At 44.3% G+C, this 127194-nt stretch overlaps 19 protein-coding genes and 2 long non-coding RNA genes across 28 annotated transcripts in view; 12 read left to right on the top strand and 9 right to left on the bottom strand.

The window, feature by feature from the left end:
* Positions 1–9177: 9177 nt before the first annotated feature.
* Positions 9178–9579, bottom strand: LOC117584637. Its single transcript, XR_004573857.1, has 2 exons — positions 9445–9579; positions 9178–9388 (listed from the first exon to the last, which is right to left on the bottom strand). It is a non-coding gene; the product is annotated as an uncharacterized LOC117584637 (long non-coding RNA).
* A 463-nt stretch (positions 9580–10042) lies between these two features.
* LOC117584638 lies at positions 10043–22664 on the top strand. The gene is made up of 3 exons (XR_004573858.1): positions 10043–10941; positions 12617–12619; positions 22654–22664. It is a non-coding gene; the product is annotated as an uncharacterized LOC117584638 (long non-coding RNA).
* LOC117584634 (probable dolichol-phosphate mannosyltransferase) lies at positions 20228–42282 on the bottom strand. Of its 2 annotated transcripts, XM_034273658.1 has the most exons (4): positions 42133–42282; positions 41856–42066; positions 41378–41784; positions 20228–20263 (listed from the first exon to the last, which is right to left on the bottom strand). In XM_034273658.1, the coding sequence occupies exons 1-4, from the start codon at positions 42234–42236 to the stop codon at positions 20260–20262; spliced, it is 726 nt and encodes a 241-aa protein (XP_034129549.1). In that variant the 5' UTR covers positions 42237–42282; the 3' UTR covers positions 20228–20259. The 2 variants fall into 2 exon arrangements, with proteins under 2 accessions (XP_034129549.1, XP_034129548.1); XM_034273657.1 differs by lacking the exon at positions 20228–20263 and having other exon boundaries at positions 41237–41784.
* LOC117584627 (protein lev-9) lies at positions 26759–33893 on the bottom strand. 3 transcript variants are annotated; one of them, XR_004573856.1, is made up of 17 exons: positions 33578–33893; positions 32907–33206; positions 32662–32841; positions 32412–32603; positions 32171–32347; positions 31458–31640; positions 30600–31396; positions 30330–30537; positions 29340–30271; positions 29174–29281; positions 28796–29112; positions 28586–28734; positions 28414–28528; positions 28239–28357; positions 28023–28182; positions 26971–27964; positions 26759–26896 (listed from the first exon to the last, which is right to left on the bottom strand). XR_004573856.1 is itself a non-coding variant. In XM_034273649.1 (16 exons), the coding sequence occupies exons 1-16, from the start codon at positions 33627–33629 to the stop codon at positions 27040–27042; spliced, it is 4914 nt and encodes a 1637-aa protein (XP_034129540.1). In that variant the 5' UTR covers positions 33630–33893; the 3' UTR covers positions 26759–27039. The 3 variants fall into 3 exon arrangements, 2 of the variants coding, with proteins under 2 accessions (XP_034129540.1, XP_034129541.1); XM_034273649.1 differs by having other exon boundaries at positions 26759–27964; XM_034273650.1 differs by lacking the exons at positions 26759–26896; positions 26971–27964; positions 28023–28182; ... (7 more) ...; positions 30600–31396; positions 31458–31640 and adding an exon at positions 31892–32095 and having other exon boundaries at positions 33578–33802.
* LOC117584628 lies at positions 34906–41132 on the top strand. Its single transcript, XM_034273651.1, has 10 exons — positions 34906–35291; positions 36504–36637; positions 36701–36882; positions 36942–38208; positions 38263–38368; positions 38433–39247; positions 39304–40033; positions 40095–40285; positions 40342–40817; positions 40878–41132. Exons 2-10 carry the CDS (start codon positions 36567–36569, stop codon positions 41096–41098), a joined length of 4059 nt encoding a protein of 1352 aa, XP_034129542.1. The 5' UTR covers positions 34906–35291; positions 36504–36566; the 3' UTR covers positions 41099–41132.
* Positions 42283–42524: 242 nt separating the features above from the next.
* On the top strand, positions 42525–48638 carry LOC117584629 (centrosomal protein of 104 kDa). Of its 2 annotated transcripts, none has more exons than XM_034273652.1 (8): positions 42525–42706; positions 44682–44849; positions 44908–45994; positions 46304–46442; positions 46505–47505; positions 47794–47939; positions 47996–48097; positions 48157–48638. In XM_034273652.1, the coding sequence occupies exons 1-8, from the start codon at positions 42667–42669 to the stop codon at positions 48297–48299; spliced, it is 2826 nt and encodes a 941-aa protein (XP_034129543.1). In that variant the 5' UTR covers positions 42525–42666; the 3' UTR covers positions 48300–48638. The 2 variants fall into 2 exon arrangements, with proteins under 2 accessions (XP_034129543.1, XP_034129544.1); XM_034273653.1 differs by having other exon boundaries at positions 46328–46442.
* Positions 43243–44261, bottom strand: LOC117584633 (cytochrome b561 domain-containing protein 2). Its single transcript, XM_034273656.1, has 3 exons — positions 44054–44261; positions 43759–43951; positions 43243–43691 (listed from the first exon to the last, which is right to left on the bottom strand). Exons 1-3 carry the CDS (start codon positions 44216–44218, stop codon positions 43363–43365), a joined length of 687 nt encoding a protein of 228 aa, XP_034129547.1. The 5' UTR covers positions 44219–44261; the 3' UTR covers positions 43243–43362.
* Positions 48639–49108: 470 nt separating the features above from the next.
* Positions 49109–52468, top strand: LOC117584630 (ethanolaminephosphotransferase 1). The gene is made up of 5 exons (XM_034273654.1): positions 49109–49520; positions 49661–49729; positions 49793–50415; positions 50480–50660; positions 51432–52468. The coding sequence occupies exons 1-5, from the start codon at positions 49443–49445 to the stop codon at positions 51762–51764; spliced, it is 1284 nt and encodes a 427-aa protein (XP_034129545.1). The 5' UTR covers positions 49109–49442; the 3' UTR covers positions 51765–52468.
* LOC117584636 lies at positions 50837–51390 on the top strand. The gene is given in 2 exon segments (XM_034273661.1): positions 50837–50934; positions 50936–51390. Coding segments are annotated over 2 exon segments (456 nt in total). The 5' UTR covers positions 50837–50851; the 3' UTR covers positions 51309–51390.
* Positions 52469–53888: 1420 nt separating the features above from the next.
* On the top strand, positions 53889–55320 carry LOC117584632. Its single transcript, XM_034273655.1, has one exon. The coding sequence runs from the start codon at positions 53990–53992 to the stop codon at positions 55157–55159; it is 1170 nt and encodes a 389-aa protein (XP_034129546.1). The 5' UTR covers positions 53889–53989; the 3' UTR covers positions 55160–55320.
* A 673-nt stretch (positions 55321–55993) lies between these two features.
* LOC117583973 lies at positions 55994–56722 on the top strand. The gene is made up of 3 exons (XM_034272680.1): positions 55994–56372; positions 56430–56601; positions 56668–56722. Exons 1-3 carry the CDS (start codon positions 56063–56065, stop codon positions 56720–56722), a joined length of 537 nt encoding a protein of 178 aa, XP_034128571.1. The 5' UTR covers positions 55994–56062.
* A 3009-nt stretch (positions 56723–59731) lies between these two features.
* On the top strand, positions 59732–62090 carry LOC117584621 (protein ref(2)P). The gene is made up of 3 exons (XM_034273642.1): positions 59732–59912; positions 60234–61694; positions 61758–62090. Exons 1-3 carry the CDS (start codon positions 59732–59734, stop codon positions 61901–61903), a joined length of 1788 nt encoding a protein of 595 aa, XP_034129533.1. The 3' UTR covers positions 61904–62090.
* LOC117584624 lies at positions 62024–63412 on the bottom strand. Its single transcript, XM_034273645.1, has 3 exons — positions 62925–63412; positions 62638–62860; positions 62024–62574 (listed from the first exon to the last, which is right to left on the bottom strand). The coding sequence occupies exons 1-3, from the start codon at positions 63135–63137 to the stop codon at positions 62240–62242; spliced, it is 771 nt and encodes a 256-aa protein (XP_034129536.1). The 5' UTR covers positions 63138–63412; the 3' UTR covers positions 62024–62239.
* Positions 63413–65464: 2052 nt separating this feature from the next.
* On the top strand, positions 65465–71643 carry LOC117584620 (pregnancy zone protein). Of its 3 annotated transcripts, none has more exons than XM_034273637.1 (7): positions 65465–65708; positions 66817–67533; positions 67592–68018; positions 68094–68440; positions 68497–69059; positions 69117–71245; positions 71319–71643. In XM_034273637.1, the coding sequence occupies exons 1-7, from the start codon at positions 65626–65628 to the stop codon at positions 71556–71558; spliced, it is 4506 nt and encodes a 1501-aa protein (XP_034129528.1). In that variant the 5' UTR covers positions 65465–65625; the 3' UTR covers positions 71559–71643. The 3 variants fall into 3 exon arrangements, with proteins under 3 accessions (XP_034129528.1, XP_034129531.1, XP_034129532.1); XM_034273640.1 differs by having other exon boundaries at positions 68497–69050; XM_034273641.1 differs by having other exon boundaries at positions 68497–69050; positions 69144–71245.
* Positions 71644–74634: 2991 nt separating this feature from the next.
* LOC117584622 (equilibrative nucleoside transporter 1) lies at positions 74635–76520 on the bottom strand. Its single transcript, XM_034273643.1, has one exon. It carries the CDS (start codon positions 76116–76118, stop codon positions 74751–74753), a length of 1368 nt encoding a protein of 455 aa, XP_034129534.1. The 5' UTR covers positions 76119–76520; the 3' UTR covers positions 74635–74750.
* Positions 76521–76896: 376 nt separating this feature from the next.
* LOC117584623 (tRNA (adenine(58)-N(1))-methyltransferase non-catalytic subunit TRM6) lies at positions 76897–78426 on the top strand. The gene is made up of 2 exons (XM_034273644.1): positions 76897–77972; positions 78028–78426. Exons 1-2 carry the CDS (start codon positions 76997–76999, stop codon positions 78372–78374), a joined length of 1323 nt encoding a protein of 440 aa, XP_034129535.1. The 5' UTR covers positions 76897–76996; the 3' UTR covers positions 78375–78426.
* Positions 78427–78529: 103 nt separating this feature from the next.
* On the bottom strand, positions 78530–79155 carry LOC117584625 (cytochrome c oxidase subunit 5B, mitochondrial). Its single transcript, XM_034273646.1, has 2 exons — positions 78870–79155; positions 78530–78812 (listed from the first exon to the last, which is right to left on the bottom strand). Exons 1-2 carry the CDS (start codon positions 79048–79050, stop codon positions 78532–78534), a joined length of 462 nt encoding a protein of 153 aa, XP_034129537.1. The 5' UTR covers positions 79051–79155; the 3' UTR covers positions 78530–78531.
* Positions 79156–79387: 232 nt separating this feature from the next.
* On the bottom strand, positions 79388–80542 carry LOC117584626 (cytochrome c oxidase subunit 5B, mitochondrial). Its single transcript, XM_034273648.1, has 3 exons — positions 80370–80542; positions 79680–79853; positions 79388–79623 (listed from the first exon to the last, which is right to left on the bottom strand). Exons 1-3 carry the CDS (start codon positions 80449–80451, stop codon positions 79517–79519), a joined length of 363 nt encoding a protein of 120 aa, XP_034129539.1. The 5' UTR covers positions 80452–80542; the 3' UTR covers positions 79388–79516.
* Positions 80543–81330: 788 nt separating this feature from the next.
* Positions 81331–82925, top strand: LOC117584099 (intraflagellar transport protein 52 homolog). Its single transcript, XM_034272848.1, has 3 exons — positions 81331–81507; positions 81575–82220; positions 82283–82925. The coding sequence occupies exons 1-3, from the start codon at positions 81395–81397 to the stop codon at positions 82826–82828; spliced, it is 1305 nt and encodes a 434-aa protein (XP_034128739.1). The 5' UTR covers positions 81331–81394; the 3' UTR covers positions 82829–82925.
* An 8953-nt stretch (positions 82926–91878) lies between these two features.
* Positions 91879–111436, top strand: LOC117584369 (developmental protein eyes absent). Of its 2 annotated transcripts, none has more exons than XM_034273206.1 (5): positions 91879–92381; positions 106271–106317; positions 108565–110331; positions 110394–110638; positions 110701–111436. In XM_034273206.1, exons 1-5 carry the CDS (start codon positions 92283–92285, stop codon positions 110880–110882), a joined length of 2340 nt encoding a protein of 779 aa, XP_034129097.1. In that variant the 5' UTR covers positions 91879–92282; the 3' UTR covers positions 110883–111436. The 2 variants fall into 2 exon arrangements, with proteins under 2 accessions (XP_034129097.1, XP_034129098.1); XM_034273207.1 differs by lacking the exon at positions 91879–92381 and adding an exon at positions 102696–103009.
* A 1113-nt stretch (positions 111437–112549) lies between these two features.
* LOC117584191 (carbohydrate sulfotransferase 4) overlaps positions 112550–127194 on the bottom strand; it is a 32100-nt gene continuing 17455 nt past the window's right edge. The window contains exons 2-4 of the mRNA XM_034272958.1: positions 113755–113937; positions 113491–113692; positions 112550–113434 (exon numbers count right to left, since the gene is read on the bottom strand). Of these exons, the coding sequence (XP_034128849.1) occupies positions 113303–113434; positions 113491–113692; positions 113755–113937 (517 nt within the window). The 3' untranslated portion in view covers positions 112550–113302. The remainder of the gene's footprint in view (positions 113435–113490; positions 113693–113754; positions 113938–127194) is intronic.

Genomic DNA, 127194 nt, shown 5'->3' on the forward strand with positions numbered 1-127194 from the left:
AAGTTGCCCCAGATAACATAATTATATTTCAGTTTTAATTGTAATTTATGCCCTGGCCCAAGTACATGATTTATTACAGCTACAGTCCAGACTTTACAGTGATTTTCTATGAATTTATTTCAAAAACTTTAACCAAGAGCAAACCGAAAGGTGGAATGTTTAGGAGATTGCTAACAACTGAAAGTAAGCGTAAGAGTATGTGGTGTAATTTTAATATATTTATTAATAGTTATTAAACACACTTAAGCAGTTTCTCCTTTTCGTTCTACACTTAATTGATGCCCAACTTAGTTGTGTTCTCAGACAGTTGTCAGTGATACTGTACAAGTATTAAGCGAACCAATTAATAGACTTGAGCGTTAAAATATTCGCCAGCTGTCACAGCCAGCGAATTGTGATCCTTATTAAGCCACAGGGTAGCATAATCGGCAAAGTGGTCTGCTTAGACAGTGTCAGTAAATCAATGGGGAAATACAAACATGGCACAAAAGCATTGAACTCATTAAATGGCGATCTGTGTCAACGATAAGCATAATAATTGCCAGGCAAACAAATCAACGCAAAACCCAATGACATTTCCCTTCGATTTTCCTTTTCTTTTCTCCTCGCACAGCCAGATGTGTGGGCGTCGTGACCTAATGATGATAGGACGGTGGAGGGACGTCGATAGGAACACGAATTGGGCAGGCAGGCAGGCAGGCAGGCAGTCAGCCAGAAGGTAGGGGAATTTTCTTGTGGTAAATGACACGTAAATGACGTTGAAAATATTGAACTACTCGCCGCTCAATGAACCAAAAAATAACAACAACAAAAAATAAAAGAAAATAGCAGAGAAATTCGAAATTTAAGAAGAGGAAGGGCCATGGAGGGCCATGCCTAAGGCTATGCCACTGCCACTGCCACTGCCTATTCCCATGTCTGTGTTTGGACAAGTTGTCTTCAAGATGTTTCGAGGCATTGAAACAAAGGGCATGCCAAGTCAATCAAACAAAGGGACAGGCCAACATCTCATTTCTCATCTCTCCACAGGCCTTTTGGCCGCTGTCTGACTGTCTGAAGCATCTACCTTCCCCTACCTTCCCTACAGATAAGAACAATAGATACAACAAACACATTGATATTTTGATGCTCATTGAACTGTGTTGGAAATGTCAACATTATGAGATGTTGATAGGCAGCGGCCAGAGGCCAGAGAGCAGAGGAATTTGGTCAAGACGTGGATGGACACTTCAAGCAGAAAGAGGATGTCGCTCATTCGCTTTTTGTATTTCTTTTATCATCAATCTTTGCGCTTCAACACTTTCAGCCTTGAGGGGGGGCAGGGAGCGAGCTACGAACTGTTGAGTTCTGATGAAGTTGTAATATTTATTTAGTTTATTATCCCAGCTGCTTGTGGCTCGGACTCTCCCCTCTCGTTGTAGATGACCCTGTTTAGAGAGCTCTTGACAGCTCATTTATTGTGTCACACAGAGGATATGGTGGCATGATTCGTGATGCGAGCTGTTGCCTCCTTTAATGAGCTCAAGAGAGATGTTTATGAGCTCATAATTTGTTTGGACACTTCGAAGCACTTGCCTGTTTGTCTTTCTTTTTGTTTTACGGAGAGTTTCCATTCGGATGCTGCATTCAGAATTCTGAATCTGCTTGCCCCTGTGGAAGAATAAGCTTCTCGATCTGCACTCAACCAAAGCCCAGCTAAGCTAGTTTATTTTCCATGCAAACCAATGAAGTAACAATCGCTTTTTATATGGAAACACTTTATTGTCTGCTATGAATCACTTTCCAGAGGCTAAGAGGGAAATTTCAAGCTGAAAATCTTTTTCATGGCATTGATAAGTCATGGCCCATGACAATGGACACACATCCTGCAGTAAGCTCATTTATTCCACCCAGTCAAGACTCTGTTTGGCAGAAGGGTAAACATTTTTATCTGCTTTGGCAGAGCACAACAAATGCCCTGTCAGAATTTATAAAAATGTATTTCGGCAAAAGTGAAAAATCATTCGCATAAGCGGGACACAGTCACACGAGTACATGGGCAATGCTGTAGTACCTGAGGAATCACCGTGTCACACACTCACACTCACACCATCGGCATACGCACACACACTTCATTGTCAAAGCTTTGACACACGTGCAAAAAAATGGCGAAAAATGCCAGCCATGGGGCATGAGACGTGGGGCAAGGCAGCTTTAACGCCATTCTGCTGTTGTCGCCTGTAGCTCTTTGCTTGATATTGTTGTGGCCCATTGTTATTGCTGCTGTTTGTGGGGTTGTCATGATGTTTTGGCCACATTGTTACCTACACACAAGCACACGACGGTACGCGCGCCTGCCAGCCTGCCTGTCTGTCTGTCTGTTTTCTTCATTCAAACTCACATCAGAAACGAGGTGTTAAGTAAGCAAACCATGTGTGGGTGCTGCAATTGTATTAACCTTATCGCTACTTTGATTTATGTATGTAAATACAGGCAGTCAGTGGTGCTGTCTGCCAAGCCAGCATAAGGGCATAAGGCAACGTCTTGACTAATGAGTTTACTGAATAAAAACACACAAAATATATTCGAGGTAAATCTAAAGTAAAATGTAATCAAAACATGATGGATATCAGTTGATATTTAAATATATTTAAATATTTTTAAGCATCTGTAAAGCTCCATTTACTCCTCTTAGCTGAGTCAATGTCGACTGAAACAATCGGGCATTTAAGCAGGTCACACAATGCGAAAATTCCATAATATTATCGCTCTTGTATCAACTACTTAGGTATCCGATTATTTTGACCACACATTCGTATATTATAATAATTATTAATAGCTATAATCTGCTGAATTTTGACTGAACTTTTTAAAGTAGTAAATTAAAAGATCGATTCGCACAATATGACGACCTTTTAATGGTTACTACTTAAGGAAGCTGCAGCAATTATATCTTAGAACTAAATAAATCACTATTAAAACTGTTTCACTTTACTGACTGCACGACACTGACAGAAAACAGTGGAAAAGGCGTGCATTTTATAGTCAGTTTGAGCCTGAAATTGTTCTTATCAGAGCGGCCTCAGATAAGGCTTAGAACTGAGTGCCTTTGTCTCGCACCCCCTGCTGATGCTGCTGATTTATCTGCAAGGCAAGTCGCCAATTGTCTCAACAAATTATGCCTAAATAAATGCGTTTACATAATGATACGAAGACTAAGACTTAAATTACATTTCTTATTATCAAGTGTTTGCGGATGGACAATTCGAGTGAAGGCAAATGTTTGTAGTAATTTCTGATTAGTTTCAACTCCAAAATAAGAACATTTATGATGTGTATTTTGCTTAAAAATTGGAAAACCTTTGGCTACTTTAAATATGCCCATGCCGGCCACATAATCCCAGCAGCAATCAACGGGAAGCCATGCCAGAAGCCCGCGCCAATCTCAGGAAACTCACAAAAAGAAGCAGCACACATCCGAGCACAGAAGACCCACTCTCGGTTTAATAAAACAAAATCCTGCGGCGATAATTTACAACACGATTGTGCTTGGCAAATTGCTTTGATTTAAGCGTGCCAACGTGCCAGGACTCCTCACACAGTCCTCGCACACGGCGGGCACATTCCGCTCTCCAAAAAAAGGGAATAAAAACAAGCAGTCAACATTGGAAGAGAAAGAACCAGCAAGAATGGTATAGAGGAGCATACGACTGAAGTATACCCAGGGATTCAATTTAATTGGGTACAAAAAAAGCCAACAGCAATTTAAAATTTAAGAGCTATTAATCCTTATTTTATTCTACGTGATTCTACTTGATTTTGTGTATCTTTCTTTACTTCAATCGGTATAAAAAAAACAATACGCCCTTATGCTCTGTGAGTACCTGGCATCAGCAGCAGCAGCCACAAGATGCTCCTCCTTCACACAGACAGACATCTTTACACTTGACTGGCGGTAGAAGGACGAAGGCAAACCAATTCAACATCCGTTTGCCGCTAATTCACACGCACACACATGCTGGAGCAGCAGCAGCAGCAGCAGGCAGTATCCTGGCAGTAAGGATATATGAAATACGCGCAAATAACGTGTTAGGAAAATTGTGTGAAAATTGTTATATATATTATATCCGCACGCTGAAGCGCTTGATATGATTTCTTATGCTCCATTCACCGCTGCAAAAGGTGTTGAGCAGTACCCGCTTACGCTTGCTTGGCGCTCAAGTTCGGGTGGGAGGTAGTGGGACTCTGGGGATGTGAATAGATGGGAAGGTGGCACACAGGGGATGGATGCCTGAGTGCGCAGGGGCTGGTAGTTTTCCTTAGAGCTTCAACCCATTCAAATGAACATGTTTGGACAACGATTTGTAAGTTGGTTTGAGATTTGAAGCAATGAAGAGAGGTAAATGAAAATAAATATCGGTGTAGAACGGCAAGAAATATAATTAAACGATAAAAACTACTCTGTTTATCAGTATATCTTTTTAAGATCTCAAGACCTCTAAACATAATGTACTTACCAGATAAATGTGCCAGATAAAAGTAATTAAAAATATATTTATATTTATTCAAAAATCTCTCTATCAGATTTAATCACATCGACAGCAATTGTATATCTAAAGAGACCATTAATACCAGATGTTCATGCAACTTTTGGCTTACTGACAAGTAGAAACATAAATTAAAAATAACTGCGAGAGAAACTACTACTTGAAAAGTGCATATCCCCCAACTCAAACATTCTCGAAGGAATTTATTTTCCTTGTAAAATTATTTTTAATATGCCAAATGGCGCGGTGAAAGAGAAATCTTCATCACGAACCAATGTTTTGTGTTTATGGAAATTGTTTGTTGGGCAAAATAGGAAAGGCAAATGGAAAATGTGCAAACAATTAAGGAAAAACATAACATGAAAAATAAACTTGAAGTTGATGAGAAATGTTTGCTAGTAGAATTTTACTCTGTATCAAAAATATGTTGAGATTTTTGTAATCTCCTTTTGGGCAGTGTGACTTAAAGGGGATTTTGGACTACAACTTACAAGTGTATACAAAAAAGAGGCAAGAAAACAACTGAGACTGAGTCTTAGTGGAGAACTTGAATGGACAATTCTTTAATAAAGGTTTCTTGAGCTAACTAATGGAGGAGCAGCACTTTGGACAGCCCAAGGCTAGTTTAAAGTGTTGGGAAAACGAACAAAAACCTAGAGCCTGGAATCCTTTTTAAGGGTGCCAAGTGCCCGTGCCAGGATAGGGCAGAACAGGACCAAACCGAATGTCTGTAAACTTGCACGTGACTTTGGCACAACTTGCAATATTTGCAGCCAAAGCCAAAGCCGTAGCCAAAACCAAAACTAAGCTCCCAACAACAATGGGTAAGAAAACCTGGGCAAACTCTTGAAATCAAAACTAAAAATTCTGAAAGTCACATAGCAGAAAGTTTTCCATGCAGGTATCGTAGATCCAACGAGAGACTGCCAAAGTCTGTGACTGTTTGCTTAAATGATTTCGCAGTTTTTTTCTGCACAGACATGACTTGTTTTTCGTTTCCTTTCTTTTATGTTTTTGTCAGTTTTGTTCCTTTTGTCGTTTTATACGAGTATTACTAGTATTTTCTTCGCTTGTGTGTGTTCCGCATAAAACTAATATTGTGCAGTGAGTTTATTGGAATTTCAGCGGAGAGAAACTTCTAACAGGTAGTATCTTGTAATTTTATGGAGTTGGCTGTTGGCTGTTGTCTGTTGTCTGGCAAGGACCCACTGGTACTCGGGCTGAAACTTATGGAAATCGCTGAGGAAAATGTCGTAAAATCAACGCAGACCACGCATACCAAAAACGGTGTTAAACTCCCACGAGAAAAACTTTGCCGACGGATTTTGTCTTTGCGGTTAGTTTCTGGCCATTCTGCGGATGACACAAAAAGTCTCCAAAAGCTGAGCTAAAATTGTTATCCACATTAAACAGGTCGCTGCATGGAGGATTCGCCTACGTGATTCCCATTTGGCATGCAGGACACGTGGCCCATGGCCCTATCAATGGGCATTTTCGTTGGCTGCGCATCGATGGCTCTAATTAATGTTTAAACTGTGACTTTTATTATTCAGTAGCTCTGCCACAGTACAGTACGTTCTGTCCGGCCGTAAAAGCTAAGCATCGCACAGTGAAATGATTTTGTTGAGCACCAAAACTTAATGTTTGCAGTGCCCAACAATTTTCTGTGATATCGATGGCATCATAGCCAGGGGCAAGCTTTAACAAATGTTTATAGTTAAAGAAAATACGTATTTCAATAATATGAAATTGTTTAAATGCTTCTCATTCTGATTTATTACACGAATTAAGCGATTTATGGTCAAATAGATACTTGGAAAATAATTGTCCATTAAATGAAAATAAATATAAATAAATCCAGCTTAAGCTTAACATTTTTATTAAATAAAATCAAATGTCTAGCAATATTATTTTCCATGCATAAATTAATTCAAACTCATATTAAAGTTTTCTTAGTTAATTTTCGATGACCAAAAAACGCATCGTGTCTACTTGCGGACTGGAACCGTTTCCCATTGATGAGTGGTTGTTCGAAGCTCGTTAGTTGAGCCCCACTATGTGGTTGGTCCACTGGTAATCCATCCGCTCAGTGCCCAGGGCGGGCCAGGGACCCGTCAAGAGGCGTCGTCGCCGGCTCTGTCAAAAAGGAAACGATATCAAGTGCCTCAATCAAGTCAAACTTGCAATATAAATTCAAACATTTTCAATTCAATGCATTCTCTGTGGTTGTTGCCAGTCAAGCATTTGCAATTCTATGAATATTCCTCTTACATTTCGTTCCCTCGTTCCCTGGGTCTGGGCTTGGGTCTGGTATTTGATATCCTTTCACTGCCTCCACCTCTCGGCACTGCCAAATTGCAGCGTTTCCATCAAAATGCTGCTCCATCTTGCGCAGTTGTTGGTATTTTTGTTTTTATAGCAACATTCACCTGAGCAGGTGATTTCCATTGCCAGACACGCCCCCATTCCGACCAACTCAATGCGGTTTTTTGCAATAAATTGGATTGCATTTGGTTTTGGCTTTCGGTCGCTCCTTCGCATTTTCGCAGCAACATTTTCGTATTTTGTATTATTACTACTATTCAAAGTAACAACGTATTTAATTCCATTGTATTTCGAGTATATCTGATGCGATCTGAGGCTAAAGGTTGAAGCTAAAACAGTAACGATTTAATAATCATATTGAATAGTCAAATTTAATTTTCATTTCATTTCAATGAAGCGGCATTGAACGAACTACACTCTTCAATTAATGTCCATTAATATCAATTCATTTCACTCCAATTCATACGATTAGTATCCCACTTTCTATCAGCTCTGCCTTAAATTTCCTCGAAATCGAGCGTCCGCCTGCCGCTGCACCCCCACTCGGCTCGGCTGCCACAACTTGAGTTAATTTAATAAATCTTGAACAACTGAATAAGCTTTAAATTAATGACCCTGTAAAGTTCATATAAATTATTACGTTATCTCAAGCATTTGCAGGGAAACACTGGCAGCCACCTCGAGACCCCAAACGCCCTGAACCCCCAGAACCCCGGCCCTTGGCTCCAATCTTCACACACCCAAGCTGCCCAACTGGCAGCTGACACGTGGTGGCACAATATGCCAGCCATGCGAGTTTGCCACACACTCACCCACACACACACACACACAAAGGCTGCTCAGCTGCCTCCTTCAAATGATTTCTCATTTCCAATGCCGTCAGCAGCATCAGGCTGCTACATATTTTTTGTATTCCTTGCGAAATCAAATTTGTATCAATTACAATTGCATTAACATATAATTTGTGATCGTCTCGGGTATCGGAGCAGCAGCAGCAGCAGCAGCAGCTGGCTGAGGCCCAGAAATGAATATTTAAGTGCCAACGAGTGGCTCGAACTTTAATCCGAGCAGAGAGTACAGCTTTAAAGCCATTCCTTAACCAGTTCATATATAAGCAAAAGACTCTCTAAAAATAGTCAATTAAAAACTAGATTAAATCTGAGCCAAATTATATTAAGAACCAAGTTCCCTGGTGGCGAAGCCAATGCCCGTGGCGATGGCTAACCAATAACAAATTAACAAATCAAAGCTTTGGGGGCTTTGACACAAACTTCGCACCAGCTGCGGCAGAAAATCAACAAAGGGGCGGACTGGGAATACATATGTGAAGAGCTCAAGTAGATTATTGGGCAAACAAAGACTAGCTCCGTATACGAGTATGCACAAGGCAGCAAAGCGTGTGACAGCTAAGGAGTGGATCCGATCCTTCGGCGACCCAATTTCCATATACACGAGTATGCGGCAGATGGCGGTTTTTGGCTTAACTAGCCAAAACTTGGCTTCAACTTTGTGGCCAACTCAAACAAACCAAACCATTGGAGAAAAAGAAGAAGGAGCAGGTGTATGTGTGTGTGTGTGTGTGTGTGTGTGTGTGTGTGTGTGTTTACCATCCAATGGGTATTCAGACTTCAGGTTCAGATTCCAGTGCAGGCGCCCACTGCGGTGCGGTTGCAGCCGAAGCAGGGACCAAAGTTGGCGGCCACAAAACTGGCAGAGCCAGCAGCTAGTATTATTGAATAAAATTGAATTTCGCCAGCGTTATTGTTGCTGCAGAAATTATTAAAACATGACTCTGGGCTCGTAGCCTGAATTCTTGTTCTCTGTTCTCCTCGCCTCGCCTCTTCTCTTGGCAACTGCGTCCTTGTCCTGTGGCTTGGCAAGGATTTCGTTGCGACTGCAGCTTGGATAATTCAATTAAATTCTGAAGTAGACTCTATTCCAAAAGCGGAAGATGCCAAATTGCAATACTTTTGCAATTATGCAAAACAATTTCGCGCTATCCCATGATTGCAAAGTTGCGATATAAATTCTGCTAAGTAGCACAAAGATTGCCACTCCCTTGTGGGTTGCAGCGAATGAATTTCCGAATCATATTTAGCCACACATTCTAATGGGTTGACGAATGAATTAAAGGATAATGTGGACAAAATTGATTATACTGTGCCCACACCTTTCTTTCGTACCGATCGCTCGTTTGTTATTTTTCAGTTTAATTAATAATGTTTGATACATGAAAACATTTTCAAATGAATTACAAAAAAATAGATGTATTTTATTTAATCGCTACAGCGAAATTGGAAAACTATTGAAATAATAAAAAAAAATGTTACCAGAAATATAATGAATTACAAAAATATGTGTAATCGTTTTATACATTTGTAGTTGTGCTTTGAAAAAATAAACAGTAGGTCAATAATGTGTGACACAACACAGGAGCATCTTCCCAGTGGATTTATCCATGCAGTCCCCTCTGTTTCGTACAAACAACATTTTCTTTGGACATTTCTCTTTACAAAATCCTGTGTTGTCCCTGCAACCTAAAAGTGAACATGCTTACGTGTTATAATATTTGATTATGTAGGTGTGTACATACTTTTAATCTCATACGTGAATGTACTGTAGGAGAAGATAAACCAGGCTCTCAAAATCAAAGTTAAGAGCAGATACTTATACAGAAACATCATATTTGCATTTGAAGTGAAAACTCTCGATACAGTGCCACTTTTATAGTTTTAATATAACACTTGGAAACTAATTCGTTCGTTACAGTAAAAGCATAAACTGCTTATTTTTTTAACCACGTCTAAAATGTATGAAACATCAGCTACTTTTTTGTTATTCATTTGAAAATCTTTCCATGAAACAAACATTATATTCCAAATATTTTATATTCCAATTAATTATCTGGTATAACAAAGTTATTCATATTAAAAATTAATACTAGCTAAAGGTGAAGGTACTCGGTAGTGGAATACTCGAATATTACATAACATAATTAAAAGGTTTCTTTCCTTTGATTAGGGTAAATGTGTAAAACAGATTGTTATAATCAAGCACAGAAAAATCAATATGTTCCACATTTAACACCAAGCCTTTCTACAATTCTTTCTACTAACTCACTGCAATGAATGAATTAGTTTCCCATAAAAGGGATAATCTTCAGGGGGGGTTAGTAGAATCCTAAACAACATATATGAACTAAATTCACACATGTAATTTTTTTATTTTCAGTTTGTCAAGCTCGTGGAGGATGTTGTAATGCGCTCCCAGAAGTGGCCAACAACTGTGCAGATCCGACGAAGCATCCGAAGCTAACATATTCGTCGCCCGATTGTTCGGATACTGAAATGTGTTGCATATTCTTAACTTAATTCCAGTTACAGCCCAGCAGACGTCCAACAATTGTATACAGTAAATACGAGTAAAGTTAGCTCACAGTTCCATCCATTTCTGCAAGGGGTCATTCCAGTAGTAGAAAATGAATTAAAATTTAAAAAAATGGTGAAAATGTTTGCTTTATTGCAAACATCGTCGTAATGCATTGGCAGTGTCCTGCCTGACTGCCTGCTCAATTGATTTTGGAAAGGCTTCCTGAATTGTTACCAGTTCCATTGACATCTCCCTTTCGGCTGCAATCCTCTCGGCATCAATGGAACGCCTCAAATTAAATATCCAGCTGCAAATCCACAAATCAAATGCAATCAATTCAAATTTCACACTTCAATATTCATTAGAAATGTATTTTGCATTTTACAATTGCAATGTAGATGAAACCGCCAGCCAGAGGCAATCGCCTGACTGGCTCTCAGGCTCCCTGGCTCCCTGGCTGCCTGGCTGCCTGGATGTCTGTGGCTACAGGAGTGAGTGCCAGCAAGGACCCAGCGTCTGAGCATCTCAGTCCGGTATCGTTACTCAGTTGCACAAAGCGAGCATAAAAAATGAAATGGAATGGAATTTTCAGCAAAATTAGCTGCCAATTGTTTTCAATGCACAGCGTCGACATTCAGCTGATAAATTGAGAGCGAACGGAGAACGGAAATTGTGCCAAACCAAGCAAGAAATTTCAAATTGCCAACAGCTGTGCGCTGCAGTGCGCTTCCTTGGGTTACCCCTGGCTCTTGCTCAGTTACTGCCACTTACAGTGCGATACTTTAATAGAGCCAACTAATTTATACATAATTTATAACAATTAAAGCGGCAAACAACCATGCGTCGGTATATATGCGGCGGATGCGCAATGAAAAACTATGGCCAGCCGCAAAATGTCAGACCAAAGGTAAACCCCAGTATGTTTATATATTTGCATGTGTATGTTGTAGTGCCCTGCACATAACTTAATTATGCAGAAGTGTAAATGTTGCTAACAAACAGTCACACACACACAGCCAGACATACTCGCACTCATAGAGGGCCAGGAGTGGTTCCAGCTCTGCCAAGTTTGTCCATGTGGCAGAGGATGTCTTTCCATAAGCTCAAAGTTCATAATAGGATTTAGTTAGTATAGCTGGTTGGTGTAGTTTCTGTTGGCACTGCCACTGCTCCCGCTGCTCTTTGCTCCTGCTGTATATGATGATGATGATGATGCATGGCACTGCTAGTCGGCTGCTACTCCTCTGCATTTTTATATTATTTTTGTTGTTGTTCTCGTCATCTGATGAACTGTGGAAAGCCACAGCAAAATTGTTCACCAAATTTCATTTAAAGTTATTGCTGCCTAACAATAATTGGGATTGCAATTCTTTTGTAAAAACAAATTAAAAGAGATTTTTGCCTGACAAAATCTGCAAGGAGTCTGCAAGCTAAAATAATATTTAGAAATATTTTCCATGCAATTTTTCCACTGTTCTCCTCTGGTTTACTTTCGTCAGCTGAACCTGCTGTTGCTAAGTCTCTCGCTGACCCCTTGCTGAAATATAAATTATGCACACAAAGCAAAAAGAATTGCAGGACGTGGAGGCACACTTAGCAGGGAGCTGCTGCTCTGAGTAAAATGGGGCCATGACTGTGTGTGAGGTGCATCTTATAATTCTTGCATGAAATTAATAGCGGCCTAAATGTTTTGCATGTGATAATGGAAATTTATGTGAGACAGACACGGCAAAAGGTCGCTCCAGCTCTGTTATCACAGGTCATGCATATTTAAAGGGCACTCTCTGTTGGCCACAGAAACCACAGGCATCAACTTTGCCTTGGCTATGCCTCATCAGCCTATTAGTTCACATGGCAGTCGACCTCCTCCACTTGCTGGCTGGCTCTTCAGCAGAATCAGCATCATCGTCGTCGCTTCTGCTGCTGACTGCGTAATGTATTGACAAACATTAAAAGCCAATCAGCGTAATGGGTTGTGAAGTGAAGTTGCTCTCACGCTCTCTCTCTCGCTCTCTCTCTCTCTCTCTCTCCCTCTTCATTTTCAACAGCTCATAAAATTGAAATTGACTTTGAGCTGCTTCCTCTTCTTACACTCTCTTCCCTCGCCGGCACTTTGCTTTCCTTTGCTCTCCCTTCGGTAAATGTCGCAGTCACATATGTGCTTAATTAAGTGAATAAATTGATATTTGGTGCGAGTTTATGACTGCATTGCAGTTGTGCCCCCGATTATACACTTATCCACACTTACTTACACATTAAATGCCGCTTGGCAAAGTGCCTGCACTCTCCTCTGTGTGTGTGTGTGTGTGTGAGGCGTATACTTAATATACTTACCAGGATTATGCTCTTCATTCGAACGTTGAACTAGCAAGATATCTGCACAAATTTAAGCTTAGGTTGTGGAACTATTCCGCATGTTTCCATATTTTATTTTATGCATTTTCATACATTTAAAACTCACTTTTTGGTATACATATTTTAGCATTAATACCAGTCATGTGTGCACCATTCCAGGCCACATTAAAATTGTTATTTAATCACTGTAACAGCCGTATGTGAGTTTATCGAGTTTCATAAGTTACAACCCGCCTTAAATGATCCATCTGCTGGTGAAGAACGTTGCCCAACAGTGTCAACAACAGGCAGAAAGCAACAAAAACAACAACAGAAACAAGCAGCTGTTTAGCATACCACGTAGCCTGAGAGGAAAATTAATTAATTTAGTCAGCCTGCTCGTCTTGCTGCACACATTTGTCTCAGGGCCTGGACAAGCCATAAACTGGAAAAGTTACGAGTATTTTCAGCAGCTGCAACTACTTCATTATGTGACTGATGATGTACAGCGGACTACTCAGGAAGTTATCAGACTTTTTTGCTCCGCCTCTCGTGACGGGCTTTGTCTCTGCCTGGAGGAGGCATCCATCCGCTTGTCTTTATGGCAGCCAAGTAGCTGCTAAACTTTGCAACGTTAAAGGCAAAACTGCAGAAAGGCAGGGGGGCATGGTTAGAACAAAAATGTAACAAAAAAAATTGGCACATAAAAAGTTTTTTAATGAATGGAATTAGTGTTTGAGCTGCAGCGACTTTGTTAAATCGTCCGAACAGCATCTCGAAAGTCCTTCTCTCAAAATCTCCACTCACTTTTTGGCATGCCATCAGCATCAGCCATCGGCGGAAGCTGACTACCCACTCCGGGCCCGACTCCAGTTCCTGTTACAGGACTAACGAAATTAGCGCTTATTAGTGCCAGTTGGTCAAACTTTTATACTCGTCATAATTTCCCCAGAGCACGTCAACCGAGACCCATTCTGTAATTGTTTTAAATTGACTTTTATAAGACTTGATGTGCCGCAAAATTGCAGTGCAGCACGGAAACGGAAACCCAAAGACTGTGAGTTGGTATTTTAAATGTTTTTATGATTTTTGGAGCTCAAAAGTAGAGAGAAAGAATCAAAGGCAACCCAGAACTACAATTTTTGGAATTGAAGCAAGTATATGGCAGTAGTACACAAGGCCTTTGTCAGTTAATCTAAGTTATTAGAATGAGAGAATTTTGTATACAAACAGAGAATAGAATATAAATTGTAAATTCTTTCTTTCTATATACTTTCCTATATCTTTCTTATACTTTCCTATGTTTTTCTTGCATGCTCTTATGGTTTATGTTCCGTGTACTCACCGGTACATATGAAAGCCACCTGTCAACTATAATTCAGTTTGCCATGCAGCTCAAAATAGTCAAAATTTCAATGCGGCTTTATGCACACACACACACACACAAACACACAAACACACACTCGGAAACATGGACACGACCTGCATTATAATCCAAGATCTCGGTGGAGCTCCCCAGAGGCAACGGCGGCGGCAACCACAAACAAATAAAAGGAAAAAGACTAAAAACAAATTCAACCAAAATGCCACAAAAGATATCAATGAACAATCGATGCTGCAGACTAACCACAGGAACCCAGTTCTGCCCGGCCAGCACCCGGCACCCGGCACCCGGCACCCGGCACACCTCTCCACCATCCCCGATTGCGGCAAAAAGGCAACTATCGATGGAGATAACTGATACATGCACGTCTTACAGTCCCACAGTCTCACAGATACAGTTAGTGTAGAGTTTCATTCTGCAGAGGAAAGAGTGTGGTTGTCGCAGTGAATTTGTAAAATACGTGACGAACATTTTCAATTTGGTGACTATCTTTCGATGCTACTCTTTGGCATCATCATCGTCATCTTAGTCTTCCACCCACAGCCTCAGCCTCCACCACAAACCCACCACATGCCCAAACTGCTTTCATCTGCTCAACTATTTACAATTCAATTGTTCTAATTTCGTTTCGTTTTTGTTCGTTGCAACAAAAAAAAAGTGAAGTTCAATTGAATTGACAGCCCTGAAAGTTAAATGCTGTGGCCACTATTTTGCAACTAGTTTGGCAGCTCCTCTTTTTTGGTGTGCTTATTGTTTGTATATTTTATTTTTGCTTGTCCAAATTGATTTATTTATGTTCGCTTGCCTGTCCTGTCGGTTCGCTGTTTTTCCGCACGTTGGTCGCTCGTATCTGGGCGAAAACTTTTATTGTCTGGCTGACCACATTTTGTGGTCATGGTGGCTATAAATTTATTGTAAACGTAAATTATAACGCGTGCATGTACGTTGCGGCTTCTTTGGTGATGTCTCTCCCACTCAAAAATTAACTGCTGAGATTTTGTGCACTCGCTCAATAAATAAAAGAAAATGCACTTAATATATTACGCCTGAAATACCATCACATTTATTCATAAATTAAATTATCAAAACTCGAGCAAGAATTCTGAAATAAATCAGAGATCCGAGTGTGTCCACTTGTGTCCAGCTGTCAATGACACATTGGCCATTGAGTACGAGTGTGTGCCCCAAGAGCTATCAATTGAACAGATCTATGGTGCATGGAAACTTTAAAACAAAAGGAGGCTCAATAAAAAGTTGCAGCGAAGTGGGAGGACACACATTTCAGCAGCAGGAGCAGCAGCAACAATTCTGCAGTTAAATGGCCACGACATCTGCCATGTGTATGTTGCCCGCTGTATGGGCTTAAAAGCGTTTGTCGGCGTACAAAAAATGCCAACTACAAAAGCATTAAGTGTGCGTGTGTGTGAGTGTGTGTGAGTGTGCAGGGATCCAGGCAATTGTGTGTTGTGTTCGCCAAGTGCATTATTGAGTTTACTCGCTTATTTCATTGTGGCACTGCAACACAGCAAAAATAAATAAAAAACAGGAAAAAAACCTTTGCTTTTTGTACGCGCTTAAACGTAGTATGGGTCTTAAATGACTCTGCCACACCCAAGCGTACGCCCGTACGTACGCTTTACAGGCCCACTGTGGAGCACCTGGCAAAGCGCTTAATGTGCTTACAGCGCCAACTGCAGCTGGTCCCTCTCGTGTCCTGTCCGGTCTTCTACTCTACTGTCCCTGCACCGACTTGGCTCTCAACTGCTGAGGTGACTTAAGTAAAGCATAAGCTGTTGAGGTATTTATGGTCATCAAAAGGTTCCTCAAGAAATCAACCAAAAAAAGGACTGCGGGTCTGTCAGATTTTAGCGTAAAACTTTCGCCTCTTTGTGTCTAGCAAAAGAATTGCAGAATATTTAAGCAACAATATAAAGCTGGAACACAAGGTCCACAGAAATATTTTCTGCTAGCTTCAATTATTCTGGCTGAAGACCACACAGCTATTAAACTCAATGGAGCGTTAGATCTATCGAACCACAAGCTCTCAGGCAATCAGGAGAACCATCCTTGCCTTTGACTTCCCCTTTTGATAGTGCCATAATTTGATTAGTTGCTCGACTTTTCAACTCTGAAGAAATATGTGTACATTTTTTTTTTGTAGCTGCTGACCACAGAGAGCTTTGCTTTGCTGACTTGTCTTGCGTAAATTTATATAAATGCCCACAAAATTGACCTGTGGCATCCCCCGGCAATTATAACAAATTATCAACTCGCTCACACGAACGATTCCCGGGCACTCCCTCTCTCCACACACACACACAAACTGTGAGCTAAGACAGCTTCCGTTTTGAGAGCGCCCACACGGTCACACGCACACACCTAGACAGACATTAATTATTCATAACTTGAACCCGGCCTCTGACCGAGGAACCCCAGGAACTGAGAACACACAGTCTCCACAACCCGAAACTGCAGACATCCAGTCGTAGGGTCGAGAACTCCTGTTCAAGCGTTGTCTTTGTCCTTGGGGAAATCTGCTGCTCCCAACCATGCCAAGCCCAAGCCAGACCCCATTCTATGGCCATGCTGCCACTCTACGTCTCATTGCCTTTGCCTAGCCTGCGGCTGGCCAGCAGTTTCAGTTTAATGTCTTCAAAATGTCAAGGCAAAACGGCCTGCGGCGGGTGGACTAGAGTCGCCTTTTTAGCTTTAACTTTGCCAACACACACCTCTGTGGATCAGAGAGAGAGAGAAGCCTTTAAGCAGAGTTGTTCTTTTTTTATTTATTTAAATAAACTTAACTGAAGCAGCCTCGAGTCCGGCACTTGTGGTTCAATTAACAAGAGCTGCCTCGCAAGTGTGTAATCCACTTAAAAGCTCGACCCTGATTAACTTATGCCCTCGAAAGTTGCAGTTATTTCAACACTGCCTGCAGTCCTCGCGGCGCAGACTCAATTTCGCTTGTGGAAGGCAGAGTCAAATGTGCCGGGCAAGCCAGAAATATGTAAAAAATGGGTATACAGGCACAACTATGAGAAAATATAAAAATACAACATTAAATATTGAGCTTAGGGTCAGCTCTTGCTCAATTTGATACATGTCCCGTCTGCATCCTGTACCCTGAATGAATCTGCTATTGCTGCCGAATTTATGTGCCAAACTTCAAACTGCCTTCACTTATTTTACACTCTCCAGCGCCCAGCGTTCCTCTCGAACAGCAATTGTCGCTCTCATCTGTTTAGCGCTTAATAAACTCGTCGCTGATTTAATATTATTAAGATCAACGCCATAAAATGCTTGCGTTAATGCTGTTCAGTTAAAATGTTTATGCTTGCACCATAAGACCCAAGTGGCAAACGGGCACAACGGCTGCTGTCGTCTCCCTCCCTGCCAACGTTAACGAGTGGCGGCAGAATAGAGGCCATGGCAGAGTTTTTTTTTTCCCAGCTTCAACCCCACTTTTGGCGTGTCGCAGAGAAAGGGCGCGGCGGCTGACATCTGTTGTTTGCAACATAATAATCATTATAATTTATTTTAAAATGCAATTTACGCGGAAACGAGTTGGTTCGCATTCAGTTGTTCATTTTCTCAGTTCAGGGCCTTGCGCCGTGCTCTGCATGCTAAGCGGGCAAAAACTGACTGAATGATCCACGCAAATGAATGGAGTTCTGGGTGCTCACGAGTTGATGCTCCAAAACGAGTTAATTAGCGTTGATTTTGTCTTCGTTTGTGCACAAACTGTTGAGCAAATAGCATTCAGTGTTTTGCGTGCTGCCTGCTGGATCCTGCGTGCTGTGCTGGATGTGCGTCGCTCTGTCTCATTATTGGCCACACAGGTCACGTAATGTGGCTCAAATAAAAATCGACACCGAAACGGTTTAGTGATACATCGTATCGACTATACACTAGTGGAACAAATGTCAAAGTCCCAGCGGCCCCAGTTGCTCATTTGCATCGCTCCTAGGCTTGGTCCTGCCTGTGCCTTTCGGTGTATTCTTTTCATGCAAGTGTTTGTAACAGGCCAGCAATAAACTCGTATTTTATGCTTAGTTCTAGAAGCAACCCACGCAGATCCAGTTCCTACAAATAAAAGACATGAAAAATACTTAAAATCAATGTCCAGAAATCATCCACAAAATTTTTTACTAAATTTCCCAAGTTATAAAATTGAAAGAGTCCTCGAAGCACTCTCATATTTCTCGTTGTTTTCCCTTCTAGCGGGTATCCCTTAGTCGGAATGTCAACAATCTTCTACGAGTGAAATGTTCTTGCTTGTTCCAGCTTGTTTTGTTGCTTACAAAACCGAAAAAGGTAAATAACAGGAAACATTTTACACTAATTAGCGACGCACACAAATGGGTGGCTTTTCGAGTGATGTGGCACTGGTTGGCGGGTCGGGACGAGGGAGACTAAGAGCTGAGGGCTGTGTAAGTGGCGACGATTTCGTTTGGTAACTTGGTTTGGCCATAAAATTCACTGCCACAAGCCTAATCATGTCGTACTGCGCGCAGTTGTCGTTCAAAATCGTCTCTAAACCCACAGCAGCGGGGTTAAAAGCGGCAGGAGAGTGGTTTATTTTGCATTAATTAGGCAAGCACTTGTACTAGAATTTATTCATTGATGGTAGCAGTGGGTCAAAAGCTTGTCTAATATTTTATTTATTTTTGTCAGCCATCAAATCTTTTGCTAATAAAATATAATATTTAAAACCATTTTTAACTTCTATACCAGATGCCTAAGAGTGGCAAAAGGAAGTCAGGGAAAGGCAAATTCGAAATTAATGCCAACTACAAAGCAGTACCCAAATCTCGGGTAAAAAATGATGTGCCAAGCCTCAAAGGCAAGCGAAGGAAAGCGGAATTTATATTTCATTCGGGTCAGAAATGAGATCAAAGCCACAGACCATGGATTTTGTTGTTCATTTTGTTGTTTTGTTGTAAACTGTAAACCAAGCTAAATCGCCCACAATTCGCTGGTCGCTTTGCCATTGATTTTTGCCATCAGTCGAGTGCGTTTACGGGACCATTTCCATGTTGCTCGATTTGCCATAATTAACGTATAAATCTGCTCAGAGAAGTGAGACTGGAGATGGAGATTGGTATGCAGATTTTGGCCCAGTCGTTTGTCAATTTAATTACAATTTATTCGGCATTTTACTCCAACTGGACGAACAACAGTGCCGCCATTTCGCATGTTGTGGTCCGCTTTGGCACATTGCTTTTATTTATTTTAAACATATTTTGTTTGTGGCAATCATTTATGGTGTTTCCAGCACGACCAGCACGACCAGCACCACCTCTGCTGGTTTGATTTGTGTCGCGGTTTCACGATTGGTTTATCCGATTTTTGCATTCCTGAGCGCAAGAGATTTAAATTGAAGAATTATTCTAACAGAGCGATTTGCTGGCTGTTTTGCTACCACTTACTAATAGATAAATATTTGTATAAATATAAGTGAAGGCATGAGTGGGTGTTGGATATTTCAATATATTTATAAAGGAAGATCTGATGTCTTTGGTTTTCAGGCATCATTTACATTTAATTTCCACTCTGATGGCTCACCTTCCCCACACACACACTCTGCCCCACTAAAGCCCAAATCGCAGTCGTGCAATCCAGCTAAAATAATCCCCATGGCATAGTTACATAGAACATACAATCCAGACTAATTCCGAGTGCTACTTCTGCCTGCAGCAGGCCTATGAAAGCAGCCACGGGACTGACTCGACACAGACATTAACATTTTTTACGAGTGAGTTTCTATCTCTGTCTCTTTCTCTCCCTCTCTCTCTCTCTCTCTCTCTCTCTCTCCGTCATTGTGCGTCGCTTTGAGGAACTGTCGCAGTGGAGACGGAAAAGAGAGAACGACTAAAAGTTTATTACCACACGACCTCGAAAAACTGTAAAACTGCTGCTGTCATTCCAAAATTTATGTGAGTTTTGTGACCAACTGTACACACAACACACAACACACATGAGGCCCAGGTCCAACGTGCAGCAGAATTTTCTTTCGCCAGTCATGTTTATGATATGGCGATGGTGCAAATAGTTTGCTAATTTTTCCTTTTCGGAAATTAGAGCATAAACTTTAGCTGTTGGCGCTCTTAAAACTTGGCGCAGTCCCTCCCTCCCACTGCCGCACACCCAAAGCAGCACGCACATTCATATGCCAGACCAAAAACCAACACGCTTAACACTTTGGCATAAGAATCGCAGCTGCAGCTGCAACAACAACAACACCAAAAGCAAAAGCAATTTATTTGCTTTTCGTTAAAAGTTTTTCTTCTTTTTCTCCTTTTTTTTGGTTTGGTTTGGTTTGGTTTATTATTAACACCACACGCATATAACGCCAGAGAGAGAGAGATATGTGTGGGTTTGAGGGAATTTCAATGGAGCAAAGTTTTACTCTTTGGGGGGTTATTGTTGTTGCACTTTGGCTCCATCTCAAAGTAAAAGTTATGAGTTTCCACCCCCCCTGGCAAAAGTTTGCAGCACTTGCAGTTTTGGGGTTCCCGTTCCTGCCTTTGCAGCGCACTTGCCAGGAAGCTTTAATTACAATTCAGCTTAAAATCATATGCAAAACTTGTTTAATTGTTATCAATGTCAGGTGGTGGCCCCAAAAACTTGCTAAGCTTGCTAAGAGTGTGCTCACACGATCGCTCTAACTTGGAGTGGCCGCAAAAGTTATTTTTCAAATGGAATGCCATCCCATGTCATCACGTCAATTGACAGTTCAATTTTTATATTAACTTTGTCATCAGATTGCTGCTTCAACAAACATTTCAGTTTTTTACATGTCAATCAGCAAATTTAAATAACAAATTACAAATGTTGCGGAGTGGCATGGCCCGTAATTGTAGTCTTCAATTGATCATAAATCAGAGCATGGCGAATTCCTCGAACACCTTAACTAGACTTGTTCTAATTAAAATTTCCCATTGAGCCATTGAAAATGTTACCAAAATGGGAATAGTTTCAAATGGTTCATTTGGGGAATTTCATAAAATTTTTACCACTTCAAAATCGACTTCCACGAATGGCGCACTCGACCACTTGAATATTCTCGTGGCCTGAATGAATTTTCATGCTGATAGAGAGGCTTTTGCTGTGGCAAACAACACAATAAATTTGGCATTGCCCATTTTTATATTTGCACAACGCGCAGTGCAGTGCAGTGCAGCGAGGCAGTGGGAGTGGGAGTGGGAGTGGGAGTGGATATTGCGTATACGACGTGTGCATGCGAAATTCACGATATGCATTGACGGGAAATTGGCATTTTCGTTACTTTATTATTTTTCCGTCACCATTGCAGAGCTACTCTTTTATTGTTGTTGCTGTTGTCGCTTTCATTTCCCGCAACGGTTGCGCAAAGAGCAAAATAAATTACAAATTTTGACCAACTCAATCAAAATGATGGCCAGGCAGACAGCAGCTGTGAGCACTGCCAGTGGAAAGATAATCACTATAAGGAGTAAGTGGATTCGCCTGTTACTGTGCAATGTGCAACAGTTTGTGGCCAGATTTGGAGTAGGTTCGCTGCCGATCAAAGCCAGTTCGGCAAGCACAACAAACTTTGGCACACTTTAAACTTTAAACACACTCAATTAGATAAAATAAAATGTTTAGCTAACTTTTATTTCCGCCCTGCTACTGCCCTGGATGGGGATCACGACACAGCTTGACCCAACGGTCCAACTTTTTGACTAGCTGAAAAATGTCTGGCCAGCAACAGCAAAAAAAAATTCCCCAAAAAAAAAGAAAAAAAAAAGAGAACAGCAAAGTTTTTTACAACTTTTGGCAATTATCTCGTGAGCCAAAAGCCTGCCCATAAGCATACACCATATATAAGACGAGCCATGGCCCATAGCTCTTTAGTTTTATGCCTTCTTTATAAGAAGAAACGAACAACAACCATGCCAACAGTGAATTGACCCGTCAGCTGCTGTTGATGCCAACTATTATTAGACTCATACAAAAAAAACGCTCCAAAATGTATAAAAAGATAAAACAATTGCACACTTTCGAGTACCGAAACCCGCACTTAATTGTGCCAATAATGTGTTGGCTTTAATCCTTTAAGTGCTCTTCAGATGATTGCCGAATGTTCTCTCTTTTTTTTTTTTTTTGATTTTTTATTTGAAGTTTAAAAAATGCGAATAAAAGCTTTTAGAGTTCAGTTCAAGTGGGGCAGGAGTACACCAGAGTATATCAGAAAGTTAATCAAATATGTTGGAGTTCTTTGCAATCGCTGTGACAACTTTTTGTCAGCTTCCACACGTGTCAAAGGTGAGCAAAACTTTGTGTCCATTGTTAAGAGCAAAGAGCCGTGGCGTGTATTTCTCTTTTTATTGGAAACTTCCAGTGAGTGGCGAAGAGAGGAATGCTGTATTCATTTTCGAACATGCCCGTTAACATCAGGCAGACAACGACAAAGGAAAATCATGACCAAAAGGCACAATAAAAGTGCCCAAAGGGGACCGAGCAGGCAGGCGGCCGAGTAGTCAGCGATAGTAGCAAAAATGTCACCAAACAAAGCAAAGGCAAAGGCAATGCGAAAAACACGTTCTTAAATAGGTCACCATGGCGGCGTATGCTTAATGTCTCTGCCAGCGACTTTAATGAGCCCGACGACCCAGGCAGGGCCACGTGAGCGACAGGCAAAAACTGAATAAAAAAGGGAAAAGAGCAGCACAGATTCTAATCAAAGAAAGTAAGTGTCTGGGTGTCATCAAAAGAGAAAATAGAGAAAAGATGCTGCACACTTCTTGGTGCATTTCCTCAAGGTTCCTTTTTTGTCTTAACCAGTCTACTCCGCTGGCTTGCACGGCTTATGTAGTCAGCTTTTGTTATGCAAAAAAAAAAGCAAAGAAGAGAATGGACAAAATATGGGTAAAGAAAAGTGCAAAGAGAAGAAACGCATAAAAACTTGTTGAGATTTATCTTGCCACACGCGAAGAACGCTGCAAGCTGCACACTCAAGGAGCGCAGCACACTCCAGCATGCCACCCGAGTGTCGTCATCATCTAACTGCATTAGAGCTTCCGTTGCATACTTCACGGCGCATATGCCAGTTTATTTATGGCCCCTGCCTGCCAGCCAGCGCGCGCTCTGCAGCTCGCTCTCAGCGTGAGCATTTAAGCGCCTTAAAGTATGCACGGCACACACAGCTTTTGCGCCGCAACCTCTTGCCACTTGTTGTGGCATATGTGTGTATGCATGTTGCTGTTTTTGCCTCTCGCTGCTCTTGTGCGTGGGCTTACATTATGAAAATCTGTGGCAACGACAACACTTGACTGACTGAGTAGATACAATAATGTGCTCAAGTGCGGGCCAAGTGCGCACATGAGGGCGGCTATGCCATGTGGGTCAAAGGTTTTCAAAGCAAAGAAATTCATGAGCCACGCAGGAACTACGCGTCTTTGGGTTGCATAGAAGTAAAAGAAATAAAACTAAAAATAAAAATGAAATAAAAAGAATGAATGAAGTATTTGAACAATTATTTAGTCACAAAACTAAATGATTTCTGCCAATGAACATTTGAAAATGTACTTGGACAATCCTTTTGTTGAACCTGCCATAAGAGGAGAGGAAAGTGCCATCATATTGCGACCAATGTTTGTGCGATTCCTGTGGCAGCTGTCCACACACAACATTCCACGCTCAGTTGAGAAAAACAATGGTGTACAGCACACAATGTGGACAAAACAAAGCCCCAACAAAGTGCAAATACAAAACCAAAATCACACAAATAAATACACAATGCCTGTGAGGAGTACGGTAAGCCGAGCGATAAAATATTCGCCAGCATTCGAACAGCATTCACGGCACTATGCACTCATCGAAGAGAGAGAGAGAGATCATTGGTATGCACCAATAGAATGTAGTGTAGCATCCATGACTCTAAACAATGGCTGGACTTGGTAGGAAATAAAGTCCGAGAGGGTGAGAAAAATACCCTTTGGAAGGATATTCTTTAACGCAACTAATAGGCATGTTTTATTACATTATATTAACTATAATTATATTCAGTGATCACCTTTGAAGGGTCATCCTATTTTTGCAGCATTCGAAATATGATCCAGATAGCAATACAATTTCCCAGACCCAATAGCAGTGTGAGCTGCCATGGCCAACAATGGGAATGGTGTCAAACAACTGTTGAGTGTGTATCGCAGCATGGCGACTGTGTCCTAACTGAGCGGCAAACGCCGAAACAATTTGTATTTGTTAGAATTTAAATAACCGGAAGCGCCTACTCCCAGCAACAACGGATCTGCAACAGATTCAAGACAACAAAAATACAACAAAATAAAGGAAACCCTGAAAAAAAAAACAAATGCAAAACGGAAAGCGAAACAAGCAACGAATGACACAAAATGCTGCTCCAGTTGGTACTGTCCCGTTTCCCTTTTCATGGGGAGGGGAAAGAGCGAAGAGCTGAACTATCAATAACACTTAAAAGCTTTTTCAAATATTTCCCACCCGTTGTTTTGTCTGTTTTGCTTCATTCTGTGCATTTGTTAGTTTTGGTGCTGCATCTTTTTTTTTTCTTTTTCATTTATTACTCCAAATGGTTTTGGTTCCTTTTGCCTCTGCTCGCCTCGATATATATTTAAAAATGCAATTTTGCTCATGTTGAAATGAAAAATATGCTACATTTGGATCTACACTAGGGAAAGGCGAAGCAACAGCAATGTGTATTTGTTCGTTGCAGCATCATAAAATATTTGCCGAGCTGCATAAGCATTTCAATATTTATTGATAAATGCATCCGATGTTGTGTAGATTTTTGGTATATTTGTTGAAAATGTTTGCCATACAAAGGGGGCGCTGTGAAGCGTTGAAAGTCTTTGGGGAATTTCCCTGGCAGCCATCGCTGATGATTGCGAAAATGTTTTCTTATTTTTTTACAAATTCAAAAAGGCTTTCTGGATATTTTTGTAAACCTTAAAAGGTAATAGGTTTGTGGCTTTTGCCTTTCTCATACTTTTTAGCACCTTTTTAAAGCCGATTAAAGAACTGAACAAGTTATTTTAATGCAACCCAAAGCTTACAATTAATTTTTAAAACGAAATCCTAAAAAAGTGTAATCTTTTTAACAACTCGCACACACGCGGCGCGCCTCACACAAAAACCCTAACATACGAGTGATTTTAATTAATTTCAAGAAAATAAAACAAAATGTTAAACAAACGAACGACAACAATGAAGCAAATGCAATTGAAAAATGCAAAATGTTTCTACAATTTCCATTACGTGAAAGTTTTTGGACCACTAAGTGGCCGCAAAACAAAATTTGTGTGCATTGGAGGCAGACATTAAATCCAAATTAAATCCCAGTTTGAAAAGCAATTTGAGCTCTCTTTTTGTTCGCCAACAGATGTTTATCATGCAGAATTGGGTCAACCAATTCAAAATCTTTTGTGGGCATGCATACATTAAATTTAGTTAAATTAGGTTACACTTAGTTAATGCAATGAACTTGGCTGGTAACCAGACAAACAGGCACTGACAGCTGTAGGTCTCAATTAGGGCAGAGGTCTTAGAGCAGTCAATAATCTAATTGTACAAAGCAATACAAACCATATTCAAACTCAATTAGCTCCGAGATGTAACACAGTGCGGGTCAGTGTACAATTTAGCAGCCAATATTTTAAATATATTTCAACCCTACAGCACAAGTTCTTTCGTGCCATAAGCTTGTTTATAAATTTAATTTCTTTGTTTGGGGGTCTAAAAACATTCAGATCGTGGCTCAGAATGGATAAGATGGGATTCAAATCATCCATCGGAATTAATACTCCTGGTAACACCTTCCTGAAAGTCTCTGTACTTCCCTGCTGTCCAGCGAACAGTACTCTAAAGTGTTGCAGTCCTTACGTTGTAGGGTGTTTTGTGGCTACATATAAAGTATATCCGTGTCTATTTGTTAGTACTGGTGTGTCCACGGGCCATGTGCCGTGCCTGGCCAGACGTTTTATCTGACCGAGCGGGTCAAGCATCAGTTCATTTTATTGACATAAATGTTTATGTTTATTTGTCTGTGTTTAAGCCTTAATGTTTATTGTATTGTTGATCCCGTCTGCCGCCGTGCCCTCCGTGTTGCTCTTATTCCTGTATATTATTGTCCAAATAAAGCCAAAAACAACAATCAAACAAATATACAAAAGTCGAGTGTGTGTTTTACAAGTGTTTGTATGGACACCACCCAACCCACCCAACCCGCCAGTCATGGAATATTGTTTCAGTGAGTGTGTGTGTGTGTGTGTGTGCTTGGCGTGGCATTTTTAAATTAATTTAATTAAATTTGGCTTGTTGTTGCAGTTAATCGTTGTTTAATTATATTAATTCCTGAGTGTGCAAATAAAACATACATTTACATTTACACAATTTATTAAAGTAATGGGATTGTAATTATAAATATTTATCCAACAGCTTGTAGTCATTTCGGACTTTGATATTGTTAAAGATATTATTTGATTTTCTATTTTTAAGCTTTATATACTTTTTATTCTTTGTACATCTTTTTTAAATAATTCCCTTGATATTAATCCCTTTTATTAAGCTGAACACAAAGGACGTGAAGGAGGCAATGCCGATAAAAGCTCGACTGGCGGGTAGACAACTTTGATATATTCGTACGCCAAAAGCTCTATTTTCGGTTCTAAAAAGCGTTTTAGAGCTTTGAATCGTTTATTTGTTTAGCTTCGAGAGCCTTAGAGTGAGAACTTTTGTACCAAAAACACATAAAAAGAAACCATTAAGAACCATTTGCTGTGCTCTTTGTTTTGTTCAATTAAATGTAGATTAAAATCACGCGTTTAGTGTAGAACCGTTTTTATTCGACGAACATTTGTATTAATAGTAAAATGATGACCGTTAGACAATTACAATTGAAATTTGAAAATTCGCAAGAATGTCAGAGTGTAAGTATTGGTAAGTTAGTATACGTGTGAGCCTTGAATGTGCATTAGTTAGTTAGTTAGTACATATGTATTAGTATCACTTTGATTTTTAACTCATTTAACTTACTAAACGTTACGGCTTCGTTGTGCTGCAGAAAGGAGAAGGAGGAGGACATTGTTATCCTCAAGGGTAAACTCAACCCATGGTATTGGACACATGCTTGTTGCTGCTCGGCTGTGGTGCTTCGTTGGTGACGCACGTGGGTATGGCGCTGGACCATTTGCCGTTCTTCATGCACTTGAGAACCTTGGAGCCGCGCAGGTCGAGGCCGGCGTCGCAGGTGAAGGTGATGCTCTCGCCGATGGCGTAGTAGAACTTGACGGAGGACATGCGACCGCTGATGACGGTGCCCGGATACGAACAGGCCTGCACACACTTGGGCAGACCGCCTGACCAGCGGCCGTTATCCTGACAGGCAATTATTGGCTGACCTTGCATCATGTACTCCGGGTTGCAATTGAACTGGACCACATCGCCGGCACGGTAAGGTGCCGAGCCCTGGGCGTAACCGTTTTGCGGCGCACCGGGATTATCGCACTGCACCTCAACACATGTGGGGAATGGCGACGACCATTCGCCCGTCGGGTTACAGATGGCCTCCGAGGGGCCGCGCAAGCCATAACCCGACGCGCACGAGAACGCCGCACGCCCGCCCACCTCCCGGGACAGCACGGAGACGCGCGGCGAGCTCACATTGTTCGGCAGCGGTATATCTCCGCACTCGACGCTCTCGCAAACCGGCAACGGTGCGCTCCAATTGCCACTCGGCAAGCAAAACAGCTCCGATGCGCCAATCAACGAGTTGCCATTGGAACAGGACAACAGCACGCGAGTGCTCAGCTTCGTGTCGTTTGTGTTCACGATCAGGCCCCTTCGTATCGGTATCTCTGGGCAGTTGATCGCCTTAACCACCACCTCCACGGCATGCTCATGCCTCGCCGGTGTCATGCACGAATAAAAGCCAGTGTCATCGTGGCCAGCATCGATAATGCTCAGTCGATACTCCAGCGATGAGTCGCGACCCTCATCTGCCTCGGTTACCCATCCTTCAGTGTAGTTTCTGCCAAAGAATATCTTCAATTATACATTCTGAGTGGTCAATTCTCTGTGTTACCCACTTGTGCACGTGACTGACATTCCATTTGGGATTGCCAAAGCGTCGCATCCACAGACACTCCATGTGCAGCGTGGTGCCCGGATAAACAATCAATTTGCCATCATTGCTCTGGGCAATGGGTCCGTTCTGATGGCGAAAGAGGATAGTGGGTGCCTTTTCCACTGCAATACATAGATTTCAGGCTACAAACAAATAAAACTACTGCCGTGCCACCTACTCGCATAATCATTTTCCTGATTCAAGCCAGAGCACACGGGCTTTGTGTTTGTCCACTCCGAATGTATGCAAGTGCGCTCGTGGCTGCCGGTCATAGAAAACTTGCCAATATCAACACATCTGCAAGAGGCAAGGATAGCAGACATCGAAGGGTATATAAAGTAAGTATTTATCACCTGGAGATAATGGTTGCTCCTGGTGGAAAGTCCACAACATCTTCACGTATCTCCAAATCATTGTAAAAACTCACAACATTCGCCTCATTGTTCTTGAACACGCAGGTGCCGTTCTCTGCACAAAAATAAACCAGAAATAGAGACTCAAATCAGACAGGGAGAGTTTGCTTACCGCAATTATAGGAACGACCTATCCAAAGTCCATTGTCGCAGATAATGCGCCAAGTCTGACGATCCCCAGCCGCATTTGGTATGCAATTAAAGAAGATTTCTGTGCCGCTCTCGTAGACCAAATCAATGTCCGCATGAATTTCAGTATTTCTGTAAAAGAAAGAGGAGAACTTGAAGGCCCTTGAACCTGTGGTTAATTCTATCAACTCACTTATAAACCAGCGCACCATCGGTAAGCATCGGGGGGCCACACATCTTGAGGTCATCGTGATCATGCTCATCCGTGTTGTTGTCATGATGATCGTGTTCGTTGTCCAGCTCATTGTGCTCCACTTTGGGATGCGGTGTGGGTGTGGCATGCTCCAGCTCCTCGCGGGATCTGCGCATGCCGGACTCGCAGGGTATGCTGGGTGGCGTGAGTACGCCCTTGTGGCAGGACATCTCAATGGGATTGGCATTGGTGGAGAGCTCACACCTGACGCTCACAGTGCTGCCATGGCCAATGGTGAGGCCAGCACGATAGCCGCCCTGGAATACAATTTGTGGATAAAGTTATTCAGAATGCAAAAAGGTTTTTGGGTACTCTCACGTCATAGATGACACCCGGAATATTGGGCAGCGTGCAGGGCACGGAGGTGCACTCGGAGAATGCGGCCACCGACCAGGAGCCGTGTGCACAACGCAGCTGCGCCAAACCCTGCAAAAGGCAATGGAAACAAGTCAGTTAATAACTCCACTCAGTGCCTGACACTCACCTGTATGTTGAAGCCATCTTCGCACTCGAGGGTGACAAACTCATTGGACTGAATCTCCTCGTAGGTGGACAGCGGCGTCAGAGATGGCTTGTCGCTCAGCTGCTTCGTGTGCGGCTCCACCTTGTAGTATTGGCCATGCTCCACGGCGGGCACCAGGCATGGGGCGGACATGCATCTGGGCGTCTCGGGCTTCCAGATGCCGCGTATGCAGCGTGCCGTGGCATTCTCTCCCTTGATGTTCAGCTTGAAGCCCGCATTGCACTCCAGCTGCAGCATGATGCCCACTGAATTGCGTCCCGGCACCTTGCCCGGCCTCACTGTCGTAATGTTGGCAAACGAATCCCAGTCGAGATCCTCGCAGGGTCCGCGTATGCGCTTACCACCCGCACCTCCCTTGCCAGCTTCTCCCCCGTCACTGATGTCCACATCGGCGTCGGGCAGGGTGGTGGCTGCCCCAGTGTTTGTACTCGTGCTCCGCTTACGACGACGTCTCACAATCTGTGACTTTAGCTGCTCGATGAAGGAGAGCGACGTCGTGTTGGGGTGGAGCTGCCTTGGCGGTGATCCATTGGCCAGTGGCGCCTCATTGGAGCTATGATCCAAGGACTGGCTGTGGCTTCGCGTGCCCTGATTGATATTCGGCAGTGGCACCAGTCCGCCAGTTCGATAATCGTTTCTATCCTCAAAGTCCCCGTCGGAATTGTGCCACTTGTGGGTGCTCTTGCCACGCATCATGACCATCTCCGGATTGTTGGGACTGTTGTGTGTGTACCAGAGGCCATCGTGCAGCCGCTGATAGATGCGATTGTGGCCCAGCATTTTGCGCACATAACGCTGATAGCGCTCCTTGATCGTTTGATAATATTTGGAGTAGGCGAGGTCCAGGTCCGTGGGATTGGGGTTTGCACTGCGCTTTGTACGCTGAACTGAAGCTGAGATAATTACTGATAAAAAGAATACCCAAAATGAGTTCCAATCTGCGCTACTTACTGCCCTCCGCGTGGCTCTCGTGCTCCGCCAGTTCGCGTTGCATTTGTCGCTGCCTTTGCAGCAGATACACAGATCTTAGTTGTCGCAGCTGCAGCGAGCGACGGCGACGACGATTCCAGCGCAGACGTGGATGCTGGCCCAGCAGACACTGCGGTAAGTCCAGGGGACGCCATTTACCACCCACGCAGGTGGCACCCGGCGGACCAACCTGTAGAAAGAAAAAAAAACACTTTAAAGCACTTTCCGAGTACACTTTTTGGATAGTCTTACCTCTAAGACATATCCCTTATCGCAGTCATACATAATCTGTTTGTTGTTGACTATTTTCTTGACATAAGGCCGATAGTCGTAGAGCCCCATGTTGCCCACGAGCAGGACCTTGCCGTTGGGTATGTAGCCCGGAAAGGAGCAGAAAACTTCATCACATTTGGGCGTTTCGCCCGTCCAATTGCCAAAGGAACATGTGAGCACATAATCATGCGGATCGGTGACATCCTTGCCCTCGGGGCTGACCAACTTGAAGCCATCCTTGCACTTGAAACGCGCCTTCATGCCGTGCTCTGTTTTGGGTGCCATCACCATCCCATGCTTCGGAGGCTTCGGCATGCTCTTGCATCTGGCTGGTATGCAGCGTGGAATGATGCTCCAGGTGCCATTGTTGCAGGTTGGTGGACTCAGCAGTGAGACGGGAAACTCGTAGTTCTCATCGCACATCACCTCCAGCGCCGTGCCATGCTTGACCTTCTCCACTCCACCCAAACTCTGTGCGGGCGACTGTGTGGTCGTTGTGGTAGCATTTGGCGTGACAATTGTAGTTCCATTCTCGTCTGTGGTTATTTCGATGGGTATGACATAGCCCTGGGATATGGTGGGCACCACACAGGGAGCCAGACACTCAGGCAGGGCGTTGCGCCAGCGTCCATCGATCTGGCAGACACTCGAGCCCAGGCCATGGATCATCATCTCGGGCTGGCAGCGAAAGATGATGCTCGCTCCAAGGCCCGTGCCTGCCTCAATGTTCTCAATCCCACCGTTGTACAAGACACCAGGATGTCCGCAATTGATCTCTGATAGGTGGAAAATAAAGCATCAAAGGGTTAGGGCATCAAAAAGCGATTCAATCCTTACCCTTGCAGGTGGGCAGTGTGCCGCTCCACTTGCGATCGGCACCGCAGCGGCTGGAGCTCTCACCGACGAGGGTGTAGCCATAGCGGCACTCATAGCTGACCACCGAATTGTAGGCCAGAGTGGTGTAGGTCGCTTTGCCATTCTTGGGATTCTCCGGTGTGGGACACACCACAGACGTCACCACTGAGAGAGTGAGAGAGTGGGAAGTTAGCAGGGAGGGTCAAAGGTCAAGGTAAAAGTTACCACAAATCTTGTACAAAATCGTTTGCCACTTTTGGCACAGCCACCAAATAAAACACATTTTTGGTTCTTTTTTGTTTAAATTGTGAAATCTTTTTTAAATTATTTTCTTTTCTTTTTTTTTTTTTGCTTAAGATTTGCGGTAACTTTTATTTATTCATTCAACATTAAAAGGCCAACAACAACAACAACAAACAACAAGGTTTTCTTTTGCATTAAACAATTGGAACAATCTAGGAACAGAAAGATTTTTTCATGAACTGCAGCCCTGAACAAATTACGATTAGGGTTTGGCTTTTGGTTTTGGTTGGTTGGTTGGTTGGTTGGAAATTCAAATAAGTTTTTGGCTCGTGCTTAGGACAACGACGCTTGGGTTGTGGTTACATTTGCGCTATCCGCTTCACACGGGGAATGGAGTTCAAAAGGGGAATCGGAGTTCAATTACAGTCAAAACTTCAGTCAAATATACTCACAGACACACGTTGGCAGCTCCTTGGGCGTCCACGAGCCATCCGACTGGCAGTAGCGCTCATGCTTGCCCACCAGCTCATAGCCCGTGCCACAATTGTAGGTGATCTTGCAGCCGTAGGTATAACACTCGCCGGCATGCCAGCCGTACGCTGGATCCGGTGGCTGGCCACAGGAGCGGGCTGCAAAAAAACACAGAAAGATCAGAGAGATTTTTCTTAAAATTAAATTAAATGTTTAACTTACGTTCGCACTGTATATCGGGTCCATACCAGCTGGCCTGGTTGTCAATAGCCAAGCACTTGGCACGCGGAAAGCCATTGGTCACATAGCCCGTGTGGCAATGATACTGCACGGTCGAGTCCAAGTCAAATGTCTCCTGCTCGGGCAGCGCTGAGTTGCGTGCATGTTCGATCTGTGGTGGCTTCAGGCAGTAAACTGCAAAAGGAAAAGTGTTAAAAAAATGCAAATGAAATGACAATTTCGTGCGCATTACTGTTCTGCTTGCAGGCTGGCTCGGCGCCTGCCCAGTTGCCATCGGCTTGGCACAGACGACTCTGCAGGCCCACCACATGATAGCCATGGGGACAGGCATACGAGGCACGAGCACCAAAGTGACGTCCAGCTACGGTAACCTGCCCGAGTGTGGGTTGAGCCAGCTCGGGACACTCACGATCTGAGCAGGAAAAGAATAAAATATTAGGAAAAGGAAAGTCTGTGTTTCATATAGGAAAAACCTACCCGGCTTAATGCAGGAATTGCCGCAGACGCCATCGCACAGGCACTTCTTTTTCTTGCTCTTGCAGTCCTCGTCGGAGGAGCATTTTCTCAAGCATTTCTGGCCCAAGAGTGTGGCCTGCTCCTCATCCCTGGGACACTCGGTGGATGGTGAGTTGCGTGGATTTTTGTACACCCTTCCATCATCGTCGGACTCCAGCGAGTCATCGTCCTCATCCCAATCATCGTCGTCGTCATCCTGTTGGGGTATCTCTGTGGTGGTCTGGACACTGGTGCCAGGTGTGCTCGTTGGCACGGAAGACACTGCAAAGAAACAAAAGAATAAACCAAAAAGGATCAACAAATGCCCTGGACAGCTGTTTGCAACAACCCCAAAAAAAAAAACACCCACCACCCTCTCTAGTGTTCTGTTTTGATTCCTTTGATTCGCTGTTTTGCCTTGCCTGTTGGCAAAAACATTGACCTATTTCCCCCTTTGGCTGCTCCAGATGCGACTCGTTTCCAGCATCATTCGGGACCTGCGCATTGCCCGCCAGCTTATATAATCTCCAGCAGCATATACATTTTTCAGCCAAATTCACATGAAAAATTCGACAATTTCAAGGCAGTTTTCACTGTTTTTCCATTGTCTCCCTTCAATTCGCTTAGCTTATTCAATTGACTATTTAATTAACCTTTGTACACCAGAATGGTGGCCACCAGACACTGCAGCAGCAGACGATTCATTTTGATTATTTCCAATTTCGGTTGTTTCTCTTTTTATTTTTTTCTGTTTGCCTTTGGATCTATAGCATTTTTGCAGCGAATTAGTTAATTTCTGCTACTTTCTCTTCTTTTTTTTTTGGATGAGAAGAACTTTTCTGCTCTGAGCCACGGGACTTGACACTTTGGCGGAAAAACACGAAATGCAACCAGCCCAGCTGCTGCTGCTTGGCGAAAGTCTTTTCCAGGCTCTCGAATTTTGACACATCAAGAGAGCAGCAGCCAATTTTTGACAGCTCACGATGCTCCCTGGTAGTGGTTGGGTGCCACTAATGTGCACTATTTTTTGGCATTTCATAAAAGAGCAATTTGGTAGTTTAGTTTCTTCATATAGATAGTATACATTAGTGGGGGTATATCTTTTAAAAGACAAATTGTGTTACAAATATAAACAAAATAGTTACTTGTCAGAGGCATTTCCAATATTTTGAAGTCCATTGCTAGTCTGAAAAAGCTTAAAATAAAACGAACTTTCATTATTATTTTTGTACTCAAAATTAACTGCTGATTAGCTGATTGATTATGGGCAATAAAAATTTAACCCAGTCGGGAGGGACAAAATTAGAAAACAATCTTATATTTCAGCGAAAGTTGAGACAATTGATGTCTCCATCCACTTTTTATGATTTTATGCAAATTTAATTTGTAGTTTTTGCTAATTTAATTTGGAAATCTGTTCGTGGAATAAAAAAAAACGTCACGTCTTCTTTTAGATAGTTGGAAAGACTTGTGAAACACCTTAACTCACGAGCCAACAAATAATAATTTGTTAATTTAGATATTTGTTCATGTCAAAGTTCAAAATAATATATTAAATGTTTATTGGTTAAATTGTTAGACTTTTAAAGATATTTATATAAAAAAAACAGTGCAACATAAGTACATAAATGGAAATGTTTATATTGGCATTTCATTTTGTTTAATTAACAAAAACAAAAACTAATACTTTTAAAAATCTGTAAATAACTAAGTTTAATCAATAATTAATCAAGTATCCCATCGTTAAATTGTTTTTTTCATACGATATAATATGAACTTTTCAAGCCCCACCTGTAACGGTAAATTGCCGAAAGCACTTGTTCAGTTGCTTTTTACTGAACTTTTTTCCCACAGCGAGGGTTGTGGTTGTGCAGCCCTAGCAGCAGAGTTTTTTGTGAGAAAGCTTTCACTATACGTGCTCTCTCAGTCGTTTGCTCGCTCGCGCGAGGCATACAATTTTCCGTTGCTCACGGGCAGAAGCAGTGAAAACGCACAGCACCGAGCACCCGACTACGCACAGTCACGGGAAAAACTATCCAAAGCGCGCACAAGCAAATACAAAAAAAAATACACAAAAAACGCCAGAAAAACACACGCACACACACGCTGAGAAAAATAGACACTTTTTGTAGAGGCGAAAATGTCTTCGGGTCAGCAAGAGTGTAACAAACATTTTGATTAAGCAATTAATTGAGCAAAGTGCAAGTGCAGTGGGTGGAAAATGTTTTAGATTTAGGTTCGGTTCGGTACGGTTACGGGTGTACGGGAACGTGCTTTGGGGAGAGTGAAGTGCGGCTGTACGGGTGTGCGGTTGTGCGGGTACGGTACGGTTCGGCGGGGGCGCATGTGAAAAGCGCGTAAAGAAAAGTAAGTGCCAGAAATTTGAGTATTAAAATAAATCAACTAACCAACTAAACAATGCATACACACACATAGGCACACACACTCGGTGATTAGTGTGTGTACGCCTCGAGTGAAGAGGGGGCAGAATACATAGATGTACATATGTGCATACATATTTACATACATATTATGTACAGTGCTCAGTGTGAGTGGGGCAGTGGGAAAAACGAAAGGTTCGGTTAAATTAATTGATATTGAAGCATTTCGATATACATCTGCGACAAAATGTCGAACTAGCCAGATGCAAAAAAAAAACCTCCCTCCCCTACCATCACAGCATATACAAGTATCTCTCGGTGTATATAGGATAAATGTGTGTATTTTTAGCATTTGGTGAAAGAATTTAAATTGAATGCGAAAGACACAAAAATTATGTGTGTGCGTCTGTCTGTCCGAGCGATTGAACATATTTTGATATCCAATAAATACTTAACAGCAAAAAAAAACATATTTAGCATCTATAGAGATTCTGAGGAGCAGGGGCGACAGAGAGAGAATGATAAAGGGTGAGTGTAAGGGGTAGAGAGGGAGCTCGCGCGCGTCAACAATTTTCAAGCGTGTACACAAAAATCCAGCCAAGCGCAATGCCCGCAATAAATCCGAGACGAGACCCAGACCCAGACCAGCCGACAGAGACCCACCACCCAGCCACCCAATCCATCCAACCAGGCCAGTCCCGACCCACTTGATTAACGTCAATGCCAATTCAAACGCAGAAAATCTCTATAAAGGTTCCAAGCAGAGTAGAGCAAAGCAGAGAGCATGCGTTCGTTTGTTCGTTCTACCTGAGCTTTCATCCGCTCTCTGGCACTCTCGCTCTCTAACGGGATGTGCAGGACTTTGTTTTTGCTCCGCTCTCTTATTCACGCTTTTGCTCGCGCTCTCTGCCTTTGCTCGCTCTCTAACGGGATGTGCTGGACTTTGTTTTTGTCATTGACCTGTTGTGGGTGAAAAAGAAAGAAATGAGAAACCATCAAATATGCATGAAATAAGAGGATTTTCAATGAAAACTTAAGATGTTCCAAGGTAGATAACTCTGAAGAGTGTCAGATTTATCAGCAAAGGACTTAATCGAAGGTACAAAATCTTTAACAGCTGCAAGAGGAGAGGCACTGCTGCTACAGCTATCTTAAACTTGAAAAATATATTAATTTCCTTTATTTCTACCCATTGCAGGACATTCATAGTCAATTTTAAGTTAAACTAGAAGGACAAACAGAGGCTCAACTTCGTCACAACATGGGCAACGTGTGTAGTTCCGGCCAGAAGAAAAAGAAGGACAAGGACAGTGGCTCCGAGAATTCCGACGAGTGAGTGGGAGAGAGAGAGAGTAGGAAGAACCCAAACCTAATTGATTTTTGTATGTTTTGCAGTTCCCCACCTTACCAGGAGGCAGACAAAAAGGATGCACTGATAACCAATGATACGGGCAATGAGAAGCGTGCACCACTGGCAGCTGTGGAGGCGCTACCAGAGACAACCCCAGCGCCAGAGGCCAATGGCAATCAGACACAGCCAGCAGCACAAACAGCTGCAAGTAAGACCACGGAAAAAGGTGAGTAGCTAGTTCATGAGCAGACGCTTGAAGCAGTTACTAATATTATTGATTGACAGACTCCAACATCACCACACTGCAGGGGGCGCTGGCGCCCAGCGATGTGACCAATGCCAATCCGGGCATGGGAAATCTGAGCATGCTGCAGGGCAAGCCACCGCCCGGCCGTAAAGTTGAGCGTGACAAGAAGATCGTCATCTACATACTGGCTGACAATAGCACCGAGTACAAGAAGCACAAGCGCGTCATCTACAGTCTGTATAAACATTTCAAGAGCAAGTGCCAAAGCCGTGGATTCGATTTCATCATTGCCGATGTCCATGACAGCGAGGAGCATGTGGAGCAGACCAATGGCAATGCCAAGAAGGATTTCTCACGCCTGCAGGAGGTCAAGCGCTGGACCCAGACACCGCTGGAGGCCCAGGGTGGCCATGAGGAGGCTGCCAATTGCCTGTGCGAAATATCGCGACATTCTGCAGGGGCCTACATCATCCCGGTGCTCTTTCTGGGCTCCACCCTGGGCACACCGATGCTGCCGCTGACCATTGAGAGTCAGGACTTCACCTCGGTGCTGGGCACCGCCAGCGATGCGGAGAAGTTGCTCCTCGAAAAGTGGTACACCATAGACAATTCCTATCAGCCGATGTGCCATCGCCTCTACACGCAGCAAATCGATCCGTACTCCACGCAGGTGAACGGTGAGCTGAACGAGCTGCTGGCGGTGCTGCTGCGCCTCTTCTCGGACGATGTGAAGGACTCGTATCTGACCACGGTGGTGGAGCAGGAGATCAACAATACGGTGCTGATGAGCCAGGAGCTTGCCAAGCGCTGCATATGGATACAAACGGGGGCCCATTATTCGAGGGCGCCAGAGAATGCCAGCCAGCTGGAGCTGGAGGTGCTGCGTCGCATCACTCGCATCTATTCGGAGCTCAAGAGTCAGTTGTGTGAGAAAAATCTCATTCGCCTGCTGCCCACCATGAACATCCTCGACGAAGAACTCTCTGCTGTTATTGAGAGTCTGCTGGACAAGTCGCTGGCTGCCATATTCGAGGAGCACCAGCAGAAGAGCAGCATACCCTACAACACGCTGGGCGTGGACAGGGTGCTGCTCGAAGAGCTTCAACTCATTGGCCACTACTCGAAGCTGCTGGCACAAAACTCTGCGAATTTTGACATTATGAACGATGTGAAGCGTTACATACGCGATGCCACAGCTCAGCCGCTGGTCGTATCTGGGGATCGGGGGAGCGGCAAGAGTGTGCTCGTGTCCAAGATAATGGAGAATGTTCACCGCTGGAAGCCAGAGGCTCAGCTGATATTAAGGTAAATGTATGCAAATACACATAAATGCTGAGCTCTGCCTAATGCTTCCTACAGGTATGCCAACCTAAGTGCTCGCTCCTCGGATCTCACCTCGCTGCTGGGCTCCATGGCCAATCAGATGTCGGTGCTGGAGTCGGGCCAACAGTGTCAGGTGCCACATGTAAGTGAACAGCTCCTGGGAGCAGCAGCAAGTCTTATTTGGATATTTTCTATACCCTTTTCAGACCCTCGAGGGCTATGCTGGAGTCATTCGGGACATACTGGCACGCCAGCAGCGTCTCTTTGTGCTCATCATTGATGGCGTGGACGAGCTGCAACGCGATGCTGCACTGGACTGGCTGCCACAGCAGCTGGGCCACTCGAAGCTCATCCTCACAGTCAGCGAGCTGCAGGAGGAGCAGACTGCGGAGGAGGAGCAGGAGCAGGTTGATTCCTTTGATATGCTCGGCGCGCTGGCGCAGCTGGGCATACCGCAGCGTTGCTTTCTGCGCTTGAGACAGTTTACTGAGCGTCAGTGGCACGATATACTCAGCTCCGGCGGCGGCGACTTCTACGCGGCCAATGGGGCGCTCAAATTGCCCGACGAATGGAAGTCGCTGCATGGCAAGACGCCCTACCATGCCAAGTCGCTGTGGTGGCTGGCCTGGCTGGGGCATGTGGCGCAGCCGATCAGCGAGATTGGCGACATCTCCAGTCGGATACTGCAGGTGCTGGAGACAAAGTTTGCGACGGATCAGGTGGAATTGCTGCTGCTGATAGTGCGGCTGTCGCCGTGGGGCATCAGGGAGAGCGATTGTCTGGGTGTTTTCCAGAAGATGACGCAGCTGGAGGCGCAGGTCGCCTTCAAGATATGGTCCAAGTTCTGCTGGCTGATGGGACCAATGCTATTAGGTCTTAAGAATATTAGGATAGCGGACAGAAGCTTTGGACGCGCCGTCCTGGCGAGGTATGCGCAGAAGCAGTGGCTGGTACATGAAGCGCTGCGGGACTACTTCGATCGACAGGACAGCGAGTTCAAGGGTAGCCAGGGTGCCAGCACGTAAGTTCCCATACAGTATCTCCATATAGTTCTCTCTTTATCCTTCATTTTTGCAGCTACAATTACCAGAAGTACTTAAAACTGCCTTATCATCACTTCTGTGCCGTGATTGAGGATAAGCCGGCGACGCACAAGATCGACATACTCTTCAATTGCTTTTACTTTACGGACCTCCAATGGATTGCCAACAAGGTGCATGCCACGGGGCCGGATCATCTGATGCACGACATCCTCCACGCCGAGTGGCTGGCCGCTGGATCCACCGGCTATGTGCATATCAATTTCCTCAAACAGTTTCTCGTCCAGTATCTGCACGAGCTGAGCTACGATGGGCAACAGTTCTATACGCTTATGAAGTACTATCTGAAGACGCGCTTCAGGGAGTCGCCCGCACTCAAGGATGACCAGAAGATACGCTCCTGGTGGGAGTACACCAATGAGCTGGAGTTTGCCTTTCTCGAGATTCTCAATGCGGATCTAGACGCAGAGAATGGCAATGAGCAGGAAGAGCAGGCTGAAGAAGCCAATGGTGATGATGCTGCTGCTGTTGCTCCCGTCAAGGGCTACGATCTGCTGATGAATCTGCCCCAACCGGGCTGCTATGTGGCCTCAATGTGCACGGAACGTGCCGAGATCTGCATCTGGGATGTGAAGAACTGCTGCCGCATCAGAGAGCTTCAGGGCATCCAACAGCCAACGGCCATGTGTCCCGTTGGCAGCTACGAGGCAGCGGTGCTCTGTCGCCGTGAGATTCGTGTCATCAATCTGGATGAGGGAAAGTTTAAGGTAAGTTTCTGCACATAAACGATGATTGATGAATGTTAATGCCTTTCTCTTCCACCTTCAGGTCACACTCAAGGGCGTGATGAACCAAAAGATGCCCTACTTCGGTCTGCATGATCAAAATCATTTGGTTTGCCTCTCTCGTAATCGGATGTATGTGAATCTCATGAATCTGGAATCGGGGGATTGTGTGACCACCTTTAAGGCTGGCGAAGATCGTTTCCTCAACTCCCTGCTGGTCTCTGGTGATGGACGGTAAGTGGCAAAAGTTTGATTCTTTGGCGAAAACCAGTAACAATTATTATATGCAGCATTCTTGTGTGTGGCGATGAAACGCAGAAGCCCTTCCCCTTGCTCGTCTGGCATTTGTCGCAGCGGAAATTGCTCTATGATTTGCGTATACCACATCATGACTTTATGACCGCACTGTCGGCCATTACCCATGAGGGCTCCTATGTCTGTGTGGTGGCCAAGGAGCTGAATGAGCCAACCACACCGAACTTCATTGTGGTCTATGATCTGCAGAGTGGAACTCTGTTCAAGAAGTGGAAGCCCAGCTGCAACACCGTCTCCCTGGCCATTTCCCAGCTGAATGCCTGTGTGATAGCTGGTCTAGAGGATGCCAAAATAGTCATCTGGGATCTGGTCACAGGCAACTGCAAGTGCACCCTAATTGGCCACAATGCACCGGTGACATTCTTGAAGCTCGATCCGCTCGGCAAGGTGCTGGTCTCCTATGACAAGGAGGGACGCGACACGGCCATCCGCATGTGGGAACTCAACTCAGGTGAGTCTTTCTGCATGCACTTGGAGTGGGAGTTGCTTAATGTTTCGTTCTTTGTGGCAGCCAAATCTCTGGCAGTTTTCAAGCCACCTGCTCAAGTGAGCACCTGCGAGATACTGCCCAACGGCGCCTTTGTCGTGCTGGCGCTCAAGGATCGCAATGCGCTGCTTACGTTGGCGCTGAAGAACTACGGCGGGGGCTCCGGCGACGCACTGGAGGATGACTGTGGCACATTGTATGGCAATCCAGATAACCAGCACAAAGTTTTCGACTTGAGTAATTAAATTAAATCAATTAAAGTTAGTTATCATTATTCAATTTACAAAAATGAAGCTCGCTCCGCTCCTCCTACAAGAAAATGAAACCAAAGGAAAAACAGAATTTTGAACTATTATAAATACGGCAAAAAGAAAACAAACAAATTTCTCATGCATAATTCATTAGTTGTATGTAAAATTCTTTAAACAAATCTTACCAAATGTACAAACAATGCAAAGAAAATCCAAAGAAATAATTAATTTAAAAATCCACTCAGTCCGGTCGCATTTTCTCATCTGGTTTATGTGGTAGCGAATAGATACAACAAATTCTTAGCAAATTGCACGATCTCGGTGCCACCCAGCTTGGATGTACCATAGATGCGATCTACAAATGTGATGGGCACCTCGGCAATGGTGTAGCCGTGCTGGCGCGCTCGTACCAACATTTCCATTTGAAAGACGTAACCCTTGGACACACAGCTGGCGATGCACTTCTCTAGCACATCCTTTTTGTAGAGACGGAATGAGCCCGTCAGATCACTGGCATTGGGGCGGAGCAGCACCTGTGAGAGATAGTTGGCGCCGCGTGAGATGAGCTTGCGCTTGAAGTCCCAGCCATAGACACCGCCGTCACCGGCATACCGAGTGCCCGAAACAATGTCATAGTCGCCCTTCTGTTGCAGTTCGATGAACTCCGGTATAAACTTGGGCTGTAGGGGGCGAGATTCGTTTACACCTATCATGTACACGTCACACGGAGGGTGGTGTTATCTATGCTCACATGATGACTCAAGTCCGCATCAATTATAATTATAAAATCTCCGGTGGCATGCTTGATCCCATGAATATAAGCTGTGCCCAAGCCCAGCTTGGAGCCGCGAGGACGAAGGATGATCTTATCCTCCCCGTAGATGCCCTGCAGATCCTTGGCCACATCCAATGTTCCGTCTGGACTGCCATCGTCTATCACAATCACCTCGTAATCGTAGCCGCTGCATAGGGGAGAGGAAGACACTTTGTAAATACTGTTTCTGCTCCGATTTAGAATAGCTACTCACCTGGCCTTCATGTATTTCACAATCAGCCATATTATAATTGGTAAATTATCCTTTTCATTGTAGGTGGGCAGCAAAATGCTGTATTTGTGAGCATTTGTTGGCATTGCTGTATGTTTTTGGCTGTTTAAGCCAATTACGGCAGTGTTGCAGTGTGTCAAACAGCTGGCCGTAGTCTTTCGATGTATCGATATAGTCGATATTTTAACATGATTTGTAATGTAATTAAAGGATATTACTGAAGTGAAACAAGCATTTAATATAAACACAAAGTCATCAAAATTGGCAAAAGCTATTATTATTTAAAATTAATATAATGAAACTTTTCAATTGTTTCCAACATTTTATAAAACATCGAATGCCAATTATCGATTGTTTGTGCAGCTCTATAACACTGGCAGTCTGCCCTGGAGTCGAAATTGTTTTAATTTTGTTTAAAGTTTTTAGCGTTTTTTAGCAACTGTCGCGTCGTGTGTGTCTGGTCGTGTCCGTGTTTATGTCCCGCGGCATACTTGCGTGTGTTTTTACATCATCAGTATGGCCAAAAAGATACCATTTAATGTGGTGTTTGCCTCAGGTAAACAAGCGGCATGGAATGCAATACTCCCAAGCACAACAATATATTTTGGAATAGTTTTCTTGGTTTAATTTTGTTTATTTTATGATTTATCATATGTTTTTTCTTTCATTCTGTTTTAGCAACTGCTGCAGTTCTGCATGTAAGCATATGTTCACCGTCCCACCTTACCCATGTCGCACTATCAGTTGGCTTCACTTGAGAAATCAATACAGCACGCTGAATTATGTACCGTAAGGTGCAGCAAAAATTAGGCTTAAATTTCGGACAGACTTAAAGGTAGTTTTTTAACGGGTGTTTCCCTCAGGCGGGTGTTTCCATTGCCAAACCGTTCCAGGTGATTTGTTATGGAATATTGCACAGACAAACAAGAATTTCTACCCAGCAACGGCACTTTAAATACCCTCAAATTAAAACAAACTTTTGAAAAAACTACCGCCTTGGTCGCAAATAAATCATTGTAATCCTGACAGATTGTCATAAAATGCCTGCCCTTTTTCGATGTCTGCATATCCAATTAGAGATGCGGACAAAGATATTTGTACATATTTATTGGCAGTTAGCCAAGCCCTTTATTTTGTACTATGTACCCCAAAATATTGCCCGAATAGCCTCAGTAGCCTTACCATTTGCCTCGGCAGACGTGACAGGTTTATTTACTTGGCCTTCTCCTGCTTTTTCTTTTGCCTATACTTGAGCTTGCTCAAGAGCGATGAAACGGGGGAGATGATGGTCAGGACATAGACCAACGATGTGCCGAGCATCATCCCAGGAATAAAATCATTGTCCACATGTTTCGTGAAGAACTTCGAGTAGTAGCCCAGGTAGATGGCGCCCATGCCTAGCGTATAGGTGACCAGGCCGAAGAGATTATGGCGGAAGCGCAGCTCTGAGGGGGGGAACAGCTTGAGGGCCAACTTTGGCTGGAAATAGTTGGCCAGACCGCCCACAATGCTGGCTGCGCAGAAGAAGGTTGCCGCGGCGCCTGCAACAACAGATATTTACATAGATTAGCATCTAGCAGTCAATGAGCCATAAAGGCAGCCACTCACCCACGCGTCCGTGCCAAGTGTTGAAGTGAACATCCTTGCTGGAGAACTTTCCCAGTCCCCCCAGTAGTACCATGGAGCCACCAAGGATTTGCAGAATGCCATGCAAGCGCGACTTGTTGCGGTGCGACAGCCAGCGGGTTATGCGGTTAACCTTGTAGTGTGACATCATAGCTTGGGCGATTAGGACGTGGAACTATCCAAGGGAAGGGAATTACTATTCAGCGGATCGATAAGATAAACAGTGATGTGTCGCTGATAGTGGCTAATTCTTGTCAACGAGATACCCGGTACTCACACCCACGCCTGTCAGGAACATGTGCATTGCCGTCTCCTTGAAGTCCAGGCTGCGTGCCAGGACAAAGAAAAAGGTGGCCACCAAGAAAATTAGCATATGATTAATGCTGTTCAACAGACTTTGTATCTGCAGCCAGGCGGCGGCTCTACCATAGCCTTCAGCCATGATTCTGTGCTTAAGTTTGTGGCGCAGAGCAACTAAAGAGTGACTAAATGAACACAGAGCTGGCACGTCGCTTAAATACATAACAGAAAAACAGCTGGAGAGAGAACTGGAAAAATATAGGCTACGTTACAACTAGAGGATACCCTCTAATCAGCATAATAAGTAGGTCGATGCAAACGCTAACTAACTAAAACACGTTATTAGTATTCATTTTCGATAGATACTGAATATAATAGCAAAAATATATATTATAAAACCAAACTCCAGGGTGCGATAAACAGACAAACGACAGAATACACCCTAACTCTTTTACTGCTAATGGGCATGAAAAGAGCAGAGAGAGAGATAACCGTATTTAGGTATGCGTGGCTCACAGTAAAGAGATGGAGGAAGAGAGCCGCGTGTTACGCTCTTTCACAGCTCAGTAATGCTGACTTGTTTAATTTGTTGTTACTATTTTTAGATGAGGATGTTAACTTCCCGGCCAGCGAACTGAATACACATGGACCCACTGTGCACGGCTGGAGGAGCACGGTGGACGGCAGCCTCGCCACACATGACATAATTCTCCGTTTCCAGCAGCCGGCCAAGATCTATCGCATACAACTCTTAGCCCACCAGTATCTCATACGTAAGAGTACATTCAAGTTCAAAGTTCATTGCTGATTCGATTCTCTTTCCATTGACAGCTGAGAAAGTTGAACTCTGGCTGCACTATTCACCCAAGTCGTTGCCCAGCACACCGTCGTCGCAGTACTTCGATTTCCTAGGCTTTGTGGCTCTGGCCGATAATGCCAACACAAACTACAAGTCGCGGGAGCTGCAGAGCGTTACCGTTACTCCAAGGCGGGGCACGCACCTGAAGCTGCGCCTCATTGGATCCCAAAAAAATGAGTACAACAATACGGGGCAGATCTCCCTGCTGGCGGTAAATGTGCTGGGCGAAGATCTTGACGTGGGAACTAGCAGCAATGGGAATGGCGAGGAGCATATTGGCAGCGAGGCCCCACCCCTGGACACGGCCACCGGAGAACTGGCGCTGGCCTCCATTTGTGATGACTTGCTCTTCTCCATGTACGTGGAGGAGTCTATTGTTAAGTACATCAGGGAACTGGAGCAGCGTAAAACGCTAGCGGTCAGCTCGGAAAGATTTGAATACGCCCGAAAGCTGAAGCTCTGCATGACAGCGCTGCGGACAGCGGGTGAGCGCTTGGGCCGATATTCTCTGGCCAAGCGGCAAGCGGTGCAGCAGGAGGACTTCACCACAGCCAAGCTAAGGAAGGAGCAAATGGAAATGTATCGAGCAGCTGTGCTGAGGCAGTTGCAGGTACAGCAGCTGCTGGAGACCCAGGGCGTCCAAAGCTCGAATGATCAGAGTTGTGAGATCTATGCGGGAGGAAAGCCCAGTCTGCCACCAGCTCCTAGTCTCCAGGAAGTGGCCCACGCCCTGGCCGAGGCGGCTCTGAGTCCAAAGAGCATTGCCAGTCAGGATGATAAATCTTCGACAGATGGTTCCTTGGGACAGGCCAGCAACGAGAGCGTGGTGGTTGTGTCAGCTGCACCAGTCGCAACAACAGCAGCTGCCCTCCATGCCACGCCCTCACATGCTACTGGCTGGCGAAAGTCCCATGACGAGATACCTCAATCGCCGCGCCTGCCATCGCGCCACAGTTCGCCCATGTGCAGCCGCCAGGGATCGCTGAGGCGACGCAACAAGAGTGTCCCTCGTAACTCATACGAGGACTACGAGGAGCGTGCCATACCCACATTGAGACAGTGAGTCTACCAATCTTTGAGGCAATATGTGTGTATAGAAAGAGATTTAAACAATTAACTGTCATAACTTTGCATTTATTTAGATAGCTATCGATGTTACAGTGTTGCATGATAGATTCAGTCGAGAATTGTAGCCATAGTTTGGTTTTTTGCCAACACTAACAAGCATCTTTCCGTAGCCCAACACTAACCGACCGTCGAATGTTTTTAAATCTTTTGTTGATCGAGTTTACTTTCTTTTTTTCCAACCCGTTAACTATAACCGTAAACGTTGCCATTCCGTAAACACACAACACAAAAATCGTTAAGTTCAAATACCAATGAATTTTTAAGGGAGTGCCAAGGCAATGCGCTGCTGGAAGCGGACCCAAACCGGGGACGTTCGCGCCTCAACGATCGCGAACGTCGCCAGGCAGCCCTTCCCATTCTGGTCTTTGGCAGTGAACTAGTAAGAATTCCCATCAATCACTTTCAATCAAACAACAAATTATAACTAAATATGTCGTGCAGGTGGAGCAATTCTATTCGAGGCAGTTTCAGGATCGAGAGGATGGCCTGATGCGACTGCGTGACTTTCTAAAGGAGCTAGAGGTGGTGGAGGTGGCCAGCAATGAGCATGCAGCCAGTCCCAATAAGGTGGCACGCAGTGCTGCCCTGCTGCTCCATCGAGCCGTGCGTGACGCCGTTTATTCCGTCTTCAGCCAGGCCACGGAAACGGTGCGCGTCCTGTTCCTGGAATATGTTCCTGGACGTGTCTCGCCTAGTGAGGTGGCCCGCTGTGTGGACCGACTGCTGCCCGAGCTGCTGGCCAAATCCGGCGACCCTTCGGCCCGCCTGCACACCCTAGCGCAGCACACCATCCTCAGCATTGCCGCCTGTCCGGAAGTGGCCGAGCAGAGTCTGGTGGCTCCCGCCCTCTCCCGCAGCGTGGGCTCCGGCACCCATCAGCGCTTAGCCATGAGCCGGCTGCAAATGCTCGAGCAGCTGGTGCACACGCAGGGCATCAGCACGGACAAGCACAGTGGACTGACCTGCCGGGCACTCTCGGAGTGTGGATGCTCTGGCATCCACCATCCGGCCGAGCCCGTGCGCAAGGTGGCAGAACGCATACTTCTGCTGGTCTACAAGCTCAACCCTCGCATGGTGCGCAAGCAGCTGCCCCCCGACGATGACATCACACGTCGCAATCTGCTGTACAGACAACTCTTCACCGAATTCGACAAGCTGGACCTGGAGCGCAAGCAGGAGCTGCTCGAGGGCAGCAAATATGTTGGGGATGCACCCACGCCACTGGCAGACAAGCCCACAACCAGTTCGGATGCCTCGCGTCTGCTTAAAAGTAAAAGCGGACAGGCCTTGGGCCTTGCTGCGAGTTCCAGCAACGGCTATGCCAGCTGCAATGGAAAGCAGCAATACAATGAGCAGCTGAAACGTTCCATGCTATCCGCATCGAATTCTCGAAAGGGATCTGCCTCCAATTCGGAATCCACCGAGGACAACACACCCAAAATGTACGTAGAGAGAGAGAGCAAAGTTTTAAGCCTTGGAATTTATGCCTTGAAGCCTCTCGAGTTTCCTCGACTGTTGCCAACATTAAGTAAAGTAAAGTTCATTCAAGCACATTTTCCACCCTTTTCTTTTTCGTTTTTGTTTGCTGTTTTGAAAAATTGTACATCCATTTTCGTGCACAAATACAATATACTCTATTTACTCTTCGAGAACCGGGTATAAAAGTTGTAACACGTACGAATCGTCGCACAATCGTTCCCACTCGTTATACATACATTTGGTTCTTTCAGACGATGTCCATTTTGTGACTGGTCGTGTGCTGGCAGTGATGCCACCCAGCTGGATCGACACTACTGGAAGGCCTGTCCGTTTCTCACCAAGTGCCCACAATGCAGTCAAGTGCTGGAGGTAGCCGCCCTCAATTATCACCTGACCAGTAAGTAGAAGAAACCTTCCATTAGACTCAAATTCATTTTATTTCGCATTTCACAGCGGAATGCGATGCCAAGGAGAGCTACGTGGTCTGCGTCCGTTGTACGGAATCGGTACACAAGCAACTTTACGAGCTGCATCAGATGGAGGACTATTGTCGTGGTAGGCATCATGAGCAGTCACATCTGATCATTTGATACTTATTATGTTTCCCTTTGCAGAACTGAAAACGGGCGCGGCACGCTGTCCACTCTGCCATGACGATGTGCATCTACCTCTGGATGGTGGCTGGAAGTTGCATCTCCTAAGTGCCGCCGGCTGTCCCGGGAACATACGCAAAAAGAATGCAAAGAAATCAAACTGAATCTCAAGTCAATCTAATCGATTAATCGGCATATGTAGCGAATTTACTAGAAGCAACTTATAATCTAATCCACGATACGGGAATGATCGATCTACCTAACTAGCAAACAACATTCCAGCTGCAGTGACGTTAAGCGTTAATTAAATCAATTTGTTTTACACTCTACATTCCTTTTAGACACATTTTGTTATCCGAATTAGTTAATTAGTTTATGCGTGTGTGTGTGTGTTGTTTCTTTTGTATGTTTTTACGCAATGTGATTCGTTAAGTATAACACGAATTTTTCGAAACGTCCTTACAATAAATACAGCCAGCCCCTCCAAACAGTTTTAAATCAAACATTTGCATTTTTTATTTCTCAAGGCGGTGGTATGCGATTGCTGTGTATGCCTAAAGCTGTCCAAAATATATCTCCGACTACAATCTGTCCGACACTCTAGCTGGCCCTGCAGAAAACCATCAACTTGATGCAGTCAAACTAGTGCGTTGGAGCAGCGGCCGGCTTTCTTTCAAATAAAAATAAAATAAGCAATAAATAACGTTAGCCCATTGACGACCAGAGAGTTTTTCAAAATTCACACGAAAATTATAAAACTTGCAAATTGTTTACGCATTCAAATTAAAAGATATCATGGTAATATTGTTGTTTGTAAATATGAAATTTGAATGAGCCAGAAGCAGAAACAATTATCATTAATCACAGCGCCTAAACTCAAGTTTTTCAACTCTTAAAGTAGAGCGGGGTTACGTGGGTTAAGTTTAAGGTTTTCGTCTGTCTATTTATGGGCGGTATATTTGATCGATAAATCCGCGGTCACACTGAGCGGCGGCAACGTTTTTTGTTTGCAATTTTTGTGTTGCAATAAAAATAAATGCGAGCTGAATTAGAGCCCGCGCTATAATTATTTCAATCCATTTTCGGTCGGCGTGTGGTGCAAATCTATTCGAAAATGTGCTGAAAATCATTTTAATTAACATCAGGCTATTATCTGCTATTATCAAACCCCACTCCACCCCGCCGCTTCTCTGGGCGTCTTGGTTCTCTGCTCGCGTGTTTTCCGTGTAGATTAAAATACTTTAGATTTCCCGATTTGGTAGTACCCCTGGCTGCACGTGCGTCACGCCACCCCAAGACCCTGCAAAATGCACGAATTATTCAAGAGAATTATGGATTACAAATACCTGAGCCGGTCGCAAATAAATGGCTTCGACAACTACAAGGTAGGTAGAAGAAGGATGGAAACCAGTTCTTCATTCGCCAATCTATTTATAGTTGAATTTTAGGCTACCTGATGAGCATACATTATACATTATTATCATTAACCATTTCTGGGGACGCTTCTTGTACATATTTCTTACAGTACAGCGCCATAGACACCTCCCCGCTGAGCCAATATGTTATGCATCCATTCTGGAATTGGTTGGTCAAGGTTTGTGGACAAACGAACATTGCTTGAAATAAAAAATCAATATTTTTAATCGACCAATTGCAGTTCTTCCCGCGCTGGTTTGCGCCCAATCTGATGACGTTCCTGGGCTTCCTCTTTAGTGCCATGAATCTGGTGCTGCTCTCCTACTATGATTGGAATTTTGAGGCTAGCTCCGGGGAGGAGCACACCACACCTATACCCTCGTGGGTCTGGCTGTGCACGGCCGTCAACATCTTTCTCGCCTACACCCTGGACGGCATCGATGGCAAGCAAGCGCGAAGGATCGGTCTGTCTGGGCCACTGGGCGAACTATTTGATCACGGCCTGGACTCGTACACAGCCATGCTGATACCCACATGCCTCTACAGTATATTCGGCAGGAGCAGGGTCTATTCCGTGCGACCGATGCGCATGTACTACGTCTGCCTCACGGTCTACTTTAACTTCTTTGTGTCCCACTGGGAGAAGTACAATACGGGCATATTGTATCTGCCCTGGGGCTACGACCTGAGCATGTGGGGCAGCACTGCCATGTACTTGATCACCTGGTGGTTGGGCTTCGAGCGTTGGAAGTTCGAGCTGCCGCTGGGCTCCTTTGGCACCCTGCCAATGGGCAATGTTATGGAGGCCGTACTCCATGTGAGTGCCATGGCCAATCTTCCGCTAGTCATTATCAATGTCTACAAGTGAGTAAAAGTGAGAAAAATTGCAGTGTGGTTTTCTTATAATTTCCTTCTCCCTCCTGTGCAGCTCCTATAAACAACGCACAGGCCGAATGTTGTCGCCATGGGAAGCAATTCGTCCCATGTGGCCATTTTTCTCGTACTTCATCATCCTGCTAATATGGCCCTACATCTCGCCGAACAACATCATGGAGACGGATCCTCGGGCCGTATTCATGCTCAGCGGCACCATCTTCTCGAATGTCAGCGTAAGTCATCTGCCAACAGCCTTGCCTCTTATCGAACTGTGTCGCGTGTGCGCTGAATCATTTAGATAAGGAACACGTCGACGGGTGTGTCAAGTTGTTAGTCACTGGGAGTCCCAAGTGTTTACTGCCAACACAGGGACAGAGCTTCAACTCGACCAAAACAAGCAAAACAAACATAAATCCCATTTGTAATGCCGCCTTTTTGTTGCGGTGGTCGGCGCTGTGCCAAGGATGCTGCACAAAAAAGAGGACCCAAATGCTGTGGCAGACAAAACCAAGGATATCATTCACTTGACGGCCACCGACTATGAACGTCCGTTGACCCTCAAGTTCTATGCTCGTCACGATTGGCCATACTTTAATTGCACTCCGGAGGAGATTCGCAAAATGCGTGAGAAGCTCGATCCGGACTCATTAAAGATAAGTGAGAGACTGTCGAATGTCAAGAGCGAAAGCAGCATCGAGAAAGGTATCCAGAAAGTGGAGCATGCCACGGCACAGCCAATGACTGTGAATCAAATCTATGGCTGGTATCAAGATCGTGCCTATCGTTACCTCAAACAGGATCGCGGCATCTTTACCTTTCCACACGAGAACGATCCTTTGATACAACAGATTCTACGCAACAAAAACAACAAAACTCGTTAATAATGCAACAAATTTAAGTCTGTTTAAGGAATAATTATTATAAGAAATTAACTGGTGGGTGTTCCACCCAGGCCAAACCATATTTGTTCGTTGATTTTTTCACACTCTTACTTTTAATTACAGTGTCGGCTGATTGTCTCACAAATGTCGGTGACGCGCTGCGAGGCCTGGCACTGGCAGACACCCATGTTTGCCTTCTCGCTGCTTCTGAGCGTCTGGATACCGCTGCTGGAGCGGCCGTTGCTCTACCTACTGCTAATTGCCACCACACTGACCCACTGGCACTACGGGGCCAGTGTCGTGAACCAAATGTGCGAACACTTCAATCGTGTCTGCTTCACGGTGAACAAACGGCTGCCAGAAGAGGAATTCGAGAAACGGAAAAAGATGTTGCTACTGGAACCGGAACAGAATGAGAATCAGAAACCTGAAGAACCACTCAAGAAGGAGGATTAGGAGGGTTATGCGCGTCAAAACTGTTTTGCTCATTTTGTGTTTTCGGTCAAGAGTTATTTTCTTTTGCATGTTCTGTTCATCATGGAGGCTGTTTAGTTAAAAGATTTTAATGAGATTTTTTCCTAGTTAGAAATTAATTTTAAAATGGGTCTTGATCCCAGTATTAAGGCCAAGTGTTGGAGCTTGTTTTGGCTTTTTGTGTAATGCTCTCTTCCAAAAAAAAACCCACAATTCGAGTAGGGTAGCTTTAGCAACTAAACATTATCTGGACCTATAACTAATTCCTCTTCATAGCTTAATTATATCCACTAGTAATCATGACAAGTGGTCTAATCCGCTGATAAGATTAGACCCATAAATATACATAAATATTTGATAAGCCTTACAAGTTCCAGTGCATTAAATCCCACTAAAAAAAAAACCTAACGCAACACCGAACAGACCGACCAGTATACAACATCATCTAGGTTAGACAATTTACAATTATTTCACATTTTCCTACTACTTAAGAACAAAAAACTATGTAAATCTAAAGCTCTCGCTTCCTTTGGTCCAGAGTATTTGTTTTAATTCGCATACCTTCTATGTGCGCTATGCTTAATTTATTTCCATTGTATTATTTTGTGATTATTCCACTTAGAGACAGACACAGACACACGCAACACAACACAGCAATACTATGTTCAATTTCTAACAACAAATAACCGCAAAGACCTCTAATTATTTAGACAAAACAAAGGTATTTATTATTCTTAAAAACAAACCTCAATGTCATTCAACTGTAATGTGACGTCGTCCATAGCGCCACAGCACGCTTATTGTATGAAACCTAAGACACCCCCCTCCAACACCCACCACACCAGACCACACCCCTCTGTCGTCACATTGTGTGTGTGTAAAAGACACAGAAAGTAAACAAAATAAAACACAATATTTTGACACAAACATTCAAAGCCAAGCACTTTTTTGCGATGACTGTTTCGGCCAAGCAATGATAAATGTTTGAGTTGTATCTATATTCCAGATCGCAGAGCTAACTTGAGAGGTTTTAGTACACAGCCAGCGGAATGCTGCTTTGAAATGCATAAAAGGTGAGCCATCTAAAAAGGAGCCAACAGATAACTGAGTAAGGAATTGCATTACAATTTTTTTAGCTGGGCATTTAAAGTTGTATGTATGCACTTGATTGCATGCAATGCATATTTCTTATAAGATTTACAATGTTTTGAGCTTTTGGATCTTTGGCAGGGCTCGGCACTTCCCTATCTATTGTGAATAGGAAAAGGCTTTGCTGCGGCTCTCATGTGCACGTGTATAACAGTGATTCGCACCACTACCAATGCATTGCGATGTTCCGTTTTGCGTGCTGTCTACGCCTAAAAACGCAAAAGTGAGTCACATGGCCTTTTACCGTTATCCTTGCTGAAAATAAATACTTTTTGCGTGTACAGTGGGATTCAGAAAAATTGCAGTTCTAGAAATCAACTTTAGGGTATTTTTGATCCATCACGAGCTGTTTGGGTTACAACGGGACTTTTAAGTGGGGAATACTCATATGTAAAGTGAATTACATACATATACGTACATAAATATGTACTCATATTTATTTGATGTACTATTTGCTGCACCTATATTTGTAGTTTCCATAAAGCTCTCCTTTTCGAATAGAACCCCCATGGTCGGTTTGCTCAGCTGACATTACTCTTGAGTACGTGCTTTGGCTATTAGCTGAAGCTTCGAACGGAATGCTTCCTCATTAGCTAATTGGCGTGAACATTGAATTCACGTACCACTGTGCGAGTCGAGACGGTGAGAACCTCGCCCGCACCAGCGGCTTACGGCTGACCGCTGGCCAATATCAATAAACAGAGAGCTCCCCCAGTCACGCAGCCGAAATGGGCACGGCAGAGCACAAAAGAAAAACAGGGAATAAGTAAGTAAGTAAGTGGAATGGAGGTGGAGGTGTAGTGGACAAAGGCAAACACCAGATCGAGATCGAGAATGGAGAATTGAGAATAGCGCGAGAGAAGAAAGCCAGCCAGAAAGCAGCAGAAGCAGCAGCAGCCGCAGTGGCAGCGAAGTCGGCAGAGACAGATATGAAAGTTGCGCCTGCGCTGTCGAGGCGCTGTCCAACGATCGTGGAATCAGTTGCGAGGCAGAAGCGCGAGAGTTAAGAACGTGAGACGGAACCTGGAACAGAATCGTATCAATCGAATCATCCCAATATGATCTGGAAGACTTTCACGCTGCTGCCGCTAATGCTGCTGCTGGCAGCGACAACAGCTGCGTCCTACTTAGCCTCCAGCACCACCACAGAGAAGCTCGACCCCACCACCGTGGGTGCGGTGGAGCAAAGCACTTTGTTCAAGGAGGAAGAATTTCCAGCCATGGCCCCTGCACAGGCAGCGGAATCATCCCAACCGATTCTGCTGCAGCCACCACCGATTTCTGGGGGAAGTGGGGAAGACGATGCACTGCGTCGTCGCACCGTCACCTACGACCAGCGACAGGAGGGGCAGTACAACATTCGCGCCGATCTGGAGAACTTTATGATCCTGCTGATACCACCCGGACCGCAGGACGGACTCAGTCTGCTGGATATCCTAAGCCGTGGAGCATCGACCAAGATCGGCAAACGCAAGAGCCCACAACGCAGTCCCTCGCTGAAGTCCTTCTACCAAATAAATCAACTCCAGAGGCTGCAGCAGCATCACCAACAGCAGCTTCGGCTTCAGCAGCCCTCACAGCCTGTGGTGGGTCTGCCCGAATTCATTGAGGGACGCACGCCCTATCATGTGGACATCTCGGCCAGTGACACGGAGCAGGCACAGCGACTGCAGCGCCAGCAGGTGGATGTGCTGCCGCCGCAGCTGATACACATGCCGCAACTGATCAAACCCTTCCACCTGGAGGCAGAGCCAGAGCTCATCCAGGCCCTGCCACCGGTGCCGGCTACGAGCACTGCTGCAGGATCGAATCTGCTCGAGAGCTACAATCAGCCCGGATCCCATTACTTTCGCAACTCGCGCGCTTTAAGGGGCGACAGCTACTTGGAGACCAACCGCCTGGCTGGCGGCGAGTACGCCCCGGCACCGCATCCACGCTCCATCAGCGTGCCCATCTACCGCAGCGAACTCAGTGGCCAGGCCAATGCCTTGTATCCGCCCATCGATGCCCCAGCCTATGTCCTAAACGAAGCCCGAGGCTGGCAGCTGGATGAAGAGCCCACCCAGGTGGAGCCCAAGCATCTGCTGGAAACGGATATCATTAGCTTCGATCTGCTGTCGGACGATTTGGGCGATTCCAAGACCCTGCTCCGGGATGGTCTGGCCCGCTGTGCTCGCGGCGAAAGGCGCGACAGCTATGGCGCGTGTCGCCAAATCGAGGGCTACTGACGCGGACGAGAGCTTCCAGACTGCTGCTAAATGAAAGCCTAAACATTAGTTATAGATTAAATACAAATAAACTTTTGCACAACCTAGAATTAAGCTGAGCCTGAGCCTACTATTATTATCTAACAAATAAATACAAACACACGTAATGCCCGAGCTGTTAATGACATTTGTGTAAATCTCCTTGCCTTGGGCCCAATGCGGAAGAGCACGGCAAGCGTCTAACGGTTCATTGATGATGCTCTGAAGGATGAGTCTAGATAGAATCTTGACAGGGGACAGGGACAGGAGGCCATCCAATAGCAATTACCCAGAGACAAAGGCCAGCAACTCCATAATTTTTGCAGGTTTTTTTTCTCTCTCTATTTGAAACCAGTTTGCAGTTAGAAAGACTGCCTCAAGCGCAGCCTCTTCCTGTGGGTAGTGCAATGCATTCTCCCGAGATTGATCATTGGTCATTGAACCTGAATGACCAAGAGATCTTAGATAGAGAACGGGGAGCTGCCGCTAAGTGGAAGAGTAAATAAAACATAAATTACATTCCAGCAATTAGTATATTTTTGATGACCGAAACGAGGTTATTGGGTTAGCTGCTACTTTCAGAATGAACCCATTTTAGCTGAGGTCTGTAATGGGATACATGCAAGAATTATAGAGCCAAAGGAAGCATTAGATGTGCTGCATCCAAGCCTCAGTGCATATTCCCACAGTTCCCTTGCAATGCGGAAGTCTTTGCTCGACGGACATTGAACTGTGTGTCCAGAAATCGGGTTTCTGTTTTTTTGTTTTTCTTCTCAGCATCCATGGTCCAGGCTCATGCTATTCTATGTGGTGGAACCACGACTCATTCGTCGCACGCTGTCAGAGCACAACGGTCCTGTCTGCGCTGAAAGTACGACTAAGATTATGTGCAAATTTACCAATCGCTTGTTCGTGTTTGCCCTGCTGCTGCTGGCGCTGGGAAAAATACTGGCACTGCCCGTATTGGTCAAGGCTAGTCGTCCAGGTAGCAGTAGCTCACGAAATGTGGTCAACGATCTGCTGGAGTTCTTGTATGACGACTACAATGACAACGGATTTCAACAGGAGGACATCTACTATGATCAGCGGCAAAAGGGTGCTGAAAATTTACAGTTGAAGATGGACGGGCTGGTCGTAGCTGCAGCACCCGCGATGACTTTCCAATCGCTGTATCTGATGGCCGAGCAATATTTCAGTAAGAACTTCTCAACTGTGGTAGGCAAAATATTTGTAAATTCTATTTAACCTACAGATATGGACGAAATGCTGCGACAGTCTACTACAGAGCCAGACGAAACTCAATTGTACGAAAAGGATCTAGTTAGAGAGCCAGAATCAACCGCTCCCGAGAACCATTCAAAAATTTCAGATCCAAAAACTGACTTGGAAAGCAGACAGCAGACAGGACCACAACGCCCCAGCCGGTGTGTATCCTTAAACAAATTAGTTTCCAGCATTAAATAATAAATTCCTTTTCATTCTGGTTCCAGTAGCCCATCGCAATTGCTGGAAATGCTGAAGAAGCTTAAAAGCAGAAAGAACTAAAGTAATTATTATTAAAAAATACAATTAAAAACTAATTTGAAATTTTTATATTTTAATAAATATATTAATCAAAGGGAATTATCAATTGTGTTCCAAACATGCAGAAAATTTCCACAATAGTCAGACAAAAATTGTTATAAAATTCGAATTATGAATGCCGCCATCGACTGATACTAATTACATGAAATTCTACTTGACTTTTACCTGCAATTTTGCAAAGTTGTGACTGAAGAATACAAATATTTGCACTATCGATAGTTAAAATGTTTGTACTTGTCAAAGACGACTTTATAAATACTCTACGGGAAGTGAAGACATTTGAAGGCTGAAGGCGAAGAAGTCCTTTTGTGCAATCTGTAGATAATCTGATAGATAGATGGATAGATCTGCCAGATTGATGAAATATTTTCTGTGTAGAAATGTGTAAGCAATATTCAACAGTATGAATATATACAAAAATTAATATGGTTCAGTGGTTATCACTCCAAAGGTAATCAATGATTAAAGACTTTCTCTTGATATCAATGAAATATTTTATAAATTATTTATTATTTGTATACGATGAAACATCATTAATCATTGAGTTGAAATTAAATCGCGAAGCTGTCGAGAACAAGTCAGAAAAGTTTTTGAAAACAAATTAAAATGTCTTGGATTCAGAAATTATTTTTTTTTCTGTGGTTCCTTTTGACAATTCTACAAGGGGCAAAGGATATTGCCACTGGAAATGGATGCTCAAACCGTGATTACAATGGCGACTGCGTCAGAAGGGGATAAAAATTCGCTGAACTGTGGAAAACAAACATCGGAAAAGTCTCTGAAAGCAAATTAAAATGTCTTGGATTCAGAAATTATTCTTCTTTCTGTGGAATTTTGTGACGGTTCTGCAAGTGGCAAGAATAAATGTACCTATTGTCGCTGGAAATGAATGCGCAAAACGTGATTTCCAGAGAAACTGTATCAGAAAGGATTAAGAATAAGTGAAAATTCGGGAAACAAGCATTGAAAAAATCAGTGAAATTACATTAAATTGTCTGGGATTGAGAAATGATTCTTCTTTCCGGGGGTCGTTTGGGTGATGCTGTTAGACCTTGACATTGTATTGATATCTATGGAATGGGTAGGAATTAGTGACAAGTTAACTTTTGTGGATTCGAAATAAATGTACAAAAAAAAAATTTACATAAATATAAATTGAAATAAAGTAAGAATTCAACTCATTAAAGCAGACTTTCTTATCAGAACATGCTTTATAAATAGCAATATACATACGTATGTAAATTAATTTTTCAATGGAGTGCAGGAAAATAATCTCTTAAAGGTCATTATTCTTCCTATACATACATATATGTACGGTAACATCAATTGCTCATGCATCTACGAATCATTCGAGGTGGAACAAACATCCCAAGCAGTTCCTACAATATTTAAATGAGAAATTACCCACAACACCACATTAAAAAGTCTTGGATTCAGAAGGTATCCTCATTTATGTTGATCTTGTGATCGATTCTGCAATATCAAGCTCAATGTACCTATTATCTCCATGGACAGTGTATACAAATTGGATACAACTAAGTAAAAAGTTTACCTTAGTGGTTTCGAAATAAATGTAGAATGAAATAATGTAAATTTAAATGCATATTGTTCAATAAAATAAAATAAATTCATAATTAAACTCAAGCAATCTCAAGCAGATGCTACGATTCTAGGAGGAGTTCCTCCTGTAACAGTTATTCCAACATCTAAAAAAGGTCCTCAGCAAAAAGTATTACGTCTGTATAAAGGAGTATAAAGGATTTAGTGGAGGTATGGATCTCAAATGCCATCAGTATTCTTTAACATCTGCAGCCTTCTTTGATTTGTGAAGCAGCGTTGTGCCAATTTTTGCTGGACCACCAGGAGTATGTGTCCTTGTATACCCTATTTCCATTAATACATTTTATAATTCAGTTTTTCAAGCTGCTCTTATACATTAAGAATGACTTTAACTTATTTTTATCTTAAAATGTTCGTAAGTCTATTTATTTATTTACATATTGCAATTAACAATTATCTTATATTATAAATAAAATAATGGCCTCAAACTCTTTGAGAAGCACGGTGGTCAATTATCAGCGTAATTTTTGCCTCTGTTTTGTTGAGACTTTACTGTCTGTTTGCTAGGTAACCTCGCGGAACATCAAACAGATGTATCTTTTTTGAGCTGCTCGTCGGCTTTTTGAGGGGAACGTAACAATGCTGTCAAGAAGTGTGAGTGAAAGGGCTCTCGCTGTAAGTGTGAGTGAAACGACAATGGAGTGTGCGCCTGAAGCACTGAGCTCAGAGGGAAATGACACGAGAAACGCGGCCGACGACGGGTTCTCCTTTATAGTTTCTTCATGCTCGAATACCACAAAATACCATCGGTTGATTTTCACGTACTAATCGGATGGTTTTTTTTCGATCTGAGTTTTGCCCGTCACATAGCCGCTAGAAAGTAATTTGTGAGCGACAACAGTTCTTATCGGTTCCATACGAATACCATCCCTGATTTCTCTAGCGGCCCCTATTTTCGATTTGAGTACTAAGCTTAACCAGCTAGTAATAGTAAATAGAATAGAAACATCGAGGAACATCTTTATTTTGCAGTATATTTCAGAATAGGTATATTTCGGTATATTGTCTGGCGGGTATATTTTATCGATAAATCCGCAGAAGACCAGCTTTGGCATTACTTTACAAATTTAAAAAAAAAACAACAAACAACTCCACATCAGCATCAAAGGCGAACGTGAGTTGCAGAATTTTTGAGCCCCGAACCGTCAAGAACATTCCATTAACAAGTATAAAAGTCGCTCGCCGGACCACTTGCAAACTAAAACTAATCGAACCACTGAACAACTACGACGCAGTAGACGTGCAGCACAAAGAAAAACTGGACGCGACGCTACCTGCCCGAAAGAAAACAATAATAAACTAAAACTACATTAACAGATTGTCAAACATAAACAGAAAAAAACGTTGAAAATGGCGGAGAAATTGTTGAAAATCACCTACCAGGCCCCAGACGTGGCTGGACCCCAAAAGAAGCTGAATGCCTACCTGAGAATGCCTTCTCAGAATTTCAACATATTGCGTCGTGAAATTGAGATGTATCTGTTCCAGGAGCGCCAGCTGGCCAAGTGTGAGATCAGGACCTTTTGGATTGGTGAGTTCAGAGCTGTTATACAATACCGTTGCATCGAGTACGATGAAAGTGCAGCTAATTTGCATTGAGGGCACAGACGGCCACAGATGGAAATTGCAAATGTATATTGCTCAATGTAATTGCAACCCATACGATGACAGTGTTGACAGTTCAGCCATTAATGGCTAGCTTTTTTTATCCACATACAAATTCGGCAATGTCCCATTATCTCCAGTGTGAATCACATAGAAAAATACCTTTGATAAGGAAAAAAACAAAAATATAAATTTTTATGACTCATTAAAACTATTTTGCCATTTGTTATTTTTCCTTTGTCTGCAGATCACGAGCATGATGAAATCGAAATTTTCAATCAAAATGATTATATAATCTTCCTGGACAAACGCGTGCAGAATATGCACCTTCAGATTGCACCGCTTGTCCCTGTGGTGGAGGAAGCGCAAAAGGCAGCCACCACAGCTGCTGCCCCCTCTGCTGATGACCCAAGCAATTTCATCATCCATGACACCGTTGAGTGTGACGGCTGTGGGCTGTCGCCAGTGGTTGGATTCCGCTACAAGTGTGTCCAATGCCCGAACTTTGACCTTTGCCAACGCTGTGAGGCAGCTCACAAGCATCCAGAGCACTTGATGGTCCGCATGCCCACCAATAATGGACCAAGTGTGGTGGAGGCTTGGATAAGTGGCGCAAATTCAAGATGTGGCCGGCGCTCGGGCCACCGCTTCCGCGGACACTGCCCATTCGGAGAGGTTGCCCAGGCAGCCACAGCTGCTCCAGCAGCAACAGCTGAATCGCCAAGGGAGAGTCGCCGCGAGCGCCGACATGCCCGCCGCCATGGCAGCGTATTGTCACAGTTTGTGGACATGATGGTCAACATGCCGGAGAACACCACTCGAGCGGCCGAACCACAACAGCAAAAGGAGGAGTCAACTACTGCGGAGCCAACAGCAACGGCACAAAAGGCAACCGAGACCGATTCAAAGCCAACTGAAAACAAGGAGACCAGCACTGCTCCAGCTGCTCCAACCAAGACCGAAGAGCCAGTGGCTGCTCCACGCACTAAGGAGTCAGAGTCATCGCAGGTCGGGTCACAGGCCAGCACTCCCACTACACCAGTTATTAATCTGGACAGTCTGTCGCAGATGGTGCCACCCGAATACATGCGTGCGGGCATTGAAATCTTGAATAATTTCAGCGAAATGTTTGCCAAGATGATCGATCCCACTGAGTCGCCAAATTCCGGAAGCTATGCAGCCTCGACAGCTTCTTCCACTGAGGCAAGAAAACCAGCCTCGACAGCTTCATCCACTGAGGCCAAGAAACCAGATGAGCCGGCAGCCAAGCAGGCTGAATCCGCTAACCAATCAACAGCAGCATCTTCTGTCTCGTCGTCAGGTGTGGCTTCGCTTGAAACGGAACCCTTGCTGCCCAAGACAACTGACACTAAAGTGACCGGCGAGCCGGTGGAGGAGCGCCGCTCAGAGAGTTTGGATCCCGACTGGCAAGTGATTGATTCGCTCATCACTCTGGACCCTATCGAGCCGGCTGTTGCACCACAACAGCAACAGCCTGTGCGTGATTTCGGTCAGTTGGGGGAGCTTCTGCGTCAGCATATGCAAGAGGAAGAGCACCGCGAGCAGGCCACAGCGAACACCCAGACTTCTCAAGTTGATACGGTGAGCACCTCGACTTCCACATCGGTTACCACCAATAGCATCGGCACCTCTCCAGCCGCGCCCGCTGCACCCGAAGAAAAGCGCACTCCGATAGTCTATCACACCGGTAAGTCCACAAGCGAATATAAATTATGAGAGATATTAATGCGTTTTCCTTTTTGTTGATTAGATGAACGCATCAACGACTCCATACACGCCATGATGGCAATGGGCTTCAGCAATGAGGGCGCCTGGTTGACACAGCTACTGGAGTCGGTCCAGGGCAATATACCAGCTGCTCTTGACATTATGCACAATTCACAGAGTCGCAACTAAATATACATATATTTTAAATAAATAATTATAATCGTATATTCAATAGCTTTAGCATCCATTCAAAAAAGTAGTTCTAGGATTTGGTCCTTTTGGTGTTTGATTAACAACAACAACAATATATAGAGAATGTTATGTATTTTATCTTTAAAATAATCAAAAGTATATTATCACATGCAGCACTGTATAACTATGTAAAATACCAATAAAGGCACAACAAATAAACAACAACAAATATAAGATGTTGAAAGGTTTCTAAAGAATTAATTTTATGCATTTCCTGATTGATTGTCAATTCTGGTTTTTAATTTCCTACTCGTTTCTTTCGAGAAACTTCACTCAAAGTTCTTCTCTCGCCTGTACTGGCTCTGCTTCGAAGAGACTATTTGATATCAGTACATAAATATCACGTAGAAATCTTCGCAATTCGTAGTTTGAGGTAGTTAGGGTGGCAATAAATGTGAAAAACTTGAACAGATTCTGGTGGTGGGCTTTCCATTGGCGCCGCCCGAAGCCCGTATTGTAGCCAAACATTTGCGAGACCATCAGTGCGAGGAATCCAATGAGGCCGAAGAAACGATGAAGGAATTTCAAGCTAACGATACTGCTGCTGATGAAATACAAAGATAGGCCGCTCAGTACGCTGCCCAGCAGAAAAGCACAGCCGATTATGCCTGAGGGGAGAGAATAAATTAAACATTTCCACACGAGTTTCGGGCGAGTGCAGATGAACTTACCAAAGAAGCCGTGATTGCTGCGGAAGTGCCTCACCGTAGCGTTGGGATCTTCACGTTTCCGTTCCAGCTTCTGCCAGGTCTTGATGGCAATACCGCCAACGCCGACCAGGAATGCCAGACCGCCCAGCACCGCGTGCAAGCGATTCAAGTTGGTTTGTCCGATCCATGCCTCCAGACTGCTGCTGTTTCTCACCAACAAAGCCTCGCCCATGAAGAACACAAACTGTAGGTGGAAATGCAATGTTTTAAGGGAATCATTTTATTGATTCAAGCCTTAATATACTCACGCCAATTGTGCAGTAGAACGCATGTCCAGCCGTGTGCGCCAGCTTCAGTAACAAACATTTGTACACGACGGCCACGGTGATCCCGAAGAGAAGAATGTGCGAGATGAGGTTGCAGAAGCTAAAGTAATAGTCAGCATGGCTATAGGAACCATTCTGCTGATCTGCAGTCTCGCAGACATCGCTCAGACAGCCTTGCAAATCGTTGATGGTCATGTTCTTGATTTTAGTCCTTATCTGGTACGTGAGATGCGCACGTTCGAGTGATAAGTTAAGTGTGGTACTGGGCACTATAAAACTAATGGCAAGTGGCAACTGGCGGCGTCTGTTCGCGTTGGATGTTTGGCCGCGTTTGACTCGTTCACGCTGCGAAACAGCTGGAAAAAGCGATCAGCGATCGCTCGCTGTTCTCTCAGAGAATTCACAGAATGCGAGAAAATACAAAAAGTGAATTACACTTTCAAAACAAGTGGAGCGCGGTGATTCAGCTGTTCGTTCACGTGCTTTACCTTGGCGCGTAAAAGGCGGCAGCAGCAGCACCAGCCAGGTGTTGTGGCGATGATTGCCATTGTGGCTCCAGCTGGGCTGTGATTTTTTGCGATTATTATTATTTTCGGAACATTCTAAAACCAGTTTGTATAATTAGCCCCGCCAAATGTCCGGTATTATTCATTCAAAACTTTCCAACTGTGGCCATCAATATTATAACTGCGTGGTAGGGCTGCTTTTTGAGAAACGTGTAGAAATAATAGTTTGGGTCCAACCCAAGAAACTGTCCCAGATGAGTGTTTTTGGTTGAGTGTTGCGAAATAGCGGCACAAAGCAATGGCCTGATAAATGAGTAGTTGCTGGAAAGGAAGAAAAGTGTTTCTGTTGGGGAAACCACTTGGTCCCCCACTCGTGTTTGCAATTTGTATTGTTTCTGTGGAGATAATAGCTCTAAATATGTACATTCACAATTACTATGCATTGTTTGGGTGCGCGATAACCCGTGTTTATTGAATAGGAAGTCGCTAGCTCTTACAACTTTACATACAAACCACTCTAGATCTGAGAATCTTGCAACAGGCCAAGCCGCTTGTATTTATATATTTACATATCTGTACATACATATTTACATATACATATCTTCGCACACGTCCAACAAAGTAAGCAGATTATCTGCACCAACGGGTGGTGGGGTTCACCACAGAATAATCCGGTTTATCGAATAACTTTTTCATGTGTTGGTGTGCATATATCTTTCTGTTATTACTCATACTGTCTATATACTTTTCTCTTTTGCAAAGCCATGTGAAATAACCACAGGTGACGTCATTATTTGGCCCAAAGAGAAGAGCGATACAAACAACAACAGCTGACGCAGCTCGGAGAGAGGTAAATATCGCAAGATAGAGAGCGTGGGAGAGCGAGAAAGCTTGATTTGTATATATAAATACCATAGCAAAGGCGTAGAACACTGTATTTCCCATCGGTACGCCGGCTTCGTTGGTGTTTGTTGCTAATAAATAATTTAAACAAAGCAAGACACACTCACCCACTAATAACTACAAGTTTGATGTTGGGATTTTCCAAATATTAAGAGCAAAAACAAACAATAGTACGGCGAAAACTATTCTCAGGAATTCCCCCCGAAACTCTACCAATCCATTGTACGTAAATGTGATGACTTTTAGCCATATACACAGTGTAGAACCGTGTCCATTTGCCTAATCAAAGCAAACTGCGATAGCAAATAACGTCTAAAGCACGAAGCGACAGCTATTAGGGACAATTAAAGTGTTAATAACTGAAAAAAGAAAATAAAGTTGAAATATATAAATTCAGATTTATGTACATATACTCGTACATTAATTAATTTGAGTTTCGCATGACTAAAGTTCTGTGACCAACACCTGCCAAATCGCACTTCATATTCATTCATGGAAACAATCAGATAAAACAGGGACAAACCCCTTTAATTCTATAAACTTGTAAAATGAAATGATTTGTGGATACCATGATATCAATAAAGGTTCAGTCATTACTTGCTATGACGAAATAAATCACAAGTGCGAGCTAAATATAAATTTATATGCATGTACATACATATGTATTTAATTATATACATTCGTTTCTTTCTATAAACATATATTTCAATATCTGATCAACATATAAAAATACTTTCATACCAACCACTGTACATGATAAAATCCTAGAAGGCCAGCCCAACCTTATACTCAAGCTGAGATTGCCGGCGTTTTTATGTTATTATTATTTCTGGTTTTGTTTGTTTGTCTGTTCTGAACTTATCATCGATTTGCTAATAGATTTGTACATATGTATGTATGTATGTGCAGTACATTATGTACACTTGAATCACACTCACACAGGTTTATATGTATTTGCTTATAACTTTTATCAGTGTTTATTTTTGTATGACTCGCCCACTGTCCACGTACACGGCGGCGTCAGCGGCGTCGTCAGGCTCGGCTTTGAATCTGTTGGGTTGTCGATGCTATAACAAATCTGTGAGGCTTCCCACTGAACCAGTCTCAGCTCAGCTCTGAGGCCCGTCGGTTGTATCCGCGCTTGAAATATATTTCTCCACAATAATCGAAGATCAGACCCCCACCCCATTCAAAGTGTTTTCCTCTTTGTAATTTTATTTTTATTTGCTCTTCCCTATCCCACCTTTCGGCCGACACACACACACACACACAAAATGCGTCGCGCAGACGCTTTTGCTGTGACCGTTTGTGCGAGTCTCGCGCTGCTGCAGATGATGGAACCGGTAAAATGCGAGGGGTAAGTTCAGTCAATTTTCGGATCGGATCGATCAAAATACGTGATAATAATGAATATTTATATGGGCAGGCATGTAGGGCATCATTAAGTTAGGTTTCAAGGTAATTAAGATATACGTATGGGGTGTTTTCTATATTCAGACATAAGTACATAAAAACATATGTATGTACATACATATACATATGCATGTATACGTATGTAAATGTTTAGTACCTGGTTCGTTGTTAGTTAAATCGAGCGCAAAGTAGTATATTCGTTACTTTATTGCCAGTTTGCCCTTGAGTGATTAAAAGGACAGTATTCAAATTTTAATTGTGAAGCAAGTACACAAACTCCATTCCATTTAACATGAAGAAATAAATAATGAAGTATTGGATTTTGTATTTGTATGTTCATTTCTATCATCCGAATGTTAACCATTTTTTGTTTTGCCTTGCAAACTTGTGATGCTAATTGAGTTTTTAAGTAAATCAACTTTTTTTATTATTTTTTTCGCATATTTTGTTTGATCTTATGGGGATTTTTTGTGTGTTAATTTTCAACTCATTAATCAGTGACACGATCATACGATACTCTCTCTATCAAGACCAGCTAGATAATTACTAATAATTAGAAGCGAATATAAAGGTTAATTATGGAATACGAGGGAATAACCTCCCGCCAATCAAGCTTAAATGTAATTTAATTAAAACCAAGCAAAACCAACACTGGAGGTTTATAATTTTCTAAAACCTTGAAGCTATTAGAGTTTGTTTTTCGGGTTTTTTGTAAGTGTTAAAAAAAATATAAACAGCTCGTAAACAAATTGTGGATTATATAATCATAAAGCCATCCGGTTTTGGTGGATCAGGTTCTTGAAACATTTACTCTACCGTTATCTCCAGTATTCTAATGAAAAACATTTTTAAATACATACACTTAATTGGTTGTTGGTTGCGACAAACACAAAACCCATCTCAGAATTGGATGATTACCTTCGGAGAATTGATAATCCCAGAGGTTAACGCAGGGCTCCAACATAAGCATCTAGTACTGAGAAGAGATGAGTTCTTTTGTGGGCTGTACCTAGAAAAATAACATAATTAACGATTCGTTTCTTTAATGGCAGCAAATACACCATTGTCGGGCCCGGAACCATACACTCGCATCGCGATTACAATGTGGCCGTGGCCGTTCATCAGACCTCAGAGCCGGTGACCCTCAAAATTGGCATCACAGGACCCTCGTTCAATGAAACCCAAACGGTGGAGCTTGCCAAGTCAGATGGGTTCAAGCAGATCACCTTCAAGCTGCCTCCCCTCGAGACGGGGGAGTACAATCTGACAGCCGAGGGCATATCGGGTCTGAAGTTTGAGAACACAACAAAACTCAACTATGACGACTTTAAACCGTACATTAAGATACAGACGGATAAGGGAAAGTACAAGCCCGGCGATACGATCAATTATCGAGTCATCTTCCTGGATGAAAACCTGAGACCGGACACGGCCGAGGACAATGTGGTTGTGTGGTTTGAGGACTCCAAGCGCAATCGCATTAAGCAGGAGAAGCACATTAAGACCATAAGTGGCGTTTACACCGGAAAGTTTGAGCTCTCCGACTTTGCCACGCTGGGCACATGGACACTTTTGGTGCAGAATGGCGAAGGCCAGCAGGGCCGCTCATTTTATCCGGGTGGACGGCACTTTGGCCACTGGCATCGCACAGATGAGCGTGTCTCCTTTGAGGTGGAGAAGTATGTGCTGCCCAAATACACAGTAAAAATGGATGCCACACAGCAGGTGTCTGTACGCGATGGTGACATGAATGTTGTGCTGAAGGCCAAGTAAGTACATTTTGACACTCTGAGAATAAATCTCATACAATCTCTCACTTGTCTGCAGCTACACCTATGGCAAGCCTGTCAATGGCAAGGTTTTGGTCAATGTGCATCTGGATGAGACCAGTGTGTGGGAGAATGTGGATGGAAAGACTGTGCGCACTGATTTCCCCGCCCACTCGGTAATTGGCACCGCGGACATGGTCAATGGGAAGGCCAAGTTGGACTTTAATCTGAAGGAGTTTGCCAGCTATTTGCCACACAAAACATCCTCGGCATATGCCCAGATTACGGCAACTGTCGAGGAGGACTTTACGGGCGTAAAACTGAACGAAACTGGTGGAGTTCAAATTTATCCGTATCGCTATGAGATGTCCTGCCCGGACTTCTCTTCCTGCTACTCATTCAAGCCTGACAAGGAGCACGAACTTGTCTTTAAGATCACTCTCGTTGATGGCACTTTACTGACAGATACCAAGTCGCCAGTCAAGGTGAGTGAAGCATAGTTTCAAATTCATCAAATTCATCTTTCTAGCTTCATTTAATTCGGTTTATTCTGCTTGCAGGCAAGGTTCACAGAAGGCATACGTCGCACCTATGGCTTCTATCACTATGGCAGTGAGGAAAAACAGCCTGAACTGCCGGAGATAGAGAAGAAAACGTTCGAGTTTGAGAGTCATTTGAACGAGTCGAGTCTGGTGACCTTCAAGGTCACACTGCCCGATCTGCCGGACATGGAAAATTATACGCGCTACTACGGCATTGATCTGGAGTTTGCCGATGAAAAGCGGGAGCTCTATACCACCTATCCCTACAGGGAGCCGAAGAAAATCGATCCGACCGACTCCAGCGAGGAGGAAAAGGAGAAGGAGTGGTTCAAGGCCGAAGTGAAAAGACCAAAGGACACCTGGAAGTATGTGGCATAATTTTTGAGTTGTACTTTTATCCTAATCTATTACTATTTTGCAGCTTGAAGATTGGCGAGGAGTACCAAGTAACCCTGAACTCCAGTCGGCCACTCACATACTTTTTCTACAACATAATTGGACGTGGCAATGTGCTGCAGACAGAGCGAGTGGATCTGGCCGAACCCCAGAATGTCTACAACATTACACTAAAGCCCACCTTCCTGACTGCGCCCCATGGCCGCATCTATGTGTACTATGTGGATGAGACGGGAGAGTTCCGGTATGCCGAGGACACCTTTAGCGTTGAGGTTGAACTGCAGAACAAAATTGAGATCACAGCGCCGGAGGAGGTTAAGCCGGGTGCCGATGTTGAGCTGGAGATCAAGACACCGCCCAAGTCATTTGTTGGCCTGCTGGCTGTGGATCAGAGCGTACTGCTGCTGGGCGGTAATAACGATTTGGACAAGGATTCCTTCAACTGGAGGCTAGGTGGTTATGATACATCCACACCCTGGCAGGGTGGCTATTCCTACTATCCTGGCGATCGCAGCGGCGTGGTTACCATGACCAATGCATATTTCTTCTACAATCGCACCGCACCTGTTAGCTATCCACGTAAGTTGGTTAATGGACACAAATGCCACAAAAGATGTTCATTAATACATTTATTATAATTCACAGACGGTGTGGCTTTTAGCGGTGGCACCGTCTCGGCCATGCGGAAGACAGCGATCGCGCAGGATGCTCCTATGTACCACACAACAACCTCAGCCTTGGGTGCTGTTCCAGCTGCAGGATTCTCTGCAGAATCAGCCTCTGCTGCCGCTCCAGTGGTGCGCAAGAACTTTGCCGAGACTTGGATATTCGCAGATATTGAAAATACAGAGACGGAGATCTTCAAGTGGGTGAAGACCATTCCCGACACGATCACCAATTGGGTGCTCACTGGATTCTCGCTGAACGCAGAGAAGGGACTCGGCGTGACCGATCATAAGGTGAACGTTAAGACGTTCCAGCCCTTCTTCGTGTCCATCCGTTTGCCCTACTCCGTGAAGCGTGGAGAGCTCATCAATGTGCCAGCTTTGGTCTTCAACTATTTGCCCAAGAATTTGGATGTGGAGCTGACGCTGGACAATCAGGATGATGAGTTTGAGTTTGTGGATGCCTCCAACGAGGTTATTGGCGATCAAAAGCGCACTCAGGTCATTCGAGTGGGTGCCAACGAGGCGGCGGTTGCCTCATTCCTCATTCGCCCGAAGGTTATTGGAAATATTTTGCTGAAGTTTACAGCCATCTCGCCCTTGGCCGGCGATGCTGTGCACAAGTCACTAAAGGTTATCCCCGAAGGCATCACAAAGTATCAGAATCGCGCCTACTTCGTCAATCTGAAGGATGTGGGAGAGTACAAGAACACCTTTGAGCTGGAGGTGCCAGAGGACATTGTTCCGGACTCGCAGCGCGTGGAATTCGGACTCGTTGGCGATCTGCTTGGACCTGTGATCAAAAATCTGGAGAATCTGCTGAGATTGCCCAGCGGTTGTGGCGAGCAGACCATGTCCAAGCTGGTGCCCAACTACTTGGTAAGGGACTACCTGAAGAGCATCAAGAAGTTGACACCCGCCATAGACACACGCATCAAGGGAAACCTGCAGGAGGGCTACCAGAATATGCTGCACTATCGTCACGATGATGGCAGCTTCAGCTCCTTTGGCCCTGGCAAATGGCGGGAGGAGGACCTTGAACGCAATGGCTCCACTTGGCTGACCTCCTATGTGCTGCGCTCGTTTAGTAAGATCAAAGAGATCATTGATTTGGATGAGAAAAACTTGGAGAGTGGCTACGAATTCCTGTTGAGTCGTCAGGTCGAGAATGGCAGCTTCACCGATGCAGGAGAATACTTCTATGGATCACAGCGCTCCTCTCTGACCCTCACAGCCAACGCTCTGCTGGCGCTGCTCGAGCAGGACAAGAAGAACCAGACAGCCATCGACAAGGCTGTGGCATATCTGAGCGCCGAAACGGAGAAGTCCGAGGAATTGCTGCCCAAATCCATTGCGATTTATGCACTGCAGAGGGCAAAGGCTCCAGACGCAGCTAAACATGTGGCAAGCCTCAAAGCCCTGGCACAGCAGGAAGAAGATCGCACTTGGTGGACGGAGGACACGGAGAAGCTGCGTGCTTCCAGCGGCTGTCGCCGTTGGTGGTGCTGGGTGTGGAGCCACGACGTGGAGATCACATCGTATGCTCTGCTCACACTGCTGGAATCGGAGCAGGAGACACCGGATTCGGTTTTGAACTCGATTCGCTGGCTGGTGGCACAGCGCAATAGTTTCGGAGGATTTGCCTCCAGCCAGGACACGGTTGTGGGTCTGCAGGCTCTGATCAAGTTCGCCCAGCAGTCGGGCTATGAAGCAGCCAAGTGGGAGGTGAATGTCTCGAACAAGGGCAAGCGAGAGAAATCCGAGAAGCTGAGCACATCGGAGGAGAACGATTTGGTGCTGCAGACTGTCGAGTTTCCACAGGGCACCAAGTCGCTCGAGTTCGAGGCCAAGGGCACAGGAGCAGCTCTCGTCCAGATCAGCTATCAATACAATGTGGTGGAGAAGGAAGCAAAGCCCAGCTTTAAAATCCAAACCATCGTTAAGCCAGAATCCACGCCAGCCAAGCTGGAGCTGACCGTGTGTGTGGAGTACGTGGAGGAGGGCAAGTCAAAGGCCTCCAACATGGCCATACTAGAGGTATCCCTGCCGTCTGGCTACACCGCCGATGAAGATAGCTTTAAGGACATCCAAGCCATTGAGCGTGTCAGGGTAAGTACCTACTCGTAGTTCATCTTTCCATTCCATTCTGATCTCTATCCACCTGTTCTCGTTTCCTTTGCAGTTGGTGGAAACCAAGAATGGCGACTCTGTGATTGTTGTCTACTTTGAGAATCTGCTGCGGGATGAGCTCAAGTGCATACCCTTCGAGGCATTCAGAACCCACGCGGTGGCCAATCAGAAACCCGCACCCGTTGTCCTCTACGACTATTATGATACGAACAAGAAGGCCACCGAGTTCTATCAAAACGAATCGAAGCTCTGTGACATTTGCGAAGACTCTGAGTGCAAGAGCAAGTGTTAAGTTAAGCTATCTGAACCAAATTTACTGATTATCTGATTTTCAATCACTTATAAATAAAGAATGCAATAATGTGATTATAATGGAAGACGTCAAGAAGCATGATTTCTGAAAGCAAGGTATTCAAATTTATTTTCAGACAGATTTGTTCTCGACAGCTTCGCGAATTTTCACTTCTTGTTAGCCTATTCTGACACAGTTGCCATAGTAATCACGGTATGGGCATCCATTTCCAGTGGCAATAATTACATCAGCATTTGCTCCTTGTAGAATCGTCAAAAGGAGCCACAGAAATACTCATTTCCGAATCCAAGACATTTTAATTTGTTTTGAAGGACTTTTCCGATGCTTGTTCTCGACAGCTACGTGATTTAGTTGCAACTCAAGCTCATTCAGCATATGTAAATTATAAATATTTTATAAAATATTTCATTGATATGAAGAAAAAGTCTGTAAACATTGATAACCTTTGAAGCGATAGGCACTGAACCACATTCATTGTTGAAACAAAAATATATTTATTTTAAATATTTATGAATTTTAATTTAATTGTTAATCGAAAACCAATTTATTCTGAGTCCCTTCTGATACACCTTCCACTGTAAGTACGCAGTGTGCATTTATTTCCAAGCATATATTGTGGTACTTCAGGTTCGTCCATAGGCGAATCCAAAGGCAATTTAAATTTTAAGCCCCTTGTGATACGCCTTCCACTGGAAGTACGGATTTCGTAGTCATTGCCAAACCAATATCGTGGTTGTTCAGGTGCATGTACGCCATGTGAGACAGCTGCATTGGTGTGGTAAATCTTTAAGAGGATCCACAGAAATATTATTAGTTTGTGCACTGAAAACATTTTATATTTTTTTAAGTTTTCTTATGTTTTGCTTGCAGCAGGTTCACGATTTTCTTTTAACTGAAAGCATTACCATAGATTGCCATGGTTATATTGCAATTTATATGGAATATTTATTAAAGCGATTACACGAGTAACAACAGCTGATAAGGAAATATTTCCAGAGAAATGTGAACATAATATTTAAAAAAAAATTTCATTGAATCAAAGGAAAAGTTTCTAGACTGGGTGAAATTTGTTTGCTCACAAAAATAAAATATTTTACACTTTCTATAAAACACACATGAGAGTATTTACAGATTTAACATGAGTAGGAACACTGCTTTAATACCCTGTACAGCGTACAAAGCGTCTCAAAACGTTCCTTACATTCAATTTTAAATAGGGAAAATGAAAGATCATTGTTGATGGAAGATTAATATCTTCTAGAACAGTGTTCGTATAATTCTGATTACTACACTACTCGACACGATTATGCCGCTTCGATCCAGACCAACTATTTATGAAAGATATGGGGCATAAAAATGGTTTGGTAATAATTTGTTTATTTTTCTATGGCAGAACTTCTTTTAAAGAATTTTTAAAATCTGGTATTTTTTTAGGTTTTTTTAGAGGTAGTGCTCTTTCTTTCACACAACTCCAGTATCCTACATCTGGTTGTTATAAAGTTAGCTATTCTATAAAACTGATGAATGCATCTATAAAGTGTACCCATCCACTTTGTGGTTTTAGTCTACCGTTTGAAAAATAGTAAGCTTTGAAATGCCAAAATTTTAGATTTTTGTAAGGTATTTTTACGAAATTTTGACTTTAAAATCTCGGGTAAAGTCGAAAAAAAATAAATCTTGTGTCCACGATTTTTTATGCATTAATTGGGCGTCGTTTGAGGTATTGCTCATCAAAAACTATGAACAATTTTTCAACCAGCCCTAAAAAGATGAAAAAATCCAAATTTTCACTTTATCGATATATTGAGTCGATACTATCGATTCACAATTCTAATACCATTGGTTTAATCGATAGTGTGTAATCGGTGATTTTTGCCGCAAACTTATTTGTGCCAAATAAACAAAATTCAACATAAAACAAGTATGTAAGGATTAATAAAAGTACGGCGATTCGCCAAATCACCGCTCGGCCAGCAAGCGACAAGCAGCAAGCGACAAGCAGCAAGCGACAGGCGAGTGTAGATAACTTTTGTCAACTTCTGTCTGCTACGAGAACTAAATAATCTGAAAGAGCAGATGAGGACAGGAACAACAGGACAATACCATAGCCTAGAACTGTCGCCAGCTGCCATGTCTAAGCGTGTGCATAGCCTACGTGACGGGCAAGCACATTATCGGTCTGACCATAATCTTAATATTAGTCCGAATTTTGGTGTGACACCTTCTCTAGATGGATGCTGGATAGGCTCGCTCTTCAAATCCTGTGCTTGCGAAGTCTCCAAAGTAGATTCAGATTTTAGGCTTCCCAGGTCGAGAGGTTTTGCATAGGCATTATGCAACCTGTAACCATTCTGCAGTCCGAACTCAAGATCAGATCGGTATGTAGGTCCCCCATTAAATTTCCCAACCGACTGAAAACGGTTCTGTACATTGAAGTGAATGTGGCAGGCGCCCCCTGAAGCAGATAGCGCCATAGACTATGAGATGGACTAAACTTAATTGAGATGTTTAAAATTATGTTCAAGCCATTGGAGAGCGATAAGACGACGTCCCCTTAAGATTGTTGCTGGGGTAGATGTGTGCCCATGCCAACAACAACAGATATATCGTATCTGTTGACTACTGTGCGGAGCCGGCAATTCTCTCGTCTAATTGTTTGTCTTCTCTGTTGATAAGGTTTATTTATTTATGTTCTGTTTTTATTTTTTTATGCTGGCGGCAGCCTTTGTTGGTTGGGATTGAGCTGTGTCGGAAGAGGCTGTGTGAGACTTTCATTGACATGTTAGACCTTTGCACTAATTGATGCATATACGAGCATATATGTAAATGGCTATATAAGTAGTATATGCCGTGACTTCCAATTAGGGCAAACTTCTCGAAACGCTAAAAATAACCATTCGGTTGCTGGTTCTGTGTGCGATAATTTGCATGTAAATAATTGTTCGCTTCTCCTTCTTTTCTTGGGATACAAACACAGTAATCTGCAGAAGTACAAATCTTTATTTATATTTTCCAATGAAGTTAGTATAAAATGAGTAGTCACAACGAAAATAAATTCAATGAATGTCCAAATGATGGTATGATAAAAAGCTAACAAGATCATTTTAGTTTTATTAGTATTAGTATTAGGATTAGTAGTGGGCAAGCTATGCAATGAAGCTATGACCGAGGTTATAAGAACAACGGACCCAGATACGAGAACATGACGCCCGAGAATATGCCCGTAATCAGCATGGCAGCGGCATACATGCCCGCGGTTATTTGATATTTGGCATGCACCGTCTGCGGTGCATACATCATGCCCAGCGAACTCAAGTAACCCGAACTGTAGGACATTACGACTGCAATGCCCCAATATACCCACTCGTTGGGGAAGTACACCTCGAGGGTTCTGGTCATGCCCGGCGGTATATAGTTGCACATGATGAACAGGGGAATGAAGACCAGGCGCAGAGCCACGGGCACAACCAGATACTTTGGACCGGGCCACTGCACCCAGGAGGTGGTCAGGCTGCCCAGCATGGCGAACACGTTAAATGTGAGGAAGCACGTGAGCAAGGTGAAGTAGTCCTCGGAGATGAAAAAGTCTCGGTCCGTGAGTCTAATGTTCGAGTGGATGGCCGGGAAGACCGAGAGGGTCACAAAGAATGTCAGAAAGATGTTGAAGAGCTGGGGCGAGGCCTTCTTGAAGATCTGCCAGTAGGGAACATTCAGCTCTGCCCTCGAGTCGGACTTTTTCTCATTGATCTGGCTGAGCTGGTCGTAGTGCCTATAGAATCTGTTCACCGGCAGCGCGAAGTACGTGTCGAAGCACAGAAGAAGGATCACAATTGCTGTGACGAAATAATAGATGGCCGAGGTCCGCTTCGAATCGAAGAAGGCGGTGCAAGCGATGGACATCAGGGTGGTGAACACGCCACTAATGTTGGAGCCCAGGACCACGGCGCCCGTGTACTTGATGGGCAGGGAGGCCACAATGCCGTAGATGGTGTTCTGGTAGATTCCATTGCAGACGTTCAGCAGCACAATGCTTACCATGGTTGCCCAGAAGAATATGCCCGGCCACTGGGAGGAGTCCAACATAGCCAGGACAATGGTCACCAGCAGAATGACAATCTCGAAAATGATGCTGTAGACTATCCGGCTGGTCAGGCTGCCGCCAAAGTTCACGAAGATGTTCAGCCAGTTGAAGAGAAGATTGGGAATCTGCGAGGCAAATCCCATGTTCTGCATGAAGGTGCTTCTGTAGTTCACCTCCGTCGCCACCGTGTTGTTCTCACCCAGCTTGAAGTCCTCAAAGTACGACTTGGCCGTGATGAACATGTTCCAGGGCATCAGTGTACCCAGTCCGTGCAGCATGAATATAAAGAACACAATCTTGTACCTATCCTTGGGCGGCAGGCCCAGCTTGGCCAGCACCGAACCCTTGCCATTCGAATCGGCTGGCGGCAGTTCCGACTCCCACGAAGGATTTAGTGTCACCGGCTTTGGTTGCTGCTTGCCAATAAAAGGCAGTTTCTCTGATTTTCCTTCGGCCATTGCTGCGTGGCTTCTGTTCTGCCCTGCTCGGCGCGGCTCTGATTATGCGGGCGACAGCAAATTACTGGGGCGTATACCGAACAAAGCACAAAAAGTTGCACGGTCAGTTATTTGGTTGACTGGCGAGGGACGCCAAGCCAGTAGAAGGGCGGGAAGGTTTGATTTTTCCTTTTCTCCGTTTGGAACTGTCACCTGCTGTTGGTCTTCAGATGCTCTGCCCGGGGGGGTTATGGGATTAGTCGTCACGTGGTCCACTAATACGGCGGCAATCGTTATGGCCGGACAACTATCTGTACCTGATTTCCGTGATTACAGAACAGATTGTAGTCCCAAAGGTTACGTGCTCCGCAGAAGGCACGCGTTTCTTGTACTCGCTATCGCCATATGAGATTATTATCGCTGATTTATTGGATTATGGAACTACTCGATCGGAACGGAACTGTGTTCAAAAGGAGCTGCCACATCAGTGAATTTAAGTGAAACACACCCTAGTTTATGTAAATAAACCAAGTTTTGCTATAACGCAGCACTGCTGCAACAGGTGCCAGTAGAGGTGAGAAAGCAACTATCGATACTTTTAATCAAATGTATTATATGTTTAAACAAGAGTTTATTAATTTTAAGTTAAGGACGCAGATTGGCCAGATTTACTATAAACTCTCTGTTGCCTGAACACGATCATGACATCAAACTTGATACGCATTTAAAATTGAATCCATCGAAGCATCGATGAAAGACGGATGAAAGTTTTCCCACCACTAGGGAGCCACTTACCTTGGCGGCTTCACAACACAGACAAGTCTTCCTCTTCGCGCGGCGCGTTTTATTTGTGTGATAAAACACGTTGTTTATAAGAATTATTAAAGAAAACGGTGACAATGAGCACCAATGTGACCACCCCCAACATTCAGCTGGGCGACTACATAGTCATACAGCGCCAGAAGTACACAAAGCTGCAGAAATTCGGCAGCCTAGACGCAACGTCCACATTGGGCAAGGAGACACTCGAGCTGAAGTCGCTGCTGGATCAACCCTACGGCTCCACGTTCAAGATGTGCGTAAAGGAAACAAAGAGTGGAAAGCGTGGCGCCCAGCGCCAGCACACACTCGAGCTGTGCAGCGACACGGAGCTGAGGAGCACGCGCGAAGTTCTGGGCATCTCTAGCAGTGGCGCCGACAATCGTGACATATGCGACAATGGGGAGGCGCAGGCCCTGAACTCCTCCGACATTGAACAGCTGCGTGAGGCCTGCAACGAGTCGAGCAAAATCATTGAGAAGCTCGTGGAGAACTCCAAGACGTTTCACACCCGCACCGAGTACTCCCAGGAGAAGTATCTGCTGAAAAAGGAGAAAAAATACTTTGAGTTTGTGCAGATACGACAGCCGACGATACGCCTGATGGTGGACATATTCTATCGACAGGATGCAGAGAAAATCATGGGCATACGCGTGGACACGCTCTCGCAAATAATTTCCTACTCTGGAGTCTGCGGCTTTGGCAACTATTTGCTGTACGAGAGCGGCACCAATGGCCTGCTGCCGGCTGCCATGATGAACTCCATTGGCGCCGACACCGAGGGCACCCTGGTGCACATGCATCCCGGCAATGTGCCACAGAAACAGGCATTGCTGGCCCTGAAGCTGCCGCTGGAACAGCAGCAGCGCTGCGTCTCTGTCAATCTGTATTCGGTGCTGAGGGAGTTCTATCAGGGAGAGACGACAAGTGTCTCCCCCGCTGAGCCCAGTGCAGTGCAGGCGGAGGAAACGCTGCCCGAGACACCCACGGAAGAGCAGCCCGAGGCCGTTGAGCCGAGCACCAAGAAGCCCAAGCTAGATGAGGCTCCCCCAAGTGGTAAGGATTTACTCCATTTTCCACTCAGCGACTGATTTTCGTCTACCATTTGCAGGCAATAACAAAGGTCCGCTGCGCTGGCAGCTGGAAAACAAGCGCGCCACCACGCTGATGCACGAAAAGTTCGACAGCCTGGTGGTGGCAGCCAAGGAGCATCCATCGAGCATACTGCAGGCACTCCTCCCACTTGTGAGACCCTCGCGACCCATTGTGGTCTTCAGCACGTGCAGGGAGCTGCTGCAGGAGACCTTCATGGAGCTAAAGACCTCCGGCAAGGTAACCGCTCTCCACTTAACCTCCAACTGGTTGCGCACCTATCAAATACTTCCGAATCGCACGCATCCAGAGGTGAATATGAGCGGCAACAGCGGCTACCTACTGACGGGCTTTACCTTAAAGTAAAGTAAAGATTAAAGCGACTGGCGAAATATACATGTAAGCAATTTGTTAGTAACAATTTTGTGTTTAATCACTGGTTGAGATTTGCTCCAAGTGCTCTGCCCACGCTGTGCTGTGTGTAGTGTAGAGAGGAGGAATCTGTCTGTCTGTGTGTTTGCCCCTAAACGGGTGGCACTTTCTTCAGCACAAAGTAGTGGCCGCACTCGCAACGCTTCGGTGCTCCCTTCTCCAGCCACATCCACTTGGCAAAACGATCGTCCAGGCACAAACAGCCCACAAGGCGACCATCAAATGCTGAGGGTATTTCTGTGGGATCATTCAGCCTGCCAGAGCCACGCTTTAGTATCTTGCCCAGACCCCAGGGATCACCGCAGCCCTGTTCCTTCAGCAGCATCTCTCGCTTGGCAATGCCGGTGGCCAGTTCCAAGTCATCAGCCATTTCTAATGGATTGGATTTGATTGCTAATTCCTTCTCAAGCTGCAGCCTTTTCCACTTACCTGCCATGCGTACTGGTGTTGTGGAAATTTGACGTTTCATGGATGCAGTTTCCGCCCACTTCTGCAGTCCCATGCGACGCAGCAGGGAACTAAATTTTCCCTTGTGCTGCGACAACTGCGAGATGAGACGATGCTTGGAGGCAGCCTGCGCCTTGAACAGGCGTGCGAAATACGCTGACATTCTGTCGAGAATTTAAAATTATTTCCGCACAGAAATTGTCTCTCGGAAATATATAAATTTTTTGTTTGTTTTTGCTTGGGATCGGACACCTATCCCTTACACAGTTTCGAAAGGAATGAAGGGAACTCGTGAACAGTCGATGGTGACATTTGGAAAGGCTTACTGGGATTGAGAGAGACTTCGATTTCTGATTTACTTTCGCTCAAAATCACTTTGTTGCCTTTATTGTTCATCGTTTATCTGATATTTGTTATACTAAAGCATCATCGCGCCTATAGCTGCTGCCTACCGCCTGCTGCATGACCCTTTGATAGCCGCCGAGGTTTTGGTTATTTGGTTTTGTTTTTCTGGGTTTGATGTCTGTTTTATTTGGACAGCTAAGTGTTGGTTGACTTTTAGCTTAGTAGTTGTTTGTGTGGGTGTGTTCTTGTTATTAATTGGTTTATTTAATTAATTAATAATAACTTTAAACAGCTGCCTTCTCCACCAGCTTGAACCAATGGCCGCACTCACAACGCTTCTGGTTGCCCTTCTGCAGCCACATCCATTGCACGTAGGTCTGATCCTCTTCGCCTGCAAAATAAAGAGTTTGGATTAGGTTTCCTTCATTTGCAATGGCTTTTACTCACAGATGCAACCAACAATTCTGGCATCGAAGGCCGATGGAATCAAGTTGGGGTTCTCCTTGGTGCCAGCACCGCGCTTGAACACCTTCATGTCGAAGGGATTCTCATTGCCGGCGGCTTTGGCGAGCAGCTCACGCTTCTCGATACCCGTGGCATGCTCCAAGGGGTCGTTCATCACTGCAAATTGGAAATCGAAAAGAAAATGAATTCGATTGTGTTTGTGTCCTCGATTGATAAGCGTCTGCGACTCGGATCAGCTGTGCAGCAGCAACAGCAAAAGCAGCGATCCGCGGGGTTACATAAACGCCAAACGCCCGCACTGAACGTTTGTGTCATCGGCTAACTATTCGAAGTCATTAGCTTCAGATAGTGTCCACTGGCAGAGTAGAGGTGCGAACTGCGTTGGCTCCTCGGCTTTCCCCCTCCGCCGTATGCACATAAAACACATTTCCCTGCGCATAGTTATTACATAACCTCCCCATCGAGGCAGGCGCATTTTCAATTGCCAAAAAAGGCTGATCCAGTTGCAGTAGGCTGCCGCAGAGTGTTTACTGGCCATGCATTGGTTGTCATATTATGCAATCCTAGCCATGAAACTCGGATGCAGAGTCGCCTTCACACCAAAATCCACACACCACGGGGCGGCGGACGTGACGACTGCGCTGGAGATTTCGCTTTTATTTCTGCACTTACTTTTGCAAAAACGCACGGGCGTGTATGTAACATTTTGACGTGCAGCGGCACGGAGCGCCATGCGTCCACAGATCGATGCCATAGTTCGTTTCGCGAAAATTTGTGGCTCCTAAAAATTGAACACCAAAAATTCTTTCGTAATTTTTCACACAGCGAGACTTAAGGACAGTGTGCAGCAGTACCGCGATGGCAGGTGTTGCAAAGCGCCAAAGAATAGGCGAATGCTGCCAGATGGGCGAACCACGGTGCCGCCACTTGCATCGTTAGATGGCGCCTGTAGTTGCCCGGGCAACGCTGAAATCGAAATTTAGTTAGAGCTGTCAATTAAAATGTCTAATAAGCCCATAATCTGCTTAATACATTAAAAAATTAGAAAAAAATTGATTGAATTATTATTGGATTTATTGGAGCCAGAGATTTCCAAAACTCTCAAATTCGACGATATCCATCCGTCCAAGGGTACTAAATATTGCTTATTCCGTGCCAAATGTTGGGGAACAGTGCTGTTTCTCGGTTTTCACAGCATGATGCTGGGCCATAAAAACTATGTTGCCAACGGAAAAAATACGTAAGCTGGATGCAATTTAACGTAAGGTGGGTATTGAGACTCACTGTTGCGATGAAAATTCCCCATGTTGCGATAGAGATCAGCCACCATAGTGTCCATTCAATAGAGATCGAAAATTCCCTACAGAAAAGAGAGAAACTCCTTGAGGGACATTTTAAAAACATGCGTGTAAACACATGTACCTTTAAAATGGAATTTAATAGACGGATGAAATTTGTCAAATATACCATTATATATCGATATACCGTAAATATATCACAAAATATACTGAAATATCCTTAAATGGTCACCCTGAGCCGTCACGCGATGGCAGGTGTTGGGAAGCGCCGAAGAATGCTGCCAGATGGTCGAACCACGGTGCTGCCACTTGAATCGTTAGATGGCGCTTGTAGTTGCCCGGGCAACGATAAAATGCAAAACAAACCAAAACGAAATTAAGTTTAGTCAGAAAGTTAAAATGTCTAATAAGCCCATAATTTGCTTTGATACATCCAAAAATGAGCGATTTCAAATATCGGACAACTATAAAATGATTCACCGCAAGCTGAAGGCCAACTGGATTGTGGAACAGTCAGTAAACGGGCGCAAAAGATTCCAATTTAATTTTGAATTGTAAGCAAACATTGAACACTTGTAGAAGCGATGCCGAGCTACAAAAGGAGCGGCTTTCGCGCGTCAAGATATTCGTACTGGCAGGGCCCCAGGATCGCTTCACCGAGGATGAGTTCGAAGTGCTCAAACATTACGTGGAGGTGGACGGAGGCAGTCTGCTAGTACTCCTGGGTGAGGGCGGAGAGCAGGAGTTCAACACGAATGTGAATTTCTTTCTGGAGCAGTACGGGATCTATATCAACGGGGACAATGTGGTGCGACCGCACTACTACAAGAATTTCCATCCCAAAGAGTGCATTGTGGGTGGCGGAGTGGTCTGCGAGTCCATGTGGCGGCACCTCATCAAGCTGGACATCGAGAAGGTGGACTATGACTTCAGCGACGAGAAGTACAAGATACACTTTCAGTATCCCTACGGCGCCACCCTGAATGTCTCGGAGCCCGCCAATGTCCTGCTGACCACGGGTCCCGTCGTTTATCCCTTCAATCGTCCACTGGCGGGCTACTACATCAACGGCAAAGGCGGCAAGATTCTGGCCCTGGGTTCCGGCTACATCTGGCACGATAAGTATCTGCAGGACAAGACGAATGACGCCATGCTGGAGTATGTACTGAAGCTCTTGGGTGGCGATGCGATAAGCTACACCCACTTGGACTTTAACGATGTGGAGGTGAGTGGAGTGGCAGTAATGAGTGCGCTCTTAGTGCTAACATCTCTTGATTCCTGCTGCAGCTCAGCGACAATAAACACTTTACGGATCTGGCCTTCCTGGCGGACAAGCCCAAGGCCTGCCTGATAGACTCGATCGGCACGGAAATGCCCACAGACTTCAAGCAAATGTTCGAAATGGAGATGTGCGCGCTGAGCAATCGTTTGCTAAAGGATGTCATCGATACGTACGAGCAACTGCACGTGAAATACGAACCGCTGAGGATCATCAAGCCGCAGTTTGAGATTCCATTGCCCAACCTACAGTTGGCCACATTTCCGCCCATATTCAGCGAGCCGCCCGCCCCACCGCTGGAGCTGTACGATCTGGATGAGACCTTCAGTGGGGCACGCTCCCAGTTGGCGCACATGACGGGCCAGTGCCTGCAGGCGCTGCAGTCCAAGGAGCCAGCGCGGCGCAGCCTCAACCCACGGGAACTGGAGAACTACGTGAAGGAGTGCGCCAGGATAACGGCCATTGTGGGGGAACAGCAAGACATGCCAGCCCGCGAGATACTCAACATTGTTGCACGACAAATAGTCAGCTACAGGCCATATGCAGAGGATTAGCCCAGCCAGACCAGAGCAGACAGCGGTGATCCGATTACCCATCTGCCGTCCAGCCAGAGCGGCACATTCCGCGCAGCGACTGCTGGCAAAATCAGCAGAAATTGTCGTGAATTTGAATTATAAAAATAAATATAAAAATAAAAATAATAATGAAAACCAAGTACGTTTTATGTAAACATGTTGGCGACTCGTATTCAAACATGGCGACCGAAAGCCAACAACGCTCCTCCACCGGGTCCATGCTTCCTACTTGAATTACGCCCCAAAATATTGTAGAGTGGGGAAACACTAAACCTGTGGGAAGTAAAGCTATATTATCGCAGCGCTCTCCCAAAAACTGTTTACTTAACACAATTAATTATTTTTATTAATATTTCCCCCCACACTCCCATGCACTGAACTCCCCTTAGGAGACCTCTGTCTCGCTCCTATTCTGTTTTCTGTTTTTAGGTGTCGACAATTTGTTTCCGTCTGCCGTACTGGGGGGAGCGCGCACTGCCGCTGCTAATTGAGCGAGGGGTTGATGGCAAGGGCAGGGAAGTGTGTGAAACCACTAGTTAATGCATGTCACAACAAATGTTGTCATCAATCTGGGCTCCCCAGAGACCAAAAGAATCCTGTAAAAAAAAAACTATGGAGCAAACAACTGGCGGTTGTAAATTCTTTTTGCCTCTCAAATGAATGTTCAACAATTCTCTGGAGCCTACGAGGATGTGAATGTACCCAGAGCAGCTACAGGAAAACTGGAAATTGGTAAAAAATAAAGTTTTAATGTTTAAACTTTATAGAAACTCATGAACTCAACGTTTGTTTTTATTTTATGGCAGAAGAGATCATAGAATTCCCCATCCATTACCTCTGTGCTGTGGCTCCACAAACGACGGCTGTTCAATCAATCAATATTGGAAATTCCCACACCTCCAGCGGGGGGCGGATGGCTGATGGGAGGAACTCCATCTGTGGTTCGCCATTTTGTTTGCTATTTCTGTTCAGTTTTTTTTTTGCTGCTTCTTTACTCTCGTTGACCGCTAAATATAACGTATAACGTTGGACAGTTAAGCCGTGGAACCGCTGTTCAGAGGAGCAGTATGGTGCTCGTTATTGGCTTCGGGGGTGCAGTAATCTGTCGGTGTAAAAGAGGTTGAGGCTGAAATCCGATATGGTGCAAGTAGGAAGTTACCTTGAGTGCATTTCTATATGTACTCTCGCATGTATTGACAGTGACAATGCCCGTCGCAAGTCCAAGTTGCAGTTCATTCATGGTTTCAGGCCACCAAAGCAAACAGGTTCACAGGCTCACAGCCCGGAGCTCTCTCTGCACAGAAGCCGCACAAGTATTTCCAACAGGCAAAAGGTTCCTACAACTCCGCAGCCATCTGCCTGCGTCATGCATTTCCATTTACTGTCTGGGAAAAGCGATTTTCGATTTTGTTTATCGAGCAAATCCATTGGCCAACCCCAACCACCAGCTGTATTTGCGGACATCACTTCCGTTCCAGACAGAACACTCTGCAAATGTATGTATGAGGAAAAGTCTTGACTTTTCAAGAGTTTTGTTTGACTTTTCATTAGAAGAGGCTGGGGCTGGGTCAGTTCATCCCTTTGTTTGGTGTCTGCCGCCTGTCCAGCTGGGATTTATTTTTTTTCTTATTTATAAATTAGTTATGTTTTCAAACTGTCCAACATTTGTCACCTGTAAATGCCCCCTCCACGGCTGGGGGTACAGAAATTCCGGGAAAACCCTCATGGAGCTCTTGGTGGCTCTTGATGCGGGTCGTCGCGACATCATTTTAATTAAATTACAGCAACCAAAACGTGCGACACTATAATAATTTTTATTCATTGTCAAAAATGGGCAATCATAAAAAACAACACGTCTGCATCGCAGCTGCTTAGAGCAGAGGGGAGTAAAGGTGGGCCACTGGGAGCAGACTCTGTCTGGTCAGCAGACGACACCCAAAAGACAAAAGTGACACACACACACACACACGCACACATGCTGCCTACCCATTGAAAGAGAATGTAACAATCAATTAACGGGGCAGATAGGTTAAGGCTGCAGACTGCACTTAACCCTTCCGTGTGTGCCGCTTGTTACAGCGATTTAGTTTTGTGTTGCTCCAAATTAATTTCTGTTCTGTATTATAATAAAGAGGGAGATATTCAGAGAGTGGCTTCATAGTTTTACATAGCTCAAATTCTTGTTGTGTCCCAAAATTTTGTTATCTGTCATTTTTGTTTACCCCACGACCCAGTCGAGGGTTAAAGAGCTTCAGATCAGCCGTTGACCCAAGTCGTCGTCTCTTGGCACGCTTCGTCGTTGTCGCCGTCTTCGTCTTCGTAGTCTGCCCTCGCTCTTTGTTTTTGTTTTTGTTTTTGTGGCTGTTGCTGGTGTTTTTATTGTTGTTGTTGTCGTTTGGTGTTTTTTGTTTTTGGTGTCGTTGTGGGGCCCTGTCAATGTCTCTATGGCGGGTACATGGCTGACCATCATTGAGAAAGAAAGCTTGTCTTGTCTTGTGTCTTTTATGTTCTGGCCTTGTTATTAATTCATCATTAATTTTGGATGTTGTACAACAAGCTCTAATGATGCGTGTAAATGCTAAACAAATGACCGACTAACTCTCCATAATCCTCAACTTCAAGATCAAACCGCCTCGTTGAATATTGTAAACTAAATCCAAAAGGTAATGCTTGAAGCGCGTGTACAAGTTAAAATGATATAAAATCGGACAAACGGTGGTGCAGCTTTCGAAATTTTATGAGCTTGTTGTGCTTATTAGTCGCACCACGAGAAATGGCGACAGGCGACAGGCCACAGCAACCAACAACAAACAAACAACCAAAACAGCAACACGAAGAACAGGAACAACATGCATTTCCACGGCTAATTTTTCACGCGCTCTCCATTCCCGTTGCCAAAGTCGGCAACCGACAGCGACAGCTCCTGACCAGGCTATCACTTTGCCAAAGTCCGCTCCAGGGTATCATTACTATTGGGTGGTCTTTGTGGCGGTTTCAATAGCCTAGAAAGAACGCTAATGATTTTTATTGATTTGGAGTGTGAAAGATCCATTCTCCTATGGGAAAAACTTCCAAATATTTCCACCATCCTTGCCTTCATTCTATTGATCGAGTACTCTTCCCTGCTTAACCTTTCCCCATCCCAGAGTGCATCCAGAATTCGAACATCTTCCCATTGACAAGCGAGTCGCTTGTGTTTTATTTTTATATTTTTTGGCACGCCAGACACGCACGAGAAATTCCAAGCGATAAGGATCGTGTACGACAAGGTGTATTATGGACCCCCAATCCTGGAGCAGCAAACGACCCAGCCCCAGCCCCAGCCCCAGCAACTCCCCCTGCCACTGCCAGGTTCCAGTCCCCACGTTCCACGTCTTCCATGTCCCACTGCCCAGTGTGTCTGCCCGAGTCAACGTTGGGCCGTCGAGTGCCATACTGTTGACTCTGTTAAATTGCCAATATTTATGGTTTTGCCTGGTCGGGTTGACTTGTTAAATGGGTGTTCCAGCCACATGGCAGAGGAGTCCCCAGTTAACAGTCCTCAGTCCTCAGTCCTTGTGCCAAAGTCTGGGCCCCTTTCGAATTGGTAGCTGCAAAAACGTTTAAAGACAAAACGTGTTGGCCCGATAAGGCAGCAGCAGCAGCAGCGGCAGCAGCTGGCCCGACAGACAATCCCCATGCCCCATCAATTGTGACGTATGTTTGTCAAAGTTTTAACAGCAAGACGCCATTTTGAAGTAAAGTTCCCCCACATCTCTCTCTCTCTCTATCCCTTTGTCTCAGTTTCTATGTGCAGCTAAGCAAAAATGTGCAATGTCGTTGTCGTCGACCAACGCTGGAAGCTATAAAAATGTCAAAACCTGCAACAAATAAAGAAGAATTATAAAGAAATCTAGTGACAGAACAAAATCACATAAACTCGTACTCGCACTCGTACTCATACTATAAGCAACGTCCCTCCGTCTGTCTGTTGGATCTGCTAAGAACACGGCAACAAAAGTCTACTCTGCTCTACAAACAGCCTCATGCAAAAGTTGTTACCTTTTTGATCATCTTTTGTAATGGGATGTAAATCTTACTCGTTAAAGAGATCATAGCATAATTAGATATGTACATATGTATTTACATATTTACATACATAAATAAATGCATTTAAACAGCCGCAGAAATTATCTCTAAGATATTAATTACCTTTAAGAACTGTTACTACTTTACTAGGTTCCTAAATATTGAATGCCAATATTTACCCACATTACAGTCGTTGAAATTATGATATCCCTTGATCGTTATCTTTGCCTTCTTCAGGGCATCCAAAAGTCAGCGTTCTCCCTCATTAACAGCTCCCCCCACTGGAATCACTGGCATCTCACTTGATATTTAGTTTTCTATATAAAATCTCGCAACAAAACGAAAAAAAAATGGTGTCTCTTTTGTGTTTCCATCCACGGGCTGGTTACCAGGTTGATGCGCTGCTGATTTTGCGGTTTTTATGGTTTTATAACTCATTTACTTTTTTAAGCATTACCTTCTTGGTTTTTTGTTGAGTAAAGGAAGAGGAGGCGCATGCGAATCTTTCGTGATGCTGACATTTCAGAAAAAATCCCTTGAAACTGTAGATGTGTGAGAGAGGGAAAACTTTTTGGGGCTCCGTCTTATCTCGATTCCCGATCCGAATGATCGTCACCTAAAATGTTATAAGTCACACCTAGCAATTTGTCAGATTTCTAGCTGCCGCCCACAGGGGTCTGGGGTCCGGGGTCTCTGCGACATGTTCGATAAATCAAATCCGTTGCACGTTACATTTGAGGCTCATAAAAATGCAAATTGTATGCATAAAGTATAATTTTTATAACTTAATTAACTGAGCTTTAGCTGGGCAGCGGGCAGCAAGAGGAAAATGGGGGGACGGTGCATGCTGCGTTTGTTGCTTTTTCCTCATTAGGCTGGCGCCACGTTTCAAATTGATTTTTGGCCCCAAACAGACGAACCATTTACATGACAAAGCTGTGGCCCATGATTAAGCTGAGGGAGGAGGATGAGAAGTAGGAGACTGGGGTACGATTTGTCTCTTATCATATGACCACTGACTGACCAGAGGGTGCGCTCCTCCGCAATCTCGGGTTAACTTAATTCTTGGAAGGGCCAAACGAGAGAGCTGCACACGGCACAGGGCCCATGCAGACCATAAAATAATCTCCTTCTAATTTGGGTGTCGTTTACACGTGCCAAGATCTCCACTCACAGACGGAGGCAACACTCGACTCCAATCCAGAGACACTCTCTCGACACTCTCTGACACTGATGAGGCTCATCAAGATGATGATGAGTCGAGTCGAGTGCTGGCTGTGTCTTGGCTTTATCGCTTCATCTCGGAATGTCGCATGATACGCAGAGAGAGAGAGAGAGAGGGTGGTGCTGCTGCGACTGTCACAGTGGCGGAATCCGAAAGTTTACATATTTAATTGGTTTTAATACTCACACAGAAAAAGGGTTCACGCTTAGGAATGTTCAAACGGAATTTTAACAACTCGACACTAATCTTTTCATTAGAGACTCATTCCAGAAGAAAGTGCTGAAGTAATCAAATATAATCTAGTTGAAGGTGTGCTAAAACAAAGTTCTCTTCTATTTTTATATGTGATTAATAATCTCCCATTACGAAGCTGTCTTTAATGATTCCTAAAATACGATAATCCTAAATCCGGCACAAGTCCCCAATTATCCTTCAAACAAGTCACTAATTTGGCATTAATTAGATGCCTCTCCAGCTCCCTGCCTTAACTCATCTCTCCGATTTGTCATTGTTCTGTCTCCAGACATTTATTTATTTATTTATACATATTCATGTGTGTGTGTAATTTGCTACATTCCTCCACCCTCCCGCTCGTCTCTGATTTTCCACTGTCTGACACTTGACCCTATCAGAAAATAACCAGTTGTATGTTTTTGCTGGCAGTGCGCATACTTGTGTGAGAGACTGTTGTCTGTTGGAGGGGGTGCATATTGGTGACTGTCTCGAAATCGAATCGAATCGAAATCTGGCGCCGTTTACATTGCTCGCGGCTGAACAACAAAAAAAGAAACATCAGCCAAATGTACAATCGAATGGGAATGTGTCTATACAAAAGTCAATAAACTTGGACATGATAGGTAAACCTACATGTACGGCCACGGGGGGCGTTTCAAAGGGATAAACAATGGGAGTTTCCTTACAGGTAGCCATAGCATCAACAGATGGAACATAGATACTATTTCAATGCAGTAAAGAGAGTGTTTATATATGTATGGATCAAATGCGTAAGGGAATATCTTATGGAAATCTGTGAAGTAAATATACAGATTAATTCTCAATTTAAACAAAACTAAACGTGGAATGGTTCTCTATAACTGATTTCCCATTTAAAGTTATCTTTAAAGTTATCTCGTACTTCACACTCGCACCTCCCAACCCTCATTCCCTACCCCTAGTTGTGTCCTGCTGTTGAACCCTTTTGGAAAATAACCCACCACTTTTCCAGCTACACTCTCGGCTGACTCATCCGGACAGCTGGCAACCGAAACCTCCTACCTCCTGCCTGCTGCCTCTTTGGGCTCTTCCCGCTGGTGACTTACTGTCAACTGGCGCTTGGAGCGAACCCGTTGCCCATAAATTATATAAGCACACACGGCGCTTGGATCGCCCAGCGCCCAGCGCCCAGCGCCCAGCGCCTGGATCGATGCAATGTAAGCGCGGGGGAGCGAGGACCCTTCGGACCTCCTCCACACTGTCGCCAGCTCCGATGCCAAGTGATTTTTTCTTAACGCGCTCTCAGCGGGCGCCCATTGTCCCGGCAGTTAAACAAGACGCTTTTCAGCTCATAAAACAGGCCACAATCGGGACTGTGGAAGAAGGGACAGGGACTGGGACTCGTTTATAATAAAGTTATTGATTTGTGTTTAAGTGGCGTGGGTGAGAGCCCTCCAAGAAAGACCCAAAATAAACCAGAAAGGGCTGCCCAAAAGAAAGTTTTTCCAGGGGGAACAATTCATACCTTCAGACATTCTGGACCTCCACAGTTGCGCATTTATCAGTTTATCAGTTGATTTGTTTTATTAAATGCTGAGCTGTTTAAGGCCTTAAGCTGACGCCTGTCAATTGCGACATGAGCAAGTCACGTACGAGCGCTCCATCCAATCCGCAGCCAACATCCAAGTCCCAGTACCAGTACCAGTACCAGTTTCAAGACCACTTCCAGATGTGATCTCGGGGTACATACTGTTTGCGTGGGCCATGGGTCCGTGGTCCGTGGTCCGTGGTCGGTGTGGACGGGCGGCGCATTTAAGTAGCTTAAACAGACGCGGTGGTCCCGTGCATAACTTTGTCTAATGACTCGGAAATCCGTCACTAATAATAAAAGCCAGGGCTATAAAAGGCAGCGAGCATTCGAGACATTTTGCTGTTGCATTTCTGCATTTAGCTCGAGATGGAGAGAGAGATGGAGAGCTCCCTGACATAAGGCTGCAGGGGCACGTGTGTGCTGCCTCAATAATCCTATTACCCAGCAGACGTTGCGAGGGTTTTATGAATGAAATGAAATAAACAGAAATATCAAAGCAAAGGAAATATTTATCCCAAACTTTGACCTTTGGCCAGGAATATTTGTGGAAATAGATATCAATTCTAAACAACTCAAGGAAACTTTTCTGCCATTCAATGGCATCTTCTATTTTCCCATTTAAATGCACAAATTCCAGGAATCTCATTAAAAATTCAATACGCACAAGGCAAAAGCATGAAACAAATAGTTCCACTGCCCATTAGACGAAATTATTCAATCAGCATTCGCATAACTATGAAATTGAAGTCGAACACAATCCTAATTTACTCCACAGAGACCCACAATTGCCTAACCATAACGATTTCCCTGCTGCCATTGCCAATCAGCCCGAGGCCATCAAATACAATCTATCTCATTAAAGGAAGTTCCAAGGGAAACAATTTAAAGCTATACTCTAGTTTAGAGCTTAAAGTCGGATATGGATGGCATTAGAGAAACACGCCCCCGCCACCCTCAAAAAATGTTTGAGTGCTTTTATGCCCACGCATGCGTCGTCTTGTATGGGGGAGGATTGTACCCTTGGACAGGACTCCAATTCAAAATGGCTGCACAAATATTTGGAAAGGGAGTGGTACACCGTACACCGGACGAGCGGAGGGTGCAAACTGTGTTTGCTGTGTTCCTGTGCTGTTAAGCCTAACTGTTACTGTCGCAATTCATTGAATTTGCAGGGCTAATTAAACACGTTAACAACTGTCGCGATGCGGTGAGCCGTGCAGGGATAACTTGCTCTAAAGATCGTTGTCGTCGTTGTCGTCGTCGTCCAGACGCCAGCCAGTATCCAAGAAACCCAAAAAAAAAGAGGAGACAATATTTCCCTTTGAGTCTCCTAGTCTGGACTGTGATTTTGTTGTTTTTTTTGGCTAAAGACCAGCGGCTTGGTAGCTGTCCATGGGGTATCAGAGTCTGGCCGGACTAATGCGAGTCGACATTTTGCCTGGCGCCCAATCAAGTGTTTCCAAATTGGGTTAGCCCCGAAGCACCGCACGGCACCAGAGTCGAGTCCAGGGCTTCGTGGAAGGGTCCCCAAGAGTGCCTTCCAGGAAGCCCTAGCACTAGCACTGGCACCGCAGCCAGGGCTGCCAACTCCGCACATTGCCTGCCTGATTCCTCTCGCCAAAATGTTCCGTTACGCTTGGAGTGCAAGTCCTGATGCGCCGCCCTCTGAGTGAAATACAAAAACTCACTCAACACGCTGTGCAGGCCAGTGAGTGCCTGCCCTAAGGTTAGAGCGAGAGCCAAACACGTCACAGCCGAAGGGCAAACGGGCACGCAAAGCGAGACGGCAACAGCGCACCACGATCTCGCGTTCGTCACGGAGCAGGGGTGGAGCAGGGGAGAGCGAGAGCGAACGACGGCGACGACGTCGACAGCTTTGTGGGTACGAGGCGATGAGCACCGAGCACCGAGCAGGCAGCTTTAAGTCATATTTCGGTCGAGAGCCACAGTGGACCACAGCGACATTCGACAACGGTACATACGACAACGAAAAAAAAGCTTCCGACCCGTCGGCTCAGCGAAAACGCAAAACAGTGCAGAACGAGACGTGGAGCAGAAAAAATACATTCATTCATTCACATCGTAAAAAATTAATTTGGCACAAATTAATTTGCGTAACGGAACTGCTCGATTAACACAATTTAATGTTTATTCATCGCATCATTCGAGTGCTGTCGTGCGCCGTGCAATAAAAAACGGAATAATTATTCGACATTTCAGTCAAACAAACAAATTTATAATTGATCCATAGCTGTGTGTTTGTGCATTAAAAATAATAAGCAAAAAGTCTCTGCCATGGCCAGGAAACTTTTCAATTGTGAATTGTAACATTTTCAATGTGCAGCTTTCGACAGAGTCACAGCAGCAACTACAACACCTGGAATATGTTGTATAATGTACCCTGTCAGAACTTTTCAACACTGGATTACTACAAAGTGAGTAGAGCGAAGAGAACTTTTAATACATTTAAACAGGAGGGAAGGAAGAGATAGATTTATTTTATGTCTCCTGATTTCAGGTTCAACTTCCTCTCTCAAGTTTAACATTTTTTATTCCTTTATCGTACCATCTTTGCCAATGTTTTATCTAAGACTAGACAATTACCAAGATATTGCATGAGGTGTATATTTCTCTTTCATTTTTCTTCGACCCTTCGTGGTGCGGGTTCCCTGGGTATTTGTCTTACTGGTCTACAGGTCTGCGGTACGTCATGAAAACTCCCACCATATAACAGCTTTTAGGTGCCTTTGTATAGTCTTTGCTTTTACTTAGACCACACACACGCACCACATTGCATAACCAACACGTTTCCTCCCAAGCTGAAGCCAAAAATAAATCCAAAGCAACTTCTATGTCTGCAAACCTGACTCCGGGCAGTACTCCAGATCATATTTTCCGCATCAATTATTTATAATTACTTTTGCTTCTGCTTTCTGCTTCTGGGCTGAAAGATTTGCTGCAGATAAGTTCCACTGTACAGTGAACTGTAAGAAATCAAAGATGCTACTGCGCATTTGGTCGTTTCTGATCCTTTAAATGCTGCGAGCAGACAATGCAGGACAGTAGTCAAAAGGGAATTTTCAGCTTAAGTGCGCACAAAAGGGCACAAAAATCCTGTCGATCGAGTGGGAATCATTTGACCAGAAATAAAACCACAAAAAGGGATCTTGAGCCCAAGAAGGCAGTAGGTCAAGGGCTTGGAGATCTCTCGGAGATCTAAAAATTGTTCCCGTATCCATGAACCCTGAACGTCGTCTTTCAGTGCTGTTTGCTTTGATTGACAGTTCCAGGACTGCTGGAGTTCTGTCTATTGATTGTCAGCGTTGCCAAGGCAGCAACAGCTTCCTCACTCTCTCTCCTTTTGGGCATCCCATTTACGAGTGAGGAAGGAGTCCCCCAACAGGGCCGTAACTTGAGCAAAGTTTTGGAGCAAAGCAATTTGCGAGGTTGTTGGCGTTGCCAGGACAAACAAAAGTTTTTCCTTTCTCTGCCATCCAACAAAATGGCTTCCATCGATGTGGAAGGCACTAAGCCAAAGGAACACAAACAAAAAGCGTCACTTGGCGCCATTTTGTTTGTCTATTTGACAGAAAAACAGAGAGACGACACACAAAAATCTCATAAATGCAAATGCAAAAAAAAAAGAAAGGACGAAAGGACCGCAGAGGCAGAGACAGCGCCAGAGTGCTGGTTGAGGCCATTAGCAAATAATTTCAGCGAAAAATGTTATTCGGCATTGTTCCACACTCACAGAGAGAGAGGGATAGAGAGAGAGAGAGAGAGAGAGTGAGAGAGAGGGACAGACATGAAATGCCGTGAGGATAATTTCATTGAAATTTGAGTAGTCGGAAAGGAGCAGCAAAATGTACAAAAGGACATACAAACGCGCCGTGCCATGCCATGCCATGCCGTGCCGTGCCGTGCAGATGCCTTGCGCTTTTCGGTGCTGCTGTTGCTCTTCCATTATAACAACAAACAATGCGGGATGGATGCAGAGGGGGGGAAGGGTACCTCAAGCAGGGAGCATAAACATTTCAGCTGGGGGTCCCCCCCTCACGTCTATAAGGGCGTGGGCCCGCAGGACTTTTGCCTCTGTGGGTTTTTACCAGATGAAATAAGGATTTTAATTCGTTTTCCGCTGAGCTGCGCTGCTCATTTTGTGGGCACCTCTCCATTACAGCCACGCCCAAAAAATTAAATTTTAAATGTTTTCCTGGGGGATACCTTTTTGAGGGAAGTCCTGCTGCCAAACTGGGACTCCAGCTTGTGGTGCACAAATGTCCGGCTCCGTCTCCGGCTCCGGCTGACATTTTTACAGCATAATCTGTGAATCAGTTTATCCCCTGGACATCTTTCTCCTCTGCTGCTGTTAATCCGCTTTGTCCTTGTGTCCCCTGTGCACTCCCTCCCCGGCTTAAGTGGCAAATGTTTGTCTGGGGCGTGGCACAGGAAGTGCAGAATCTGCTTTTGTGCATCTCCCAGCTACCTGTTACAGCAGCACTCACAGACTGAGATCTAAAATGAACTTGTTTATTTGTTTACACGAAAGTTTCGCCAAGCTGTGATCTTTCGGTAGCAAAATCTGCGCAATATTTCGGTAGCCATGGTCTGCGATAAGAATAATAAACAAATCTCCGATGATGGAGCAGCTCTGCCTGGCACGAGTTTTGTATACGATTATGATGATTATGCTCGTTGTCAACGTGATTTCGGGTTCTCTGTTTATTTAAGAGGAACCTCAAGAACCCGCAAGAACAAGCGCAAAAGTTTCCCAAGGAATTCCACAGAATAATCAATTTTTTAGCTTACCTAACTTGGGGCCCACATCCCCATTCTTTATTTATTTGTAAGATTTGTGCCCCAAAGAATTCCACTTAATTATCAGAGTAGAGTAGAGTTTGCTCCCCCTTTGGATAACCTTTGCATGTTGTGCGCTTATCGCTTACTTTTCGCCTGACATAATTCGTGATTACTTGAGAAAACCACAAAAATTGTGTGGCATAAATTTGCATGTATAATACTTGAGTTACATGCAGGAACAATATGGGCAGAGCTGGTTTATCCCTTAGGCCCACTCTTGATGTCCTTTTGTTTGCCATAATCCGCTCAACTGGCGACGCTGCTTAGTCCTTTTTATCCTGTTTTATGTCGCCTGTCAGCAGCAGCAATACACCGAAAGATGTACAGGAAATTAGAGCAACCTGATGGCTGATGGTTGTCCTTTCCTTTCCTTTCCGGCTGGATTTCAATCTCTAATGCTCACTAATGATTGCAAATATTTGTGCCTCAAGAGAAGGATTTGCTTTGTGTCTGCCCCGCGGCTCATGACTCATTGTGCGTCTCTTGGCTTGCTTTGGTTTAGTTTGGTCTAAATTTGAATGGTAGCAGCACAGAAATAAACCAGCAAATGAGACAAAAGGTCTGCACGCAATCAATTGTCACTTTCGACAGCATATTTTGAGCTGCCGTTTGTCTATAGATAGCCCAGCACTTTCCTATATATAGTACAGAAAAGAACTCTTTACGGGCCAGATCAGCAGATTATCGACAGTGAGTCCTCCATTCGTTGAGTGATCTAATATTGTACGTCATGAAAGTTTTTTGCTGGGATAAGTCTTTGTCATATTTTTGCCTGATTTATTCTCCTTACTGGATGCTCCATAAATCCTAGCATACTTTTAAGTAACAGCAAAAAAAAACAGAGAACCACGGAGAACCAAGTAACATCTGTGGCAGAGCCAAAGCACACCTCATAGCCGACACGGCGACGCATCTGTCACATCAAAAAGCATCAGAGAATCTTACAACGCTGCGGTAATTGGTGGAGCGATGGTTCTGATGCTTACACAAATTCTTGTTAAAATTGTGGAAAAAATAGATATAAATGGGAGCTAAACAAATGAGCAAAAGTGCGACGAAATGAACTTGTCATAATTATTTGACAGTTGGGGTAAATGTGTGGCTGCTGCTGCTGTTCCGCGGCACTTTAACCAGCAAATTGATGTAAAACATTTTGTAGGAGAATGGAAGGCAAAGGGGTACGATATCCGATTCGGTTTACTTTGAATCTCCTTTACAGTGTCACTGCCAGAGGGTTGTGCGGGGTCAAGTGGTCGCAGCCTGTGAAAACAAGACTCGACTCGACTCGACTCGACTCGACTCCATCTTGCGGTTGCGCCTCATTTCCGGTTCAATCAAGTGGCAGACAGCTTGGAGCATGATAAGATTCTCCGACTGGGGACTCCACCTCTTTCTACATCTCTCCGGGTTTCACTTAGGTGTGGCTGTTGTCAGTCAAAGTACGGGCGCAGACAGGCAGCTGCCCTTTCCACACACCCAACGGCAATCCCAACCCCACCCTATACCCCTACCAATTAAGCGGTTTTTTCTGAGACAAATTTGTGCGACCTTTGACTCGACTGGGTGAGGGGGGAGACAGTCCTAGAACACAGAAGAATGGGGCAGAGGAAGCCATTGCTCGTTAGCAATCGTGACAGTTTTTTTTCTCTCTCTTTTTCTTGAATTTGTACAATAATTTTTACCACGAAATGCATGGCCTGTTCGGGGCCTGACCCGGTCCCGAGCAATTTTCCAGGCCCTCTCTAAGCAGCACAAAAAAAATATCAGATTTCCTCGTTGCACATTTTCCTTCCATTTCCCGGGGCTCTGGGAAAAAGTGCAGCAGCAGCAGCAGCGGTGCCAGTGGCAGTGGCAGAAGCAGACTTTGGACAATTGGCAGCCAAAATGCCAACAAACAAATCATTCACATTTTGCCCATTGATTGGCGAGGCGGTAAAACGAAATTCGATATTCCTACGATATTCGGGATGGGATCGAGGAGAGTGCTGAGTGGAGTGAGTGAGTTTAGCCTCCGATTTCGATAAAGATGCCCATGCCAGGCAGCACCTGTTCGCAGATGGAAAGTTGTCCCCTCAACAGTTGGTTCTGTAACTTAGCTTTTCCACACTCTCTGTTCACTTTTCTAGCAATTACATTTAACGGAAATAATCAACTATTTTTGCTGCTACTATTTTTGCACAATTGTGGAACAGAAGCAGCACAAAAGTTAAATGTGGCCAAGGTCTGCCGGGTGCTGGGTGTAACCGATCCGTTGCAACTTTAGGGCTGCCACATACGATGAAACTGATAGTCGTTCCGGGCGGGGGACGGGCGGAGAGATACAAGTATTCGGTTGCCAGTTTGCCAGTTTGCCAGTTTGCCAGTTTGCCAGCTTGCCAGTCGAAGTGTTGCACACAGTTGGCACAGTTTGCGGTTCAGAAGGGAATCTCTTTCTGTCTGTAATGAAGTGATTTCTGGCTAACTTAGGCAATCATTTGGTTGGCCATTCAGCAGGTTTTTTTTCTTGCACTGATTTCAATTGGGAAATACTTTAATGAAAATAAATTCACATAGTACCCTCTACCCTTCGTTATGTAATGGAACATCCCAACCCATCTGCCCTGCAACTTTATTAACACACAAAGAGCTCTGCCTGTCTGCTGATTATAACCAGAAGAAAAGGGTTGTAGCACCTTTAGAAGGGTTAAGACACACCTGAAGGGCTCAACAACCAACTCCTTGAAGGGTTGCATCCAGCAATCAATGATTTTTAATTAACAAACAAAGCAACCCAAATTTCTCAGACATTTTTCTGTAATAATTTTTAAGATATTTTCAAGCCAAAAGTTGTGAAAAATTAAAGGAACTTTTTGCAATCGTTGAACCTGAACCGTGACATCTTGGGAAATGAGGTCAACATTGTTGTTTAATTAGAAGACAATAGCTGTCAATAGGATGGCCCCTAGACCCAGTAGGAAGTTGGAAAAAGTCAAAGGTTGAGCGGCTAATTGCAGGGCGGAAGGAAGGAAACGCGGGACTGCCAGCTGTGAAAAAATCTTATCCACACTCAATCTTAATGACTACTTAAACAACGACAAAGCCCGGGGATGCGGAGCTGCCCCATGGTGTAGCTGCAACCCCCTGTTCGAGCATCGAGGACTCAAGTGCGGCACTTGAGGCAGCTGTTTGGCACTTCGGATGACTTTAATTTAAGCCCTGGGGTGCCATATATACACAAAAACCTCAACATTAATAAGTGTTAATAATTGTGTATGTTTTTTTTTAATGCTGCACCAAACTGGATTGACACGCCCCCACCCCGCTCGGTGACAGAAGAACCCACCCAAAAAGCGGGTCTACTATAATTTCACATCACTTTCGGAAAAGCGAATTGTGGGGGAGACCGGTAAGGGTGCAATGATGATGATGATGATGATGATGGGAGAGGATGGAAAACTCAGCGAGCTGAAACCAAGTTAGAAAGTCCATCCAGAGGAGCGTAACATGGATAGGGTACGGGATGGTACGTGTACGTATATAGGTATAGGATTACCATCATCCATAACATTCGCAGCATACGGAGCCGGAGCATCCCCGGGGGTCTCCGATGATTTGTTGCTGCTGCTGCTGCTGCTGCTGCTGCTGCTGCTGCGGGGGCAAGTTTACAAATTCAATTTGTCAGCGATGCCTCATCGTTTGCCGTTGCCGTTGCCGTTGCCGTGAGGATTCCAATTGGGATGAGACTAGGCTTGGCAACGCTTAACACAAAACAAAACGGGAAACAAATATTGTTAAGGGTCGACAAAGGGATACTCTGTGGTGTAGAGTCAATAATTGCTGCTGGAGGTATGAAAGAGTCTTATGAAAGTTCTCTCCTGCACTTCACCATCTTATCCACCCTTTGAGTGGCTGCATTCTCTGCAGGTCCAACACACCCTGCCGTAGTCAACCTTCCAGGGTACTGGGATCATCCATAGCATATGTTCGCGTTGCATAGTTGAGGGCGCATTTGCTTAGGGCTCGGCGAGGCGTGAGTATTTAATTTTGTTGTCGGTTGTTTCGCGTTTTGACACGCGCTAGACGAGAGCGCATAATTAAATTAATTAGAGAGTCGTTCCCACAGGTAAACCATGCTGTACACCCACACCACCAGAGCAATCACCACTCTCCTTCATTCTGTGCCACAATCCACTCTATCACGTACTGCTGGCTGCACTACCCACACTCCAGGGCGCTCGCTGAGTTTGCTCATTCCCAGTGACAGGCGACACACTTCTCTCTGTGGGTGGGCCAGCAGGTTGCTGGGCATGGGGAGCGAGGAGCGAGGGGGTTTTGGTTGCCAAGAGAACGCCACATAGAGACTCCGGGAGGTATCTGGCTTTTAATGAAATTCCTGACCAATGTTTGTTTTACTTGGCGGGTCACCATGGCGATTCCCGCTCTCGCTCTCTCTCTCTCTGCTCAATCCCCCTTCGGCATGACCTCCCCATCTGTAACACTCCCAGATCGGCACGTGCCCGGAGCACAAACACAGGTTCCGCATAATATTCTTTTCCCTAGAATGAAAGCATAAACGAAGCGTTTCTGGCTCTACCCTGGTGGCCATCATCATCATCATAAGCAGCTTCAATCATACTCATGATCGGGATCGGGGATCGGGGATTGGGGGCAAAGTGAATAGCACATAGAATGCAATTCCTGACGCGGTTTATTTTTGTTCGCCCACATACAATGCACTCCACACATCACACTTCAAACTCCACAGTCCGCAGTCCGCACAGTTCAAGTCTTTGTTTTTCGTTCTCCTCCTCTGCTTTGATTCATAAAATCAAAGTTTATGTTCATCTTTTTTATGGTGCCAGCACAGTAGTTATTGGCCACACACTTTAATGATCCATAAAATGGTTGTCTCAAAATCTAAAATCTCAAATCTCAAATCTAATATTTTGAATGATTTACGACACTATTTAGCTGCGACTCTTGAACAGCTGATGGTCTGAGATTTCACTGCATAGAAGAGAGTTTTATTTTTTAAATACAAATATTTACACAAGTAGAAAATTCGTTTCCAAAAGGGAAATACTATACCTGTAAAGCTATGAGTTTTTCGCAAGTTTCTGTAGAAAAGATATTGTGGGGAAAAGCGGATCAAGGGGAAGTATAAAGCGTTTCGGTTACACAATCTTTTGTTCATTTTCATTGAAGAGAATACAAGAATTCCCTGGCAAAACGAAGAAACCCCAAGCAAAAGCATCAGCATAAACGGGGAGTAGGAGTAGGAATAATGGAATAATAATTCTTTGCTTCGTGCCAGCATGCAAATGAAGTATTTATATATATAATTTTTCTGTGGCTCTCCGCAATTTTGTTTTTCTATTTTTCATTTGTGTGGTTCCATGGCTCAGCGATTGCCAAATGGCTCTAGGAATGCCTCAGAACATTGGCATGTGCTGACACATAATAAATGTCTCTCTGTAATCAGCAAATATTGACCCACTTCTTGGGCGAATGACGCATTCCCCGCGCTGACTTTTGAACTGTGGAAAAGCAGAGGGAAACTTGAGGTAAGCAGGAACACAGAGACCCCAACAAAATGACAAGAAACAAGCCATTCAATGTTTTAGAGCCTGAAGTCCTTATCTAGATGTGCAACAGGAACAGTCAGGGCCCAGATCAAGTTGTAAGAATGCGAACATGGGCAACAAATGTGCTCGACTCAGGTGTTAAAACTTTGGCATTAAAATGGCGCCCGCAACAGGCCGGCAGGCGATGCCCGTATACTAGCCGCTGGCCAGCCTCTGCCGATCCCCCTGGCTCGGGTGCTGTGTGTAAAATTAATACAACACTCGGGGAGGTCCAGGCCGATCAAAACCGAACGTAAATCTTAAACACTTTCGGGCCCTGCCCTGCCCTGCCCCGCCGCCACAGCCGAACTCTGAGCCACCATTGTGTGGCAGTCGCACGATCAGCACGTTCAACAAAAAGGGGCAGGGGCGGAGGGGGCGAACAGGATGGACGATCGGCAACCGGTCCACGACAAATGTGCAAGTCTCAGCAACATGCCAGACCACGCCAGACCCCAAGAAATATCTGCAAATGCAGCAAATTATGCGCAGATTTGTTTACAGAAGATGCTCAAAGTGGGGATCGTTAGGGGGAGATACGAGTTTATGCTCTGGACAGGACAGGAGCAGAGGGTTGGAAGATGTTAGCGCATACCCACTGCTGCTGCTGCTGCTGCTGCTGATCATCGTAGATATAATTGACGACATGTTGTCTCACGATCGTGCTAAAGCGATTAAGGCAAATTTAATGCCCAAGTTGGCTCAACCATTTCCTTCCCAAGAGTTCATCGAGGTTCCTTTAACACTTTTTGAAGTGTGGGCAAGAACCAAAAGGATTACCCTTCCGCCTGGAAATCGATAATTAAGATTGGCCCTTTGACTCGCCCATCGATTCGAATTACTTTCGCCAGACATTTGTATTCACTTTCTCCCCAGTGCCGTGTCTGCTGAAGGGAGTGAGTAAGCTTTTTGCCGAGAATTCCACTGCATATGAGTCGAAATTTGTTTTTCCAACTGCACTTGCTGCTGTGTTTACGTGAAACCTCATCTGCAGACACTCGAAGTGACTCTCAGACGCCTGACGACTGCCGACTCCCCGTCAATGTTTGTTTAGACGACTGGGCGAAAAAATTAAGTGTTAAATCAATAAAAAATCGTTTACATGTTGTTTGCAGCCACTGGCGTCGGGATTTTATATATAAATAAATAAATGTGCGACTGTGGATTGTTTATGATACGACAGGAGGAGAGTTTCTTAATAAGTAATGTAATATGAAGGTTTGAGGTTTGAGGTTTGGCAGCCAGAATTTGTACTGCAAAATCAACGAAATACAGCTTCAATTGTACCCTGAAACATGAAGAAAAACCTCTCAAAACCTTACACCAAAATGAAAGCAATTCCTTGCCTTAGTTAACAACCATTAAAACCATCGCTCTACCATCTTGTTTATTGTTCCCAATTACCAGTGAAAGTGATTCACGAGTGTGGGGGCCCTCTGTGATTTTGATTAGATGCCAATTTGTTGGGTCAGACATCAGACATACCCGCCATACGATGTGAGATATCGTGTATCGAGGGACTACAGCCAGCACGCTTCGTCTCGCCTTACATGCCCCATACATAAATGTATTTAATACTATTCGAATTCGAATTCGTATTCGTATTCATATTCGGGGAGCTCCTTTTCTAATATGTTACGGATCCATCCACACCACACACAAGAGCGAACCAATAACTTTTTGGAGCGTCTTGAATTACCCGAGATGATTGTTTTTTTTGTTTTGTTTCGAATTTTATGATTGCCATAAAATGGCTGTCGGTTCCCATTGAAAATTGGGAGTATTCGAAATACTCATCTGATTAGTTTATTAATTTGTATAATGTGCCAGCAATGGATGGATGGGCCACCAGAGCATCGGATCCGCATCGAATTGTTAATTAATTTATGCGAAACACATTGGAACACGATTTTGGAATGGCGTTGGCCCAGCGGCATTGTTCGCCCGCATCTCGTCGCAAAGAGTGAAAAATCTCCAAGACTCCAAACAAAAACTTTACGCATGGAAAAGTGGTTGTTGGTTGTGGAGGACCGAGCACCCCTTGTTCCGAAAGAGGCGGAGTCTACCCATGCATACCCGTGTGTGTTGGTGTGTGTGCGGAAAAGAGTCGGCCATATGCTCATCGACTGCTCGCACGAACTCGTTCCGAGTGCCCGCCGCCGCCATCCAATGCTGGCATTTTCACTCAAACATCAGCCACTTGAGTGTGTTGAGTGCTGAGTGCTGAGTGCTGAGTGTTTCCCCGGGTCTGGCTGGCCTGGTCTGACATTCATTCGATTCGAGCCATTCAAAGCGTACGCTACGGGAACCGGTCGAGTCGGTCGTCGAGTTTCTCTCTCTCTCTAGAACCCGAAAATCTAATAGATATTTCTCGTGTGTTTTACTTCCCATGTGATGTGTGTTTTTGTGCCTCATGCTAATCCACTGTAAAGGCTTTTGAGTGCGAAACATCTTTATCCATCGGATCATCGGAATCCTACCTCCAATTATTCGTTTTTGTGTGTGTGTTTGTGTGAAAGTTCTTCAGAATGGTCACCCTCATGCCCTACAACTATGCAGCGCCGCGTTGCGGATTAATTGACAAAATGATCGAGCCAAAGGTAATCATCAAATAATCACACTTAAATTTCTCAGATTTTCAAGATCTATTCACAAGAGAAGAAGCTCTACAAGTGATGTGGAAAACCACTTTCAGTCTGTGGGCTGTGGGCTGTGGCTGTGCCGTCGGTTAATGTTTTGCGCTATTGCCATTTGCTGTTGCCAATGCCTATGGTTATTGTTTTTATAGCCATTGGCAGCAGCTTCCTTGGTGGTGTTATTGTGGGGCTTCTCCTAGCTGTGGGGCAGCCCGAAGAAACCAACTCTAGTTTGTTAAGGAGATGAGAGATCAGAGCTGAGACTTGAGCTGAGAGTTTGAGGTTGTTTACAAGGGGTTTTAGTAGAGGAACTAAGTAGAACTTTAGTAGAAAACTCAAGACATAAATGAAAGCAAGCTTCTACCCATTAAAATACTTATTAAAGATTAAACAAAATCTTGAGATTATTTTTAAATATGAATAACACTTCACATTCGCTTTTTTAACGACTTCTTTTCACCTTTGAATCATCCAAAATAATTATTATTCATCAAGTATTATCCCCATTAAAAAAGAAAGAAACATTTGAAAGACTCTCCCTGAATGTTGTGTAGGTGGATACCTAAATGGTTATTAAGATTATAAACATTGTGCACCTGACCACGATTGTATTGTATTGTATTATCGAAAATCATAATCGGCTTAAATTGGGGATCTTGAAGCTGTAAAGTGAGGTTCTGCTCTCTCTCTTCTTCTCTCATCTGTTAATCATCTGTTAATTACAAGCTATCGACATTTCTTATAGGTATTGGAATTTCCATTGAAAACACTTTTTTTTCCAAATGAGCATCTCAATAAGATTTAATGGAACCAAACCACATACCAGACACACTTACTACGAGTAGTCGTAGCCTTTATGGCTGCCTGAACCTGCCATAGCTCTAAGACAAAGTAAAATCTTTAAGGAAACATCACGAACATCGAACGTCGAACGTTGACTTGCATGGGGTTGGAGCAGGAGGCAGCAGTGGGTTCCACAGAAAGTACAGCTGGATGTTGAATGTTTAAGGAGAAATATTAATAGAGCATAAATTACAGCACTCGCACAGGTCTCTGTGTTCCGGGACTGGGTTTATGAGAATTTAAAGAGCCTGGCCCACAAAAGCCGGACGCTGGGCCACAGCGTCGAGCAGCGACATTAATCACATTTTAATTAAGTTTAAGCCGTAATCGTAAAAATTAACACGCCATAATTCAACTGCGACAATACGCGCTGCATGTAATTTATGACAAAGAGAATAAGTCTGTCCAAGAGCAGAGAAGAGCATGGCTTGGCATGGCTTAGGTGGGGAGCGGGACTGTTGTAGAGTCAAAATATTGATTATGGCCCCAGCGATTGACACTTGGCGATTGTTGATTATACGATGATTCGATGATTGTGGCCCCGAACGTAATTAACGTGCCAAAGTGTTAAAGGATGGTCGCACAGGTCATGCGGTTGGGGTGGGGGATAGGGCCCAACGAAGAAGAAACAAATTTTGATGCTTATCGAGCGAGCAGGCGGCCCTGAGCTGAGGATGGGGGTATCCCCGAAACGGAATCGGAGTTGAAGTCGAAGTCGAGGAGAATCAGAGTCGGGTCGGGGGCATGGGCAGGCTTAGGGCCAGGTTAATAAAAAATTTGTCGCCGTCTTCTTGTCGTCTTTTGTTTGCCTGTGCCTTATGTCTCCCAGCCCGTTCTCTCTGTCTGTCTGTCTGTCTGTCTGTCTGTCTGTCCGTCTGTTTGTGTGTTTTAATCTTCTTCTAAAGCAGCAGAAGAGACAAAGAGATTACGATCACAGGAATTTCGTTAAAGATGCTCGAAAACAGGTCTACAACGAGCACGGCTCTCCCTCTCTTTAGTTCCCTATCTCCCTCTCTCTGTCACTGTCTGTCTCTCGCACTCGCTCGCTCCCGCTGCTGCTCTCTACAGCTTTGACCAGCCCCCTTGCACTCGCACTCTCTCCCAGTGCTGATGCTCTCTGCTCTTGTCCGTGTCCGTTGACTGTGTTAATGTTTACGTTGTCAGCTTGTGCCATAAATTAGTTTAGTAAAAGGTTGCATTTGGATCTTTTCTTCATCTCCTGCAAGCAACCCACTGCACCGCTCTCCTCTCCGCACCACTTCTCTTTTTTCTACCTTCTTTTTTTGCATACGAAGGAGATTGAGCTTCGAATTCGGATTCGTATTCGTATTCGGATGCTCGTGCAACACGCAATGCTCAATGCTCGTGGTCGGTCCACCAGGCGATGCGCGGCGTTGAAACGCTACCGTTGAAGCGTTCGTCGCTGAAGCGCGTGTTGCCCGGCGACAAATTTGCACACCCCCAAGCCCCCCAATGCCCAACCAAACAGATGATGGACAGTGCGTGCGTGTGGTCATCGGTAGAAGCTGTCAACCAAGAGCAGCTCAACTTTTTGTTTTGTTTTTTTGGAGTGCTGCTGCTACACTCAGAGGGTGGGTTGTGCGAAGGACAGGAGACATTCCAGCACCTGGATGTGGGTTCGGGTCTCTGTGTCTGTCGATTTATCTGGCTTCCGTTCGATTTGCATAAATTTGTTTGCCGCTTGGACTTCCCTTCGCTGTTTTTGGCATTTGTCAAACTTACTTAGGCGCTTAATGCTTTACGCTTTTAGGGTTGGAGTGTAGAATCTTTTATTAATTTTACTCTTTCCCTTAAGTGTTTATTTTCTATGCAGTCTCCTCTTTTGCTCTTTCTTCTATCCTTATTCTCTCTCACCATTCCGCGCTTCTTATCATCTAAAGCTCCTTCTCTCTCGCGAAATATATCTTCGTGACATTTTCTTATCTGCTCGCACCACCTGCTGCGGCTGCTGCTGCCGCACTCTTTCGCTCTGTTGTGTGTGTGTCCCCTTTAATGGCGCCGTGCATCCGACAAATTCTGAGTAGTACATTTTGAGCCCAAATAAAACTTTTTCCCACGCAAGTTGCGTTCGAAATTCGCTGTCGCGGCAGTCAGTGGCGATGGAAAATTATGTAAAATTTGCTGTTTTTTTTGGGTGGAAAGACAGTCAGTCAGTCCATAACCCAAATAAAGTTTCGTTTGTGGGAAGTGCAGGTGTCAGCATTTGCGAGGGGAGACAGCAGACGCAGACCGCCGATCAGTGTCTGAGGTGGAGAGTTGTTTATAAACAAATTCTTCCCCTTTATATAATGCTATTCTTTTATTCTGTCTGGTATGTTTTCTTAACTAAATTTGTGTATTTTTGTTCCATTTGATTTGCAGGTTAAACGTCCCAAGACAGAGCACACGGATACACATGAACGCAATCGGTAGGTACACACCCACAAGTCCGAGTATTTCCCAGTCGTATCCCATTCGAGGACCTCGCAGCTGTAAGCGTAGACAATTTGTAACAGAAAGGAAAGGAAATGCGTCTGACACTTGGTCAGGGTCAGGGACAGGGATATTCAATTGGTTTCAATTGAAATGAAGCGACAAGAGGGACATGGGCAGGGGCACAAGTATTTTGCATGTGGCCCTCACAACCTGACACATGCCTCGTTTTGAACGGTTAAAAGAATTCAGTGCACGCTTCAGATGTGACAAAGCCAAAGACAAAGAAGATGAGCGGAAAAAGTGTCAGAGCACTTAACACTTGCCAAGGGGCAGAGCAAAGATTTCAACTACTTAAATGGGCTTCAGGGCGGCAGCAGTTGCGGCTTAGTCTTAAAGACTTCAGCTCCCCCTCTGCCTTTCCTCCACTCTCTCTTTAATTATGTTCATTATAATTTGTGTAAATCTCCCATTGGCTACCACAAAACACCATCAACGGGTGGGCGTAGATACACTCAAAATGTGGAATCACTCAAACCCCCCAAAAATAAGCAGCGCACGCGTCGTTTTTCACAGGGAAAATATGCTTTCCCTTCCCTTCCCAGCTTCCCAGCGCCTGCTCCCCTTTTGTGTGCTCGCAAGATAAATGTCTCCCTTTCCCTTCACCCAGGCCCAAGGAAAATCATCTCGAGGTGTCAGATTCCGCTGGAAATTGGGCACTTAATTTACCTTCCTATTAAAATTATGAAAAATTGTTACAAATTTTCTTGAAGGCAGAAAGATGGGAGCACAGGGAAAGAAAAGGGGAGAACACAAGGGGAAAGAATCGTTGCAGAAGATTTAATTCTATAAAAAGGGGTTCCAAATTATCTCATTATTATGATTATTTTGCTCTGTTTGCTCTGAAGACTGTGCTGAATATTGGGGGGAATTTAGTTGTTTTGGATTCAAATAGAAGATTTAATTTGAAGAAATTAAGTGTAATATTTTCATGCAAAAGTAAGACATTAAGAGCTAGAATATAACATCAACGTATGCAAGACGAGTGTTAGGAATTTATATACGAAACTGCGATAGAGATTCACTTGCCAATGACAAGAAGAGGTCACAGACAGACACAAAGAATAGGCGCACATTCTTCCCACATCGCTGGGGCTGGGATTGAAGCTGTGGCGGGGTTGCCCAACTGATTGTTGTCTAACGGTATTTTTGTGTGGTATGCGGGTGGGGATGGCAACTCCATTAAATTTAGCTGACGAAAAGGATTGTATTACCAGAAATACTCCCCCATTTATCTATGCGCTCCCTCCTTTTCCACTTACTTTATTTTTGTGTCTGAGCATTTTTCATTGTTTTGATTTTTTTCGTTGATTTATTCTTCAGTTTTGGGTTTTATTTGATTTTTATTGGGGCTGGCGGCCCTTTGGGTTTGTTCAATTGGTGCACTTTTCGTTTTAGCGGCAATTGTTTCTACTTAAATATTAATAATAATAGCAACGAGGGTAGAAAAACACAAAAGAGCACAAGCACACAAATCGTAAAAAATAAAAAAATATTTGTCGCCGTTCTTTTTGGGCATTTTTGACATTTGCTGCACACATGTCCCCGCGACGAGCAAGGGGCGGGGGCACAGTTAAACGGGACTTGTTCGGGGATTGTCCGCACATGCCAGGGGCAGGGCAAGGGCAGCCAGAACGAGCCTCTCAAGTGGCCCGCAAAGGCAGCCCGAAAAGCGATTTCCTTTGCCCAACTCTCCTCAGCCCAAAATCCAAAATCCAAATGCAAGTAAACAACGCAGAAAGAAAAAAAAACCAGCGAGAGATCGTAGAAAAATATTTATAACACTTGACAAGATTTTTAAAGAGCCCTTTAGTCTGGGTCTGGGACTGGGACTGGGACGGAGTCTGAATCTGGCTCTGGCTCTGGGACACACTTGACTTCGGTTATGGTGCAGGCCGAACAACGTGCCGTTAATTTTATGGTTGTTTAAAGATTATTGGAAAACATTTTACGAGTTTCCTTAACGAGCGCAAAGGTTCGTTGCTGCTTCGGTTTCTCTCACTCTCACTTCGTTCCTGTCCATGTGCATTTATTTGATGGATTCCACTTGGGGATATGCAGCATTCGAGTGTGTATGGGGTTGGTGTTGCATGTTTTGATGAGGTTTTGTGTGTCTATAGAGGATATCAAACACCGTTAGCCCATTCCTTACTCATCATTTGTGTTCCTTGTATCCATTACAGCCTCTGCAATCTCTCCCAGCAGCAGCAACAGCCACACACCCAGCAGCAACAGCAGCAGCAGCAGCAGCAGCAGCAACAGAGCCAACAACAGCAGACACATCCCGGCACCGTGTTGGCCAGCAATGGACCAAGTAGCGCCGGGGCCACCATGGGCGTCGGTGTGGGCGTTGGAGTCGGCGTTGGCGTGGGCGTGGTTGGACAGTGCAGTCCACTGGGACTGCCGCCACAGAGTCAGCCGCTGCAGCCGACAATAAGCTCATTGGCCTCGTTGAGCGGCCACTATGCGGGCAGTAATCCGCACGTGAACGGCAACCCAAATCCGAATCCGAGCAGCTGCAGCCTGGCGGCTGCCTCCAGCTTCGCACAGTCGGCCAGCAGCAGCTTCTCCACATATCAACAGGCCGGCGGCAGTGCGGTCGATGATGGAGTCAGCGGTGGATCTGTGATGTCGCACTGGACGCACGATGGCAGTGGATCGGGTGCCGCTGTCAAGTCGGAGTCCCGCAGTCCCGGCCAGCAGGTGCATGCGGCGCTGGACAACGGCGTGGTGACGTCGGTCAGCAGTGGACCCAATCTGTATGGCTGCAGTGCCGCCAATCCGCTGGACAGCAGCACGGCGGCGGCTGTCAACTCCTCGGCCGTGGCCGCCGCTGCTGCGGCCGTGTACGATGGGAAGCACGATTATTACTACTACAACAGCATGCAGCAGTATACGCCGCCGCCGTTCTACTCCGGCTACGGAGCACCCTATGCGGCGGCCACGGCTGCCCGGCAGGCCAAGATGGAGCCGGGAGCAGCGGCTGCGGCGGCTGCCTATCTGACGCCCACCTATGCCAGCGGCGGCAACAACAACTCGCAGCTGTACAGCAATCCCTACGCGGGCTACAACAACTTTGCGCAGCAGGACTACGGCGGCTACTACAACGAGCAGTACGGCAACTACTACAATCCGGCCAACTACTCGCCGTATGCCGTCAGCTCGCCCAGCTCGAGTGCCAGCCACGGGCACGGTTTCCATGTGGCTGCCAGCTCCAATCTCTCTGAGAGCCCCACGGACACGCACTCGACGACGCCCGTGCACCATGCCACCCACTCGCCGCACTCCCCGCTGCCGATCTCACCCAATGCCGCAACGGGCCTGGCCAGCAGCGGCCCGGCCAGCTCTGCTGCGGCTGTGGCAGCTGCCGCGGCAGCTCTCAATTCCAGCGGGGGCAGCAGCGTGGGAACGGCGGGCTCCTCAAATGCATCGGGCACCAAGACAACGCCCACGGGCAAGACGGGACGAGCACGCGGCAGGCGCCACCAGCAGCCCAGTCCCACGCGCAGCACAGCCTCGGATACGGGCAACAGCGAGGCGGTGAAGCAGCCGGAGCGTGTGTTCGTCTGGGACCTGGACGAGACGCTGATCATCTTCCACACGCTGCTCTCAGGCAGCTACGCGAATCGCTATACCAAAGACCACAGCACCCTGATGACCATCGCCTTCCGCATGGAGGAAATGGTCTTCAACATGGCCGACACGCACTTTTTCTTCAACGAGATCGAGGAGTGTGACCAGGTGCACATCGACGATGTCAGTTCGGACGATAACGGCCAAGACCTGAGCGCCTACAACTTTGCCACCGATGGCTTCCACACGGGCACACCACCCGGCGCGCCACCCAATCTCTGCCTGCCCACGGGAGTGCGCGGCGGCGTGGACTGGATGCGCAAGCTGGCATTTCGCTATCGCAAGATTAAGGACATCTACAACAGCTACAGGGGAAAGTGAGTAATTAGAGCATATTCCTGTAGCACTTTTCACTAACTTTTCTTTTTCCTTGTTCCAGCGTTGGCACACTGCTGGGTCCCGGCAAGCGTGAGGCCTGGCTGCAGATACGCTCGGAGATTGAGGTGGCCACCGATAACTGGGCGACACTGGCGCTCAAGTGCCTCAGCATGATTTCACAGCGAGAGAACTGCGTCAATGTGCTGGTCACCTCCACGCAGCTGGCACCAGCGCTGGCCAAGGTGCTGCTCTTCGGACTGGGCAGCATCTTCAACATCGAAAACATTTACAGTGCGCACAAAATTGGTGAGTGGAGAGCAGAGAGATGCATTCCAAATCGGTGCTAACCAGTCGTCTTTTTTCTGTAGGCCAGGAAACCTGCTATGAGCGTATCGTGACACGCTTTGGGCGCAAGAGCACCTACGTGGTGATTGGCGATGGCGCCGAAGAGGAGTCCGCCGCCAAGGCCATGAACTTCCCCTTCTGGCGTATCTCGGCACACAGCGACATACGCGCCCTATACACAGCCCTCGACATGGGCTTCTTATGAAAGGCCAAACTGTGAATCGGAAGTAGAAGTGCAAACAGAATTTGGGAGGGACGCTCGAAGCAGTTTTGAGTACAAACGGCAAAATGTTTAACTAATTTATTGAATGTGTGTGTATGAGATATGGAAACTGTAAACTGTAAACCAGCGCAAAATAATTTAATTATTTTGTTTAATCAATTTATAATTTTAATGCCAAGACTTTATTGTATTATATAGTTTTAAATCCAATCCTAATCCAACTTTTTGCAGCCAGCAAGCAGCCGCACGAAAATTGTTTCAATTGTATAATTAATGAATTAATTAAACTAACGATATACGTATTTAGCACCTTAGAGTAGCAATCAATACCAGATAGCAGACCGAAGCGGATCGAAAGAATGGGGCGTGAAGTAGCCCCACAGATCGATCGGAGCAAACACAACAAAAATTAGTTTAAAGTCTTTAGTTTAAAGCGCCTGCAGGGTCAGAGTAAACATAATTATAAATAAATAATTCGACAAAGTGTAGTATTCAAATTTTAAATAACTATTATATAGCTGCATATATTAAACTATATTTAAAATATATTTAAAAAAAAACATTAATAAAAGAGCAAAACCAACTACTACAAGCGTACTCTTCCTTCACAAATATACTTATGTATATATCACTAAAATATCAAAATCGGACAGTAAATGATGGAACTAAAGAGATTTAAGAAAAGCTAAAACTAGTAACACGCAGTTTGTACATTTGAGCTTTGCGCCTACGCGTCTCTTAGCTGACAAAATCTCACAACTAAGTAGCTTAGTTTAGTAGCAGCCAGCTTTTGACACAATGAAAAAAGAACACAAAAACCTGCGAACCGTCTGCTGCAAAATGTACCGAATCATATCCGATTTATGTTGAATCATCCGACTTATGTCTGATTCATGTTAATTTATATCCGAATAAGATCAAGTCAAGTAAAGCACGCAGTTAAGCGACAGAAGTCGGATATAAAATGTAGGCAAAAACCCTACTTTTCTTTTCGTCGACAGACACTTGGAGGCGCCACTTGTGCCATGTAAAATTACACATGGCGCCGCTGTCCATTCTGATGTTTGATCTGGAAAGTATGCCTTGGTATTTTATTAATCTGACTAATAATTCAGCCTTATCCGAAGATCCAGGAAGTGCCACACTTCCCTGTGTTGGCGATAATTTCCCCGATCCACGAAATGAAGGCCCAGTTAGGATGATAATTCCCGAGACCCTGATTGTTTTCGACTAGATCTGTAAGCAGATTAACTTTTTTCCAGCACTAATCTTTAAAATTATGATTCACAAAATACCGACAGCGCTTTAATTTTAATTTCATTGATTATTCACTTGGTAATTTGCTTAATAAGTGTAATTTATGCAAATATTGCTGGATTCTTTATCGTTTATCAAACTATCCAATTACTCACAATTTTGTTTGTTTCCAATTTGATCGTACATAGTATTACTGGGTCTTCGTTTTTGAAAAGAAAAACGAATCGAACTTAGTGGTAGACAATAAGGACAAGTAAAGTATAGTACAATTTTAATTACAATTACAACTAAATAACCATAAAAATAATGTATGTTTGTATGCCTAGGGAAACTTATGCTTAGGAGTCGAGTGCCCATTGCTCATTTATCGAATTTCATTTGATCAACTTTCGTTTTCTAGTTTAGGAAATTCGTGTCTAAATTAGCGTGATTTACGTTTTGATTATAATATTGCACAATATTTGTGTGTTTGCCAAACATTTTGTTGTATAATTGCTCACTACTCTCCAGAACAGAACTGAGCTGAACTGCACGTTGGTGTTTTTCTTTTAGTTAGTTACCGACCGATGCTGATACGTTTAGATACGTTTGTGTTAGACGCTAGATCACTGGATTTTCTATGCACTTGTCAAGCTGAATTACAAAAGTTTCATTTCATTGCCTAAATAATTTACATCAAAAAGCCAAGTAAACAATACTAATACTAAGTTCTCCTTTCTCAGTTATTGGGTTTGCTTAAATGCTAGGCCTAAACTAAATGATATTCGACTGGTTTTCATACCGTTTTACGCTGTACTCTTGACGCTGTTACGCTCTACACAAAATTCGCCAATTACTAAAATTATGCATTTCATATTGTATATATTCAGTATAATATTATTAATAACTATTGCTCAGTTAAGTGTGTTTGCGTGTTTAGCAAAAATGTGCCAGCTATGAATCCGAGTTTCCACAATGCATTCTCATCTCTTTCAATCTCGGCTCACTGTTCCTCACTGCTTTTTCTTTGCCCTTCCTTCCGTTCTTTGCCTATTTCTCTTTTGCTCGCTCAACACGACGATATCACAACAAAATGTACCAAGTAGAAGAATTAGTTATCATTATCAGTTATCGTTATAGATAGATCAGCTAACACTAATGCCGCTTCACGTAAACGGCGGCGGCAGCACCATTGGATCGAAACTCAACTGAAGGCTGGAGAAGTTGCTGAAGTTGTCGATGCGACGATAGCCCCACAGATCCATGGCCTCGATGCAAACATCCTGGATTTGCTTGATCTGTAAGACAGATGTATGAATAATGCAGCCCAAAAGTATATCCTTGATGTACTCACCTCATCTGGCTTTAGATCCTGCATCCAATGGAATGGCGCTGATCTGGAATCACGATACGTGGAGCTAACGCCGCCAATATTCACCTTGGTGTGCGTCTCCAAAAACTCCTCCACAGCGGGATCGAATGGCAGGCCATAGAACTGAAGTATGTCCTGGGTCATTTCACTGGGATTCAATGACAGATCCTCATAGCGTAAGGTTCTACCGAAACAAAAATATCTGGCATTAGTTTTTTGTGGAAAGTAAATAGTTGGGCGGCTTACCTGAAACGCGATGGATACTTCTCCAGCAGCATCTCGGCTGTTTTGTAGTCATCCTGCAGATCCTGGCACACCAGTCGCGGATCCTCGCAGTCCTCGTGACCACCGCACCACACACGATGCCGACGCGATTGCATCGTTCCACGCGGATCCCTCACCAGTAGAACAATCCGCACATTGGACAGACTGTTGGAGAGAAAGAGAGCAACGATAGAATCAGTAATCATATAGCATACAAATATCTGTTTGACGAGTGATATATAATTGCTGCCGTGGCTGGCGTAATAGTTGTGCACGAAGCCGTGAAGTTCACTTTGCCATAACAATAGTTGGAGGCAGACTTGGAGTTGGAGTCGGTAGTCGGTCTTGAAATTGGCTTTCAATTAAATCGAATTAAAACTTCTATAATGGCCGCATAATTAGCATTTTAATGAAGCCCAGCACGAGTCTCGTTCCAGATGGGCTTTAAGCTAAATGTAATCTATCTTCCTATTCCACCAACTCGAAACTGTTTTTAATTACAACACTCAAAGCGATGCTCCACTCCATCCTCGCCAGCAACTGCCACCAAGCAAATGCATTTGCTGAATTATTTCATGAAAATGTTTTGCCTAAGCGGATACTACGAAATGCTGATAAAATGGCAAACAGCGGAAACAGCAACAGCACGGGAACGTGGCGGCTCGAGGGTTGTTGATTGCGGTTGTTGGAACTGGAGCTGGATCATTAGTTCAGGGTCGGTAATGGGTTTGTACTGCGGACCAGAGGGCCGGCTGTAGCGCTGCCAAACCAATAATCAATTACAGTGGGGCCTAAAAATAAAGATACAGTTCTAGATACCACATGCAGTTATCTCTACCGCAACGAACAATTAATTGCAATTATTAAACTGATTTATATGGACAGTTTTCATTAAATTCCCTGAAATTCCCATTTCTTATCACACCTGCAAAAATACCGAAAGTCTGTACCAAAAACTTTGTACCGAAAACATTGTACCAAAATCTTTGTACCAAATAGGCAAAACAGAATCAAATCTTATATTTTGTTTAAATTTGGCAAATTTCGTATCTACTTCGAGTATCTATAAATTCCCACTTTTAAAATTTCATTAGCAGTTGTCTGTGGGCGCCATCAAGGCACTCCCCAAAAATCAACAAGCGTATTGCATGCATATATTCAAATCATGAACTCCCCCGTTATCCGCAGCAGGGAAGAGCATCATCATCATCATCATCATCATCAGAGGCGGCAGCCGTAGGGCAAGAAAACACTTTTCCCTTCCTTCAACCCAGAGGTTAGGTTTTCCTCTGCACCCACTTAACCACAATGCTAATGAGTTTGTGGCGGATTGGAAACAATGTAAACATCTATATAACATACACATATGTACAAATATCTAGCAGCTCTATGTTCCAATGCATATAACATGTAGTCACATCTACAGCTTACATAGTATACGAAATATATCCGCATCCGCAATGAGCACCCGAATGTGATAAATGGAAACGAGCATTCCACAGAGTTCATTCTCAAGCGAGGGAAATGTGTAAAATGAAAACGAGCGAAAACATTCGACTAAAGTTTTGCAGTGGGTTGTCGTTAAGCTGGCAAAAATAGTGTATATAAAACTGAAATATCGGAACAATAGTAGATGAAACCTTGCGTTACCCAGAACTTAAAAAAAAGATTGGCAGCTGCTGTTGCTGTTGCTTCTACTGTAGCGTGTACTTTGAAGGAAGGGCTCTGCGGCTGTGGCTGTGGCTGGGCTAGGCAAAAATAATAACCGTAACACTAACAAATAACAGAGGGCTTTACTGCCACTGCCAGTGCCATAGTCAATGGCTTACTGGCAAAAGCAACAGCTGCAGAAATACCGAATACCAAAAAGTTTGCAGCAAAAGCAGCAAACAGAACAAAAAGCAAAAATCTACACCAAAAAGGAACTCAAAAGCCAACAAAATGCAGCGAAATTGAACGAGAATTAAATTACAGTTATAGCAAACCACACAAAAATGTAGTACAAAAATGAATGTTTTATTCTTTAATTTAAGTAAAGAACTTTCTACTCTTTGAATACAAAAACTAACAAATTAAAGTCTGAAAATGTAACAAATAGATAATTAATTATGCTATAAATAAACATTCAATTTAAAATACGAGCAAACGGACATGTATTCATTTTTGATTATTTTCCACCAATCAAACGAGTATATGACACATGCAATAGGCAGAGGCTTCGACCAAATATACGAATGTAAATTTTTTGTACATATATCTAATTCGAAATATATGCTAATTAAATATTTTGAACAAACAGCGTAGGAAACATCAATTGAACACGAACTGACATTTGCCATTACATCATGCACAAATTAAGTCGAAAAATGAATTTCTTTATAATTGCATTTGAAGTTGAATAATTTACGACAAAGTGCACTTGACGATGGACCAAATGGAATAAGAGAAATAATAATAAAAAGAGCCATAAAACTCCGGCACAAGGCTAGGCCATGAATTTCACTTTCGATTTGGCCAAGTAACTGGAGATGGTTTCTTTTCATTTTGTATTTGGTAATTATGCGAATATAAAAGAGAGACACTTGTGGGGGGCTATAAATATGCACAAAAAGTTATGCCACGATGAAGAGTTCTTCAAGTGTACTGTTGGATATCAAGTGGATTTCTTGCTATTGGATTTTGGACAGAGAGTTGCTCTATATAATAGTTGTTGCGGGGAACAGAGTGACTTCAAAGTAGGCACAATAAATATAGATACAGAAATGCTACTCTTAAATATATTTTACCCAATTTTCAGGCAGCTTTTAATTGTTATTTATGTGATTCTGCCTGGTGGCACTTAATGAATGCAATTATTTTACTTTATTTGTTGCCAATGATTTTCAATGAGCCTCTTTAACACTTGCTGGCCATAATTCAAGAGTGCTTTTAATTTAACTTTAATGGCTAATGGCTGAAATGTGCGCAAATATATCAAGAGCTTGTTGAATGCATTTAACCCTGAACAAATATTTATGGTATGAAATAACGAAACTCTCATGGGATGCGGAGAGTGAGAGAATCTGTCAAGAGATAAGTACTACCAAAATAGTTCTGCAGAGCAAAAACACTTTGACCCATTGACAGAGGCTTTTGGCAGCACACAAAAAAAAGCACAAAGAAATGTAGTCGTATGTCTGCCATATATTTATGTACATACATATGTACAGTGTATCTCTGAGTAATTTTCGTTTGTTTTTATTTTTATTCCATTCCGTACTGCGGCAGTTTTGCGGCATTCTGACACAGTTTCTCAGAGACCAAAAGGAGAAAATTTGCACAAAAAAGACATACGTACAAATTATTATAGAGAAGCCCCCCCAATCAATGGGATAAACATAGAAATGGGTTTCGTATGGCTATAGGTGGCCTACATGATGGATAGATACGTTTACAGCTAGTCGCTAGACGGCGACGGCATTACGGCTGCTCTTTTGTCGAACTTTTGTCGACTATTTCGGGGTCAAGCCAAATGCGAGAGCAGAGGCGAACCTCAGAGACGATTAATCAATATAATGGGTACGGTCTGGTCCGGTCGCCCTCTCTTGTACTCTCTCTCTCGCTCTTTCTCTGTCGGGGCCCGGCCATAACCGATTCGACTGACCCCCAAGCCAATACGTATTTACATAACCCCAGCCAAATACAAAGACAAAGAAAAAGTAAAAGTTCGCTCACGTGTGCGCCTTGGAGGCCTTGAACCGACCGGCTTTGTGGACGCAGATGAACTTCTTGGAACTGGAATCATTAGTCAATCCGCAGTTCAGATTTCCACCACAAAAGTGTTCCCCAATGGCCAGCGGGAACTGCTGTGACCCATTAAGCGATTTAACCGAGTCTCTTTCATAAACTTTTCTGTCTGTCTGTCTGTCTTTCACAGTTTTTGGCCTGACCAAGTGCCATTCCCATTCCCATTCCCATTTGCCTTCCGATTCTAGTGGTTTGCTGGCTTAGTGGTTGGATGGGAACTGTTGGGGCTGTCATGCGTGTGCAGATGTCTCCTCAATCTCCCATATTCACACTAAGTACGGGGTAATTATTTTTAGGGGTCTCCGCGAGGCTTAGGCTCGGACATAAGCCGATAATGTTGATTAATGGCGCCACGGAAAAGCCAACTGCTGTGTGGAGAGTGCAAAGAAAACATTCGAAATGGCTTTCCACACACAGTTCCTAGGGTGAAGACTTTCTCTCATTCTGCAATCATATTTATTTTTCTCAGCTTTCCCTGTGGAAAACTATTCTTAATTAATTTCAATAGACTGCCGCTTTCAGCTGCATAAATTTTACTCATTTTTTTCTTTATCAATTAGGCAATATTTTCACAGCATTTCCACAAGGGGAGCTCCACGCATATTTTGTATAAAGCAAAAAATTATATATTTAGAATTTTTTGTATGGCATTTTTTAGCATTTCCACTCGCGAAGGCGGGGGTAGGAAAAATCTACTTTGAAAACTGCTGGAAAAAATGTAACGCATACGCTCCATTGACCAAGGCATATTATGTGTTAATGTGTGTGTGTGTGTGTGCATACACATACATATGTACGTACTACGCATATATTTATTTATATAAATATGCATAATTGTCGCGTGCGGGTTAAAAAAATGCTCTACAAAGAGAGCGGGAAAAGTACGGGCAAACGAGGCAGAACAAAGAGCGCCAATAAAAGACAATGAAAATTTCTGCGTCGAAAAAATGTTTAAAATAACACACAAAAAAATAAGGAACCCAAAGAGAGGGAAAGAAGAAGCAAAGAGTAAGAGAGAGAGAGAGAGAGGGGCAGAAAAACCATGGAAACCAAGGCAATTTATTCCACTGCAAGGGCCGGGAATTAAAATTGCCAAAATATTAAATTAAATATTCAGCACAGCCTCGGCAATTACCTAGAAATATATGCAAGTGGAAAAGGATAAGGACAGGAAAGGAAAGAGGTAGAAAAATTGAGAGTTCGGACCATAAATGAATGAATATTGTAAGGCGGAAATATAATTGTAGGAAAATATTCTTATAAATATGATGCACAGAGAAGATTAAGCACAGCAATACAATTTCAAAATATTTTAAAAATAAATAATAACTCGTTCTGATAATTGTTATCACAAATTGAAAGATTTCACGTCAAAATATTAATCATAATTGAAAGCAATTGAAAGTAAATAAAATCATTGAATAATTAAATTGATTTATATTCAATTATAAGTGCTTGCTTTAATTTATTCAAGTCCCCCAAAAAAACACACACAAAGAACTGAAATGAGAAATGAGGATAATCCTCCACTAAGTCCAAAACGAGTGACCTACATCAACAGGCGTAAAAAAAACCTAGACAAAATATAGAGCAACAATATGTTGTATGGCGCTTTTCTTTTTTTAGGTGAAATAAACTACAAAAGAGAAAGAATTTTTATCGATTTAACAATTGCCCAAACAAAACGCAAAAATGCAGGCACGTACATAAGTACGGGTCGGGTAGAGGTACATACCTCCCTTTTAGACACTTGGCCCATATATGTATACATTAATAGTGGGCCAAACACAGAAAGCAACTTCAGAAGCAAAACTTCAGCCAAAGTATGCACAATTCTCTCTCTGCTGCCAGCTGCCAGCTGCCAGCCACCAGCCACCACCCACTGATGGCCGCCTAATTCTTGTGTAAAAAACTCGGCAAAACATGCACAGAACGACGACAGAACGTTGGCTTCCTCAAATGAAGTCAGAAAATGCGGAAAATGAGTCCCGCATGAAAGGGAAAAAACAAGAAAACTTTAACTCTGATTTTGGAATGAAAGTACATGGCTTTTCCCCGGTGGGGCGGTGGTCGACCCACTGCCTCTAAAAAGTAATAATTTTAATTTTAATTACAAATGACATGCGACTGAGTGTTGGTGGTGCTGGTGGGTGTTAGATTGTTCCCTGCCTAAGAGGCAATTAGGGAGCTTGTCGAGTCTTGCGCTAACTTACAAAGTGCATTATTTTAATGTCTATCTGGAGGATCTCTTGTGATTGTCGAAATGGGGTCAAGGGATGTCTGACACTGGGCCAGCCACTGAAAAAGTTTCAAGCTCTTAGCGCTGAGAGTTTGCTAAGTGATGGCTTGGAGAAGGGAGTGCAATACAATTTCCTGGAATAAATTGATGGAAAAACTAATTTTCAAAACCTAGAAACGAAAGACCTTGAACTTGCCACACACACACACACACCTCTCTGTACCTCTATTTCCCTCGCACAATAAATGCCATTCAAAGTCAGTGCCCTTCAGTGCGCCCCCGAAACAAAGCTAACAATCGCTCAAAAAGTTATCTCCCATTTCAATTGCGTGACTAACGGAATCAAAGCGAGGCGGAATCCCAAGGATAATGTTCTGTTTTGGTTCTGGTTGATCCGCAAGTGGGTCAAAGCCCAAAGGAGAGCATTGGTGCGGCACAAAGCGTAGCGGCTGATCAATTTCCAGCCAATGGGCCACCCAAAGGTGCTCAAAATGAAATCATGGCACAGCACAGAGAGAGAGAGAGAGAGAGGCACAGCAGAAAAAGCAAAATTGTTCCGGCAAATGCAAACAACAGCAAATGTCAATCAAAGTCACCCGGGGATGCGGCGGCAGTCAGAAGAGTCAAAGACAACTCGAGTGGCAAAAGAGAAAGGCAGGCAGGCAGCCAGAGAGAAATGGCTGAAGAGATGGGAGCCACAGTCACAGTCATAGCTGGGAGATGGAAGTTACAGTTGGACTCACTCATAGTAGCTGGAGAAAGAGCATCACAATGGCAACGGAAGCGTTGCAGGGTACATTTGAAGCATAACTATCTGCCTGAGCCTGGCCCGTTAAAAAGTTAAAGGAGCCAAGGTGCAAAAGCCGGCTGAAAACTTCATTAATAACAAACTAAGCAGTGGAGGTCTATAATAACAGGGATATTGCCTATTGCCTATCCACCACACACACACACTCAGAGCACATATGACAGGGAACTGTCTGAAGGTCTCTTGGCGAACAAACCGCAAGGCACGTTGATGGAGCGGGAGCGGGAACGGAACGGAAAATAACTGAACTCAACTCAACGGTACCGAACATAACCGAACCGAGCTGAGTGGCTGCGGCACTGTGGTCTAACCTGCGACTAAACATTAAATGCAAATTATCGAAAAATATAGAGAAAATAAGTCTATAATTAATCATTTAATAATTATTTTAGTTTTATTTACAAAAACTAATTAAAACTCTATCAAATTTAACCAAAGCACATTTCTTAGCCACTTTAAACCCACTGTGCCCTTGCTCCCCATTGTCTGTGTAGGTTTTTTTCTACACTTTTTGCTTGTTTTTTTTTTTCAGCAGAGTATGAAATTTATTTGGTTCGTGCATTTGACATGAAGCCTTTAGGGCTATGCTTTTGATAGGCAACCCCAGAGAACCCCCCGAAACTACCAACAAAAAAAAACCCCCCCAAGTGTGTGTGCTGCTGACGATGATGATGATAATGATGTTTGTAGGGGGACGCTGCAGTGTGTGCTCGGGGAAGGCAATTTGTTGGATACGATATGTATAATATATAATGGCTTAAGCAAAGCTTTTTTATTGTTTGCCGAAAATAGAATAAATCGTACATATTCCGCTCTAATGCGACCTGTTCTAATCGGTATTAATCAGTCCAAATGCTTGCTCGTAATTTATTCGATTATCAAAGTAATTTCCCCAAAAACTTGTGCAATTATAGCCAAAGTTCTCCAGGGGTTGGGGGCAATAATTAATGCATTCAGAAATTGTCCTTTAATGCCCCGAGACTGAACCTGATTGACTTCTGATCTAATTGAATTTCGCACGACGCCTGCTCCTGGGAGCAAACTACGGGGATACTCCTACGAGTGAAATCAATAGAGAAGGACACTAAAATCTCGATTGGAATTTATGTGAGGCGGCACTTGAAACTTTTAATTAAAAGCGAGGGAAGACAGAGCTTATGGGGAAATGAAATCAAGTGAAATGATTTATGCACAAGAGAGAGAGGGAGAGAGAGAGAGATGGTAGAAGTTTTTGTTTGCAGGAAAACTGCAAGCGCAAGCGATGGGAAAAGTTTGTTTAACGTTGGTGGGAAATTCCTGGCGATTTTCTTAGCTAATGCAGCAAATTTAGAACTATTTTTCTGCCTATTGATTTTCTTTCAAGTTTATCCACGAACAGGCTAGGGCCTCGTGCCTTTAGTTATAGAACTCTTGAATGGATGCCTCTCCTCTGTTGCTTTCTTCTCCTTTTACATCTATTGACTTGGCTTTGCCTCTTAACGACGTCATCTGAGAAGAGCTCTCTGTTCCGTGTCGAGGAGCTGGCAGCTAAGCTGAACGACGCGTCAGTCGGTTCGGTTTGGTTCGGTTCGGCGTTGAGCTACTTAATGACTTATCGCCGTCATTATGCCTCGCTGGCTTCGCGACTCGAAGTGACTTTTGGGCTGCAGCTAAGAAAGCGTAAAGTGAAAGACTTTTGCGACACGACTCGACTCGAGAGTGGCAGCCAGATGCCAGGCAAGTGCCGCTGCTGAAGCTGCAACATCAATTCATATTCAGCAAATGAAAGCGGCCAGATGGGGGGATTTCGAGTAACATATTCAAGAGATATTCAAGAACTACGAGTGTACGCGTACATCACCCACATAAATTCAGTTGGCAAGACCTCCCTTTCACTTTGACTGCAACTGCGACTGTGGCCAAAATGCAATTAAATGTAACCAGTGAGAATACATTAAAAAAGAAAAAGAGTCGAAATATGTATACACTTTTGGGCATGTAAATAAGAAATAAATATGCACAGCTACGCTCCAAATTAAAGCTTCCCTTAGGTACAAATATTATTGAGTTTATGGTAGAAATAAATATCTAATATTTATGTTATTTTGTTGCCACAAACAGACCCACCTCTGGGGAGTACATGGCTGGACCTGCCCTGATCTTGTGGCAGTTCCGCCCAACACTGCCGCCCCGTCGTCTGATTGTCATGTAAATGGGTAACTATTTTTTTTGCTTCGTTTCTTTGGCTCTTAAGTAAATTGCAGCACTTGCTGTCAGGAAACGCCGATGCGCTCGACATGCTGCTTGCTGGGCGTGGCCGCTCCCTACATTTTGACACTTCATTTTATTTCAGTTAAACATTTTTCCTTCTCTCTCTCTCTCTCTCTCTCTCTTTTTGTGCTGGCCACTCTCCCTGTGCCCTGTGATTTATTAATGAACTTTCCGTGTAAATTGCATTCGCTTGTGCATTGTAAGCGCAAATAGTACGACGAGCGATGTAACTCACAGATAAGGCAAAGAAAACGTTTGCTTATCTTCCGTTTGGTTTGTGAGTTCTCTTTGAAGAATACTTACAAGCACGAGCAAATATCTTGATTAGTGTACACTTTACATGAATACTGTGAGTCTTAAATTGTTCTCATGTTCGATCTTGTTACCATACCTGAAGTATAAGAGAGAGAACAAAAAGTTAATAAAATTGGAGAGCTTCAGTAAAGGCAATTACAAGCTGAATACAATTCACAGAAGGGAAACGCCCACGGAAATGAATTAAAACAATCATAAATATTCGAATACCAGCCAAGGTCTGCCCCAAAATCAATGCAGAACACGTCGGGTCCGTACTTCTGCCGCTGCTTCCCACACAGACACATCTGCATGAGGCAGGAGAAGGTACTGCATATGTACAGTACATGGCAGGAGGTACGAACGAGGCCGGGCCCCACACGAGAGAAGGTAGGGGCCACACATCGAAGAGGGAGAGAGAGAGCTGGGGGAGTGAGCGGTGGAGTGTGACCAGCGTTGTTTATGGAGCACGAAAGGGTAACCCGTGTGGACGTTGCCATTATTTGGAGCAAAAGCGAACGATAAATTGCTGCAGATCTGTGACAAATAGCCACAGCCCCAGCACCAGCACCAGCACCACGTGAAAGGCGAACCACAGGAAAACTGAACGCAAAAAGGGAACGAAACGGAACTGCAATTGCAGGCCAAGAATGCAGCTGCATTCATAATCTTAAGCATTATTTGGGGGAATAAGTATACAGCGAAAATATGTATTTATTGGGATAGGAAAAATTGAAAGTTTTGTGAAGAGAAAATGTCAAATGTGGGTTGACTGACACACAAATCCCAAATGAAATATTTTGTATGTTACCGGAGAATAGTAAGCCTTGAGTTTTAAGTCATTGTGTTTTGGCTCCTTTAAATCCTCATTATTGTTCGTAGAATCAGTCTGAATCTAAACCTTCGCCTGCCAGGGCATGTAATTCCAAAAACTAAATTTATTTTTTTTTAAATTAAAATTTCGTGTTATATTTCCAACTAAATTCTAACTAAAGTATACGATAATCAAAATCAAAATTTTGAGTGCAGGGCTTTAATTTATTTTTCAAATGAACGAGCGCGAAGCCTTCTTACGTTCCAGCGCACGAATACTTTCCTTGAGGACCAGCAGGAACTTGATGATCTCCGCCGCATCCTGGCAAGTCTGGCTGTCAGTCTGGCTTGTCTGCCGGGCAGATCAATCAGCGAGAATTTGGCAAGGGCTTGGTTGGAGTTGGCGCTGCGCAGGACAATCTGGAAGATGGCATGCGAGCTGGAGGACTTGGCGTTGGTCGAGGTCTTGCCCAGGGCGCGGGCGTGACAACGGTCCTTCACTTGGATCGGCTGATGGCAATCTTCTTGGATGCGCAGCTGCTGCTTCTTGCCGAGCTCAAGCAGGTCGTAGATGCGCGTATTGTAGATTTCGAAGAAACTGCAGACGAATTGCAGGTCCCGTCGGGCACTACCTGGCCCTGCAGAAGGAAAACACCCCATTGGCGGCCATGTCATTGATGCTGCCCATTACGTTCTGATTCTTGCCCTCGAAAACTTCCCCCGATGGTGCGAGTCTTGCCGCTGCCCGTCTGCCCATAAGTGAAGTTGTCGACGCTGGCATTCGAGCATTCCTCGTCAAAGATGCGGTCGAAGCAGAAGTTTTGGTGATTGAAAGTGCGCTCCAGGTATACGTGGTGGCGCGGCGCATGCGCCACCAGCATATTCGGCGGTTGCACTCTGATCACGTCCACCTCCCGCTCGGCCAGCTCCTTTGGGTTGAGAAGATGTCTCCGCACACAGACGACAATGCCGTTGGCCTTCATGGGTCCCGCCCGGCGACACGAGCGGATGCAACACCAATCGCCACGCACGGTCACGAAGTCGAGATCTTCCTCTCCATTCAGCCTAGTGATGGACGCCATGTGGGTTTCTCCGTTCGATCGCTGAACGATCACCGTCGCTATGGAATTCAAATCCATTTTTACAACAAAATTTAGAACTTGGTTTTACAAGAAATTTAAGTCGCAGCAAAACAAGTTCGAATATTAAATAATGTGTTCAACTATAAAAACAAATGTAAACTGAATGGAAATACAAAATGTATTTATAACGAGGAATGAAGAAAAAGGGTGGGCTGACACCACAAATGCCGAATGTATTTTTCGGTTTGTTACTGGAGGAGAATAGGAACCTTGAGTTTTAAGTAATTGAAATCCTATTGGTCGTAGGAATCAGTATGAATCTAATTTATCGTGTAGAAGCCTGCCTGCCAGGTCATGTTTGTAATTCATAAAATACACTTTCTTGTTACAATTTCCTCTTAGAGTTATATTTGTTATGTTCTCTGAGAATAATATGCGAACAAATCCCACTAAAGTCTACGATAATCAGCATCGGTTTATGAGCAAATAGCCGCTATACTTTCATGATAAAAACACAATTGAAAATACTAACGGACTCCAACGAAAGAACTTCTCTGCAGCGCTAAGAGAGTGCAACATCATCGAGTAATGCCACAAGAAGGAGCGGCGGGCAAGCGAGCGGTGGTAAGCGAATCAAATCTTCACATAATAAAATCAATTTTGAGTATATTATTTTCCCATTGGAACGAGCAAAGAATCGGCCAGAGAGCTAAAACTAATTTCGCGTTTATTACAGACGGCAAAATGTGCGCAAATTGCATAGAGACACGGGTGGAGGTACGGAGAGTGCATTCATATCGCGATGAGGCACGCTTCGCCAGCTACGGAGATACGGATACAAATACAAAACGTACTGGCAAATGCAATTGTCCGATGCACCAGGGGCTGTGTAGCGGTTGGGGTTGGAGGAAAGCGTGGCTAACAATGAAACGAAGAATGCGATTGCCACAGCCGGCGACGACGACGACGACGACGACGACGACGACGACGACGAAGACGATGCCGCACACAAAAGGTGCCACGTAGAAAATTGCACAAGAATAGAACTAATTTAAACAACTTGCAGATATGCGGCGCAAGGTTGGATTCAAACCACCTCCCAACCCGTCTCTCTCTCTCTCGCTGTATCTGTTGTAGCTTTTCCCTCTCAGCTTCTCCCTATCCGACTGGGTAGCAGTTGCAAAGGTAATAAAAATTATAGAATAAACTGAATCTACGTCTCGGCCCAGCCTGCAGTGTCTGCCAGTCTTTAGTCTCCTGCCTGCCCGCAAATCTCAATAGGAGATGCATTGATGACTGTCTGTTAGTCTCTGTGTCTGTTGGTCGGCGCTTTTCAATTGCATTGTGCTCATGTTCGGCCAAAGAAAGATTGTATCTGATAGATGCTCGTACTCCTATTGTTTCTTCATTCCTTTCGGATGGCCGCAGGAGATACAATGTCCGAATGTCTGTGTAAAATCTCAGCTTAAAAGTAAATGAAAGCAGGAAGCTTCCACTGCATTTAAGAACCTTTAAACTAAGGCATAAAACAAGTAGTTTAATATTTGCCCATGGCTACACACGATACATCAACAAATGTCGGGGAACAGAAGGGAAAGGGGCACTAAATGATCCGAATTACGAGTATATCTGCACGAAATGCCAATTGTGCAGCTGCTCTGCTCTTTTGCAAGATGCTCAATATACATTTCCGATACCTGTGACTCATGCGAAAACTTTCCATGCCATTCACTTTTTTGCATGTTCATTTTTCGGATTTAAAAACCTCTTTTGATACGCTCCCTTCCCTGCCTTTATGCGTGCAAGCAAATCCTTGACTTTGCGCCTTAATTAAACCTCAAGGAGCAATCGGCGTGGAACAGTGAGCCACTTGGTGACACACTCAGCCACAGAGCCAGGTGTCAAGCCGCTGCTTCTGCACCCATGGCCCTTCCCTGCTGATATATGCAAAGGAATTACACAAAAAGACAGTAAGAAAGGAGAATCTGGCAATACCCTTTCAGGTTGATTGTTTATATTTAATTTTAAGATAGTTTCTGCTACAAGATAAATCTCTTCATTCAGAGACTACTCCGCTGAAGGCTCTGTTAAGGTTGTAGCCACTTATTCGCATTCCATCAAAGATCTGCTCACCCTCAGAGCTAGGGTAT

This window comes from Drosophila guanche, unplaced genomic scaffold (assembly GCF_900245975.1).
Source record: "Drosophila guanche unplaced genomic scaffold, DGUA_6, whole genome shotgun sequence".
NCBI lineage: Eukaryota > Metazoa > Arthropoda > Insecta > Diptera > Drosophilidae > Drosophila > Drosophila guanche.

Bases quoted from the DNA above. Each gene is read 5' to 3' on its own strand.
- LOC117584620 (XM_034273637.1), top strand. From the start codon at position 65,626: ATGCGTCGCGCAGACGCTTTTGCTGTGACCGTTTGTGCGAGTCTCGCG. The intron at 67,534-67,591 runs GTAAGTACATTT...ACTTGTCTGCAG, and splicing joins AATGTTGTGCTGAAGGCCAA to CTACACCTATGGCAAGCCTG. The intron at 68,019-68,093 runs GTGAGTGAAGCA...TTCTGCTTGCAG, and splicing joins ATACCAAGTCGCCAGTCAAG to GCAAGGTTCACAGAAGGCAT.
- LOC117584634 (XM_034273658.1), bottom strand. From the start codon at position 42,236: ATGCCAACAAATGCTCACAAATACAGCATTTTGCTGCCCACCTACAAT. The intron at 42,067-42,132 runs GTGAGTAGCTAT...TCCCCTATGCAG, and splicing joins GTGAAATACATGAAGGCCAG to CGGCTACGATTACGAGGTGA. The intron at 41,785-41,855 runs GTGAGCATAGAT...CGCCCCCTACAG, and splicing joins ATGCGGACTTGAGTCATCAT to CCCAAGTTTATACCGGAGTT.
- LOC117584625 (XM_034273646.1), bottom strand. From the start codon at position 79,050: ATGTCAGCGTATTTCGCACGCCTGTTCAAGGCGCAGGCTGCCTCCAAG. The intron at 78,813-78,869 runs GTAAGTGGAAAA...CCAATCCATTAG, and splicing joins AACACCAGTACGCATGGCAG to AAATGGCTGATGACTTGGAA.
- LOC117584627 (XM_034273649.1), bottom strand. From the start codon at position 33,629: ATGAATCGTCTGCTGCTGCAGTGTCTGGTGGCCACCATTCTGGTGTAC. The intron at 30,538-30,599 runs GTAAGACTATCC...TTCTTTCTACAG, and splicing joins ATAAGGGATATGTCTTAGAG to GTTGGTCCGCCGGGTGCCAC. The intron at 28,529-28,585 runs GTAAGCAAACTC...ATTTTTGTGCAG, and splicing joins AGGTCGTTCCTATAATTGCG to AGAACGGCACCTGCGTGTTC.
- LOC117584622 (XM_034273643.1), bottom strand. From the start codon at position 76,118: ATGGCCGAAGGAAAATCAGAGAAACTGCCTTTTATTGGCAAGCAGCAA.
- LOC117584624 (XM_034273645.1), bottom strand. From the start codon at position 63,137: ATGACCATCAACGATTTGCAAGGCTGTCTGAGCGATGTCTGCGAGACT. The intron at 62,861-62,924 runs GTGAGTATATTA...TTCCACCTACAG, and splicing joins CGTTCTACTGCACAATTGGC to TTTGTGTTCTTCATGGGCGA. The intron at 62,575-62,637 runs GTAAGTTCATCT...CTCTCCCCTCAG, and splicing joins CAGCAATCACGGCTTCTTTG to GCATAATCGGCTGTGCTTTT.
- LOC117584369 (XM_034273206.1), top strand. From the start codon at position 92,283: ATGTGCAGCTTTCGACAGAGTCACAGCAGCAACTACAACACCTGGAAT. The intron at 92,382-106,270 runs GTGAGTAGAGCG...TTTGATTTGCAG, and splicing joins CAACACTGGATTACTACAAA to GTTAAACGTCCCAAGACAGA. The intron at 110,639-110,700 runs GTGAGTGGAGAG...TTTTTTCTGTAG, and splicing joins TTACAGTGCGCACAAAATTG to GCCAGGAAACCTGCTATGAG.
- LOC117584099 (XM_034272848.1), top strand. From the start codon at position 81,395: ATGTCTAATAAGCCCATAATTTGCTTTGATACATCCAAAAATGAGCGA. The intron at 81,508-81,574 runs GTCAGTAAACGG...GAACACTTGTAG, and splicing joins GCCAACTGGATTGTGGAACA to AAGCGATGCCGAGCTACAAA. The intron at 82,221-82,282 runs GTGAGTGGAGTG...TTCCTGCTGCAG, and splicing joins TGGACTTTAACGATGTGGAG to CTCAGCGACAATAAACACTT.
- LOC117584626 (XM_034273648.1), bottom strand. From the start codon at position 80,451: ATGGCATCGATCTGTGGACGCATGGCGCTCCGTGCCGCTGCACGTCAA. The intron at 79,854-80,369 runs GTAAGTGCAGAA...TCCAATTTGCAG, and splicing joins GCCCGTGCGTTTTTGCAAAA to TGATGAACGACCCCTTGGAG. The intron at 79,624-79,679 runs GTGAGTAAAAGC...TTTATTTTGCAG, and splicing joins CAGAATTGTTGGTTGCATCT to GCGAAGAGGATCAGACCTAC.
- LOC117584632 (XM_034273655.1), top strand. From the start codon at position 53,990: ATGATCTGGAAGACTTTCACGCTGCTGCCGCTAATGCTGCTGCTGGCA.
- LOC117584629 (XM_034273652.1), top strand. From the start codon at position 42,667: ATGGCCAAAAAGATACCATTTAATGTGGTGTTTGCCTCAG. The intron at 45,995-46,303 runs GTGAGTCTACCA...AAAATCGTTAAG, and splicing joins GCCATACCCACATTGAGACA to TTCAAATACCAATGAATTTT. The intron at 48,098-48,156 runs GTAGGCATCATG...TTCCCTTTGCAG, and splicing joins GATGGAGGACTATTGTCGTG to AACTGAAAACGGGCGCGGCA.
- LOC117584621 (XM_034273642.1), top strand. From the start codon at position 59,732: ATGGCGGAGAAATTGTTGAAAATCACCTACCAGGCCCCAGACGTGGCT. The intron at 59,913-60,233 runs GTGAGTTCAGAG...CTTTGTCTGCAG, and splicing joins GATCAGGACCTTTTGGATTG to ATCACGAGCATGATGAAATC. The intron at 61,695-61,757 runs GTAAGTCCACAA...TTTGTTGATTAG, and splicing joins TCCGATAGTCTATCACACCG to ATGAACGCATCAACGACTCC.
- LOC117583973 (XM_034272680.1), top strand. From the start codon at position 56,063: ATGTGCAAATTTACCAATCGCTTGTTCGTGTTTGCCCTGCTGCTGCTG. The intron at 56,373-56,429 runs GTAAGAACTTCT...TTTAACCTACAG, and splicing joins GATGGCCGAGCAATATTTCA to ATATGGACGAAATGCTGCGA. The intron at 56,602-56,667 runs GTGTGTATCCTT...TTCTGGTTCCAG, and splicing joins GGACCACAACGCCCCAGCCG to TAGCCCATCGCAATTGCTGG.
- LOC117584633 (XM_034273656.1), bottom strand. From the start codon at position 44,218: ATGGCTGAAGGCTATGGTAGAGCCGCCGCCTGGCTGCAGATACAAAGT. The intron at 43,952-44,053 runs GTGAGTACCGGG...TCCCTTGGATAG, and splicing joins TGTTCCTGACAGGCGTGGGT to TTCCACGTCCTAATCGCCCA. The intron at 43,692-43,758 runs GTGAGTGGCTGC...CTGTTGTTGCAG, and splicing joins CACTTGGCACGGACGCGTGG to GCGCCGCGGCAACCTTCTTC.
- LOC117584623 (XM_034273644.1), top strand. From the start codon at position 76,997: ATGAGCACCAATGTGACCACCCCCAACATTCAGCTGGGCGACTACATA. The intron at 77,973-78,027 runs GTAAGGATTTAC...TACCATTTGCAG, and splicing joins AGATGAGGCTCCCCCAAGTG to GCAATAACAAAGGTCCGCTG.
- LOC117584628 (XM_034273651.1), top strand. From the start codon at position 36,567: ATGGGCAACGTGTGTAGTTCCGGCCAGAAGAAAAAGAAGGACAAGGAC. The intron at 38,209-38,262 runs GTAAATGTATGC...TGCTTCCTACAG, and splicing joins GAGGCTCAGCTGATATTAAG to GTATGCCAACCTAAGTGCTC. The intron at 40,818-40,877 runs GTGAGTCTTTCT...TCTTTGTGGCAG, and splicing joins CATGTGGGAACTCAACTCAG to CCAAATCTCTGGCAGTTTTC.
- LOC117584630 (XM_034273654.1), top strand. From the start codon at position 49,443: ATGCACGAATTATTCAAGAGAATTATGGATTACAAATACCTGAGCCGG. The intron at 49,730-49,792 runs GTTTGTGGACAA...GACCAATTGCAG, and splicing joins TCTGGAATTGGTTGGTCAAG to TTCTTCCCGCGCTGGTTTGC. The intron at 50,661-51,431 runs GTAAGTCATCTG...TTTTAATTACAG, and splicing joins CCATCTTCTCGAATGTCAGC to TGTCGGCTGATTGTCTCACA.